Here is a 144,179-nt window from a genome sequence, read left to right as displayed (position 1 = left end):
TTTACTCCCTATCTCCTTTGACAGAAGTGCATCAACTACCTCATCCATCTTAAACTTAGTAGTTGTACTCTTGATGACCATCACAAGGTGGTCTCACAAATCAAGCAAAGAACTTAATAATTATGTATACAATGCCCCTCTTCACTTATGGACACACCAACATATGTCAATGGTGCAATCACCATATTGAATGCATTTAAATGATCTGTCAAAGTCGTTCCTCCATCCATCTTTAGAGAGTACAACTTCTTGAGTAATATCTCTCAACTTCTTCCATAAATAATGGTAGTTTTCTCCTCATGAATGTTCAACGGAACAAAATCCACAAGACACAACCTTATCAGTCCTCTAGCCTTTCAATTTGCTAGATCCCAATCTTCTTGTTTCACACTTGAAGGCTTGTTACCAAACACATCGATCCACAAGTCTCGATCAACCAACATATCTTCAACTTTAAGTTTCCACAACTCAAAGTTTGTATCATTGAACTTCTCAATGCCTTTTCTCCCTAACATACTTGCCATCTCAGCTTCTAGACGAACACTTCACAAAACCCCACTAGAAAAATCGACACAAACAACCAACCCTACCCAACAAGGACAATAAGAAATTGGTTTGGCTTGGATACCACTTGTAAGGAAAGCTACGTGCAAAAATGCCTTCCTAAAGCGAAATTTACAGGGGATATAATAAAGAGTTTGAATCACCTTCAGAACATTGAGGTGAACACAAGAAACAAGAACATAGAAAATACAATGCACATAAGACAAACATAGACAACCAAATTTATGTGGAAAACCTCCCGACAGTCACTCCTCCAATCGACATCATTGTACAATAGATACTACTATGCTAGCATCACCAATTGCCATGACATCAGTATACACTCGGTGGGTGTTTGAACACCATCTGTACGGTCTTCACTCAGACACCACCCGTACAGAAGAGTCACCCATAAGATAACCATTGTATGTACAAATCATCGCCCTTCACCATAAATGAGTTTGAACCCATTTTATCATTTCTACGTTGAAACTATAATTAATTTTTATTGTTAATCTTTGAATTTCAACCATCTTATATGTTTTATTACATTAATTCTCGACAGCAAAAACGACCGAGTCTTGCCCTATTTTTAACTAGTAAAAGAAAAGCTACACGTAAAGCAATTAGTTGATATTTTTCAGAGAGTTGTGCACGGAAAAAGTTAAGATAAAATATCAAAGGCAAAATTAGATTATAAAAGTATATATATATCAAAGGCAGAAGAGATCATTCCCAAAAAGTTAAATAGAATAAAGGTATTGGACCACTTCCAAGCAACTTGAAGCACTTTTAGAGCATCAAAGTCATTGCAAGCAAAACGTGCAAGGCCATTTCTTACTATTTCATTGGGAGTGGAAGTCTTAATGCAACGTGCTTCTTTGTGTTAGTTGTTGTTTTATATTACAAGTCATATATGTAGATATGGACTAGGAACCTTGCCCATTAATCTACTTAGAAAATAATGGTGATTGAAAATCCTAAAATCCTCACATACAATTTTGAGAAACATGAAATTGACTAAGATGTTTAACTCCTAATCCTCTCCCTATTTAGTGATTATTTTATTTATAATAAAATGTTGTTTCTTGGTTCAATAATGTAAAATTATTGTGCATTAAGTCAATTTTTTTAGTTTGTCAATGAGGCATATGTGTATTTATTGCTTTCTACATCTAAACAATTCATTTCATTCAATTATAAGGAGTCACAATCAAAATTCATAATTTTAAATTTATAATTACTAATATTATACTATTTAAAACATTAACTATTAAATCAACAAATGTTATCACTATTATAAAGCAACTTAACCTAAGGTTCTATAGAGAGCAAAGATCTTATAAGATTATTTTAGAGCGGACAATCACATTAGTTTTGTAGTGTAGTTTAAGCTTAACAAAAGATCCAAAATTTATGGAAGCTAATGGTCCCATAAATTTTTGTATTTGACGTTCTCAATTCAACTGTAATGAACATAAATTAAAATTGAAGAATTGAAATTTTTTAATTGATTCATAAATGGCAAAAAAGAGTATAAGTCAATGAGGTAATTTCTAACCCCCGCCTTCTCCACCTATTCGAATATGCAACCCTAAAAAGTAGGGACTATTATTTTTTTAGAAAAGACTCTAATTAATCTTGTGCTCCACCCAAAAAATGCCCTCATGGGACCCCAACCTTAGCTAATTAATTATTTCACTTAGATATTGTGATTGAAAAATTTGCATATATGCTATTTATGTTTAGCTTTATGTTAATTTAAAGAACTATTTTTGTATATGCAATATTGATAAATGGTGCATTTTTTGTGTGAAACTAAGTTCATTCTTTTAATAGTTACTTCATATACATATTTTTACATCTTTAGTTTCTACCTCATTTTTATATGTACATATATTATTACATGCACCCAAATTTACATTTGTTACATCAACAATTGCATCTATTTTATGGATCTCACATTAATGTGGTTTTTGTTTATGTGTTCAAAAAGATAAAAGAAATAGTTGATCATTAACTGTACATTAAACTACAATCATTTTGCATTATGTCTTTTTTTAAGTAGATCTATGTAACATCATTTCATTTGTTTCTTCCTTGATCTAAATCTTTCATTTCATTTGTTAAAAGTAGTCATGTAATCAACATTAACAACTAAAGTCACACTTACTAATGTTGTATTTTAAAATATTAGGTATTAAATCAAGAAATTTGATCACAACAATTTGGAACATGTTCAACTACTAGTTCTCTCCCATTGATATTGTAATGGTGGAATTTACACACTCGTGTCATTTTTATTTAGTGTTGCATTTATCAGACAAAAAAGAAATCATTTATAATGGAAAATGGATTCATTTTCTTCATAACATGTATTTTCACATGTTTAGTTACTACCTTATTTCTATATGTACCTACTCTAATATATTTGTCCAATCATTGCATTTATTATGTATACGTGCACACCTATTTCAATCTAGATTTGACAATTTTTCCACCCATGGATATATTTTTAGTTGCATGGTCTATACATAGACACACATATATAGAGCCTACTTTATTCTTATGAGCACATACTTTGTTGCATACATCCAAAACACGCGTTTATTAATTTTCTCTTACAACCAATCCAATATAATTATCAATAGTCTAGAATTGACAATAAGCCCACTAGGGTTTATTTCATAATTATTAAATTTACTCTTATCTTATAGAGTGAAGTTTTAGAATCTAGGTGGTTAATACTTGTTATTTAACATGATTAGTAAGTTAATTACACATTTCGTGAAATCTTATATTTTATTTTAGTATGTGTGAAGGTATTCATTGAAATTCATTATCATCTAAAACATTTATTATTGAGAAACAAATTTATAGATTACTACTAACATGTTGATTCGTTACTCATTTATCAGATTACTACTAACATGTTGATCTGCTACTCATTTATCATATAATTGAGAAAAAATGTTACAAAGAATCATTGTATGGTTAAAATTTAAACCAATTTTGCTTGTAAAGTAACCAAGTTTCTAATAAATGTCATGAGGATTGTAGAACACTATGTTTGTATAGATATCATCTAATTTCCTCTTTTATATTGAATCTTTGAATTTTCCAAGTAAAATATGGTTTAAACTCACAAATTTGTTTAGGACTTGAGATTCTATGAGAGACCATCTAGTAGAAAATAACCTGTTGGTTTGATTCCAAATAATTTGATAGTTCATTCAAGAATCCTTTACAAAATGACACCACTAAGATAGCAATTAAAATATAATGAACTTTAAAAAAAAGATGAATGATTTGTATTCAATATTCCTTCTAAACTTAGTTCTAATTATTTAACTTGTGTTCCTATCTTTAATGTCATTAATATTGCTTTCATTGCTCCATTCACCACGACATCATTGGATCATTCCCATCTCTCTCACAAAAGTATTAGACAAGTTTATATAGATGGTTACTTTGAAATCTGTCAAGTCACATGCCTTAGATGTCAACCAAGGCACAAAAGAACAAAAATGAACAAGTAATAGGATAAAAGATAGAAAAAATGGTAAGGACAAAGGGACTAGAAATAAAGTTCCTCAAAAGAAACCAATGAGACCTCTTTCTCAATGGGTATCAAGCCTATAAGGAGAAGGTCAAATGTGCCCATTATAAAAAGGCTATTCATGATGAAACATAAATGTTAAAAGAAATGAATATATCACATGACAAACTTTTTAGAGAACAATAATACCAAATATGTTTGTGAGTTAGTAAAATAGAGCTCACATAAAGGAGCTAAGAAGGCAAAATATAATAACAAGAGTAAAGGAAAAGGAAAAGCCCTTATATAATTTTCTTCTATACCATTCACTTGGGTTCTTGATTCAAAGACTATTCACCATGTATTGGTTTATCTTAGGACAAGTACACATATTTGGATTCTTATTTTATGCTAACTATTTTAATACATGATGGAACTCTTATTAAGGTATGCGGGATTGAGCTTTATAATGTAGGAGATGACATATTTTATAGTATTATTTGTGTCCACCTATTGTGAACTAATCTCAATTAAATTTATTGGATGAATTAGACAATTTCAAGAAAGGGGGTTCAATTCACTCCTAATTTAATGATTATAAATGAGATATGCACTAGCTATATAGTTATAATGGGGGGAGTGGACAATTACTAAAAACTCTATGTCCTTTCTTGCTTCATTCTTGGTCCTCTATTTTTTATCTCTCATTTATTTGAGGTGAGTAAGGTATGGTGTGAGAAATTTGGTCATGTTTAGTACTGCTACTTGTAGAAACTTAGCCATTAGAGGATGGTCATGTGGTTCTATGGTGTTTTCTTTTCTAAAGATGTTTGTCAAAAATGCATTCTTGGTCAATATTGGAAAACACATTTTTCAATACAAATTTTAAATTGAACCACCCAACGAGTAAAATCATACCAACAATTGGAGAGCTAGGCTACTTCTACACATTCAAATAAAGATACTAAAGTTTATTTGTCTATCACTGCATCAATTGCACATATCACCAAATATTTTACACATGAATAAGAATATTTCCAATTTAACATAACGATAACATATGTACACATTTAAATCAAATCATATGAAGTAGAATGCATTTTTTGTTATCTTTTGGAATGGTAAAATTCCAAAACTCTTTCTACACATATGGTCAATATAGCTTTTCTTAAAGTCTCTTTGGAAATTTCTCCCAACTTTCCTCCCTATAAGAGTACTTTTCACATTCAAATTATCCTATATAAACATCTCTTAACTACTTCATAACTACCTCTTAACTACCTAATTAACTACTTTCGAAACACAATAGCTTTCATGAGTTGGAGTTTTAAAATTATATCCTTGTTTTTAGGAAACAAAATCAATTTTCTAACTTGTAGTTACAGTAAGGGACATAAGTCAATTTTAGAAAAAATAATTAGAATCCCATAACATTGAAGAGAAAATAAGGTATGACCTTCTCAAAGGGGGAGTGTGTATTCTTCATGTAAGAAACCTAATCTTTGGTAAAAAAAACTCTGAATTTCATCTATGTGAAATTCTAACAGAATATTTTGAATGACACCAATACACTTCTTTATTTTATGATCATTTTGCCTCTAAGAAAGTGGTTGAATGATCAATATAAGAACTAAAATTAAACTTTACATCATCAATGCTTTACTTACCCATGAACTCATGAAAGATGTTGAATTTGTTTTGTTAATATGATACTAATGGAGGCTTTTCATGTCAAATATTTTCATACATTATTATATTTATTTTCCACTTCCTTCTTGGCACTAAGAGGTTGAATTTAATTAGTAACACCAAACTCTTTGAAAAATATATGTCATTGAAATGAGCATTGTTTAGGCCTGTGCTTGATAACTATACACTCCATATAAATTTATGTTCTCCGTTTTCTATATTAACTTGACATGCTTCTATGTCTCAAATTGGAACACAACATAGAAATTAAGAAAGGAGAGACTATATAAGATTTAATAAAATCCATAATTGTCACCTCATTGATTCTATATATCTCTTTATATAACTATTGAACAATGGTGATTGTGAGTTGGAATCAATGTATTCATGTTTAGCTCACCAAAACTAATGTTTAGCTCACCAAAACTAGTGTCTAGACATATTGATATCCGTTGTTATTCTTTCATTATTTTTAGCATTATGCTTGATTAATCTCACAAAATGATGTTGAGTACCCACATTGGTATGAAATAGCCTTAAATTTTTTAATTTATTTTTCTATAGTTAGTAGTGCAATGAAATTAGGAAGCTTTATTTTTGTTAGAGTAATTAGATATTTTGTAATTAACTCTATTATACTTAAACTAAACTTTGGGCATATAATAATTAATTATCTTATCAATTATTATCATGCAGCCTGGATTAGTTACCTTTTAGGGTTTTGGATTTCCTTTTATAAGGATTGATCTCTCTTTGTAATTTATTGATTCATTCACTTTTGATTAATATCAATTTCTCTTTTTGTTCATTAAGAATGTCTCATATGTGGATCTAGGAATTCTAGTCTCTGTAGCTTTTGCTTCTCTCTTTCTATGACAGGTGTTTGCATGCATTTGAATCTTAGGAGTTATGGGGTTGATCTTTCATCAACTTCAACTGTTAGAATTTTTTATCGTATTGAAACGCAAGGGAAATGCATGCATTTTCATACTATGAAAAGGAAAGGATAAATTTGAGTTCTAAAATGTTATTACTATTACCTGGATCTCACGGAGCCTAATTCGGATTTGATCATAGAAATAATTCTCTTATAACACAACAAAGTGTTTGCCTTTTGCCCAGGTTCTAAACCTCTTATTTTTGGAAAGAAAATTGGGATAGAGACACATTTTGATTTTGTTTTTTTTTTAGATAGAACTTTTTTTCTTATATCTCGCTACTAATAAGACGAGGAATAGTATAAGATTAGGCATAATATACTTCACTTTCGTATTTTTCATTGAAAATGACTAATTTCAATTAGTACGTATTACTTATAAAACTAAATAAAAATGAAAAGTATGTGAACCTAACTGTAATGGACACCCTTGGATGTCCCAAAAACTAAACCAAATTGCTGAAAGGAATTATGTCAAACAGTTTGCATTCAACTTCTTAAAACCCCTTATAACTCCGGAAATCAAACGTTTATTTGTTTGTTGTGTTTCATGCATGGAATTGGTATCATACAACATAAACAAGAAAGAAACTACAATAATATGCAAAGTGGAAATGAACTGCTGCTAATAAAATGTTATTTTCAGAATTCATAAAACCAAATACATGGCAGATTTATCAACTCACTAATTACTTCAGCAATATTGTCATAATACTCCAGCCCATGCTTACGAACTTGCTGCTACAATACTTTTTCCTCCAATCAGTCCACTACCTTCATAATACCATTCCCTCCAAGCGGCATAAGCGTCGGACAAGTAGTGAAGAAGATATGAGCAAAATATCAAATCTGCCTGTAGCCGGAAATGCAACTAAACTGCCTGATAATGAAGCCAATAAGAAAGAATTCCAAAGGCCAAACCCCAAGGGAATGACGTCTAGAATGTTACAAGAGAGGATAGACGTCCTCAAATGCCAAGAACAAAGCTGCAACTCACACACCAATTTCTTCTCATATTCAACCTGTCTAATGAAGCCACAGATGCTTCCTTTTATTCTATTCCCACGGGTCCGCTCAACTCATATGGGCAATGTGGGATAAAAGACGTGTAATATAAAACATATATTAAAATACCCCTTATGTCTCCCTTGGGTACACATCACCATAAAATAAATATTAAAGTAACACTTTAATATTTTACAATTAAATTAGACGTTACTTTAATAAAACTTCAGGCATTAAAATGTATTAGCAATCGGACTCCGAATAATGTGAGTGATAGCTCATCGAAAAGCTCTCACCGAGGAGTATCGAATCCAATCACCAAAATTGACCTGCACTGTGTCCTGCCGACTTACTAAAAATAGTAAGTATGCTTGAAATTGAGTAAATCAACTTCGTTTTGGCCCAAACTGGAAATGACTAGGCCAAAACACTCCAAGATCCCATTAAACCCTTCGTTAGCCCTCGGGACCATGTAGAACAAGGCACACACACTTGGTCAACTGCTAAAATGGGGACATTACACTAACCCATTGACTGATTAATAATATAAGTTATTCTTATATTGAAAATTGAGGTAGATTTTGAAAGTGAACCTTCATGAAATTATTCAAATACTCTCATATTTGGTTGTTAATTGGATATTCTGTCGAATGATTTTTTTCTTTCAAAAAAAAAAAACCAAAAAATGGATATGTAAGTCTGAATTCTAGATGGAAGTATTTTCCTTTTATCTTTAAAAGCATAATTCAATTATGATGTACCAAACATTCTTACTATGTTTGTACTAGACATTTTATTTTGGTCATTCTACCAATGGAAAATAGATTGGAATTGAGATAAAAAAAAGATAAGAAAAAAAGAAAATATAAACAACTTCGAATTATCATGCATTTACTATATATAAGTAATTCGACGTTCCGTCTGGACCAATAGGAAAAGGAGCTGCAATTAATTGACATTTTTTGCGTCTTATCAAAGTTGTTGTTGTCCGACTCAAAAATGGGTGAACACCACAAACATAAACTCCGTCACCCAATGATGGAAGATCGGTATATTTTTGAGCAGGTAACCAACCTGATACCTTGATGGATTGACATTTTAATTCTAAATTGAGTTGAGAAGCGACGTTGGATGGCAAAGATCCAAAAAGAACTAAGGAAGGGTGATTTGCATATTCAACCAATTCCTCTTTTTTTCTAGAATGAAAAGTCAAAAAATGTTGCATAGTTTCTTTTCGTTCACAAACGGAGAATTCTGGTTCTGGACAACGATGTGCCATGGCAGCTAACACAGTATCTTCTCCTTGAGTAAAGGCATAATCGAGTCCATTCGCTCTTGCCACTAGAATTGGGATTCCAATTTCCCATTCTAGTTTGGGTGCCATACCTTCCAAATCCATTTTTATTATCTCTATAGTACAAGTACCTATCCATATAATCACGCTAGGATCTCTATCTTTTCTTATTCGAATACAATTTTTTTTAAATCCTTCATAATCATTCAATTGAGCCGAGATATCTCCTTCCAATTCTGCCATTGCATAGCGAGGTTCTGCAAAAATCGTTACTCCAAGTGCATTCTGCAGAAAATAACCGCATGTCTTTGTACCCACAACTAAAAAGAAACTATCTTCAATTTTTTGATATAACCAAGATACACAGCTAATTGGACAAAAAGTATGATAATTACCTATCTCACATTCGACAATGAGAGTTTCATCAATTTTCACTGACATAAATTATTATAACTATGTGGATTAAATCGTCGTAAACCCAAGTAAATTTTCCTTATTATTTTGATGTTTCCCCTCATCAATAGGATTGAGATAAAGGTCAGAGAGTAGATTGAATAACTCCCGATTTGGAATCTCCTTTGGCACAATACCTTATGGTTGGGACAATATTTGATCCGCTATGTTTAAATAATATTCACATACATAGGGGGGTGGGTGAATTAGTTATTCAAGGTCCAAATGTCCTATTCAAACTTTTCACTAGGTGTAATGAGCCCATTCAACCATATATTCATCCAAGCTTTAACTTTTCTAACCAACAAGTTACTGTAAATCAACATGCAAGCATAACACACAAGAAATCAACACATGACACCATGATTTACGTGGAAACCCAATTTGGGAAAAACCGCTAATAACATGCTACTCAATTCTCACTCTTATGAAGTGATGCCCTGTTAAAGGCTTACAACACACTATCAAATGTGACCTTGTTAGAGGATCTAACCACCCTATTAGAAGTGGGCCTGGTTAGAGGACTTTAGAACATTCACTTGGAATGCCACCCTGTTAAAGGATTTACAAATGGCTATTAAACCAACCTAATTCCATAAGATTTTCAAATCTAATGCAATTGCTAGAGAGTATTAGAAAATATTTGACCTAACTACAACATATAACTTATCTTGCAGATCTTAGATCACTTCTCAACTCATACTCTTGCCTGGCCTTCAATCTCTGCAGTTCTGATAGCTTGCCCTCCTTTCAAGCTTAGTCTCCTTGAGTCTCCATGCTCAATGTACCAGTGCAATCATCTCTTCATGACCACTTGTAGAAGTAGATCCTTTGTGTTCTTCCTTCTCTAGATGTCTCCTCCTTGACACCCTTCCAACCACTTCGCAGATTTGGCTCTTCAGCAGCAACAGTATCAACAACTCTTTGCTTCTTGGTCTATGACTCCTTAAATAGAAGTCTTGGAGTTACTTTTCCTACTCAATTCTTCCATTCTTTAATTTCAATTCATATGGATTAGGTAGGATTCATTGCATCTAACCCATATTTTGTTTCCTCTAGAAATTTCTTGAATAATCCTTTTGAATTCACTAAAAAATGGTTTACATAGGATTCTGTGCCACCAACTCATCATCCTTATCTTCCAACTCATTCACAAAATTCAAGACAACCACTTTGTCAGCTCAGATTTGGCAAATCTTCGTTATTTGAAATAATGCAGCAGCTCGGCACTATTGAAATATTGGTGCTTGGCACATACTATGTCACTCAGCATCAACTATGTTTTTCCTGATGCTTGGCACCTGAAGATCACTTGGCACCAACTAAGAATTTTCTAATGCTTGGCACTTGAAGATCACTCGGCACACACTAGAATTTCCTGTTACTCAGCTCCAACTGAGAATTTGCTTGGCTTCAACTAGCTTGCTCGACACCCACTAATGATCTGAGTTTAAGCTTTGCATTCAACCTTGTTACAACTTCTTTCTCCAATGTTTCTAAGTGTGACCAACCTCTATATCTTTGAGTATGCTATCAATACATCATTTAACCATTGTCTTAACTGATCCTTGCACTTCATTACAACATCATAACTCAACCTTTCCCTTAGGTGCTCTTGTTACATCTTGTTGATCAAATCCTCTTCATCAATCAACTAAGTGATAGTACTTGGATCTTATAAGCAAATGTCATTCCTACAAATAGCAAATTTGACATCAATAACAAAACAATGATTGAAAACATTCTTTTACAACAATCTTCCTCTTTGATCTTCAACAATGAGTTTTTTAATCAAATTTCCAACATTCAACATGGTATCAGAGCACGAGATCTTCATGCCCATGTTCTGTTCTTGAGAGTTTTGGCATTAGTTTTCAGATCTGAGCTTTTAGAGGTATCTTGTATTGGATACGGGGGGACCCATTTTTAGAGCACTTTGAGCCCAAATGGACATCATTGTTAAGCTCAAAGCACTTAAAAATGCCCCATTTCCATATAAAGTATGTCTAGTTTAGACGTTGTTGAAATTTGAGGCAAATTATTTTTGCACCTAGGCCATTTTGACCTAGGCTCAAAAATCGAGGCGACAAATTTTCTTTCGTTGGGAAATTTTTAACAAGCAAGGTTTTTTGTGTGGAGTGGTTTGATTTTTTTGTCTTACCTTGCTCTCTTTCAACTCGTGAAGGTATTTTCTACTATTCTTTTTTTATCACATGCATAATGTAGTGCCTACCCCTAGTTTGTTTTTATGTTATATTGTTGAATTATTTTAGGCCAGCTTTCATGGTTATGTGATGTGATTTAGTGGTACTTTGTTACCTAATTCGATTAATATTATTTACATATTTAGATTATATATTTGATGAGATACGTTATACTCAGACATTTGATGTGTTCATGGTTGTTCTTTTGATGATGATGTTTTGCATACTTCATATAGTAATTTCAGTTGCTTTCATAAGGACAATTATATAGATGATTTATATGTGGTTTTATGGTTACTTACCCCATACTTGATTGTGTATGGTGTACGTGTATGTTTTACTTTATGTTTGACATATTTGATGTGGTTAAGGGAGGGAATCGTAGTCACATGGTAGTTGGGAATCTACACGATGTACCACTCCCGGCCATTGCCTGCTTAGTTTAGGTATATATGCATATGTACATGTTTAGCTTTTATGCAAATTGCAAGTATTGGGCATCAACTTCCCTAGATTGCCAGGATGAGTGTGCCCTATCGTAGTATCTTAATGGTAAAAGAGGGGAGATAGTTCTCGAGTCCAAATCCTAAACATGAGTCAATTGTCCTAAAATATAGGACAAGTATCTGATTTATTTACCTTTATGAATTCGTCAAAGTGAGGTGAATTCAAGATTTTTAACCTTTGGGTTCTATTCATACTTTGTCTTTTAGACGAGTTTTCTTTGCTTAGTTTGTGGGTTTGTTGTGATTTTCAAATATAATTAAATCAACCAAAGAGATTATTAAGTGATTTAATTAAACAAAAAAATTATAAAGAAAATTTAATTTTTGTTATATTTAATTAATTGAGAAATTATTTAAATGAAATAAATAAATTTAAAGATTTAATTAATAGTTATATTTATTTAATTTAATAATAATAGTTTTAGCAGTTGCATTTAAATAATGGACTTTAAATATTATTATTATTAGTTAAATTAATAAATATGTTTTCTAAAAATGTCGTTTTTATGTAAAAAAACCGAAGTGGGAATAATTTAAATAAAGTTTATTCTAATTAAAGGCAAAAGATGCACAAGGGAATTAAATAAATTAAAATAATAAAAGTCTATTTTAAGGAGAGGCCTTTGTATGTTTGAAAACTAGAAACTCTAGGTAGGGTAAACTCTTTATTAAGAGATTCGAGCTCATTTCTATGCACACAAGTTTTGGAGGAGCAATTTTTGGAGATTAAAAGACGGGATATTTTTGAAGGATCTAAGAGAATGGAATTTTTGCAATCATTGAGCTTTTGTTGGATTGTAGCATTAGGTCGAGGTAGGAATCTTGTAGAATTCATTGTATTAAATCTCTTGAAAAACCTCTATCTTCTTTGTGCTTGTTATATCATTTTTTGTTAATGAAAGATGTATCTTGAATGGAAACCCTTGTTGGAAAATTGATTGTTCTTCAATGATGAAACATCTGTGAAAATGAATTTCGAAAAAAACTCTTAATCAAAAGCTTTATTTTAGAAGTCGGATTTATGGGTAGGGTTTGCAGATTGAGAAAAGGCTATTGTTTTGTATTTGACTGGTTACAAATGTTTTCCCTATAAGATCTATATATAAAAAATTAGCAAATACACACACACACATATTAAATTACCATAGTAATAAATATATTATTGTGATAATTTAATAAGATCAGACAATGGATTTGTTTTTTTTTTTATTAAATAGGGGGGCATTATATATATATATATAGTGGACGAGGGCCACCACCTCCCATTCTTCCCTCCCTCACAATGACCTTGAGTTGTTGATAGGCTTTTTAAAGCATTGCATGACAATCTCTACTGTTGTCATGGGCAGTAGTTTGTTGCTATGTCAACAAAGCTACCATGACAGCAATAGCCTATGGGCTTTAAACAACAAAAAAAGAAAGGCTGAATTTTTTTTAAATTATTATTTATTTATTTATTAATTTAAAATTAGATTACTTAAAATTATATATATATATATATATATATATATATCTCTTAGTTTGCATTTTAAGTTTAATTTAGTTTTTTTAATTAAATTAATTTTAAATTGAATTAAACTTTAGTTATAAGTTTAATAATATTAAATTGATTTTTTAAAAATAAAATTTAATATTTATTAATAGTAATGATTATTTAATTTCTATCATTTGACTTTTTAAAATATTATTAAATGGGAATCATAGGTAAAGTTTAGATGGGATAATTTTTCCATGAGGATTATCATTGGACTTTATTAAACATGTAGTTTATTTGAGAAGGCATAGACAGTTAAGATATAAACATGAAACTTATATTTTAATCGATATGATCTTGAAACCTTTATCAACTTGGAAAACTTTGAAAATGAAAACTTGAAAACTTTATTGTGAATCAATTTTTATGAAATTATAACAAAAACTAAAATGTTTGATTAACTACACTTGTTTTACATACCTGTGGAGGTTTTTTTTTTAATCTTGTGATGGGTTTTTGAGGAAACCTAGTAGTTCAGCCAAATAGGATTGTTTACCAGAGGCTTGCGAAGTGATGGTTTTATGATGTTGTTATGTGATTTTTTTTCATGCTTATTTCATTCCCAACCATTGTGATGTATTCACATGTTTCTTGTGGTGAGAACTAGTTCTGTTATGTAAGCTCATGTGTTGTAATTTCCATGATATAACCTTCGAGGGTTGATCAGTTAGCTATTGGTGCTTTCCAATTGCTTGTATAAGATTGATGTGGCTATTATGAATTTATGAGATATTCTTTTATGAACTTTGGGTAGGTTATCTATATGTATATTGGGAAGTGACTTGCAATGGAGGTCAGAATCCTAAAGAGGCTGCCTGGGTAACTCATTGTAAGTTGTATTAATAAGTGATAGCATTTCATTAATGGGATTAAAATGAATTAACAAGAGTTAGTATATTACCTTGCCTATGCCTCGAGTGCTAGTGTAGGCTAGGCTGGGAGTAGAGAGGATTCTTGGTTGTGACCTTTCTTAATCAGTATACCTTGTCTGTAAGAAAGAACATTGACGCCACATAGAGTCACTAGGGGGCTGGAGTCCAGAGAGGCTGCCAAGGTAACCTTAGAGTTGACTCATGTGATGACACTTGCCCACATTCATATTAGGTTTCCAATGGGTCTTTGTTGCCTCTAGGATTGGGTATTACTTGTGTACTTGGTACCTTTGAGGTAGATTGCTCAGGATTCCTTGACCTAGATTGTTGTTATGACTTGTGGATTGTTATTTGTATGGGACTTGAGATTATCTCCTCAACATAGTGGGAGTGGGCCATTTAGGTTCCATGAGGTTGGGTGGTAGTGTTTCTTATACCACTGAGATATGATAGTTGGATGTCGATGTTGGATGTACCTTGTGCAGTTGTTCCACTCTTTTGATCTTGTGATTATGTTATATGGTCAAATTCTGGTATATTATACTTTGATTATTTGAGATCCTATGGGATGTTGTATCTTATCATGATGTATATTCTTTTAGCATTTCATACCTTGAGACAAGTGCAGAGGATGAGTATGCATTCTTGTTATGCCATGTGGCATCTTATGTACTTGTATATTATTTCATGTGATTTCATACCTATGGTTATCCTATCACATGGATTGTTGATATATGATTGAAATTGTTGAGTGTTTCAATCATTGTTTTGTCATTGATGTCAAACCTGCTACATGTTGGTAAGACAATTGCTTATATGTTTCAAGCACTATCACTTAGTTGATTGATGAGGAGGATTTGATCAACAAGATGTAACAAAAGTACCTAGAGGAAAGGTTGACTTGATTATGTATTGAAGTGCAAGAATCAGTTAAGATAGTGATAACATAATGTATTGATGATCTACTTGAGGTTACAAAATGATTGGCTACACTTAGAAAGTTCAGAAGAAAAAGGTTGAACAAATTTTATTTGCTAAGCTTGACCAAGTTGATAGAAGGTGTCGAGCAAAGTTAGTGCAAGCCAAGCAAAAAGTCAGTTGGAGCAAAGTGAAAGCAATTTCTAGTGGATGTCGAGCAAGTTAGTAGATGCCGAGTGATTTTCAATTGATGTCGAGCACCAGTAAAATCTAATTGATGCCAAGTGATTTTACAGTAGATGTCGAGTAACACAGTATGTGTCAAGCATCAGTAAATTGATAATGCCGAGCTGTTGCATTATGAAAAAGATCGAAGATTTGCCAATTAAAAGCGGACAAGTTTATTTTCTTGGAACTTGTGAATCAGGAGGAAGATAAGATTGATGAGCTATGTAATGCCCCACCAAGGGATCCAAAATAAATAACCTAAATTTTTACTAAGTTTGCCAACTTTTTTTTTTTTAAACAATAAAGATTAACATACACATCAAACACATAGTAGCAGAAGCAATAACATACAATCAACTAAAAGCATACATAGTAGGTTACATTCCTTAAGGATCCCAAGATGTTGAATCACATATAAATATAATTAATACTAAGTCTAACAACTACCACATCCACATGAAAGAATAATAGAAAGTCCAAAGTCCATAGTATACATTTGTTTTGAATGCCTCTTGGAAAATTAATTCGGAATGCTCAATCATCCACTGTACATGTCATAGGGTATGAAAGGCTAAAAGAATATACATATGAAGAAATATAAATACAACATCCTCCTCAGATCCATGATACAAAGTACAATGAAAATAAATGAAACCATCCATCATAAAAGATATAAACATCCAACATGAAATACAATTATCTGTCATAAAACACAACTAACTAAGTGTGTTGTTCCTCCCAACTGTCAATAGCATCATAAGACCATCGTGGGCCCTAGCCATCCCTTGCACGTAACATCCCAAGCCACTAATCAGATCATCGGTACTATTGTAATAGGGACGTCACTAATAAACATACTAGAACATAGCATAAGGAAATCTAACATGCTAATCATCAATATAAGGAAATGTGTTAGTGAATAACATCATCTAAACATGATAAATGAGCATCCCAAGAAGCTCCATCCACGGTGATGACGGATGGATCTCAATGTAAGAGTGAAAAAGCACTACCACCCAACTACGTGGAACCTAAATGGCCCACTCCCACATCACTGAGGAGATAGTCTCAAGTCCCAAACAGGATATCAAATCAAATATCACAAGTACACTCTAAGTCCAAGAAATCCTATAAGTATTCTAACTCAAAGGTTCCAAAATAGATCGACATTTAGACCCAGAGGCACATAAGACAGGTAGGAAACCTACTATGTAAGCGGGCAAGTGTCATTGCATGAATAACGTAGGAGTTACCTTGGTAGTTTCTTAGGACTCCAAGGTCCCTAGTGATCCCCATGCGGCCACTAGTATCCTCTCGTACTAACAAGGCATACTATGGAATGCAAGGTCACAACCAAGCATTCTCTCTACTCCCATCCTAGTTTGTACTAGCACTCTAGGCATGGGCGAGAACATACAATTATCTTATTAGGTTCATTTTAATCCCCATTTAGTGTAATGTTTTCACTTATTAAAACAACTTATAATGAGTTACTTTGGCAACCACTTAGGGCCCCTGCCCCCATTGCAAGCCACTTCTCGACACTACAAATAGATAGCCTATCCTAGGCTCAATAAAAGCACAAATTACCTCAGTCATACACAAGTGACTGGAAAGCATCATAAAGATAATCATAATAATCACATCAGTTCTTTGCGAGCAACTGTAAAGCATCAAAGATAAATCACAATACCCATCAGTTCTCAACAAGCAACCAGAAAGTATCCCAAAATAATACTAATCAAAGACTCCAAAATGGTCAAGTCAAACATGTCACAACATGGCATCATCAAGAACAAATCATTCAAAACACCTAAGTCCTCTCAAAACGACTGGAAAGAAAATAAAATATAACTGATCGAGGACTCAAAAATGGTTAAATAAGATTTCTCAAAACATAAGTCTTGCTATCCCACAAGGCATTGAAAACAATCATCAACAATATAAACACTCTCAACATAGAGCATACCATCACATAACATGGTTGGGTAAAAAAGATCGAGATCAAAACATCATAGCATCACAATCACATAACCTCAAGCCTCTGGTAACAACCTAAGACTGGTCAAAGCTAAAACAACCCCCAAAACCCCAAAGCATAGACAGTGCATAGAAAACACCATAATCTCATAGTTGGGTTTGATTTGTAACACACATTTGAGTTAAATAATATGGTTTCAGTCTTCGTTTCCAATGTATGTTTCAAGTGTATAAGATTCTCAATTTATTCCACACAATAACACATTCATTTATTCGACCCAAATATATAAAGTTACCCTCATGTTAAAAGTCAATTTCCTAACTGAATAATCTGAGGGTAATCTTTTTATTTTATTTAAGTTATAAAATAACCATTAATGATTTTAAATAAAATAATTACGATTTTGTTAAAATCAATATTATAAATTTTTTAACATCAATAATTAAATTTACAACCTCATTAATAACTTTCATTATTAATAAATCTTATTTAAATCACATTCAATTAAATTAATTAATAATTTATTTAAATATATTACATTCATTATTATTCTATCAATTTAATAAGTATTAATAAAATTTATTAACAAAATTAAAAATTAATAATTTCAATCAATTACAACTTAAACTTAATAACATTAATAATTAACTATTTAAAATTAAACACAATTTAAATTTAATAAAACTAATATTTAATAAATAATATTAAATAAAATTTAATTTTAATAAATTAACAATTTAAAAAACTTTAATAAAAAATCAAATTACATAAATCTGCATTTTTGTTTTTAAAGAAAATCGGCATTGTATTATACAATTGCCATCCCTTTTATAAGGGAGGCCACGGCTCTACCATGGCAGTGACCTGTCACGCAGCCTTTAAGGCTGTCGGTAGTCCACTATCGTGGACAATGCTGCCCGCTGGGGGGTGGGATGTGACTGCCCACCCTCCAAGCAATTTTAAAAAAAAAAAATTATATATTTTATAAAATATTTTTAATAAATATTTTTTAAAAATTTAATATAAATTACTTTTAAAAGATAATTTACTCTATGAAACGCTAATTATAATGAACTTCTTCTAATAATTTTTTTTTGTTTTTTTATTTTTTAACGAATTCCCAACATTATTCTAGTGGACAATTTAATACGAACCCCTATTTAATGTATATAATTTTTTTGTTTTAATAAGAAGAATTCTCTTATTCATTCAAACCCCTCCCAGTTAATTTCTTATTTCTTGAATCTACTAAAGAGGTTTGTATAGATCTTTTGGTTTTCCAATAAACAGGAGATTTAACACACGCTCTAGAAAATCACAATATGATAAATTTCATTACAAGAATTATTCAGGCATCCATTAAACAGACACGATGAAGACACGAAAGAAAGAGTGTATTAAAATATGCAAAAATCACAAGCGTCTACCTGGACACTGATGCTAATCTCTACGCCTCAGAAAACTATAGAGAAAAATCCCTCCTCTTAGGACCTTCACCTTTCCGAAAATTCCTTCATTCTCCAAAATTCGCAGTGAATTGAAAAATGAACGCCCAAGTTGTGATATGGTGTTCTCTCCCAAAAATCGGAGCACTAATTGTGCGTTCACCCCAGCGAACTCCTTGCTCACAACTCTTAACTCAATATTAACTTTTATTTATCTTTCTTTTATCTTTCCCATGCACATTAATTAATTAATTAAATTACTTTATTTTAATTTCCACTTGGTTCTTTTAGATTAATTTATTAAATTAAATCTCATGCACACATCATGCAATCATGGAATTTTTAATAAATTAATTTCTTTTTCCACTTCTAAATTTATTTTTGAACATTAAATTTGATAACTATTTATTAACTTAAATAATATTATTATTTAGCATTTATTTAAAAATAAATTCTATATATATATATATATATATATATATATATATATATATATATATATATATATATATATATATATATATATATATATATATATATATATATATATAAAATTAAATTAAATTAATACTATCACGTTCCAAATTTATACTATAACTTTTATCTTCAAATTTATTTCTTTTATTTAATTCATTTTTGAATTAACTAAATATAATTAAATATTAAAATATCATAATAATTTTCCATTAAATTAAATTATTAATTTTAATCTTTCAATTAGACTTAATTAATAGAAAATTCACCAAAGACTCATAAAAATAAAACACGAAAACCCATCATAGAAAAACACACACAAATCAAAGTAAAGGGTTATAATCACTAATTAACATCATCTGACACATTCAGAGGGTACACGACTTAGATACTTGTCCTAATTATCAATTAGGAGAAATGGCTTAAAGGTTTGGGATTTGGACTTAAGAATTTATCTCCCCTCTCTTACCATTGAGATAATGTGATAGGGTACGCTCATCCTGACAATTCAAGAAAGTCGATACTCGGTACTTGCAACCTACATAAAATCCACGCATGTACATACACAATATTCTAAACTAAACAAGCAATGGTAGGAAGTGGTGCATCGTGTAGATCCCGACTAGCAGGTGACTATGACTCCCTTCCTTAACCACATCAAAAATGCCATACATAAAGGAAAAAAAAGTACACCATACACATGCAGTATGGGGTAAGTATCCATAAGAAAACACGTATAAAAAACCATCTAACTAATCATCATCAATAACTGAAAACTATGAAATATAGAGTACCAAGTAATCTCATCATATAATCAACTAAATCTAAAACAATACTACTAGGAATCATGCATAAAACTAGCCTAAAAGGGTTTGGCAATGATAGAAAAATGTAACTTAGGGGCAAGCATTACAAGCTAGAGGCATAAAATCTTATGTAAACTATTTTGGAGGCGAATTCAAATGGATTCTAGGAGAAGCTTCTAGAAAAGATGAGATATGGGGTAGATATATTGTATCATACCTAATCCATCGAAAACCCTAATTTTGGTAATGGACAATGAGCGAGAAAAGTGTTCTAATTTTCTATATGTAGGGATGTCTAGTCATGAAGAAAAGAGGTTAGAGAGAGTTTTGGATGTGAAAATCTGACAAGGAGAAGAAATATGGTTTGCTTCATCTAGTGACCCAAGAGAAGAAGTCTGCAATGGTGAACTAAGCAAGAAGGGTTAAAGAGGATGAATGCTTGAAGGGTGAACAAGCTGTCAGAGCTACAAAGATTGGAAGCCAAGCAGATTTAAGAACTGAATAGTGATCTATAATCTGCAAGTAAGGTTGTAAGTTGTATCAGATCAAAGCTCTACTGTTACTTTCTAACAATTGTATCAGCATAGGATAAATCCTTTGGAGAAAGGTTGACTTAATAGTCATTGGAAAATCCTTTAACAAGGTGGTATTCCAAGTGAATGGCCTAAAGTCCTTTAACAAGCCTCAGTTTTAACAGGGTGATTGAAATCCCTTAACTGGGTTATATTTAACAGTGTGTGTTGTAACCTTTAACAGGGTTGGCCTTTAATAGGGCATCACTTCATAAGAGTGAAAAAGGAGTAACATGTTACTAGTGGTTTTTCCCAAATTGGGTTTCCATGTTAAATCATTGCGTCAAATGTGTTGATGGATCTGTTGTGTTTTATGCTTTACATTTTTGCATGTTGATTTAACAATAACATATCAGTTTTGGTTAACACACAATGAATGCATGCATGATTAAGAATGTTTTATGGGTTCACTGAATTGTGAAAAGTTTTATTTGTACATTTGGACCTTAAATAAATGATTCACCCCCCCTCTCAGTTATTCTAAAAGATTTTCCAACAATGGACTTTGTTTACTTATCAGATTTAATATTGTTAAAAAACTTATGTGTGTGATTCAACGTTACAAAACCCTTGAGAGATGTAACTATTATTACATATTGCTTATGTATGTATTTGAGTTTTTGCTTCTGTTATGTTATCTCTTGATTGTTTTAATCTTTCAAAAAAAAATGTTTAGCAAACTTAGTGATATTATAGGTTAATTTCTCTTGTGTTCCATGGCAGGGAATTACACACATGGTCCTTATTTTTGTACCAATAGGGATTTATTGATTTGTCCCATCTATCTTCCTTGGCCAACGATCCAACCAAACCATCAACTCCAACACATGGAAGTGATTTGGCATAAATATTGGTGCCCTTTTTGGTAGAAGTGCCTCATTTGGTGGCCCTTTTGTGGGTCCATGTCAATGTCCTGAGTCCCTGTCAGTATCGGTCATCCCAAGCTTGCCCTTTGCATTCTCATTTTCTCATGCGCATGTGCAACTTCCTCTAGCCCATTTGGTCTATTATGGTTTTTAGTGTGTTTTGTAGGGTATGCAATATTTTTTGACAGGTGGGTTTGGCAACCACATAGTGGTTTTCGGCAATGGATGATGTTTTCTTGGCATTTAATGTGTGATTTGACCTTTGTGCACCAACTCTTTCATGTTGGCCTTGTCCTTTTTGATGACTCACCTTAGGCCTTATGCTTCCTCACGTTAGCACAACTCTTCCCAATGTGTGCTTCTCTTGGTGATTCATGGCCACCCTGGTTGGTCAACGTGTGCAATTTAGACATTATATGTTGGTGGTTTTGTAATGTGATGGGTGTTTGCATGCAGGTGATTCTTGGGAGCTGTGGGATCAATCTTTTATCAACTTCAACATGGTATTGGCATAAACATACCTATGTGGGGTCAAATTACATAATGAGGGAGTTGAGGGAAAACTCTGATCATGCATAAAAATACCAATTTTTGGTGGTTTTGGCATAATCAACAATTTCCCAAGATCACTGATAGTTTTTGAATTTTATAGGTGGGTCATAGTTCCTTTTGGCGAGCTTTTTGCCATAGGCATGTGTGATGATTATCCCGTGGGCAAGTTTGAATTTTTTTCAAACAAAAGTTATTTGGGGTTTTTTTTCCCCCAAAGATGTGCCTTTTCTTTGGGCACCAGATTTTTTTTTCCAGCACTGGCCCTTGGTTTTAGGTAGGGGTCATTTTTTTGGCATGTTTTTGCCTCGACGTTCATTTGACCATCGAATTTGTGTTTGTCACTTGTTGATGTCAGCAGTGCATCGATACTCATGTCACCCCTTCTAGCTCTATTTGGACTTGCCTACACTTTTTTGCTCATGTCTCAGGCATACAAATTCCATTTTTCATAAACAATATATCACCAAAAAGATAGTTTCGAGCCCATCATAGTAGTATAGGTAATTCTTAGTTTTAATACTTTTTATGGCATTTTTTGTTGTCAAATTCAGGAGTTCTATTTTGCACTCTAAGAGACATATCTTGAGCATATGATCTTCAATTTGGGAATTCTTTATATTATTGGAAATTTCTTTTGGAGCATTTTCCATTCCTGTTGGTTATTTTTCCAAATTCTTCTCCAGACACATTCTATTGATTTTTTTGGCATTATGGTGGATATCTTGGTTGTTTCAAGTCTAGGGATTGATTTTGTTGCTTTAGATTATTTTTCATGGGTTGTACTATCTTTTGTACCATCCTTATGTCTCTTTTGGTCTATTTAGACATCATATTGTATGCATTTATGCAAACACATTGAGATAAAGTGTCATATTCCATCTGTATTTTCATTTGAGTTGTTTTGCCTTGTTTTGCCTTATTTTTCCTTCTGATTCGAGTAGTATCATCTGAGGACACTCATGTAGATTATTGTATTCTTGTGATTCATTATATCTTGTGTCTTATTATACATGCACTACTTTAATTACAGTGCAATGGGGGGTTAATGTTTTGCCTTTGTTTGTCATCTTCCTTTGTATAGCGAGTTTTCCTTTTGTAACATTATCCTCATGACATGTCTAAGATTGATCACCTTAGTACACACATATGTATTATTTTGTGCATCTTGATTGTGGTTCCTTAAAATGTAATTCTTTTTGCCCACTTTTCCAATTGTCTATCACCTCACCCTTGTCTGCATTAGTGAGGTTCTTCTGTTGTTTCTTATGCTTCTTGGATTGATGGACTGAGCTATGTGTGCAATATTTATTCTGTGTACTAGACACATGCATTGGCTAGGTGTTGATGCATTTCAGTGAGATGGATCACATTTACCATGTATACACCTTTGTTTTCATTGCTACTTTGGTTTCAACCTTCCATGTTTGTTTGATCAACTCTTCATGCTTTGGTGTTTCATGTCATTTGTATCTTTATGTTTAGTTGTTTGCCTTGTTTGCCTCCTGATTTGAATAGTGTCTTCTAAGAGAACTTGTGCATATTATAATCTTCTCTACTTGGTTAGGTTCTATTACAGTGGAGGTTCTTCAGATTAGTGGTTACTTTTTGACAGAGCTTTGCAACTTCTACATGCTTCAGTGGTGTTCTTCGTGATCATCTCTTGTTCCCATCTTCTAGGACATTCCCTAGTTTGGAGGCTTCTTTAGTCCTTCACTAGTTCTTTAAAGTATGTCCATCTCTTTTGGGAGTAGGGTTTTTCCCATGTGGTTTTCTCTATTTCTACTCTTCACAGAGATTTGGTTGTGCTTGGGTACCTCATTAGGCTTTGTTGTCAGGACCCAAATCTACTTTCAATAGTAGTTTCTAATATTTTAGCTACTCCCTAGGTTTATCTTAAGGGGGGATGTTACAATAATTATATATTTTCTAATTAACTCTATTATACTTAAGCTAAAATTTGGGCATAAAATAGTTAATTTTTTATTAATTATTATCATGCAACCTGGGTTAGTTACCTTTTAGGGTTTTGGATCTCCTTTTATAAGGATTGATCTCTCTTTGTAATTTACCGATTTATTCACTTTTGATTAATATCAATTTCTCTTTTTGCTCATCAAGAATGTCTGATCCGTGGATTTGGGAATTCCAGCCTCCATAGCTTTTGCTTCTCTCTTTTTGTGACAGGTGTTTCTATGTAGGTGATTCTTGGGAGCTGTGGGGTTGATATTTTATCAACTTCAACAATTTTTTTATCTCTACTTTCAAGGATAGTTGCTTTTGTATCTTGTTTTATCCTTGATTTATAGATAAAGATGTTGTTGCTCAAATTTCCACTAAATTTTTATTACTTTTAGCATTCTACTTGATTACTCTTGAAAAATAATGTTGAGTATCTAATTAGTACTAATATTTGTATGAAATAGACATGAAAAACAATTTATTTTCTATAGTTTTCAATGGAATAAAACTAGAAAGATTTTTTTTAATCCCTACTTTCAAGGATAATTGCTTATGCATCTTGTTTTATCCTTGATTTACGGATAAACAAGATGTTGCTTATTTTTAAGCTAACTAAGCAATAGCCATATTTTTCAATTTTATTCTATTTTTTCCTCCACTTTTTGCTTTGAATCTCAGAAATTCTTTCTCTAAATTTTTCCTCTTTTATGTGCAAGTTTTTTCTATCTTTTCTAGCTAAACCAATTGTGATGTGCATGTTAAGCTAAAATTTTATATGGCATTAAAGCTAAATAAATCTCACATGGTAGTAATGCATAAAGTTTTACATGGTATTAGAGCACATAATTGCTAGAAATAAGAACAAAAATTTCTTTTTCACATATTGAAGAAATTTAGAGTTTAGAAAGAATGAAATTTCTAGCCTCTACAAATCTGATGCTATATTACTATTCTAAATACAAACCAAAGGTTATGTTCTCCCTCAAAAGTAGAGACTTACATCAAATAATAATGCTAATAGATTGATTCAATTTTTGTTGGTCCATCACAAATAGACCAAGATCGTGATTTTTTACGTGTCTTGCCTTCATCTTCTTCTTAGTGACACATCACTCCATTGAACCTATTATGCATCTTTTCTCAATATTATTGAGGGGTTTTCTACTATTCATGTTGATGCTTCTATGGTTCTACAAATGATCAATTTTATAGATAATTGACACCTTTATTTTCAACCAAAAATTTGTTCTTGCATGGTTGAGTAGTATCATTGGGGTCATCCTTATAGATTCATGTGTCATCGACATCTTTGGCTAATAGATTGGCCTTTAGTTCCCATCTATTCATTGTTTGAGGAGGCCTATGCAGATTATTATCTTTTATATCTTTGTTTGGCATATGTTTTGGCTTTGTTTTTCATTTACTCATTATTTTAGTAGTGTTATCAAGGGAACTCATGCAAATTGATCATAATCTTCATCTCATCTTCAAAGGAGATCCTTCATTTAGCACTATGATAATTATCATTCGATAATCATCCACGCTTTTCTTCATATCTTAGAGGATTTTTTTTAGTATATATTTTGAGGAGAGTTTTATTCCCACTAGGTTTTACCTCTTTCCTTTCCTTAGGATTTTGTCTCCTTAATTAGACTTAAGGGAGGTGTTAGTATGATAAAATAAGAAAGTTTTATTTTTATCCCTACTTTCAAGGGTAGTTGCTTTTGCATCTTGTTTTATCCCTGATTACAAAAAAAAGTTATTTTAGTGTGATTTTTAAATTGAATAAGGAGTTTCTCTATTGTTTTAGTTTTATTATGATTTTTCCTCAGCTTTTCACTTTGAAGAAGTTTATATATTGTAAATTTATTCATTTATAAAACGAAAAATTCTTGCTCTAAATTTTTCCTCTTTTATCCACAAGTCTAATTTTCTTTTCTAGCTAGATCAACTATGATGTGCATGTTAAGATAAAACTTTACAATGTATTAAAGCTCCATTAAATTTACATGCTAGTAGTGCATACAATTTTACGATGGTATTTTTTATTTCATTACTTTTGACATTTCTATGTGTTTTCTCTTAAATATTGTTAAACATACCATGAATACTAATAATTGGACAAAATTGATTACGCAAAATTTTATTAGTTTCGTATTTCTACTTAATTTCTCTTGCAAATAAGGTTAAGCAGCTTATGAGTGCCAACCTTTGTACAAAATTTTTATGCAAAATCAAAGTTTTATTCCATAATGTCCTTCATTTCATTGGACTCTAGAAGTGTCCATACAAAAATAAATTACTATTAGCCTTTGAAATGCATATTGCGTGGGAATTTAAAGCCTTTAAAGATCCACTTTTAGCTTGTGCAAGGGTTGCTACAAATTAAATTATTTTGTTAAAATATCCATATATATATATATATATATATATATATATATATAATGATTCTATATTCGCACTTGTCTCCTCTAAATTAGTATTTTGAATAAATTTATTTTCTACACATGCTAAAATTGTGCATCATCTATGAGATAACATATTTGTGACTCTCTTGGTTCATATTGTAGTCATAATAACTCGCTCCTCTTCTACGATGTTTGGTCATTGACCCTTTTGATGAGGTTCTCAAGTTGGGAAATGTCTAAAAAATAACTAAAATTCATATCGTACCAAGGGGACACTTTTTTTTAATCATCTTTATATATTTTACATTTTAATTAGCTATTTAGCCAATAGCCATAACCACTTAATCAAAGTTGTTGAGGGAGAGCTATAAACTAGTAGGGTGTCAGGAAACATAATATCTTGACTCTTACCTAAACTCTCTGAAGGTAAGTTTTGCCCTTACCTGTAGGGCTAAAGTTACCTTTAAAGAGTTCAGATAAGGGTGAAGATGAGTTATATTTTTTGATGCTATACTAGTTCATAGCTCTCCCTCAATAACTCTGATTGTGTGGCTATGGCTATATGGGGCCCACCTTAAATCCAATTGCGGGGAGTTTAAAAAATGGTTGTAATAAGGGAACTCAATCTCTATACACATGATATTTATTGAAAAATAATGTTTATTTTGAAGAGGGCTGTTTGAGTTAAAATATAGTTAGATCTCTCCACATCTTACATTTACATTAGGGTCACCTTACCTAGATGATCTAACATTAGAAGATTTAAATCTGCCTAAGAAACTATTGATGATAAACAATCATCATCCTCTACTTTGATGATGAAAGTGATGATAAGGATTCCTCTTCTTCCCCTCTTATTCATGATTTAGAGGTTGATAATTCTCTAGTTTTGACTTCAAATCTATTTTGTTCTTTGTATACATAATAGTTGTAGGTGATCATTTTGGGTTTATATTAAATACTAGTTGGACATGTTCATAATTGGAGGGGTCTTTAGATTTTTAGTAACTTACTACCTAGATAATATCTAGTCATTTTGGGAGGCATATGGAATTCTTTAGTAGGATGCTATTATATAGAATCATAGGCCCTTAACTAGAAACCATGCTTGGGATGTTTCCCTTCTTAAGCGAATTCAATTTTTTCAGTTTATGTGGATCAATGGTATAAAAATTACAATAGACGGTTAGTAGATAGATATAATGAATAGTTAGTTACAAAAGGATTTTCTTAAGTTACTTGTGTTGATTTATCTAAAATATTTGCACTTGTTGTCAACACAAATTTCATTAGACTTACACTCCATTATTGTAGCACATTGCCAAGAGGCTCACAAGATGGAATTGAAAAGTGGCTTTCTTCATGAATATCTCAAGGAGAATATATGAATGGAGAAACTACAAATATTTTTTCCTACGATCCTTCTTTGATTTAAAAAGTTAAATAAATATCATCAATTTTAACCATCCGCTTGAGCTTGGCATGCAAACATAGGTTTCTTCCAAGCACCATAGTTGGGTTCTATAGATTTCATTCGAAACTAAACATCTACATTTTTACGAGGATGCATTATCATTTTTTTTGGTTATTTGTGTTGAATATGCATTCATCATAGTAAGTTCTATATCAATTGTAACATTGAAAAGTACTCTTGATGATAGATTTTTTATGACCCACTTGGGCTCATTACATTACTTTTCTCAAAATTGACATATCTCAATACGATCCTAGGACCATCACTACACAATCTAATCATGTTCTTAATTTTCTCTTAGGGATTCACATGGTTGATTAAAAATATGCTTTAACTCCTTCACTTTATAGATTTCAACTTTAAGCTTAATACTCTTTCACCTTTTCTTGATGGTACTTCATATCACCAAATTGTTTGGAGCCTAAATATTTGACTCACACAAGGCTTTATATTTCATATCTAATACATGCATGACATATTTTTTTGTAGGAACCTAATGAGCCACATTGTAAGGAAATCAAGGTGATTCTCCCCTCTATATAAGGTATTTATAGTTTTTGGATTTGCAATGCAATAAGAAAATAAATATTTGACTCGGTAGGTTATACATATATAGATTGGATACATGATTCTTAGGATTGTAAGTATACTTCAAGTTAGATATTTTTTTCTCCTAGTTTCATCCCTACTTGATGGTCAATAAAATAATATTTTTTGTATTCCTCTATTTAATTTAGGTTGAGTATCAAGGATTTGTAAATATTACCACAGAGTTAAATGGATTCAACATATTCTCACTAATTTAATCCTCAATTTAGAAAACTTTAATAATGTTTATGAAAAAATATTTATATTTATTTATTTAGATATTAGTCCATCATAACACGACCAATATAGAGCTTCACATGTGCTAGATTTAGGAACTCATCTATGGATAGTTCATGGCTATTTTCCTTTCCGAAATTCAACCTATGTTGTCAATATCGTTATGAAGCCATTCACGAAAAGAAAATATCTCCATCTATAAGCCCTCCAAGAGAAGTCCAAACTCTATGTGCATGATATCATTAAGTTTTTTGGGCCCACCTTTGTTGCAGCTTAATCTATGGTTAAAGAGAGGTGTTACTACATATTTTCTTTCTCTTGTTATAGGTTTATCCTATGATTTTGTTCAAGATTACTTAAGTTAGTAAAGTTAGTACTAATGTTAGTAAAAATGATATATTCCATTGTAGTTAAATTTTCACATTTTTATGCCTTTTAGAGTATTCTCGCATTTGTTATATTTTTCATCTCCTCCCTTTCTCATAGCTTATATTTTCTCAATCTCCTAGCATATTTAGTATACTTCTATATACGTTTACATCGAAGTTGCTTCTTTTAGAGTTATTTTTCTCATTAAGAATTCTATAGTTCTCTTTGAAGCTAACTCTATTATGATATTTTGATTTCCTAAATCATATTTGGAGTTTTATTGTATGTGAAATTTATTTCATATATGAAATTCTAGATTTTAATCTATTTTACAAACTCTAACACTACACGGTATTGTAAAACATTTCTTAGTATCTTTGATCTTTTATACATATTTACAAGGCTTAACTTGGAATAACATATCTCTATGCAAGGTATTCATAACTATTATCAATAATCAAATGTTATAGAAGACCGAAGTAGATGAAGACCAATTAGGGGAACAAAAAATAAAAGTCCACATCATGCAAGGTCATATCTAGATGTAGAGAATGATTTTTTACCATAAAGTTCATTCAAGAACCTAAAAATTAATCTAAAAAAACCTATTCAACATAAGATTCAAGAGAGTTAAGTCATAATAGGTCACTATTTTTTTGAGTAAAAAAACTGACATTTAAACTCTTCACCAAAGATCCATATTCTTCAATCAACAAGTTATGTAACATTACCTTTATTTGAATGCAATTTTACAAAATATAATAGTTCACTACTTTAATTTATTAATGATTTGTACTAAATTGGTTGTATTTATATAAATAATTGTCAATTTAACCTTAAGATAATTTAATTTTACTTTGCAATTTTGTTAATACATGCAATATTAGGGATTTCCCTAGTCTTCAAGGGTTTTATATTTGTATTTCTTTTCTAATTTTATATGATACTTCTTAATTTGATCTTCATTTCCTTCACATTATTATATATATTTTATGTTGGTGTTTTTAGCTCTGTTAAGCCCTCTCTTTTGACCACCTCGCATTCCCTTATCCACCTTAATGGCTTCTCATTTTTAGATATATATGTATCATTAATTTTTTTATCAATGAATTCAAAAGGAATTTATATTTTATTGTCATGACTATCTCCCCATATTCCTTACAAGTCTTACCTTTTCAATTTGGCGTTACATGATGGACTTAACCCTTATAAATTATATAACTCAAATTGAAAATTAGCCAACTATCAATATTTATTACTACAATGAGATTTTATTTTAAATTTTTTTATAGGTAATCGACTGAAGCCTAGATTATTTATTATTCATTTATTATTATTGTTAAGATTAATTATTATGTATTGATCTCAAGTAGATGTGAACCCAAGACCTCCTTAATGAGAGGCACACAATTTACCAATGCATTGTAGGCTCAATTTCATCCCTCGAAATTATTAATAAAATCTAGATTTTAAAAGTTCCTATTTTAGGACCATACTATGTTCGTGTACAACAAGGAAAATTTGACCTAAATGAAATTGTTTCTATGAATCCTTTTGGGGAATGGTATATGACAATTATTTTTTGATGACAATTATGTCTTGTATTTTTTTAACACCTTTTAATTAATTTTTTATTAGACATAATTATTGTTTTAAAAATCTCTCATGTATAACAAGCATAATTTCACTAAAACATATGAATTCTTTTATCAAGCAGATGTAAAATTGTAGTTTGATGTCATTTTTTTTGGCAAGAAATGGTAAATATTTAATGTATTATCTCTACTTTGTAGACCTCTTTGAGAAGAAATTCAATGAAAAATTAATCAAACTTTAAAAAAAATACATATTTAGAATCTACAGAGCCTGATCTATAATGCGTATTTATTTTGTCAAAATATTCCTTTGAAAACATTTTTAGATATATGTCTAGAGTCCCTATTGTGTATGGACACTGGCAGAAACTTCAAGTTGCAAGTCAAATTAGGTCCAAGGCTACAATTCAACTACCAAGCCTCTTTCCAAACCAAAATCCAATGGTAAAAGCATGCTTGGAATTCCATTTTAATTAGAAACAAGATCTCATTTAGTAAATGTGACCTAATTTACCTTTTTTTAGAATCATAATGTATAAATGACTCAATGAACTTTTCCTTTAGAAATTGATATTTTTTCAAACTAGGAGCCTATTTCGAAATGGGTCCTATTTAATTTTTCAAAACAAGATGTTTCTAAAGTACATGTCAAAGATCCCAGAGCTAAATAAGACCTCATTCATTCTAAGCGAGAACCCATTTTATTCAGTTTGATTTTGCAAATTTGGGTAAGTATGAAAGTTCCACCATAAGTGGAGTCAACTTCTTCCACTTACCATAGAACAAGGTAGTTAAGTGTATCTTCATGTACTATGGTATCAGTGTGAAATGTTAGAAGCTATGGTGTTCGATTTTACAAAAGGTGATTTATAGTAGAAATGTGATCTTCCATGAGTTGAAACCTTCTATTATTGATGTGTAGCTAGATAAAGATGCAATCTTTAAAAAAAGAGGTGTTTTAGGTACAACATAGTTTGATGAAAGATGATCTACACACTCCTATTAAGCTTGATGATGAGGAGAGCTCGAGAAGCTCAAAAAGTTTTAAAGAAGAGAAATAATATCAACTTTAGTATTTTAAGAGGTTTACTTGTAATAGGAGGCAACCTAAAAGATATGGTTATTCACCAAAAAGGTTTGGATATTCATTGTTGGATTGTAATTGGACATATGCTTTTATTACTAACTCTAACGAGCCTAAGAATTTTAAAGAGGGTATGAGTGCGCATGATGCAAATTCTAAGATGGAATCCATTAGTGAATTAAAATGCTACATGAGATTTGCACCTTTAACTGAAGGATGGAAACCTATTGGATGTAAATGGGCATTGAAGAAGGAACTAGTTTTAGATGGTACTAAGCATCATAAAGCATGGTGACCAAAGGGTAGTTTTCAAGTGAAGGAAATTAATTGTGGTGAAACATTCTATTGTGTAGCTAAGTTGGAATCTATTTAATTTATTTTATCACTTACAACACCTTGTGACTTGAAATTTAGGTAGAAGGGTGTGAAGATATCATTCCTTCACAAAGATTTGGAGGAAATCTACATGGCGCAACCAAAGAAATTTTTGCAAAAGGTAAATAGAACCTTGTTTATAAGTTAAATAGATGCACATATGTTTTCAAATAGTTTTCTATAATGTGGGATCAAGAGTTTAAAACTTGTGTGTTGTCTTTGGTATTTTTGAGATATAAAATTAACCAATGTGTATATTTTAAATCTAAAAGTGATGAGATTCCCATGATAGTAATGAATGAGAAAATGTCTTGTTTATTGGGAATGGTAAGAGGATAATTTCACATTTGAAGTATCGAATAAAAACACAATTTGAGATGAAATGTTTAGGTACATTGAGATGTACTCTTGAAATTGCAATCATTATAGATAAAGCTATCGAGAACCTTTAGATGAGCCAAAGCAAGTATATAAATTTGTGTTCAAGAGATTCAACATGATATGTTCTATGCAACTACTTGTTCTAATTTGTTTCAAGTGATAAAAATTTATATGGAGAATTGCCCAAGATTTCCCATTGAGATGGATGACACATCTAAGTACCCTGATTATAACATGATGTATGTTATGATTTGTACTAGGCTAGACATTGTCCAAGAAATGGGAGTCCTGAGTCAGTTTATCACTAATCCTAGTAGGGTACATTAAGATGTGGTTAAGAGAGTGTTTAGGTGTTCAAGGGGCATTTCTAATTATTTTTTTGTTTTCATGGTTATCCCGCTAGACTTTTGTATTAAGATTTTGTTTGTGGATATGTTGATTCAAATTAGATAGATGGTATTGACAGTTGAAGGTCAACTAATATATATGTCTTCATGATGTCTGGTGGTGCTAGCAATTGGATGACTACACAACAAGTTATAGTCATTTAATACCCTACAGAAGTAGTGTACATTTCATCTACTCATACTTGCAAGGAAGATATTTGTCTTACGATATCATTTTTGATGCATGATATATAACTATTTATTGTGACAACTAGAGCACTGTTCACTTATTGAATAATCTTACTTTCAATGCCAAGACAAAGTATATTGATGTATACTTTCATTTTTATTGTGATATGGTATAAGATGGAAAATGTTTATATTGAATGTTACATATATATTGATGAAGCTGATCAAGGTAGAGGAGTTTAGATGGTGTACTAGCTCTATGAGCTTTAGGGTAAAGAGCTTTAGGGAAAGCAAATGGAAAAATATGACTTTTGATGGGTCTTCCACAAGTGGGGGAGTGTAGGAATTAAAGTGTCTCAACCTTAGATTCTAAATAAGTTTTATATTTTATTATTTATTGCACTAACTTTGGAATTCCTAAAATTTAGGGGACTAGCATCATAAGTTATATGTTAGGACTATGAAAGTTTTTTAATTACTATGACAACAACTAGTTTGATGAAAGAGTCATGGAGAGTTATTATTTGACATCTAGTATATATTGGGGAGTTCACTTTTTTATAAGTGGTGTGAGGGAGTTATATCATATGATAAGATGATTGTTACATGGGTGAGTCATAAGTTAGCACTTTGGAAAGTTGCCATTCACAACATTTCATAGAAATGATGCTTGTGTTTTTTGACACCACTTACCTTTTAAGCACCTAAGTTGGTTTTAAAAACCATGGATGCTTTCCACTCCTATATTGTGCTCCATAAATATGCGACTTCTTAGTATATTTTGTATGCTATAGTTGCCCTTGAAGAACATTGACTCTAAGATTACATTGTAGTTATTGTTGTTGTTGAATAATACAATTGAACTATATGTTTGGAGTATGAGTTTTCTCGTGAGAGAACTTTTCCACATAAGTTGAGTGTTTTTAATTTTAATTATTTAAATCCAAATTTATATGTGTTTATCTAATATCTAGTAGTCAAATATTTGCAAAAAAAAATTATTCTTTGTTTTTAAATTAAATTTACCATTTAATATGCTATTATACACTTCGCTTCCTTTCAAATTTTATATTCAAATAATTCATAAACAAAAAGTTAAAGCTATATTTACAAAGCATATTGTAACTAAAACACTAAAACTAATCCAATATAAAACAAATTAAAAACCAAAGATATATAAAATCCATGTTTTCACTTTACACGACTCTTTCAAAGTAGTTATTTGGCCTCAAAATCAACAATCAATACATATTAATATTAAAAATTAATTGCCCTCACTAAAGTTAGACTGAAATGCCATCCAAATAGTTAAATTTATCCCAACTAAATTTAGATTCAAAAGCCATAAAAATAATAGTTCTAAACAAGTTTGACTACCACAAGCCTTATAGGAATCCATTTTACTAGAATGATACTCCATCTTCTTCACAAGTTCTTATAAACTCTCACATGCAATCTTGCCCAACAAGATAAAAAACACATGAAAGTGCATATCCTACAAGCAAGCAAAATAAAGCTTAGTTTACATTATGTCCACATGCAAAGAAAGGCACACATTTTATTTTGTATAAGCAATCTTTCTTAGTTGATTAAGAATATTTAATTCAACATCTTCAACTAAATGACCTATAGGTAATGTACAACTTTGAGACATGTTTTTTCACTAATCACTTTAACAAATACCTTGGAATAGAGGCAAACACTAACACAATAGAAAACTAATTAATCTCCAATAGACACCCACACTATGTTCTCGAGGTTTCTGATGGGGGGAGAAAAATGTTGCAAATTTATCATTACAAGAAAACCTATGAATAAAACAATACACATTAAGATAAAAAGCCTCCACTAAAAGCTAAGTTTGTATATTTTCAAATTTGCCAAATAGATCTTCAACAACAACAAATAGAAGACTAGCACAATTCACTTGAACTCGCCAAAGTCCATGTTTCCTATCCCAACTTATGAATCAACAAATTCACTAACATGTAAGATTAAAACTATATTGTAGACACGATAACGATGAAAAATATAAGAATCACCTATCAAATAGAGGGTAATAGCTAATAGAGTAGCTCTATCTATTAAAACAACACTACATTGCAGAAAACTTTATAAGAAATCAATAAACTTTGAGAAGACTGAAGAATAAGTTTTGAAATTGAACGACTTTTCACTATTTGAATCTTTCATGGAAAATAGAAAACTATACATTACAAAGGGAATTTGTTCATACTGTAGAAAACTATAGGTTTCAAGTGGATAATCATTTTACCATATTTATAATAGTTGGATAGAAACATTATTATCTTGCAACCAAATATTCAAATGTTTGGATCATAAAACTTTCCCATCAAGAAACATAAAAAAACACATACTAGTGCTTTGAATGCTTTAAGATGAGTCCCATCGAAATTACTTAACCCCTGCTTCCAATGTGTACAAAGTTGATTGTACTAAATTGCCACATATAGTTCATAGCCAAGGTCCCTAAAACATCCACACAAAGTTTTGCATGAGCAACAAACTAATGTTAGCCATTTCCCCCCTTAAAGTACGATAGAAAATTAACAAAACACCCTAATCCTAACATTTTTTTGATGATGTATTTCTTTAGATCGATGGGGTACCATGCCAAAACAAACAAAACAAGTGACTTGCCTCAAGTTTTTGCTCAAAATTATACTGTGCTATTGCTGAAGAAAGGTGCATAATCTATGTTTAAAGAAACGTTGGTCACAAAATTAGGTGCATGGCTCCTCAAATTGTTGAAAGCAAAAAATGCATGGAGAATGCCATATGCCCTACCTTGTTACATGCCAACGAAAACTCTGCATAGAAGATGCACGTATATGTAGATTGCCACATCTCCCAATGAACCCATTTTCCGTCCAATTTTCTCAAGAGTAAAATAAAAGGACTACCAAAAAAAATAATGGAGTCAATTAGAAAATAAAAGCAAAACTTTAGATTTTCATTTTAATGAAAAACATTACCCCAACCATAATATAAGTGAAATGGAGACCAAAAAAAACTATTATACAACTCTTCCACAACACTTCTCTAGCATCAAAATCAAGAATAAGTACATATCAATATTCAAAACGAATTGTCCCAACTAAATTTAGATTCAAAAGCTACCCAAATAATAGTTTTAAACAAGTTTGACTACAACAAACCTTGTTGGAATCCCTTTTATTATGAGGACACTCCATCCTCTTCACACATTCTTATAAACTCTCACATGCAATCTCCCCTAACTAAATAATAATAAAAAACACATGAAAGTGCATATCCAACAAGCAAGCAAAACAAACCTCGGTTCATATTATGTCGACATGCAAAGTAAGGCACACATTCTGTTCCGTATAAGCAATCTTTCTTAGTTAGCTACGAATATTGAATTCACTAAACCATCTCAACTAAAATACCTATCACATTGACATTCAAACAGACAAAATTCATGCTACGGTTTCGAATTCAATAAGGGCGGCGGTAAAAACAAACAAAAAGATTCCAAGCTTGGCTAAGTAATTTAAGCCATGTGTTATAAAATATAAATTTAAGCTCCCGTTTGCACGGTAGTTTTCCTGGAGCAATTATTGTGGGTTGTTTGGAGTATTCCTGCTCACATTTCCGTCTAATTCTTCCCTGTTTGAAACCCTCATTTCACCTCAAAATTGTATGCACTCAATTTACTGTTTGCAAGATTCGATCATCTTCATCCAGGCGAAGCTGTTGAGGTATGTCAATTTCCAGCCTCGGCTGCTATGAAATTTCTGTTGCATTTTGTCTGAAGATTGTTTGCATGGTTTTGTATTTTATTTGATTGACGGAAAATAATTAACCGTGTTGGGGAATTGGGAAATTTTCATTTCAGTGGAGGACAGGTGCAGTTCTGATAATTTTTTCAGATCATTTGGTTGCTGCAGCGAATTGCTTATTTAATCTTTGATACTTGTTATTTGTTATCTGAACGAGTTTTTCTGCGGCATATTGTTGTGTTTTGTGATTGTTAGCAACAAGGGAACTGTTGTCCTGAGAGGAAGAAATTCTCTTTATCTTTTGTTTTCTGGGTTCTGTTTTATGAGAACATGTTTAAGAGCATATATGAATTTTGCTGCTGGAAGGATATTAGGTTGTTAGTCTTTTCTGGAGGCAATTGCAGCTTCAATTTTGTAGTGGCGGGGTTTTTAAGGAGTCCATAAATATTAATGTGCTTTACAGGAGGATTCTATTGCAAAGGGGTTCTTGTTTGATACTACTGTTTATTATTTCTTTTGATAACTTTGTCATTTAAGTATTAAATTATAGAAAGATGCTCCGTTGAGATTGATCTAAATATATTAGAGAGAACATTCTTTGGGGCAACTGCAAATTGAAATTCAAGTGCTCTTTAGTTGGTTGTATTTGTGGATTTTGGGTTGTATCTTGGCCTGATTGAATCAGTTTTTGGGCTAGAGGACTCATTTTATTAAAATAAAGTGTTTTTTCTGCTGCGTATATTGTAATGAAATTGGGAAGTTAGATGAGAAAGTGTATCTCTTCATATCTTTTTTAGTTTTGTGCACCTTTTTCTGTTTATATTTATACAAACACAACACTCTGCTGGGTATATGCCCTGTTTGTCACATCCAAAGTCAAGTTTGTTTTAGGGTCAGACAACTTCTCAGCCCTTAATATTTAATAAGGGAAACAAAATTCAGAATTCCTGAGTGCAAATGAAACCAATATGTTTCTGACAATGCAAATTGTTTTAGGTTTTTTAGTTTTGAGCTGGTGAGAATGAGGGCTTAGGTTTTATGCAGGAATTTGAAATGGAAAAATGCACCTGAACTTATGTGTTTTCGTTTTCTGAAAGAAAAAGAGATCTCAAAAACATGTCAAAGCATAGGATCACCATTGTCCTTCCTGGACCATAGCATTGTGTTTCTCGGAAGCCAATTCCATAAACTTTGTAAAAATGGCTCATGATCATGTTTACTATGTTCTGAATTTTTAGATAAGAAAAAAAACTTGTCAAAGGTGAAATAAACATTGTTTTAGGGTGAGATGTTTGATGCCTCTACAGTCAACAAGATTTCTGGGTACAAACTGGTGTGGAGATTTTTAGTGCTTCAGACGACCTCTGTTTTGGGGTTTTGTCTTTTGAGCTGCCGGGGCTTAGGGCTGAGGTCTTAGGCTATGAGGATGAAAATTGGTGAATCACCCCTACAAGAGATCTTTTAGAAAAGTTGATTCGGAGGCCTCATAATATTTTTACTACTTTTGATTGGCAAACTATAATATAACCTCATTGTGGTTTCTAGATCACAGCATATTGTTCTTTGAAAGCAAATTGCATTGTAGGAATGGGCATTAATCCTGTTTAGTTTCTTATGAATTTCGGATGAGGAGTGGAAAACCTTAGTAATTCTCTGTTTTACTATTTAGCATATAATATGATCTGAACCTTTGCATAGGTATAGCCACATTGTTTAAATAAGGCAATGCTTCATTTTGAATCAGGAAGGAATAAAGTTGTACACCTCATTAAAACATTATACGGTAAATGAAAAGACAACCCTGAATTGAATGTTTGCATAGTTGGGAGGTCTCATGCACCAGTGTTGCGCATAGCAATGACTTACAAATCTAATTTTACCCTTCTCTTTGTTACCGAACACCAATTCTGATATCTATCATTCCGCCCCATGGATTGCTTGGTCTTGTATAGATTATTACCAACATTCTTTCATTGTACTGATTGACTTCCGGGACAAGTGCATTCACTTTTTAAAGAGCCTTGCGGGTTCTAGTTGACAGTTATAATCCAACTTACTTTGCGGAAAGATAAATAAACCACTGGGGAGGTCAAATTCAGCTTAACAATTTTTCCTTAACGAAGATAGCAGAATAATTTGTCAAAAAGTAAAACATTATGAGATACACATCATGCCGAACTCCATTATTTGGAGCGCTGGAATCCAAGGCTTGAAAAAGTGTGGAGTTCTTTTCCTTGTTTATTCAAGGAGAGTGATTAAGTAATGGATAATCATTTTGTCTGGCCTAAGATTAAATTAATTTACAGATGGACCCTTTCTTATGGAAGAGATCTGTAGTTTTTTCTCATTGAAGTTGGTGGCTTTCTGCATAAAAGTGGTTTGAACAGTATAACTTAAAAACTAGAAGCCTTGGGCCCTGGTCCCATGGAGGGGGTTTTCTGAAATATTTTAGCAAGTGCTGCTGAAATCTTTTGGGAGCATTTTAAAGCAAGTGGTCCCACGAATTTTGTAATGCTGGGTATGCTTAAAATTATAAGCTCCAAAATCATTTGATGTTGGTGGTCTCATTAATTGTTTAACAACTTTTAACAAGAAGTAATGATAAATAATTACTGAAATTTATTAGGAAGTAGGTGGTTAAACAAGTATTTTCGCCACAAAATTATCCTTGAAGTTTATTGGTGGGAATTTGAATTTTGCAGCAATTTTTTGCCAGTCCTGGTTTTGAAAAATTTCCAGTCTCACCTTTAATAGAACTCTCTTAAATCTGAAAGCTAAGAAAAGGTTTGTTTTGAACACCTCCCCCACAACCTCTAATTTATCCTGTAGTGCAGGAATCTTAACAAAAAAAATTCTGATAAGATCCCCTGTTCCATGAAAAATTTCCCCCAAAAACCTTCCCTGGAACTGCCTCAAGTATACAGCTACCAAAATCTGTCAATAGAAGTGTAAACAACTGCCACCTGACCAAGTCTTCAACTTCTCCCCAGCTATTCAACATCTGCAATTCGATTAAAGAGATGCTCATAGGATGTTACTTGTTAGCTGCACAACTGTCTTCGATTCCTCACTAGAGAGAGCTAAGGTTAAAGATAATGAAGGTCACTTAACGCACATAAGATATGCCCCTTAGCTGAAAAAGTTGTATACGGTCGCATTTCATAGCTTTGTGGGTTTCAATCTGTGGTCAAATACATAATTCATAAGAACTGATGTCTGGGTGCATTCGGTAGCTTTCCTTTTAGTTGGTACATTCTGCTGCGTTCTCAATCCTGCTTTACTAAAAACATTGACTAGGATTGTTAGTCTCTAGGAGGATGTTGGTTTCTGATGTAGATGGGATTGGGGATAAGGCAGAATTACTCAGCTACAAACTCGAACTCAATTTCTTTGATTCTATTCCACCTTACAGTAATTCAAATCTATAGCTAATAACTCCAGTAGAGTGATCTAATCTCATATAACACAAATTCATACAGAGACAATCAATAGTATTTGGAATCAGCATCAAGATTATTTACATTTGCAGATATTTATTACAAAGAGACTTATGGTTTTTTTCTTACTCTGCCTCTGCAAAGATCACCCTCTTTTATTATTAGTTGTTCCAATAATCAATATCAACTAACCAATTCTCCAATGCCCACTACTTATTTCTTTATATTACCTTGCAGTAGTTAATCAATTCAAAAGAAATATCCTTTTATAAAAAATGAAATTAACTCTCAGCTGTAGGCACCATAGAAGCATTACTTCTCCGCCTTTTCCTTTTTTACAGTACTCTGGTCTATTTTCTTATGGCAGCTTGTACATTTTTACGCTGCTCAAATTTTAAATTCTCTGCTGGCTGTGTTAGATTTTCTCATTGCAAGTATTCATATTCTGCTTTCTCATTCCTTCTCTTCCTCACCCCTTCACTTCCAGCATGGCTTTATTTATTTTTTAATTTTTGAAGTTTTTGCGGTCTTTTCCAATTCATATGCAACCCCTACACTTTACTATTTAATCGTTTTGCTCTTTAACCTTCTCCAGCTGTGCACCTATCCTCTTTATGGGCCTTTTCCTAAATATAAATCTAGGTAGTCACCATTATAACTTATGCTATTTAATTTTGTACAGAAATTGAACAATATACCATAATACCCTGGCCATAGAAATGTCATTGCGGAACGCCAATTTAAACATCAAGAACACAAAACAAGTTTTCGGTGTTGCAGATTGTTTATTTCCCCGGGATGCGCTATCAGTTTCATGGAAAGGAGCTACGAATTTATTTATTATTAATTTATATGGACTGATGTTTTTCTTGGATTTATTCCATAGAAGGGGCTATAGCCACCTGCAATAGGCATCATCTTTAATATGATGATTAGAAACATACCGCAACAAAGGTAGGGAAGGGAAATTAGAAGGTATAGTAGCACGATCAATTCATCAATCAAATTAAAATCAAGCTGTACGAAACACTAACAAATCAATAATTAAATTAAAATCAATTCATGTTGTAGACATTTACATGGGGGTTAGTTTCACATTTTTACCTCAACTAGATATAGAAAATCCTACTCCTAAAGCAGACAGGCTTGGGTAAACCTTTAGATAAAAGCTAGCAAACTGAAAACCTTGAGGACATACATCATTAGAGTCTTTTCGCAACATAGACGGTAGAATTTAGCACTTCGATCGGTTGACAGACGTGGAATTTATATAGAGCAACATCGGTTAGGGTCGATATTTTAAAATTTAATATTTAAATGCATTTTCAGACCTAGTTTTTTAATTTAATCATTTGCCATTAATTATTTGTGATAGATTATGAATATTTGTTCGAATTATTTGATAATATTTTTATTATTTTAAGAAAACATTTTAAATATTTTTTTTAAAGACAATGTCAAAATTTAAGTACATATATATGTGAGAGACATTCCATACCTCCATGCCCCGACACCACATCTGCAAATTGCACTCCATATTTATGGGTAAAACTTAGTTGTCTTGTCTGCTCAATTTTAATCTTCCGTGGAGCCTTTTGACACCGTTCTTTTTTACAGAAATATCGAAATGGTAGATCAATTGACAGGCTTAAGGAGCTTTATAATGAATGATTTATAAGATATAATACTTGCTGAAGGTTCTGCAAATGAGAGTCTCTAGTAAAAGGGGTTTAATCTTGGAGGAAAGTCTGTGGTTAAGCATGCTTGAGCTGGAGTAGTACTAAGATGGGCAACCTCTTGGGAAGCTTTGGTGCTTCACGTAATGCTAATTGTTCCATTTATTTCAACTTGCTGTTACTCATGAAACATGGGTTAACGAGTTTGAAGCAAATAATATATAGTTGAATTCTGATGGCGATATCACAATTTGACTTGCTTATCAAAATATATATTTTTAACTTGATTTTTATAGTAATATTGGGGGTTTGCCACTTAGTGTGTTGGTTAAGTTGTGGCATTGTCGTTATTGTTCCCTAGCTCATTGTGCCTTCACTGATTCGATGTGCTCGTTAGTTTGTGCCCCAACTTTGTAATAAGGCGACAATGTCCCATAGTTGTGGACTCACCTATTTTTAGCTTTAGGTGAAAAGCATTCCACGCATATTTGGAGGGTATGTTGGTGCCCTTATCACCATGTACATTAAGAGGATTACTAAACACTTTTAAATTTTGTATTGTAATATTCACAATTTTCTCAATTTGATGCCGGATTATAGAGTGTGATTAAAAACATTGATGCAAATAGTCTTCAAGATCTAATGTATAATGTTCTTTAAAGCTAGGGTTATTTGAAAATATTTAAATTGGATACTAGATTAGCAAATAGAATAAGTAGTTTAATTATTATTTAATTTATTTTTTATAGTAATATTTACGCACATATCAAATTATTTAAGCTCTCTAGTATTTTTCATTTTTAATAAATAATGGTCATTAAGGTTGGGTTTTATGGAGGGGTACATATGAATTTTTTTAGTGGATGTTGTTGGGATTTTTAATAATTATTTCAAGAAAATAATATATAATTTGTGATATGAATATCAGGATTTAACTGTGTGATTTTGAGTCAAACTCGATGACCCATGTTTCATGAGTAGTGATTCAACATGAATCCATCTCTCATGAGAATAAATGGAACACTTAGCACTCATTGGATCTAGGTGATGCTCACAAGGGTGAAGCACCGGGACTTCCCGGGAGGTCACCCATCCCAGTACTACTCCAGCCTGAGCGCGCTTAACTACAGAGTTTCCTCCATAGTTAAACCCAAAGCTTGCAACCCCATTTGCAAAACCTTCACCAAGTGTTGTGCCTTATGAACCATTCATTAGAAAGCCCCTTAAGCTCATCAATTGATAAGTAGGAGATAATTTCCATAGCTAGTCAAATTGTGATATGAATATCAGGATTTAACTGTGTGATTTTGAGTCAAACTCGATGACCCATGTTTCATGAGTAGTGATTCAACATGAATCCATCTCTCATGAGAATAAATGGAACACTTAGCACTCATTGGATCTAGGTGATGCTCACAAGGGTGAAGCACCGGGACTTCCCGGGAGGTCACCCATCCCAGTACTACTCCAGCCTGAGAGCGCTTAACTACAGAGTTTCCTCCATAGTTAAACCCAAAGCTTGCAACCCCATTTGCAAAACCTTCACCAAGTGTTGTGCCTTATGAACCATTCATTAGAAAGCCCCTTAAGCTCATCAATTGATAAGTAGGAGATAATTTCCATAGCTAGTCAAATTGTGATATGAATATCAGGATTTAACTGTGTGATTTTGAGTCAAACTCGATGACCCATGTTTCATGAGTAGTGATTCAACATGAATCCATCTCTCATGAGAATAAATGGAACACTTAGCACTCATTGGATCTAGGTGATGCTCACAAGGGTGAAGCACCGGGACTTCCCGGGAGGTCACCCATCCCAGTACTACTCCAGCCTGAGCGCGCTTAACTACAGAGTTTCCTCCATAGTTAAACCCAAAGCTTGCAACCCCATTAATTGATGAGCTTAAGGGGCTTTCTAATGAATGGTTCATAAGGCACAACACTTGGTGAAGGTTTTGCAAATGGGGTTGCAAGCTTTGGGTTTAACTATGGAGGAAACTCTGTAGTTAAGCGCGCTCAGGCTGGAGTAGTACTGGGATGGGTGACCTCCCGGGAAGTCCCGGTGCTTCACCCTTGTGAGCATCACCTAGATCCAATGAGTGCTAAGTGTTCCATTTATTCTCATGAGAGATGGATTCATGTTGAATCACTACTCATGAAACATGGGTCATCGAGTTTGACTCAAAATCACACAGTTAAATCCTGATATTCATATCACAATTTGACTAGCTATGGAAATTATCTCCTACTTATCAATTGATGAGCTTAAGGGGCTTTCTAATGAATGGTTCATAAGGCACAACACTTGGTGAAGGTTTTGCAAATGGGGTTGCAAGCTTTGGGTTTAACTATGGAGGAAACTCTGTAGTTAAGCGCGCTCAGGCTGGAGTAGTACTGGGATGGGTGACCTCCCGGGAAGTCCCGGTGCTTCACCCTTGTGAGCATCACCTAGATCCAATGAGTGCTAAGTGTTCCATTTATTCTCATGAGAGATGGATTCATGTTGAATCACTACTCATGAAACATGGGTCATCGAGTTTGACTCAAAATCACACAGTTAAATCCTGATATTCATATCACAATTTGACTAGCTATGGAAATTATCTCCTACTTATCAATTGATGAGCTTAAGGGGCTTTCTAATGAATGGTTCATAAGGCACAACACTTGGTGAAGGTTTTGCAAATGGGGTTGCAAGCTTTGGGTTTAACTATGGAGGAAACTCTGTAGTTAAGCGCGCTCAGGCTGGAGTAGTACTGGGATGGGTGACCTCCCGGGAAGTCCCGGTGCTTCACCCTTGTGAGCATCACCTAGATCCAATGAGTGCTAAGTGTTCCATTTATTCTCATGAGAGATGGATTCATGTTGAATCACTACTCATGAAACATGGGTCATCGAGTTTGACTCAAAATCACATAGTTAAATCCTGATATTCATATCACAATTTGACTAGCTATGGAAATTATCTCCTACTTATCAATATATAATTTGTAATGCGATTTAAGTTTAAAAGATTAAGATCCAAAAATTGTGGGGCTACTAGTATCATGTACTTTATTGTTTGTCACATTTAATTCAGTAGAATAAATAAATATATAATTATTAATAACACAAAATTAATTGGTCAAATTTTGAAAAGTTTCAATTAATTGACAAGGGAAACAATGGAACAATTTCTAGTTCCCCACCTTTTTTTTATCTTAAATCCAAGTACTTAAAAAGTAATGGTGGTTATTGTTTAGGGAAAAAATTCAAATAATTTAATAATTAATTAGTAAGAAACTTGAAAAGAAAGTGTACATCGAATAGTAGAAAGAAAGGAATGCATGTTATTTGAAGAAGAAAATGTCAATTTAGATGACCAATTTCTTTGTCACAATTAATAATAGGTGGTGACATGGAAAGAGATGAAGGTAAATTGATGATGTTTTAAGTCCTATAGGCTAATTAGTCTTGTGGAGGTCATCATTTGATTGATTGTTCATTCATTAGACCTCTTGATTTAGAAAAAAATGGATTTGTAGCCTCCCCTTAGGATATTTAACTAGTCAATATTAAAGTGCAATGCTTTGCGTACCATTGTATTAAATGTTCAATATATGAAGGAGATAACTAGTTAAGCTTGTCTTGAATTGAATGTTCAATAATTCTAAAGAATAATATTACTAGTTGTGACTTAGATATTGTTATAGAACCTTGTGAAAAGTTGTCAAAATTAAATTGCAATACTTTGCATGCCACTATAAAGGGGAGAGAGTCAATTGAGCATGTTCTAATGGTTGTTATAATATATATGAATTTAATGTTAAATAATTGTAATAGAAGATCATTGGTAGGCGTGATTTCAATATTCTTCGTGTCAACTTTGAATGCTCATAATTTATTGAAATTAATTCTTAGATCTAGAAAGCAACAAATAAATAAAGACACCAATATAAGATGACTCAAATGTACAACCAACCATATACTTCTTTTTTGATCTTTTGAAACACTTCAACAAAAAGCACATGAATGTGATATTATTATTTATGGTGTGGGTCTAAATATTATTAATTATTGATGGTGTGAGCATGAATATTAATTGTTAGTAGAGATAAATATGATCTTAAAATTGTTAATTGCTTTTATTTCGTATTTTGCAACATAATATAAGAATTAGCTAAGAATTAAGATGAAGAGATAGTGGATCATTTGTCGTAATTGTGTAGTTTTGGAGTTCAACCCGTTGACCTTTATTTCATAAATAGCGATTCAAAAGAAATAAAATATTCATTGCATGTGATGCTAAGAGAGTTGATTGACTTAATAAAAAATGACAATTTCAAATAAAATGAATAACTATTATTTGTGAAATTTAGAAAAATAAATAAAGAAGAAATTAAAATATTGTTTTAAATAAGTGAATATAATTCAAATGTTTAGAAATAATACGAATATTTTTGAATACTTGTGACTTTAAAGTTGTTAGCATAGTGATGACTACCAAAAATTGAATGAAATGGACCCTTAATTGTAAAAAGTAACCAATGATGTAATGCCACATTAGCTATAAGCATGGGTACCCTTTATGCACGATCATTTGTATCACTTTTTATTTGGGTTGTTTTGGACAATTTGGCAAAAAACATGTTAATGTGGCATTGTAATTGATGATGTGGACTTGAAGCCTTAGCTATAAGTAGACGACTTGCCAAGTAAGCTTTTGTAAAATATTAAGAGTGATTTGAAATTTCCATGTAGGATTTTGATAACTCTCTTCTTAAGATTTGACATTGTAGCTTTTGAGTCAAACTCATTGACCCATGTTGCATGAGTAGGGGTTCATTGGAAAGGTGATGCTTCATTTAGATCCAATGAATGCTAAGTATTCAATTCATTCTCATGAGAGATGAGTTTGTATTATTGTATTGTAAATTATCAAATTAAAAATTATTTATAATTTAATAACTTTATTATGTTTTAAACATCTTTAAAGTACAATAAATTTATTGTCTCATATAATTTATAATATTATTTATTTGTGTTAAATACTTTATTAAATATGTTTATACAAGAAATGCATAATAATAATAATAATTTTTAAAAAAAAATGTGTCTAGTGATTGTTGATGTATTGAGACACCTATAAACTTAAAATATACTCTCATCTTTTACCTTTATGTATAACTAATCATTATTTATTTAACATAAAATTGATTTTATTATTTAAAAAGCTATTCACATAATAAAATTGCACTCTTCTACTTATTTATAGTTTATCTCGTGGTCATATTTTTTTCATTCATAATAGAAGTTTAAATTAATTAGTTATTTAATGCCTACATTTATTTATAAATGTAGTTAATAGGACAAAAACACTGCAATCATTTATTTTAAAATTAAATTATCACTAGCGTTTATCAACAATAAAAAATAATTTTCCACCGTCCACCTAATCTCGTTAAAGGAAACACTCTTTTATTTATTGACCGATATATTTTATCTAAGCCCTTTCTTGAGAATCGAATTCTATATCCACGATACCACAAACCCATGCTTTCCGGGAGATCATCATCTAAATATAAATAGACAGGGGAATTCCCGACGGATAAAAACGACACGCGTTCAATGTGGTGACAGTAAAAACAAAATTTGACCCGGCGAAATCTTATTTTAGAGTACGGAAATCAGTTTGCGTGCAACGTGGCCCATATAAAGAGATCTGTATTGGTGAGAATTCCAGTTTTCGTGATTGTTCAAATTGTGTAACAATAATTGCCATTTCGACTGTGTGCACTTGGAAGTGTAACCAAAGATCCGATCTTCCATTTACTTCAAACCCTTGCAGTCTTTAAATCATCTGTCGTTTGCGGACGATTTACAAGCTTTCAGATTATCACGGAGCTGAGGGAGAAGATCAGGGTGAGTGAATGGCTTTTAGGCCTGTCATCCGGTGCCGTTTCGTTTTGAAATTGGGTATTAGTCGATGGATTCTATTTTTAATCTATTGGGTTGAGGACCAGCGCAAATTTGGGTTTGAATGTGCATTTACAGCTCTTTTGTTGTGTATTGTTTTGTGCAATTCTTGTGGAGAAGTTTTTGGTTTTTCTTACGTAAGATTCCGAGTGGTGAGTTTGTTATGTGTTTGTGTTTGAAAGTAATGCTGGGTGATATAGATAATGAGGACAGATGAGATTTACAATTGAGGACTTTGTTATGTTATATATGTGCGTACGCGAGATTAAAACCAATTTGTTTTTCTGTTTCTTGAATTTCGTCGCGACAGGGTGGTTGTTGGGTAATTTTTAGCACATCTCCCAGATTGTAGAGACAATTTAGTAACATCAGGATGGATTTCGAAACGAATTCTCCTTGAGAGTATTGAAGCGAAATTCAAAGCGAACGCCCTTAGAGACTATTTATTACATTTTCTCCAAAAGAACTCAATTTCAAAGCAAAGCTTCCTTGAGCAGTGGGCATAGTAGTTTAAATTTAGTTATGGCGGTGTTTCTAAGATAAAATTTTGGGCTATTATTGTAAGTGGAGATGTTTTTGTTACGCATTGTCAAGCTATTAAAGTAAACTAAAATAGGATTTTCTATATTTTGAATTTTGCTATGGCAGATCCTAAGGAGTAATTTTAGGCTGTTTTAGGCCTTGGATAACTTTGCTGCTGATGGATTAGATAGTAAGAAAAGCTTCCTTGAGATTATTACATCTCGAGTTTTGTTTTGGCGGGGCTTTTCAGGCCCCAGGGTTCATTTTAATTTTTTGGAAACAATGGTTTTTATTTTTTTCCAAAATTCTTGTAACAGGACTGATTTTCTAAATTATGGCAGTTTTTGGCAGACATTTTTTATTGCAAGTGGGCAGATTTGAAAGAAAAGCCTCCTTGAGATATCTATAGCTTGAATTTTTATATGGAAGAGTTTTCAAGCTTTAATCACAGACTATTCTAGATCTTAGACAATGTCGTTGCTGAAAGAAAGAATTTCAGAGAATTTTTTTTCGACTGTCATAGCATGACTTGATATGACAGGGTTTTAAAGGAAAATTCTAGATTGTTTGGAATCATGATTTTTTTACAGGAATGAATTTCCCAAGGGAAGTTTGTTTGAGACCATTCTAGCGTGAATTTTGTTCTCAGTGTTTTTAGTTGGAATAATAGAATTAGATGGCACTTTTTGTTGTGAAGGGATTAAATTTGTACTGAACTTTTGTTTCAGATTATTATGCCTTGAATTTGTTTTGCAGGGACTCAAGGGTTAATTTTAGTATTTTGTTCCTTTTGGATACTATTTTGCCATGAAGGACTAAACTTTAAAATGAAGCTGTGTGAGATTGTGAGTCTGTCAGACCATCGTAGTTTCTGTTTTGTTATGGCAGAGTGTTGGGTGGTAATTTTAGTCTAATGTGCTGCTTTGGAGGCAGTTTTGGCTATATAGGGACTGAATTTTAAAATAACTCAATTTTGTTTGAGACTTGTATAGCTTGAATTTGTTATATTAGCAATTTATGGCATTATTCTAGGCTAAGGTTCTTCTTTGGAGCCAATTTTTACATGTAAATCTATAATAATTCTGTAGTTTCGTAGTCAGAATTTTCAAGAGTGTTCCATGGGGACCTGTCCTCGGGGTATAGGCTAGTTTTCCAACATCCTGGATGTCCCTGGAATTTGGAGTGGATAATTCCTTTGTTCTGCATTGGACAGCCTGCTCCATCGGGTGCATAGAAATATAGTAGGAAACTTTTTAAGAATAAAATGCTAAAAAATCCTTGAAATCTAAGAGGGAGTGGAATCTCATTGCAAATACAGTACATTGTACATTAGTTAAAGAGTTTGTTTAAATTATTTAGCCATTGCTTTGCTACCCTCCTTTCATTTCTTAGAGTTTAGAAACAAAATTCCATCTCCAAAACCTTCTTACCATGCCTTACACCCTCCTGTCCTCAAAACTGAAAGAAACACTTAAATTTTGTAAAAAGGAATTTGATAATGAAATTCTATGGTTTAAGTCCTCTCATTGGGATTTTTGTCTGATGGAATTATTTTGTTGCTGTACAACTGGATATTAGATTAGTCTGGACACATATTCTTATTATAGTGTGTTTTTGTAACTAGATGTGACAGAATGAAATTGTGCTAGTATGTAAACAGAGGCATCTGCACATACTTTTACTGAAAATGTATGATTTGGCATCTTGCATCAGATTTATTTTAACTTTTTGCTGCATTGTACTGTTTATATTCCATTGTATGGCACACAGATAAAATCCTGATGTAGCATATCAGTGATATGTTTTTGAGCTAACTAGGGTTAGATTAGCTCTGGGGCCCAAATTTTACTAAAAGGGTAAAAAATGAGACCATCTTTGTGTTAAAGTTAAATAGTTGCACCACGATTAGTAAGGAATACATGTTAACACATCTATTCTGGTCACCTATGACAACACAACATTCAAGCATCGTACATGTGTAGGAGATAGATATAGAATCTAGCCATGATTCATATGTAGAGAAATGACATCATTTCTATCTACAAAGGTTGGTTTACATCTCAACATGGGCCTACCACATGCACAAGCAGCTATCAAAGGAACAAACACAACTAAACCCAATTCTCCTGAGTGTTAGTCAATAGTACTAGATGCAACATAGCTTACATATCTTTTTCTAAAGCACAAGGAATTATAGCATTGTACTAAAGGAAAGGAAAGGTCTTTTTCTGTCCACGATACCAGCCATGTATTTTTGGGCTTACATATGGTGACAACAATATGGGACTACCTCGTACTCATTGTGGGAGGCAACTATCTGTGCTACAAATGATGCATACATATCCTACTTGCTAGTGGGATTTGACTTGTGACCTCTCTTGCAAGAGTACAAGTTCCTTTTCCAGTAGGCAAATTTAGGCTGTACATTAATCATTGGTCATTCATTTAATTCCATTAAGCAAGGTTATAAGAGAGATGATCACTAGGATTGTCACACATGTATTTCGACCCATTTGTAATGTACACGATAATTTAATACAAGGCTAATTTTTGCATCCACTTTGCTAGCTAGTGCAACATCTTATCTTGCCTACAAGGAGCAAAATCAATAAAAGTAGTTGAATCTAATAAGCATATTGAAATATATTAATGATCTCGCATTAAAAAGATCTCAAACCCTTAGATGACCTATAAGAATAAATTCCAATTTGCAAACATCAATGACAAAGGGATTTTTTGAATACATAAGCTGTTTACCTTGTAGTGAACTCTATTTGTGATATTTTAAAGAAACTTGTAGCTATACAATGACAAATTTTACATAATCCACATGATAAATTAATCAAATAAGCACTTAGAATCTACATAAAAAAGAATAGGCTACATACCCACATAAATGTGACACAAGATTTACCTAGGGAAAACTCTCATGACTGAAAAACCTAGTCTTCAAACTCATCTGTTAGCCATGTATTGTTTAGCAATGCAACATTACAATACATCCATGGAAGTCTTAGAAAACCCCAACCATCAACTAAGTGTTCCATGTGAATAAGCACGTCACCACACTTCTTATGCCATGCATCCAACCTCACAAATGCTAAGCCAACTTACCACAACAATTACCCTTGTGGTTGCTTTTATAAAAACCACCTCACAAGACCACCTAGTGGTATTGTATAAACCATGTGTTACCTAACCCCTTTACCTCACATCTAATATTGAGTACTTTGTTTAACGTATTTTCCACAATATTAAATAATTAAAAAAGCATTTGACATCAATTGGCCCTAAGAATATACCAAAAGGAATCTCTGCATGTTGCACACCCATTTAAGTCCTCCAAGGTGCAACATTACACAATAAATAAAAAATTACAATAATGAACATTATAATACGAGGTGCACTACACATATTTCCCCAACACAATAGACAACAAACATGCAGTTTTGTTAAGTTTGACAAATTTCCATTCAAAATGATAAAATGTTGTATTTTTAATTCAACAATGTTGCATGAAATTTGTAATCCTCCTTTTGGGATTACCTAATAGCCTGCCCTGGAATCACAAATTCAATAAGTTAGAGATATAACCTTGCCCAAAGAATGTTAGAGCAATATAGATCCTTGTTAAGATCTTGCAACTGGAGATACAAAGTTCATAAGATCAACCATTTTTAGGGTTACAGAACATACATTCAAAGTCATCTTAATCATATGACAGTCCTAATTTATTATATTGCTTCAACCATAATGGAACTTGGATAAGGAAACAAGATAGGGTGCCCAAACCAATGCCCTCGGCCCAAGAGCAGATATATAGCATCCCTCTTGGCCTCATGTGGCCTTCCAACATTCATCTGTCATGAGGTGGTGTACCTAGTGGGGAATCTTGTAGCAAGTTCTTTTTCTTGCTACCCTTGTTCACACTCCTATGATTGAGGCTTCCTTGAATTCATCCCAAAAATTGATCAATGTGGACCTTGGAGGAGAAACTACAACAGGTTACCCCAAGCGATCCTCTACCCTAGGGCCAAGAGTGGATATATAATTCCTCTTGGCCTCATGTAGCCTTCTTCCATCCATATGACATGGTGTACCTAGCAAGGATGCCTATAACAGGTATTCCTCTATGTATTCCCTTCCTTATTTTGTCATGATTGATCATTACTATTTGGATCTCCACATAATTAGTTATGTCTGATATTAATGATGTTATATGACAAATTCATTATCCTATATCAATATGTAAGGAATTGTGCATTATATTCCTGCATATATCAGGCACACATATTTAAACATATATCCGTGCATACCTATACAAGAACATCACTGCCTGCAACTCATTAACAAATTCTGGTCTGATCCTGACCACTGATATGAGATTACTGATGCTTTTCGATTTTTTTTTAATGCCTCCTTCCAAGAGAGTCTTCTTTTTATATTATTTTGTCTCTTATGAACAGAGACAACCTTTGGAGGTTACTCCCCTTAAAGTAATGCTCATAACCCCCTAATTATGCCTCTTTACCAAATTGTTGCCTTGGTTTATTCCTCAATCGCTGCTTTAGGTACCCTTATCCTAATCATTGGTGTATCTTAATTGTATTAATTGTTGTTTACACAAGATTGGAATATTTGCCTTAACTATCTTTCACTGTTGTTTGTAATGATATAATCGCTGCTAAGTGAGATTGCAGCTTCATAAAAATGAAATTGCTGCCCTTGTTTTCCATAATTGCAGCTGATTATTTGTTTCACATGCTTCCCTTAGGCAATCACTCCTTATTTCTAAAATATGCTAACATAGTCTTCATTTAAAGGGACTAAAGTTAAAATTCGATTTAATTTGTCTTAAGCATTAATAGGTCAACTGTTCTGGATAAATCAGTTGGCCCCTTGTAAACTTTGAACACTTACTTTGTATATATAATGCCTTTATGGTGGGAGGGTGGGGGATGACAGAATTCACTCTGATACATTGTGGGTATGATAAAAGTGAAAGAAACATCATATTAGACATTTAAAAACAAATTAAAGGTTTCGATGGCTTCATATGCTTGATTCACTTGTAGTTTAACTGTTGATTCCAGAACAATAAAGACCTACCCATAGACTCTTACAACTCTAAATCCACCTAATGACATATTTGTAAACGAAAATCCCAATTCTCAGTCATGGAAAATATTATGAAAAAAATCTTATGTCGCTGAAATTATCTTAACACATTTAATATCCATTTTCTTTAAATTTGATATGCACAAAGTAGTTTATAGTTTCCTTTACAAACTCCATATGATACATGGTTGAATCCACTTTGACAAATCTTGAATAATTTTAAGGAGCAACCTTATATAAGCCACTTTTAAAATAGAAAATAGATCCCCAAGTTCCATGTGTTTTAAAGCTGCAAACCTGTTGGAGTAAGGCTCCTCTTGATTAATGCAATGCTCTCAAACATTACACTACCTTGGTTAAGAGATGGTAAGCATAGATCTACATGCAAACAAATTGTAAGGAAGGCTCACATAAGGAATGTGAGGCTTATCTGAAGCACAATATGGAAGATTTTTGAACCATTAAAGGAAGAGTCATTGGAAGTTAATGCAAGAGAGTGTTTGAATTAAGGGAAGTCAAATACACATACAACCTTACTTCGTTTCTTCCTGGAATTTCAATGCCCAAAGTACATGTTTTGCGAGGGTAAAATGTTTTTAATAAATTTCATAAATCTAAATCACCCTATTATATCATTACACCTTATTCCTCCATATATGAATCAGACATAGGGCAGATTCATACCCTTCATGGGTAGAATCACATGCTCTTTACCTCCTACACTTGTGGCAATATGCATATTAAGAGTATCTACAACCAAATAAGCTCATATAACATTTGTAATGAAAATATGACACGTTATGCAGTATGCGATAATGTATATGAATTGCAAACATCATCATTGCATCATATGGAAACAATGGACCCAAAACGTTAATCATCACATAATAAAACTGCTATTTGTTGGAGCATGTCATGTAGCATAGAACATCATGTAGTCGCATACATATAAAGTGCCATCTGAAAATGATTAAGATAGCATCATACCAAACTATCGTGCAATAGTGGTGTAGTAAAATCACCAACAAAAGTGGCCCATGTAGCTTGAATGGGATGAAATGGGAAATCATTTTGTAAATAAAATATCTTGTCATTGTTTAGAAATATGATCACAAAATTAGGAGATTTTTTTTTTGTTATTGATTGCAGATTTGAACAAACGTGTCAGCAAAATGATATTCATTTGTTGAAACAAGGGTATATAGTCGTTTTTGGTTGATGAAATTAAATGTCTTGATCTTGTTAAGATATCTAATGATCATTATTGGAATTGTGGTCACAATGTCTGGTTTTATTGTATCCAGAAGAGATCATTTATGAATATTTTAGAAATGTTGGGTTGGAAGCAATGCAGGGTTGGAAGCAATGCCATAACACTTGTATGGGCAAAACTGGCAACTGCAAAATAAAAGAATAAATGTTCTATATAGAAAAATCAATGAGATTGAAACAAGCCCTAAATGTCTGTTTTGTTTATGTGGGCAAAAGTGGCAACTGCAAAGTGTAAGGAAGTTAAGGTGCGCGGAATCGCTTCCTAGACTAATCTTTGAGAGGATGATTATGCAAATTCAACTAACTATTGCAGAGATCTCAAGAAATGCATAATAACTTAATCAAAATAACAATGAACGCATAACACAATGATTACCATGGGGAACCCTTCCGGGAGAAAAACCCCACCCTCCAAAACCCGCACAATGTATTCTCAAATATGGAAGATTACAATACATTTGCAATGCAAGTTCTTACAGGAGCGCATCACCACAACTCGAACTCGAACTCAGAGAGACTCCTTCAAGCACTGGTCTTGCAAATTGAACTCGAGGATTCAAACACCTCCCCTAGCCCTCCTTTTATAGTGATTTACAACTTGGAAACTATTTGTGGTTTTACAAAACCAGGGGCCAAAACCATGCCACATGTTACCCACTTGTAATTTGTAACTCCAAGAATTTCATTTTCGTCCATAATTTTGTCCTCTAGTTTAGACCCCCATAAAAGTCATATAATGAGTTGTTTACACTTTAAAAATAGCCCTTCTACATTGTTCTAGAGACTAGACACATTTTTAACAACTCACACACCTTTTCCAACTCATAAACATGTGGAAAACTACCACAAACAAATTCTAGAATTTTCTAAATTTTTTTTGGAGTTTTCCGGAAAAAGCTTGCAAGTTTGAGACACAATTCTCAGCACAAAGGGCTTGCAAAATAAAAACAATTTATGGTCTTTGTAGGAAAATCAATGTGGTTGAAATCAGCCCTAAACATCTGTTGTTTTTTGCTGCTGGAGGGGGCTGCGAAGTTTTGAATTTCTCTCTCAAATAGAGGTGCAACTTAACTTGGTATTTTCTTTGGGATTGGATAAATTCGGGCAACATTGAGCTCCTTTATAAAGAGAAGATAGTCTTTCCACTGGAAATCAACCAAGCATTAATAGGTTTAATTGAGAAAGTTGTACTATCTGATTGTATGTTTCTATGTATCAATTTATTATGCATGTATCAAAACTACAAGCAACTAAACAAACTCAATTCACAACCATTTTGGTAAGAACAGTTCCCCATAAAATGGTGTATTGATTATGGCTCAAAATTTTCATTAAATAGCAAAAGATAACATATTGATATTTGAAGAATATATATGTGACTAATACTAGATCAAAAAAACAATGACCACACTAGAAAGGCAAGAAGAAACATGAAATGAGGTGGCTCAAACTTGGCCACATGATAGATATCTACGTGCCTTGTTATTGTGTATAGCAGCAGTAAATATTAAATTGTCATTTTTCCCCTTATGTCAAAAGGCTTCAAGGTTATAGAAAGACAAAATGTTTAACAATTGCATGGCAATTAGATATAATTATCAAGAAGTAAATCTTTGACAATTGCCCATCATAGGGAGGGCTTAAAGCTGCTTGTCTTTTTTTGAAATGTAATATTTTTAAAACCAAAAAAGGGGACATTGAAATGTTTTTGATGTGAGGGATGTTATATATCCCTTTGAAGTAGGTCCTCTCATGAGGCATTTGGAGACAGATATGAGCTCTGGGGGCCAAAACTTTGTCTAAAGTCAAATATAACTAAATTTTCTATTGGTGAAGTAGGTACACTACATGTAATGTGGGGATTTAGGTGTGGGCATCACCCTACTTATATTCAGGTGTCTCATAGGGACGATATTTGAATTAATCCATATTATTATTGTTCATAGATTTCCATTTCTTGTAAAGAATTTGTTTCCCCGACATGGTCTTTTTCATACATATGCAAACTCTACGCAATTTCCCATTCTATTCTAGGACTAACCTTACAAATTCATGTGTCCAGTTGAAAGAAATATTTAGTTCATAAAGATGTTCAAACAAGTTTTTAATTTGTAATAATTTTAAATTTCATTGTCAATAACTTTTTAACGTGACATGGTTTCCAAACACAATAATGAAATAGAACATGCAGACAATTACCTACTTAATCCTATAATAGGAGTATCATAAGTTTTTAGATCTTTTTTTCTTCAGTAGCATCTTGACGTTGTAACTTTTGAAGGGTAACAACACTTGGAAATAGAAATAGAAGAGGGTGAGGAAATTAGACACGACCACAAAAGAGAGTGACATTGGTATATCGTGGGAAAACCTTCAAAAGGTGAAAAAAGGGGGCTTGAAAAGCACCAAATTTTGAAACCAATATATCATTAGCAATTGTACATTACAATACAATATGAAGCTTCAAGCTTCATAGAAGATACACTCTCAATCCTAGAGGAATTCAGATAATATAACCTAGCAGAGTCATGGATATATATTATAAATGAATTGATAGAAATTAGAATATGCTCACCAAAACATGGGGAGGACAAGGTACTCTTTCTGCTTCACTCAAATATGTTTGATTATTCTAAAAATTCAATTACTAATACGAAATGAAAAGAGCAAGCAAGTAAATTGAGATAAGTCTAATTTACCACTAAAGTTTGTTGTAGTGAAAAATGGTTTCAGATTTAATATACTCTATGATTGAACTATAGGAAGGAAATTTTGTGAAGGTAGAAGCAACATCTCTAGTTTGCTAGTTGATAAATCAAAAGCCAATAGAATAGGGGTCTACCTAACATAGGTAACCCAAGCAATCCCAACTATTTTTCATGTCTTAGATACACGTCTAAGTTGCATTTGCATGTGCACATTAAAAAAGGCGTACAAGTTCTTAAAAAGTGGTAGGCATTTTTGTCAATTGAGGTACACACGGTCTAAAAGTTTGAAGTCTAAACAATCCAATGATGCGACCACAATTGTCAAGTCTCTACCACAAACATAGAGGCATCAGTTATTTCTAAACTTGCCAACCCGCATTACTAGTAATTGTGAGCAACTTAAAGCTTCAACATAAGACTCCACCAAAACTCTATTATTACTATTTCATACTAGATAAGAATGCTCTATTTCTTTGGTACTTAATTTGTTGCATCTTATATACGCCCATCTCATGTACTCTTGCATATCAATCTCCTTTATATACTTGCATCCATTGGTCAACTATAACTATTCTTTCATTTTGGGTCTTCTTGCACAATCACTAAAGCACCTTAATCTTGGGTGGCTATTTCCATTGCCAAAAGTTTACATCTCAGTCAACCCTTAATGCATGTATGGATATTAGAGGCACATCATAAAAACATTTAAATTGTTCGCCTTGGTGAAACTAGCAGACCCAATTATACAACCAAATTTTTTAGGGAAGTATTAAAAAAATTCCAACATTGATGTTGTCTTCTTTGCCTTGCTATTTGAATATATCTCGACTCCTCAAGTCCCAACAAGTGATAGTGGGAGGGCATCATTTACAAGTCTTGAATAACAAATGTTATTTGAAACAATAAATGTAGTGACCCTTACTAACAGGCCACTAAAAAACCCTAAATTTAATACACTGCTGAAAGTATATTGCTGAATTAAGAAATTTTTCTGCTTAAATAACTTATGTAAAATAGTGCCAATGTATTCATTCAATGATCACCAAAATTGTTTTACATATGATATGCAATTTTCAGCGTTGAAACATTACAACATGGCACATTGCAGACAAACCCTAACTATCTGAATCCAACTAAGAACTTGTTACAGCTACAGACTGAAATGAAGAACCTGGATTGATCAAGTGCTGGAGGCTGAATGCTGAAGATGATATGATGAAAGTGCAACTCCAGTTGAAACTCCAAACCAGCAATTAAGCACGAGTGAAAGGACTGAAATATCCTTCTCAGAGCTACAATAATTCAGGTGATCTTTCACACCCTCAAAATTGCGTACCAATTGAGAGTTTTCGTTCTCAATGGCCAATTGTGACTACTTGTAGAAACCCTAGGCTCCACAATGAACATCAGCAAATATCAATAATAAATCTCGATGATAGGCAATGAGCCCTCAGTGCCTATTTATTCTTTTTTTCTCAATAGGTCGGCCTCCTTTTTTATTTTTTTCTCCGCTTCTTCCAACAACCTCGAGAAGATTGTTTTATTTAATGACTTTATAAAATATATCACTTTATTAAGTTAATTAAATATAAAGTTATCTTGTAATATTTTTTTTTTATTGATAACTTTATAAATAATTAACACCTCCAAAAAAAGGGACATTACAGGTCCGCCCCTCCTAAAATTGCTTGGCCTCAAGCAATCTTAATGCTGGATGCTGCAAAATCACTTCTCCCTCCCAAGTAGCATCTTCAATAGGTAAATCTTTCCACTTAACCAGATACTCTCCGATTACTCTCCTGCGAAGCTGCTTCTCTCTACTATCTAGAATGGATTCTGGCACTAAGATCTGTTTCCCCTCATGATCCAAGGGAGGTAATACTGAAGAAGGCATCACATTCTGACCCAACGCCTTTTTGAGGCGTGATACGTGAAACACATTGTGCACTCTACTATCTGTGGGAAGCTCCAACTCATAAGTCACCTCACCAACTCGCCTGATGATCCTGAATGGTCCATAATAGCGCGGCTTGAGTTTCTCTGCACCACTCTTCTTGAGAGTGGACTACTTATATGGCTGCAACATGAGGTAAACCATATCATTTACTTTAAAAGTACGCTCAGTCCTCTTCTTGTCTGGATACGGCTTTTGCTAGTTTTGAGCTCTAGCAATGTTGTCTCTGAGAGTAGCAACTATATCCTTACTTTCCTGTAATAGTTCGCCTGCACGAGGTACTCGACTATCTCCAACAACAAATCTAAGAAACTAGGTGCCTCATAACCGTAACGTGCCATGAACGGTGTCATTTGTATAGTCATATGATATGTAGTATTGTAACAATACTCACAGAGATATATCCATCTGACCCAAGCTCGTTGTTGATCTGCCACATAATTTCTCAAATACCCTTCCACCCATTTGTTTACAATCTCCGTTTGACCATCGGTCGGTGGGTGATAACTGGTGCTAGGTGTAAGCTCAGTGCCACACAACCGAAATATCTCCTGCCAAAAGTGACTCATGAAGCGGCTGTCCTTGTCACTCACAATGCTCCGAGGCAAACCATGTAATCTAAAAACCTCCCTGAAGAAGACCTCTGCCACTTGAGTTGTTGAGTATGTAGTAGCGGTAGGGAAGAAGTGAGCATATTTTGTTAGCCTATCCACCACCACATAAATACAATCGCGCCCCTGGGCCCGGGGCAAGCCCGTGATAAAATTCATAGAGATGCACTCCCACTTCCTGTCAGGAATAGGAAGTGGTTGTAGGAGTCCTGCTGGATAAGTGTGCTCTTGTTTGTTTTGCTGGCAAACTTGACATTCATGCACATACTGGAAAACATCAGCCTTAAGTCCCTTCCAAGTGAACTGCTCTCGTACTAACCTGTAAGTCTTGAAATACCTAGGATGGTCTGCTGTAGGTGAATTATGGAATGCTCTCAAAATCAACTGCTTCACTTTTGATCCTGGGACTAAGTAAATCCTGTTCTTGTAAATGATCAAATCATCTACGAGAGTGTACCTAGTGTCGATCGCTTTTCCCTCCACTATATCAGAGGCCCATGTATCTCTAGCATATTCTGCTACAATCAAGTGTCGCCAATCTTCTTATATTTGAATCATAGAAGTGAGGTGTGGCCTACGGGATAAAGCATCTGCAGCAATATTCTGTGTCCCCTTAACATAGGTGATATCAAAATCATAGGCCTATAACTTACTCACCCACTTCTGCTGATGATCATTCAGGTCCCGCTGTCCCAAAAAGTGCCTCAAACTATTATGATCAATTTTAATACAAAATTTGCTGCCCACAAGATACTGTCTGAATTTGGCCAAGGCATGCATGATGGCCGACACCTCCTTATCATATATGCTGAATGATCTCTCAGGCCCTCTGAGTTTCCTGCTCTCATAAGCTATAGGATGCTTGTCTTGCATGAGTACAACACCAACTCCCTCTCCAGAAGCATCACATTGAAGCTTGAATGGCTTCGTGAAATCAGGCAATGCTAATACTGGGCATGTAGTCATTATTTCCTTGAACCGCATAAAATAGTCTTGTGCCTCCTGAGTCCACACAAATCCCCCTTTCTTCAGCAAATCTATCATGGGTGTTGCATGTCGTGAGTAGCCATTGACAAACTTGCGATAGAATCCACATAGACCAAAGAACCCCCTTAACTGTGTAAGGTTCTCTGGTGGTGGCCAATCAACAATAGCGCGAATCTTTTCAAGATCCATTCACACTCCTTCTGCACTAATGATGTGTCCAAGATACAACAGTTCTGTCATCCCCAAATCACATTTGGACTCCTTGGCATACAAGGACTCCCTCTGTAAAATGCTCAACACTGTCTCCAAGTGCTCTAAATGTTCCTACCATGTCCTGCTATAGATCAAAATATCATCAAAGAATACTAGCACAAATTTCCTCAACTGATGGTGGAAGACCTTGTTCATAGTGGACTGAAAAGTGGCAGGTGCATTAGTCAAACCAAAAGGCATGACTACTGTTAGTAAACAGTTTTGTCCTTCCAAAATTAAATAGAAAGTATGACTCAAGATACCCAAATAGAAGAACAATTGCCACTAACAGTTGGATAGATTATCATTTTATTGATAATCCTCCTCTGAATTGAGAGGTACAGCTCCCTCGTAAAGATATACAATGAATGTGATATATGCTTATGTCTTTAACCTGAAGACACGAAGGGTTTTCTAACATTCATCCATAAATATGGAATAAATGCGATTATCAAATTAATAAGCTGATTATGAGAGAAAAACCAGCAAACAGCTGTAGGCCTATTCACCAAGTCTTTCACAATACTAGAAGAGAATAGAGAGAATCAAACATATCATTTTTGCAAAAGACAACAACATAGGGCTGTATTTGAAACAGGATAGAAAAGACCACAGGATCTTTTTCCATCAGAAAATAAATATTCAGACCTTAAGATTTGACATACAAATATTCCTTTCCATTTCGAACACATAACAAAATAACAATAGTATTATTTCATCCCTTCTGTTACCATCAAATACAAAGAACAAAAGAAATCAACTCTCCACATTTCCCTCTACAAAATAGAAAATATTCTTCTCCCTGTAGCAGCAGCTGTAGAACTCCAACCCCTGGAAAAAGAAGAACCCTGTTACAATAGACCTTCCTCTTTTTAAAGACTTCAACCTCCCCTTGCTAACTGCCCTAACTTCCTTTTCTTTTGAAACTACTCCCCAATGATTTCTTCTCGTGCAATTTTCACAAATGCCTTAAGTTACAATAATAATTAATTTTTTAAAAGAATTAATTATTTTAAATTCTTCCACATTTATCTTACCCCCTTCAGCTTACCAATTCACTTGTTTAATCTTGTCCTTTGTATTTTCTCGTTTTCACCCTCACATCATAAAAATAATGAACTCTTTTTTTAGAATTGACTATGTGAGAGATTGACGTTGGTTTAATTTAAATAAATTATTTAATTATTTTGCATTTGATCTTGATAATATTTAATTCTTAAAAGAATTAAATAATATCCAATGCAAAATAATTTTTAAATAATAGTTTCTTTTTAAAACTTACCTTGTTTTTACTTCTCACATAGTTGAATGAAGAGGGGAAATACTCAGGGTTTCAAAACCCTAGGTAACATTGGCTCTTTCTGGGGGCTGCATTCTGTGCTGGGATGCAGAGAATTCTAGAATCTTTGTCTGCTATTGTCCAGTGCCTTGATCATTGGGCCATAGAGTCAACATTTGAACTAGCAAAGTGATGCAGTGATGGTTCAACAACTCTTGGTGCAAACAGAAGTGCTTCTAGTAATGAGTCGCTTGTAAGCCTGTCTGCATCATGAAGTCTCGTACATGCTACTTCACCTGCTACATATTGACCAACTATACATGTCTCTCCATAAAGTCTACCTTGCACTCCAACACACATGTAATGTGTAGCTGGTACCACTGGTATAGGATTTTTTTTTTTTTTAATGTCAAGGCCATGCCATACACTCTGCAACAATGTTTTGAAAATGAGAGAGAATTTTTCCCCCTTAGGTTTGTGGCTTATATCTAGTAAAATAGATCTCTCATTCCGTATCTTCAACTGATCATCAATATTGCGTACCATAACACCTCAGAGTGCAAGTTCTGTTCTATCACCATACGATGGCATGAATCTTTCCATAGCCTGATTATAAAGAATACCACCAGCTCCACGAACAGCTTCATATATTAGAAATGCATTTTTGCGCTTACAAGGTTTAATAGGTAGACTTTCATCAGCCAAAGTAGTTGGATGGGTACAAATTCCATATTTGAAATCATTATATGTGCTCCATGCGCCATTGCAATACTGTCTCTAGCAGCAACACATGGGTTTGTAATACTTGGATAAAGGAATCTGAATACGTACCTCAGAATTTGATGTTGCCGCTTGGGTTTGGTCTTCCACTGCTTGTCATCACATTTACTCACCATTTTGCACTTATTAACCAAATTAGGGTTCACGTTTTTATCTTGACACATCTTAAACCTCAAATCACGCACATAATTGGTGGCACACTATCATTTGCATTGAACCTCTTTGTGCTCGGTTAATGATCATACCATGTGCATCATCATGCGTGCTCTATAGTGAAATGTCACAAACAAGTGTATTGAGAGACTCCAAACTTAAGATTTTGATTGATCACAATCTTCAAACCCGTGCTGATTATATTATCTCTGTGACTTTTTACCTACTTGGTAGTGGTAATGATTGCACCTTTATGACTATGTAATAGATAGGATACCTCCTTAGCAGTTTGCCATGGGTGTAGGAAAGAGCTGAGTTGCAAGGCGAGACTCACTGTGGTACATGCAATGTTGCAGCTAACCTCACTAACATCTTCAATTTTCCTTTTGTTATATTATTCAAACCACCATTTATCCATACCGCCGGTTTCTTCATTGGATAGGTTTTGTTATTCATGCTCATTTTCAACAACTCATCTCCATGATATACAATGCCTTCTGTAGCTTCCTTCGAGGACATGGAAGTGAACACAACCAAGCGCATATTGCCCGCTACCATATCTGTCACAGCCGGCCAATCTTCCTCACATATTTCATATCATTGATGCACTTAATATTGTTCTCTCAACAATATTAATATGTTTTGCAAATAACCATACTTGTGCAGGGGTGAATCGGGTACATGGCAGCATTAGTATATTGCGTGAAAGATAGAATGAAGGAATGCAGAATATCTGCATTAGAAGTCTCCCAAATTGAGTCTTTTCAATATTGTTCCCATCTTACTCCGAGTGCACAAAGGATGTTTAAAGCTTCAGTGACCGGTGCAGCCTCATCTGCATTAGTTCATTGGAGCAGCAATAACTTTGTGTATGCCTGATCCACCATCATAGGCGTTGTTCTAATGACTTAGTATTTTTTTTTTACACATTTCATTGATGACAAAGATGAATATTATTACATTATACCAACTCATCATCATTTATTTTCAACGAACCCTAATTTTTTGAGGCGTAAGCACATAAATGTCTAGAGCCCATGTAGTTTGAAAAACATATCCGCTCCATTAATGAAAAGAGCCATGAGCTGCTTGCAGAGAGGAAAAGAGCAAGGGAACACCAAAAACACTAAAACTACCAGCACCACAAAAGCGAACACAACAAACCACACCTAGCCACAACAAAAACTTTATGTACAAAGAGTAGGGTAAGCAATCCATACTTAGAAGAATGTACCTGGCTGCTCACGGAAAACCATTAATTGGTTGAGAGAAGTATGCGCCAGTGCGAAACAATGGTTGGTGTACAAGTGAGCCCATTCCTGAAAATTGGAGAACAACCATTGAAAAGAAAAACTCCATAGATATAAGCTTTCCGAACAGCAGAATAAAACCAAGAAGCCAGCCAACATTATAGCTCACCAATTGTGGCACCTCCATGTCTTCTTGCGCAGGTTGTTTCTTATCAGTACTCTTGACATCTTCCATGAGATTCTTGGCAAATAAAATGGAGTCTCTATGGTGATAGTCTTTCCTGAAATTATTGAAGTGATAACCCACATAGTTCTCATTTAAATCTGCAACTTCCTCCTTCAAAGATTCAGGTTCCAAGAATCTGTCTATGAAGTCTATCTCAAAACAAAAGATTCTAGCATAGGACCAAAATCCATTAGCCCATCTTCACAATCAAACCTAAACACTTCTAATTGGGGTTGTGTGCATGGAATTGGTCTAGGGCTAAAAGAATTTCCTTTAACTTCCATCTCATCTTTCTCAATATCTTTGACTGCCTTGGGCTGAAAAGACTTTTCATTCATTTCAATGTGATCAAACAAAAACAATTCATAATCAGCTTCAATCTTTTCATGTGTATGTTGATCTCTCATACCCTCCTGAATAACATCATTTGATGAAATATCAATAACAGTCCCAAATATAAAAGAATCAAACTCCGCATTTGAAACATCCTCTGACAGGTTTTGATCTTCCACCTTGCAACCCTTGTTCATTAGGAGGTACATCTAGGCTAATCATTGAGTCAGATGATTGGGAGACATATTCATCCTTAGACTCAACATGTAGATGGTAGGCTCCAACTACACTACAGGAAGTACTTTCACTCACCGGAGGGATTTGAAGATCTTTATCATTGAAAACTGTTAGACTTTGATAAATAGGAGGCGCTGATTTAATTGCTTTGAGAATGAGCCTTTTTTGTTTAGGCTTTACCTCTAGACAATTCTGTTTTTCACAGAGATAAACTCCTTCCTGTGCAATGTCTTTACACTTCATTCCACTTAGAATCATATCATCATCTAAACTAATAGCCTCCCTTTGTGCATCTTGCAATGTTTGCACTTTTAAACGAAGAAGCAAGAATTTAATTTCTGTTTGCATGGCAGCAATGAAAACACACAATTGATTATTTTCAGTTGGTTGGCTGGTTAGGGGTATCTTACCAACAGTTCTATTGAATCTATCAATAAAATCTCTCATGACTTCCCCTTCTTTGATGGCATAAACCTTTGTAGAAATTTTACCTCAAGATCATTCTAGCAAGTAATGCGACTATCAAGTAAATTGTGGAACCAATCTGCTGCACTTCCAATGAGGCTTCCAACAAATAATCTAACAAAGACATTCTCCTCCTGTACACCAAGAATCCCACAGGCAACTGTAATTGATTTAATGTGATCATCAGGGTCTTGATTTGCATCACTGGAAAACTTCGGGAGATATTCTAATGAATTCTTAGGTAAGGCTGAGTATTGAGATAAAGAAAATGGCCCAATCTGAACCCCCCATGGTTGGGCTGCAACCAAAGCCATAACACCAAAATTTTTTCACCACAATCAATTAGAGTTGCCAACCTTTGTCCTCGAGGAGGTAACCTTCAGATTTCCAAGAAAAGAAAAGCATTGGAACTTGCTTTCTTTCCCCAGCAGAGTCGCCAAAAACTGTTAGTAAACAGTTTTGTCCTTCCAAAATTAAATACAAAGAATGACTCAAGATACCCAAATAGAAGAACAATTGCCACTAACAATTGGATAGATTATCATTTTATTGATAATCCTCCTTTGAATGGAGAGGTACAGCTCCCTTGTAAAGATATCCAATGAATGTGATATATGCTTATGTCTTTAACCTGAAGACATGAAGGGTTTTCTAACATTCATCCATAAATATGGAATAAATGCGATTATCAAATTAATAAGTTGATTATGAGAGAAAAACCAACAAACAGCCATAGGACTATTCACCAAGTCTTTCATAATACTAGAAGAGAATAGAGAGAATCAAACATATCATTTTTGCAAAAGACAACAACATAGGGCTGTATTTGAAACAGGATAGAAAAGACCACAGGATCTTTCTCCATCAGAAAATAAATATTCAGACCTTAAGATCTGACATACAAACATTCCTTTCCATTTTTAACACATAACAAAATAACAATAGTATTATTTCATCCCTTCTGTTACCATCAAATACAAAGAACAAAAGAAATCAACTCTACATTTCCCTCTACAAAATAGAAAATATTCTTCTCCCTGTAGCAGCAGCTGTAGAACTCCAACCCCTGGAAAAAGAAGAACCCTGTTACAATAGAACTTCCTCTTTTTAAAGACTTCAACCTCCCCTTGCTAACTGCCCTAACTTCCTTTTCTTTTGAAACTACTCCCCAATGATTTCTTCTCGTGCAATTTTCACAAATGCCTTAGGTTACAATAATAATTAATTCTTTAAAAGAATTAATTATTTTAAATTCTTCCACATTTATCTTACCCCCTTCAGCTTACCGATTCACTTGTTTAATCTTGTCCTTTGTATTTTCTCGTTTTCACCCTCACATCATAAAACTAATTAACTCTTTTTTTAGAATTGACTATGTGAGAGATTGACGTTGGTTTAATTTAAATAAATCATTTAATTATTTTGCATTTGATCTTGATAATATTTAATTCTTAAAAGAATTAAATAATATCCAATGCAAAATAATTTTTAAATAATAATTTCTTTTTAAAACTTACCTTGTTTTTACTTCTCACATAGTTGAATGAAGAGGGGAAATACTTAGGGTTTCAAAACCCTAGGTAACAACTACAAACTCGAAATGCCCACAATGACATCTGAAAGAAGTTTTTTCAATATCTTGCTCTCGAACTCTGATCTGGTAATAGCCTGATCTCAAATCAATTTTTGTGAAAAAACAAGCCCCATGCAATTCGTCTATCAGCTCATCGATGTGTGGGATGGGATACCTGTTCTTTATAGTTCTCTTATTCAACACCCTGTAATCAATATACATCCGTAGAGTACCATCCTTCTTTTTTTTCCAAAACAACAAAAGATGCAAAAGGTGACTTACTTGGTCGGATGTATCCCATAGCTAGCAACTCCTTGATGGTCCTCTCAATCTCATCCTTGAGTCGTTTTGGGTGCCGGTATGGTGTGATCATGACAGGCTTAGCGCCTTCCTCCAGCTTGATAATGTGCTCAATACCTCTATCTGATGGCCTGCCTGGTGGAATCTCACTGAATACCTTCTTGTACTCAATTCTCAATTTCTGAATATTTGGATGATATTCAGTCTTATGTTGCTCCTCTTGGGTAGGCATCAAGGTGCATATTGCCACCCACTCTAAATTATTATGCCTAGCTAATCTCTCCAACCGCCTAAAGGAGATAGTCCTGACATCACCATTACGAATAGCCTTCAGCACATGAGTCCTGCCATCCACCACGAATCGTATCTCCATATCCTCCAATCTCAAGGTAACCTCCTTCAAAGAATGTAGCCACTGGATCCCAAGTACTATGTCCATGTCACTCATGTTGACCACATGATAGTCTGCCTTAAACTCATAGTTGTTCAGGCGCAAAGGTAGATCTCGCACCATCCTATCACAACGAAGAGTATATCCATCGGCTACCTTGACTCTCAGTCCCTCAAACTCCTCAGTAATGAGTCCACGCCTCTCCACAAATCGTGCATCAATGAAATTATGCGTGGCACCTGTATCCAATAGAGTAATAATCTTCTGTCCTGCCAAGACTCCTCGAAATATGAAAGATCCCTCTCTTTGAATACTAGACAGACGTGCCTCCTGTAAATGTAGCTCTAGAGCCTCTTTTTTCTCAGCACTATCTACCTCTTGTTCACCCTCTGCCTCATCAGGATCCTCATCATGGTGCTCTGAGATGTCTGAATCTGAACCTTCGTAATAAGCCAACATCACCCGGTTAGCCTTCCCCTTAGGCCTCATAGGACAATCATGACCAAACTCATAGGGACCTTTGCAAAAGAAGCATAGCTTCTTCCTACGTAGGTCATTAAGCGTTTCCTTATCCCAAGGTGCAGCTGGCTTGCCTTTTGAGTCACTAACCTTCTCTATACCCTTGCTGAATTCCCCTTTGTTATCTCTAAATGATGAAGAACCCTTTGAACTAAACCGGTTTGCTGGAGCTGCAAGTTCCATACTGCGGGCTTTCTTCATGGCTTCTTGTAATGTAGGAGGATCAAAGGCCTTTACCCACCCCTTGAGTGGTTCAGTTAATCCCTCTGTGAATAAAATGACTAGCCTCCTTTTTGAAATGTCAGGCACCATCACTGCAAGCTTCTGGAAGTCATTGATAAATTGTTCTAAGCCTCCTAACTGTCTCAACTGGGCGAACTCCCAGAAATAAACTTTAGGATTTTTTTAATCAAACCTTTCTATCAATCTATCCACAAACTCCTGATAAGTGGTTACCTGATTGTGTTGCAATGTGATCATGCCATGTGTCCACCAATCATGTGCTGCTCCATCTAAGTGTAAAGTGGCATACTTGAGTGCTTCAAATTCTATCATAGTCTTCAGAGATAGGAAAGTGTCCACCTTATGAATCCAAGCACGAGCAGTCATTTTTCCACTGCCATCAAATGTGGGTAATACCAACTTGTTGGTGACCTGTTGCAACTCACTGTGTTTATCTGCCTGCTTCTGCTTGGCAGCTCTGTAGTTCAGGTACTTGTCAAATGTCCATCCATCCTATACATATCTTGGTAATGAATCCCACTCATTCCTCGCTTGTCGCAGTTCATCTACAATATCTGTTACCATAGCATCAGGTGTGCGTGCTGGAGTTTCTTCCCTGAATGTAGGACGTGTGGGTCTGTCAGCTGTTCCAGACCGTGTCCTATGTTGTGATCCTGTTATGCTCCTGTCATCCTGGTCATTATTATGATTATTTCTCCTATTTTCCCCAATCAAATGTTGCATCATAACCATCATTGCCTGTGTACTTGCTTCTATTGACTGTAGAAGCCTCTCCTGATGCTGTAAAGTCTCATCATTATGCATAGTTCTGGGTGGGCTTTGAGAATGTCTCTTAGCCATATTCTCAGTTATGATGGTTCTTTTGTAAACTAAATTGGCTACATAAACTCTATCAGGCTGGCAGGAAATCGCTTTGATACCACTGTAGTGACCCTTCCCAACAGGCCACTAAAAAACCCTAAATTTAATACACTGCTGAAAGTATATTGCTGAATTAAGAAATTTTTCCGCTTAAATAACTGATGTAAAATAGTGCCAATGTATTCATTCAATGATCACCAAAATGTTTTTACATATGATATGCAATTTTCAGAACTGGAACATTACAACATGGCACATTACAGACAAACCCTAACTATCTGAATCCAACTAAAAACTTGTTACAACTACAGACTAAAATGAAGAACCTGGATTGATCAAGTGCTGGAGGCTAAATGCTGAAGATGATATGATGAAAGTGCAACTCCAGTTGAAACTCCAAACCAACAATTAAGCACAAGTGAAAGGACTGAAATATCCTTCCCACAGTTGTAATAATTTAGGTGATCTTTCACACCCTCAAAATTGCGTACCAATTGAGAGTTTTCGTTCTCAATGGCCAATTGTGACTACTTGTAGAAACCCTAGGCTCCACAATGCACATCAACAAATATCAATAATAAATCTCGATGATAGGCAATGAGCCCTCAATGCCTATTTATTCTTTTTTTCTCGATAGGTCAGCCTCCTTTTTAATTTTTTTCTCCGCTTCTTCCAGCAACCTCTAGAAGATTGTTTTATTTAATGACTTTATAAAATATATCACTTTATTAAGTTAATTAAATATAAAGTTATCTTGTAATATATATTTTTTATTGATAACTTTATAAATAATTAACTCCTCCAAAAAACAGGGACATTACAATAAATATTCTAGTTGTTTTGCAAATATCAAGTTTGAATTTTTATTTTCACCAAGGATCATTGTGCCGTATGTCTATGCAAAGTTTCTCTTGTGTAGCATGAAAACCTAATCCAAACAAGTACGGTTTAAGGTTTCAAATATATGACACATAGTGGCATCGTATGTTGATTGCAATGACACGGAAAATGACAGTGTAAAAGGAATTCAAGTACACAATGTTAAATCAGAAAAAAAAATGAAATTGTTATTTCATTCTAGATAGTGTGTGTATAAAGAGAAGCAAAGTCCAAACTTAGGTTATTTCATTCTTTTAATCATCAAATCATTAAATCATAAATTACCCATTGTTATAGGTTCATTTGAAAACATACAAAACAATTTTTTTGAGTATCAAATTAATATCCTCCAAGTTATCCATGAACAAATATTGTAAGGTGGAAGTTGATGCCATTGCAATAACGACCATTTGCTCCAGATGAGTTTATAATGATGATCATCCTTCACCTCATTCAAGATATCCAAATCCTCTTTACTAATTTATTCTATTTAGTAGCTACAATTGATTCTGGTACGAGATGAATCTCATCTAGATAGTTAGATTTATCTTCTTTGGTGTTTAATCCGTTGTTAGCCGATCACTCCTACCAGTATCATCTTGGCCGAGTTCGGAGCTCATCCCTTCAAACTTTGCACGATCTTTGATTTGGTTTGGTTACTTTACAGAGGTAGGTTGCTTTGCAGACTCTGTTGATGGTAGACACCATTATGCCTACCTAGCTTATTGTTCCTCAACTTCGATTGCGGCTTTTGATCCCACTGGTCGTGCTAGATGGTGGTATGCTTAGGTCTCCAGTCTCCTCAGTTCCGTGGGTATTGATATTGACCACCTTCCTCTCTTTTAGTACTCCTTGGACGCTCCCGCTCATCTCCCCACACAGGAGAAGTTGACTAAGATTACTAGGATGGATATCTACATGAGGTTTATTCATGTGACTTGGGTTGACTCGATGGGGGGCCTGTGCCATATTGACATCTAGGATGGCATCATTATTCGACCATACTGCTCTTCTCGACGGTGAACCCACGCCTTACGTATCTAGTTAGGCTCTTTCAGAGTTGGCTCTCATCGACTCCGTATCTAGACAAATCACTAGACCAACAAAGATGAGCATAGTTTTCAATGTTGTGACATGGGTATGACTAAGATAGGGATCCATTTTCTCTTTTATTGCCCAATCTACTATGAGATTCGTAGGAGATTTCATTACTTATTTAGAGACTGCAAGTCTCTCCCCTCCTTCACTCTCCTTTAGGTATGATGATCAATGGTGCATTGCACTCTATCTCCAGGAGGCCTTCCATCTTTGTGATCTCACTCCTTGGGAGCTATACCCCTCTAGGTTTTCTTCCCGTCACTAGCATATCACTTCCTTTTTCACTCCAGTTACCTCTCCTAGAGGAACCAAGCAAGTTAGGGTCCCATCCACTGTTACTCACACTAGAGCTGTGAGGCTGCATAGAGACCTTATGCGCATACACCATCAGAGTTAGTGGTCCCCCTCTCTCCGGCAACGAACTCAGATTTCTCCCCACATGGATAGCTATCCTTTAGTTCTGGGCTACTTCTTGACGACTATGAACTGCTAGTTGTTTTGCGGCCTCATTGTCTCTTTTTTTTAGTGTTGTTTCTCCTTGTTTGCTTCTTGCTCTGTTTGTTTCATTCTTCTCGGACACCATTTGGTGGTCCTGTTGCCTTCTGGCCTTTGTTTGTTTGTATCTTCAGTTCCTTATGCTCGTTTGTGGTCTCTTGTTGGACATTAATAGTTTATCTTATCTTATCTTTGATAGAACGATTAGATAAAGTTTGAAGTTCACACCATGTTTGATTTGATGTGCAATCACTCGGGAAAGTCTAAAAAATTGTTTACTTGTTTCTCGAGAACAAAAAATGACAAAAGAACAATTTTGAGGTGCTTATAAAAAAAGTAACCCCAAGCTCATTTTAAAAAGCTTGATTTTTACCTATTAATATGTAGCATAAATGTTTTCTGATTTTTTAAACAATAGTTTGATCAAGTTCATTCTATTAGCATTGACCAATTTATTGAATAACCTATGCAAAATGATTTTAAATAGCATGCAAAAGTGGGCAGGAACCGGTAAGTGGTTAATTGAGCCTTTTCCTAGTTTCATTGCTACAGTATTAAGGTTTTTCCACAGTAGTCATACAAGAAACCCTTATTGCTCCAACCTTATCATTCTTGCCTTTTGATAAACCTTTATCTTTGATATACTACACCCCCTATATACCTGGAGGAATATGGAAGAGCGATGGCATGTAAGAGCAATCTTCTCAATATACCAAATCTCTCAATATACTAAATTTTCTTATATAACTCACTTTTATATACCTTATTGCATGTTGAAGAATTGGTGCAAGAGGGCAGATTGGCACAAAAAAAATGATGTGGAAATGTCTTGGGTTTGTTTAGGCCTGGGCATTGGAGTAGTAGCACCCCTCTCATCAGTAGAGCTTTTGAGGTATCTATCTTAGCCAATGACAACAGATTACTGGAAGAACAAAGAAGGATATATAACACAATTGCAAAGAAAAGTTTATTTACCTCTGTTATTACCTCAGCCTCAATAGCCCTTAAATTGGTGCACCATAAGAGGTACTTACAAATCATAAGTATTTAATAAGTTGCACAACTTGCCAATGTTTTTAGTATTTCACAAAAAAAGAAACAATTACACACACGAGTAACTAAATATGAAAAAATCCTTAAACCTGACCTCAGACCTCGAATATTAACATAGCAGAACCTACAATAAAAACCTACCACTAAATCTAATCCTTAGAAATTATTTGAGTTTCAGGGTTATGATTAGGGTGTACTTACCAACAAAAAACTGTAGTCTCTGATTTTTTTTTCAATCTATAGCAGTGTAACACTAGTATTGGGGTATGTCGGAATGCTAGGACGATTTTTCTAGATGGGGGGACAATGGGCCTCAATTTTGGGGTGACTAGGGGATGATGGCGAGGGGATGATGGGGTAGGGAGGCATGTTGTATACTATTCATATAGAACTTGAAATGCTAATTTTGAAATGATGTATCAGAATAACATACCAAATTAAATTACTTGAACATAGAAAAATTGCTACACGAACTAGAACGGTTGAACATTCAACATAGTAACATAGTACATACCTAATAGTAACATTCAAAAATCAAAATTTAAATAGAAATTCAAGTACCGATCTCAGCGGCAGTGTGGTTGTAGAATGGCAGAGGTGGGGTGCTCAGGTACTCCATCTACCCGGTGCGGGGACGTCTTAGGGACAAGTACTTAGAGGTTTGGGAGGGGGTGTGAGTCCCTGTGTTTCACTGGTATATAGGTCCAGGGCTAGGGCATATTAACTAAAAACCCTAACACGAACCCCAATATTTAAAAGGTAGAGTGCAGGGGTAGGTTTAAGGAATAAAAACCTTAACACCATCACAAAACTTTTAGAAAATATAAGGGTTTGGGGTTATGTTTAGGACATAAGAAAAATATAGAAACCCCCAACTCCAAGTCCTGAAGAAGTTCAGGGTTTACAATTCTGGTTAGTATGGCTGAAATACATACTACAGCAAGAGTTTATAATTAAAAACAAGTTACAAATTTAAAATTAAAAAAAAACTATCTTGAGGCTGGAAATAATAGGGTAGATTTGTAGAAAATTATGTTGATCTAATCTGATGGAAAAGGCCAGGTTTGTATATGATCAAATGCTGTTTGACATCATTAGTCATCTAATAATGCTCTGGAAAATCAAAAAAGTGCAACACAATGGAACATATAATAAAGTCACACTTAGTAATGAAAAAATAATATTTCAGTCTAAAAATTGTTTCAACTGAGAAAATGAAAAGTTGCAACCCAAATCTTGAGTTAGAATTCATTGTAGTTTTGTCTCTCTGAAACATAATCGCATATTTTTATGATTTCAATATAACATATACTTGGTAATATATCATATTAGGATCCTAGCACAACATGTGATGAAAATGTGAGATGCTTGCAGGAACCAATGGATTTTGTAGAACCAAGGTGCTGTTCCTCGAGATTTATATAGAATTCTTATGTTCTACTGTGTGTGGGTGATAACTGCCCTTTGGCAAGGAACCGTTGAAACCTGAATTCTTTTTTGCTCTATGCAACAATAGAAATATGTATAGCTTTGTGACTATAGAGGTGGAGTTTGGTGTGATTAGAACTGATTTGTCTCCACATATTAGAAAGCCCTCTAAAATTTGTTCTGTTCAATGGTCTCATAAACCTCAGGGGTGCTTCTAGGGGAGCTTTTATTTAGATATTCATATTGTTGTTGGATGTTTTTAATGGCAATTTTCCATTTCTACCTGTTTCTTCAGTGGCCTTAATGTCATATTAATATACATAATTAACAATTGTTAAAATAGGATCATTTTATCTTTCTATAACTTGTAATAACACTTGTGGATTTTATGTGTGTTTCAAGTTACTATTCTAATGAATATATATGTGATATAAAGAGACACGTCTCTTGTAGAGACATGTCTTTTCTATTTATATTCACTCACATTAGTTATTGTTATATCACAAATAATATTTTCTCAATGTAATATAATGGTTATATAATAATCTTATATATATATATATATATATATATATATATATATATATATATAATGGTTATATAATAATCTTTTATATATATGTATAATAGATCTCATATATATAGCATACACACACACACACACACACACACACACACTCTCTTAACATAAGTTAATTATTGCATATATAATATTTGCCATAAATTATTTATATATCTCATATATATAATTTAATTTATCCCATAGAATTATAACATTAACACTCCCTCTTAATGAAGAAGGATAAAACACAGAGATATTACACCATTGGTAATATTTCAAAAATAACACATTCAAGAAATCTTTGATTGGAAGATTTTCACTATATGATATCATATAAGTATTGGCCTATTAGAATATCAACACATGATATTCACCAATTACTATTTGATATCATATTAACGTTTAGGTAACATGAGCATTGGCCTATCAGAACATCAATCAAATCATATTCACCAAGTACTCCGAGTAATGGCCTATCAGAACATCAACTAAACGATATTCACCAAGTACTCAATGCGGTAATTGCCTCCTATCAAAATATCAAGGCAAGATATTCACCATATACCTATTTTATATCTATGCAAACAACTTATAGACTGTCAATTTAATGACATCTAACATTGAGTTGTTGATTTACAAGAGAAAGCCTTTCATGATCTATTTTAACATTTACATAAACTTTTTGCAAATACAAGTGATAATCATTTGGAAGTTGTCACTTCCTCATGATGTACACAGGAGAGCAGGCCCATACGCACATGACATCAAAAGTTTACATGATGTCACCATAGATACGGTCATGTGTTGTTGTCATGACATCCACCATGAAACATATCTAAGAATAAGGTTTTCACCTCAAACTTATCTCTCATAGACAAGAATGTATTACAAAGGATTGCACTTGGGAAATCATCTTCATGAAGAAACACTAAACTTTTGACCTCCTTGTCAAGGTTACTATAAAGTGTCAAAACTCCCTCGGAGTTTGATATCAACTTTTTTGACCTCTTAGTACAAGGTTGTCTCCGACGAAGTGTCACCTCCCTCTGAATCTGTTATCATCCTTCTAACCTCATGGCAGCAAGTCGTTTCATGCTTCCCTAGTTCAATAGGGATCCTAATAGCATAAGGCCTTCCAATCTACATACATGAAACTAGAGAATACATCTCGACATGGTTTACTTTCTCTGAATCAGTACAATGAAGATCATTAAAAGTTTGATTGAAGCACATCTCCTATCTGCTCCCTCTCTTTGTCCAATGTTGCCTCTAATGAACTTCTTTTCCTTCTTAGATTATTCGAGGATGAAACATTTCCTTAAAGATGGTTCAAGTGGGAATGGAACATTGTTTATTACATTTCTCCCCACAATGTGAAATTCTCACTCTTATATCATTGAACAATTTTAATTTTTTTTCACATCAAATATGATATGCTCCTTTATGTTCTTCTTTTTCTTCTTTACAAGGAATCATCCCTGGGGATCAGGAAAAGAACAAGAGCATAATAAAGAAAATAACTCTTATGCATGGATATAGTTAAGAAATTTGACTAAGATATGCAAATAAAATTAGTATTCAATACTTATCTAAAGATGCTCATTAATATCCTTCCTAACGCAATTTATATCTTTCTTCCTTCCCTTTTGTAATGTATTTTTAAAGAATTCCTCATTGTCCTTTAACAGCTAGAAGGGGAGTGCCCATTTCCTAGTAAAGACACCTACGAGAGCTGATGTTATCTTTACTGTAATAGGAGTACCACAAGGAATCACTCCAGTATTGTTGACATCAGTTCTTCTTTCCGAGTATTAGTCTTCTTCCAAGTTCTAGTTTAGTTCTTTCGTTAAATCAAGGTCCAAACATTTACTAAAACTTACCAAAGGAAGAAAATACTATACATGAAGATATGCATGTAGCCTATATGCAACAAGTGAGAAGAATCTTGGCTATATGTGAAGACCCACCGCTGTTCTATAATGAACTTAAGCCATCCCTCATAGACAGAAAATGTTGAATAAAGACTTCCATGGTTTAATAATCACCTCATCCAAGAACATAGTTATTTTGTATTTCATTTACCTTGTTGTTGTTGATATCAAGAGTTGTTGTTGCTAGTCACTATTTAGCAAAGCTTGAAGAGTATGTTCCATAAAATTTTCATTGTATATATGTGTCAACCAACATCTTGAATAATTCAATCTGTATGGTAGTCACTGCTTTTATTTCATGCCATCAATTTGTTTTGAAAACTTTGCCAATTTGGGGATCTTTCTATGACTCGCTTCCTTATCAAAAGAGTGTGAATCATTTTCTCATTATGTTGCAATCTCTAAACTGTCATTGGTGTAGCTTCTCGTACATCTTGAAATAGCTTGTCATTTTAGGTATATAATAGACCCATATATACAGAGGCTCCTGATTGGAAATTCTCCCAAGAGGCACGCAGAACATAGATATGTCCAATTCCTAATCCTTCTACTAGGTGACTGATGTTCCAAATAACTGCAAACTTCTAACATAAATAGTCACAGTATCCATCGTCTTCAGGTAAAAACACATCTTAGGAAAAATAGCAGAGCCTATTTCCTTTATTTATTTATTTCTGTATCATAAGCACATAGAAGCATATATGACGAATCTAAGGATTTTCTAAGTTGGAATGAACAAGGCCAAGGAGTTTATGATTGAGGCTGCATTTTGGACTGCATGCGTGCAAATTGCTATTCCAGTAGGACATTTTTGCACGCTTTGGATGCAACTGTCATCATTTTATTCACTCAGCCCTGAGAGATACAGCATCCTAATTAACCTCCATCCATGAATATATCTTCAACACCTCAAATGCTCTGCCATAACCTAAACCTTCAATTTTTTTGACTTTGTGGCAATGACTCAGTTCAAAATTCTCCTAAAGAATGTAATTATACAAAATTGAGAAGTGCCAACAACTTTGGGCATTTAATTATCTCCAGCTTTCCGACTGAACTTGGTATCTCCCTTGGGTATTATTATCTACAACTTTGAGAATCTCAAGAGCAGCGCAATTGTCTTTTGAGATGGAGATCTTGGACAATTCATCATCGTCTGATAGATCCATCATCTTAAGTTTTGTATAATAAAGAGCTAAAAGACACTACTCCAAGAATCCATTTGCTGACTTGATAGTGTTCTGTCGTTTAGGGCTTGTGATTTCTTAGATAGATGCAGAAACGGTAATTGTATGCCTATTTTATAAATGAATCTATGGTGCTTGATTATAGTTTGTGACAGACAATCTAACCATAAGCATTCTTCAGTAAGAGATGACCATTTCTCTGAGTTCGCTAACTGTAAAACGTGATTCATGTTCTTCTTATAATGCATCTGGTTACCCGTTTTTATATATATATATTCGGTGATCAAGGATTCCAATCCTACACATTCCTGGTACTAGTCAATAGAAGAGTTATCAAGAGATATTTACAAGCAATCTTCTTTCACTATTTGCATTGGCTCCTATGGAGGAGTGTATTAGCAAACCCGCACAACCATCCATCATTTCAATGACAACCTCTATATAACTTAACAAATCATATATTCCAAGTCTGTCTCTTCCGTGTTTCTTGAAAATGCTCTTATAAATTATGCAAATTTTTTATTTCCATTTCTACTCATATATCAAAATTTCAGAAGATTTCAATGCCTCTGCACAAATAAGCCTTCTTCACCGCTACTGAAGGTATTCCAGGTGGTCTTCTTTTACAACATTAAAACAACTTTCATTATTTGTACATTGTCTTCTTGTAAACTTCACAGGGCGTCACAGAACCTGCCCTGATACCATGTTAAAATAGGATCATTTTATCTTTCTAGAACTTGTAATAACACTTGTGGATTTTATGTGTGTTTCAAGTTACTATTCTAATGAATATATATGTGATATAAAGAGACACGTCTCTTGTTAATATATTAATTCACATTAGTTATTGTTATATCACAAATAATATTTTCTCAATGTATTATAATGGTTATATAACAATCATATATATATATACACACTCTTACATAAGTTAATTATTGCATATATAATATTTGCCATAAATTATTTATATCTCATATATATAATTTAATTTATCCGACAGAATTATAACATTAACAACAATTACAGGGCAAGAGAAACTTAAAAGAACAAATTCATTTAATTTTATAAGTTATTTTTCCAAATTTTTATTACAAATGGATATCCTTATGTTTCACAAAACAGAAAATCACAAATATATTTTGTAGAAAATAATGCACATGGACGAATTGAATGGTTTATAAATTGCAATGCACCATAAGGTAGCATCTCTAATAGCTTCTGTTAGATTTGCATTGAATTTTAATCTTTTTAGTAAACATGGTTCTTGCATGATAATTGAAAACATGACTTGCTTTTGGCAGTTCTCTGTGCTGGCTGACTATATTATTTTCGAGTCTCAAATGTTTTTTAGTTTGACTTGAGCTATCTCAGTTGAAGCATGTTCTTTGTTGCTATTGGGTATATATAATTTGAAGAGTCAAAGCATGATATGGTATCAATATTTGCCAAATGATTTGTGATATTTATCATTTCTGCTTTTCTGTAGGGCATTCATTTTACTTGGGACACACATTGTAGTCATAATCTAGAGCCAAATAGAATTACTGTTTCAGTGGAAAGCTGAGTGGAAATTGGAGACACGATAAATTGGCGTGATTACTGAAACCAGAATGTATCCAGGCAGTAGGTCAAGTTTATTGACTGCTTCAAATATGCAAAGGTCTAATAACTTGGCAAATACCACAAATTTTAATCTGGGAAATATGACAAGTCATGATGGGAGTGGCCTTTATACTCATGGCAGAATGGCAGCAAGTGGATTCAGCAGTTCAGAATGGATACCTGCTCAGGTATGCATTTCTTAAGCTGAAAAAGTTACTATTTTAAATGTCTTTCCTAGTCAACTTGTCCTGTTGTATACTCACTGGATCTAATTGTGCTTGTTTTTGACAACATTAAACAGGCAGCAGTTGGCAATTTCTGTTCTCATCCAGGTCCACATGTTTTGTCTGAAGCTGAACATATGCCTCATTGTGGAAATGGAGTAGGTGGTGGAAGAGCCAATCAGTTTTCTGATGGTGGAAGACGATCATGTAAACGAAAATCTTTTGAAGGTATATCAGGACATTCATCTCATGATTACCCTTCACATTCTTTTAGTAGGCAAAGGAATAGTTTATCAAGTTTCACAGTTCCCGTAAGGCATGATATAGGCAGTGTATCAAGTTTTTCTACCTCTGCAGGGGCACCTGCTAGTGTTCAACATTGGGAAGATCCGGGCATGCCTAGGCCTGGTCTTATCGGAGGCTCAGGCATGGCTCCGGACTACAGGGGCAATGCGTTATCTGTGACTGGGACAATAGATGGTCCTCAGAGAGGTTTTAGGAACAGATCAAGTCAAACATTTCATGAAGAGCGAAATTTACCTTATTTGCAACTGCCAGGCAATTATGCATGGCATGCGCGTCCAAGAAGCTCTCCAGCTGAGCAGTCAAACATGGATACAGCAGCTATCAATTCTAGTACTGTTTTGCGTGAACAGTGCCACTTTCCAACCTCATCCCTGTTTGAGAGAAGCATAGTTCTTAATGAGCGCAACGAAAATATGTCATCAATTGGCAATCATTTTACCTTCAATGCTGCTGGAAGGGAAAGACAGTCTTCTTTGCATGCAGAGGTTAGCTCAAGTAGCATGATACCCGCAGTACCGAATCAAGGATGGTCTGTGTCAGGTGCTGACAGGAGGACATCAAACAATAATTTATCAAGCAGGACCCCTTTAACTAGAAACTTAAATGGTATTCCATATACAGATCAAATGCTCAACAATCCAGCACTCAGCTCAAGAGTAGTGCCACGACACCTTCCACAAAATCTACACATGCAAGTCCCTAGGGCAAATTCTGGTTTTGCACAAGGATTGATGTCTTCATCAAGGGCTGGTCCAAGCAATCATCATGTCCGTGCAACTGACACTATTTCTTTGAACCCAGTGAATATGGCTATAAATCCGGAAACAGGCACACAAGGTCCTCACTATTTGAATTCATCATGGATGGAACATCATGGCAGTCACAATGCTAGATCTCTTGCGAGAAGTATTCTGGATATTCCATTAGAAAGATTCCAAGCTCTGCAGAATGAGAATGAAAGACACAATGGAATGATACCTGAGGTTTGTTATTTCTTTTTAATGTTTAATCATTGTTTGAGTATTCCTATATGTCCATTTAAGTTTATAGGTCTTTAAATGCCTCAAACTGAGTAGAAGACACTAATAACATAATTTTTGTAGTAATAAAGTAATATTTTAGTGCAGGAGCTTACATTTTATGATGTATATCACATGCTTTTATTTTGTTGAGTACTTGTGGATTGGATATTTGGTTGGAAAGCATAGTTCAACCTTTCAACATGACTTGTAAGGAAGAGGCTCCACAGTTGAATGGGGACAAATGAAACTTTCTTTTAGATGCTATGCAGTTGAATGGGGAGAAATGAAACTCTCTTCTGGAGTAAAGGGATTATATGCCAACTAAAGTATGACTATAGTAGCTTTATGGAATGATGTTACATATTCCTTATTGTTTATTGTTTATCAAACCAGGTACTGCTGCTTAGGGAGGACCATTCCCATATAAGTAGAATTGAGTAGTAGTCCAATCTGTCCTTTGGGTTACCCTTTCCCCATCTATGTCCAGGCCAGCCACGGTACACCTGCATCTCCTCTGTGATGAACCCATGAGGATGGGCTGGTTTGGACATACCCAGGATGAACCCTGAACCCAAGGCAGATGCATTTTCAATTTTTTAAGTTCTGATTAACAATTTAAAAAAGCGCCAAGATATTTGAATCCTTTTATTGATGCAAGCAGCCTAATATTTATGAGCATGATTTTTTTTCCGTGCAATATTGTATGACAACAAGAGAACATACACCATAGGTACATCTATAGGGCAGCGGTAAAGTAGACTCAAAATGCTTTGGTGAGAGATTGATATTAGTGGTAGGAGTCACCTATGAATAGTTAGAATTGACTCAAGGATACCGGGATTGCAAAACATGGGTGCACTGTGCCCTTTATGAATCTTTAATATATTCATTGTGTCATAGATCAAGATTTTATAATAAACGAAACATTAATCCACTTGAAGTTAGCAAAGCTAATCTCAGAAACTCCATGGGGTGATTCTGGATTTAATGTCCAACTGATGCAAGCCCTGTTGTTGAGTCTCTCCTTGGTACCAAAAGCTAAATTTGATTTCAGTTGTTCACCAATATTCATTTTAGCATGATAATTGTGGGAATGTCTCCCATCATATCAACAATGATGGCATCAATGCTGTTCAAATCTCCATTGATTGATTGCAAGTATATTTGCCCTTAGGCAATGTTGCCTCAACTTTTTGCCTAGACTTTAGGATCCGTTTGATTGCACCGTTAGTAACAAATATTTTTCTTGTACCAAATGGAATTTGAATTGCTTCAACTATCCATCCATCACTGTTTCTTGATCTGTTCCTATTAAGTTCTGTAATGTTATTAATATGTTACTTCGTATGGAATTTCTGTACATATTTTTTTCCATGTGGTCTTTTCTGTATCTAGTTATCTGTTGGGGTGTGTTGACTAGTCTAACATTAAGCATTGTCAAGAACAAGTGGAAGTTGAATTGCTTCTATTAGCTATCTGCCACTATTTCTTGATTTGTTTTATTGAGTCCCTAATCTCATTCTCAACATGCTTCTTCTACCACTCTTCCACAGAGCTACATTCATATTTGACATTTCTGCAAAATGTTTTTTTAAGTGCAGGTGTATTCATGTTAGTTGCCGGTTTGGGTATGATATCAAGTCCAGGTTTGCTAGTACAACAATTTTTTGAGTTCAGTATGTGTGGCAGGACTGTACCATATATATTATAATAAGCACATATAAAAATAATATGTTGTTTTTGACAGGTAATGGGCCGAAGGCTAGATTTTATATTTATTTTTGAGATTAATTATTATTATCATTATGTGTTAAGCTCGAGTAGACTCGAGCACAAGACCTCCCAAATGAGAGGCTCACAAGTTACCATTGTGTTTTAGGCTCTTGCCTTATATAAAAATAATATGTTTTTGATATAAAAGCAGCCAAAGCAAGGGGGCTGGCCCTTTACAACAGTGGCAAAACTACCAGCAGAAACCAGCAGACAACCAAACAGACCCCTTAATGATTTACATCAATATAAACATTAGATTTAATTATAAATATTATAAAAATAATATAAACGAGTAATTATAAAAATAATATGTTATTTATAAATATTTGATATAATTAATCAACATATATACATGATATATTAGATAAGAACATATGTTATACCAACAATATATTATTATAGATTAATATAACTAGCTTTTGCACCTAAAAGAAGTGCAATCGTTACACTGATAGTAAGATATATCTATAAAAATGCCTTTTAAAATATAAACAGTCAAACAAATCAATCATAAATTGTAGCTGATATTTGTATTTAATTATTTTTATTATATTATCATTGTGAAGGAAAATAATAATAATATCAATATAGAAAATTAGATGATGTAAAGAATTTAATTTTGTTTAAAGTTATTCTTTTTATTTATTTTTTAAAAATCACTTAAATTTAATAATTGAAACATGATGTCTTATTTTATTTTTTAATGAATTTAATATATTTAATATTTTCAGAAATAAGAAATTAATACATTTTTTATATAGTCTTTCTGCAAGCAAATGATTAAGATAAGAATTAATCTTAGCCACTAGTACAAGAGGTTTTTTATATCTCGCTCACATGATAAAGTTGTATGGTGGGTCTTCTTCTATCTTGGGATAACCGGCACAAGTAATGGCAAATTTGAATTAAATTCTAAACAACCATTCCTCCATGGGCATATATTGGTGTTCTTCCTTTGTGAAATCAATCACCGGTACGGTAAGCATGGTGCATTGTTAGAGGAGTTGTAGGTTTATTTATCAGAATTGTGGCATTGGAATTCTTGTAGAAATACTTGAATTAATGTGGAGCATTGTCTTCACACTCTCATTGAGGAAATTGCATTGTACAAGATGCTATAAGTATGATTTATCTTTTATGATAGTCCAACCACTAGCCCGAAGTAGAAAATTGGCGTTTAATATCTACTTTCTATTATTTTTGTGCTCCATTTCCTAAGTGTGATAAAACCAAAGTGTTTCTAATAGTGTTAAGTCTAAAAGCATTTAGGTCTTTGTAATTTTGTTTTAGTTCTATTTTGCCACTTCCACTGGTCTAGGGAGAAAACAAGAAGTGGATTATGTTAAGTTTTTAGTTTTCAAACTACAAGCAGATGCTTGCTATAAGATTTCAAAGGAGGCTACTAACATTAGTATTTGGTTGAAGTTTATATGAGAAATGTGTGGAAGTGGAAATGGTGACTTAATATATTAGACTATTAGTGGTGTAGCAACATACTTAGTCTGGGTGATGCACAAATTATGGATTTGGTGGAATAAACATCCCACATTCCTATTGTTGAAGAGTATTTAAAGGTTTAAATAGTTTTTTTCATGCATCGTTGTACTGAGTAAAGGCACACACTTTTTGATTATTGCCTCTCACATGATGTATAGTTTGGTGATTTGAGTTTATTGTTTGAAGTGTGAACACTAACTAATTGCATATATATAGAAGGTTGGAGGCAACAGAGGTAGGAGGATATCTATCATCCCGAGCCATCTTCTCTCTCTGAGATGATTTATTGCATGAGAGACACACTATTTGTGTCCTCGAAGAAAAGTGTTCTCTTGGCATCATGTTGGTCCTTTAAGGAGCAAAGGGGGGCAAGATTTTCTATAGGTATACTTGGTGTATTCACATTTGTTGAGATTTGTTGAGCACTTAAGGATACATTGTTCTATTCTGCCACTTCCACTTGGCAATTCATTGATGGATCGCTACATATGTTGTTGGTCATGCTTGATTGCATGGAGATGATGCAATGAATAATTGAAATATGCTTTGCTGTGGTGCACAACGTCCTTTGTCATGCACATCACATTTGAAAGCATTGTAACATAGCTCAGGGACTAGGTCATTTCAAAACATTTCTTTGCCCATGCATACATTTTGGATCCAACAAGAGGTAAGTCATGGTTGGCTCTCATAACTATGCAAGTTTCACCATCAATTTCCTTGGTCAACTCCCAAATCTATAATTTCAGTTTTTTAACCTCTTACTGGAGAAAGGGAATTATCCTCGTCTGTCGCACCTTTTCCTTCCCTTTCACCATCAACTTTTTTCACAACTCCCTATCTTAGACTCCATAGGTCACCTCTTGCCCCTCTATACTTTGTTCCATCAACTTCAACACTATGATCATTTAGTAGAGAGAAATTATGGAAGAAGCTATGCAACCAATAATTCTATGACTAACATAGACTCACCGTCATCTCAACATAATTGTTCCAGCCCATTTTGTACTCTTAATGTAATCTATTATCAAACTTGGTGTATGTTAACTTGCCTCATTTTTTGTATCTCCATATACCCTTGATAACCCACAACTAGGTCAAAAGCAAGTTACTTTAAAACAAAATGAAAAGTCAAACTTTAAGTTTCAAACAATATTATAACCATTTAAATCATTGCAAAAGAATTCAAGTTTTTTTTCATAAAAATGAAGGCCTAAGTTTTCTTTGATAAATGCATCCATGTTTTCTTAAAAATGCAACTTTATTGGTAGTAGTTGAGGAAAAACTCACGAAATTTATAGAGAGCTTATGAGATGAAATTTATAGAGTTTGTAGGTTTCTTTGTTTTACATTTTTTTGATGCTCCTTGCACTTGGTTGGCCAAGTCATGTGAGGTACTCATTAGGTATTCAAGAGAGTAGGGTTATGACCTAGGGAAGCCCAAGATAGTTCCATTCATGGACTAGGACTGTCCAATATGGTGATGTTGGTCTAAATTGAAGAACACAATAACTACTACACCCTAAATCATATGATATGCGTAAAGATATGAGTTGGCTTGTGGCTACCTTAACCCTTAATTAAAGTTATGAGTCATTGCAAAATTAGGCTTTCCATAAAAAAATCTCATTAGGCATAAATTTAGTAAGTTTTACCCTCTATTCTAAATGGTTGAAAAAGGGCGCATTGACATATGGTCCTAATTGTTAGGCATATGTAGTTGTTTTCTAAAATGTTATTGCAAATTGGGGTCTTGTCAAACTTACCCTTAGGTCTACAAATCAATAACATTCATGGAGACGTTTTATGTGGACCAAGATCTAGGCCTTGCCATGTTACTTTGTAATTTTCATATTGATTGGATTCATTTTATATAATGTATTGCAAATTTATTCTTTTGCGCCACCATGGTGACTTCAACAAGAGGCAAGCTAAGGAATCTTGCTAATCTTGGAAGGATTATGTTACAAAAAGGGTCCATTGGTAGAGGAGAGGGATATTGTAACCTTGGATGATTGTAAAGGGTGGAGATCAAGGTGAAGGACACAATCTAGACAAGGATGGATGTGAAGATCACTGGGCAATGGTTGGAGTCTTGGACAAGTTTCTAGAGATTCCCACCACATTGATCTCCACATTAAGGCTTGGGAGGAAGTAGAAACAAATGAAAAAAGGTTAAAGGTTAGTACATCAACAAATCTACAAGTCGTTATAGAGTTGTATTCAGTAGCTAAGGGGAATGTGCCTTCCAAAGTAGATCATGTTCATCCCATTCAAATAGTAATTGGGCACTACCTACCATCCATCATGTCTTCATCGATGAAGCACTCAAATGTTTGAGCAATATAAGAACACATTCAACATTAGCAAGAGTTGCCCTTTAGTCTCAATGACACGCAAGCAAAGACATAAATTGAAGAGACAAGTAGATCATCACAAAATTTTGACATAATCTTTGACCACCTTGTAGGTTGAGTTGATTTTCTAGGAAAACATAAAGGTACTTAGGTTTGGGAAAATCATAGAGTGCTTCCTTCCTTCATATGAAGTATTTTCTTATAAGATTTGGCACATGAGAAGATGAGGATTCTACGCAAAAGCATCATTGTGCTTTCCTAAGGAGCTGAGAATGTGACAACGTTTAATCCTATAGTGAGCATATGAGTAGTTGTCTTGTGACTACTAAGATATATAATCATCATTATGTTCTTATTTAGATAATTAGGTTCTCCTAGGTGTTATAGTTTGGTTTGTAAGTTATGGGTGACATCCAAGCCATATCTGGTGTATATGTAGGATCTAGTGGTAGTTTAATATCATCATATAAGTGTTGTGTTCTTATTGAAGACTATTGGAGGTATCACTCTTGAAGAAGGTTAGGAGGTTGCTTAACCAAAGTGGCATATTATTTTTTAGTGCTTCCATTGTTTTTATTGCTAAGTTGTACCCTAAGAATCTGCTTGAAGCACAATTAGTGGTATGAGATCAGCAAGTGCCCACATCGGATTACTTAAATCCCATTTGTCCCATACTTGTGATGGTAGGGTCACGCCCTATGTGAACCTTGGTGGAACTTTTGCTTGGACCAAGACTCTTCTTGTCTGGACAAGTATGGGAGCTCAAACTAAATATCTCTATCTATGTTTGTGCATGCTGTTCATGGTCTTGATTTTATGAGAAGTGTCAGATTCTGTAATACATCTATTTACCTTGGTGTATCCTGTTCATGGTCTTGGATAGCAGTAGAGTCCAATTCTCTTGACCAGTGCAGTTAAACTTTGTAGGTGTACTTCAAAAATGGAAATGTGAGCTTTTGAATGTTTGCATAAGTTCAAGTGATTGTGTTGTTGAGCCATCGTAGCTTCAAGGGGATTATATATTTATTACTTGATAACAGTCTTAACATTGAGGCTCTTTGGTTTGAAGAAAAGATTGATTTGATATCAAGAATTTGAATTATTTGAACATGCTTCTCTTTCAACCATTTACTATTGGTAGAAAGCATAGTTCTCGGACACGGACTCGACAAGATTGAGTTGACTCAACAGGACTTGGCAAAAACTCGGCAAGACTTGGCAAATCTAGGTTTTTGGGGAGTCTTTCCTAGGCTGTATTTTTGTGTAGTCCCGGGTCCTTGGGACTCGACTAGGGTCACTCTACTCGAGACTCGCCAACATTTGGAGACTGCTAATATGGTAGAAAGTTAAGCATGAATTGATAGGAGGCATCACCAGATGTTTGAAGATTTTTAAGAACTGTTTATGACTTAAATTACAAGGAAATACCTCAGGATAATTTTAATTTCGTTACGCCCACACGCACAGAGACAAACAGAGAAACATATATACTTCTATATACGCACCTATACATATATTAGGGCAAAGCTTCAACACCAAAACTAATCAGAGGAAGTAGCTTCCACTTTTCTTGCCCAATAGGATCGTCCTTGCAAAATGGTGCCAAAAAGTAGCAACTTGGAGATCTGTCTCAAGTTAAACTTTGTAATTGGTGTTTTATATATATGTATATGTATCATTTGAACAGTTAAGAAGAAACTGGCTAATCAGGGCAAAGGTTCAACATCAAAACTAAACAAAGGAAGCAGTTTGAAACAACCTTTGTTGCTTAATTGAACCGTCCTTTCAAAATAGTGCCACAAAGCAACAACTTGAAAGACCTTCAAGTTAAACTTAGTAACTGGCTTGACTTTTGGATGGCCACAATAGGCTTAAACAAAGGGGTTTGTCAGATTTATCATATTGGTGGGATGTAGCACTCAACTATCCCTGACAATGGTAAAATACTAAGAATAAACCCTCAACAACAAATCTTATACGCCTCTTTCTCTTATAGCTCAAGACAAACCTTCAACGAATTTTTTACCTTCAAGGTGAAAAGATGGTAAAATAAAGTGGTCACTACAGATGTGGCTATTTTTTCATCATGCAAACACACCACATCCACAACCAGACACACACTGCTAAGTAGATTAATGGGAAAGACATGAAATCTGTGAATTTGGTAGGTTAGTGAGTCATTCTCCCCACTAATTGGGGTCAAAAAAATGTTGGCAAACCAAAAGTATTCAACCAGTCAGTGAAACCTTGAGAATTTATAAAACACAAGGAGAATAAAGTGTTGTTTTCTAAATAAAGTTTATTCTGATTATAGTCCAACGAATCATTCTCCCAAGTAACTGTGGAAGATAAAGATAAGATAAATGTATGAATGTCCAGCAAGTGACGACAAAGAGGGTCTAAGGGACTGCTAGTGCAGAGCAAGAGGAGCCAACCAACAATGGGAACACCAAACGGTGCCTGGGGAAAAGAAAAACAAAATCCAGACAAAGGATGAAAACAACCGCAAACAAGCTAGTTGGCACCCACTGTGGAGAAGAAATCAAGAACAGAGGGGTAGTGTCGAGAGCGGGCTGAGGTCCTGTGTTGTCTCTTAGATCCTTTGGAAATGGAGAGTTGTTGTCATGTGTAGTTCCTGCAAGGTCTCATGGATCTAGTGTGCCGAGAAGGAGGACCAAGCGGTCGCTTGGTACCCCAAGCCGGAGAGAGCAATGAGGAGGAGGAGGTGATAAGCTGATATGTGGTCTGTCTCGAGGGGGACTGAAGCTGTAATTTATGGTCTTGAAGCCTCGTGGTCTCCTGGAGTTAAAGGACAAGGTGGTGCTGGTCCCTGTACCTGAAGAAGGATGAGAGAGACTGGCACCCTTTGAAGAGACCTCCCACAGACCTCATAGTAAATGGGGCAAGGGAAAATAAAGCGAGTCTCCATCTCAGTGTCCCCCACGTTGCAAAGCTGGCAGATTTGGTCCTCCCTATCAACCTAGTGATTTGTTTGAATACAGAGCTGATGAGAGCTCACCTTGAAGAAACTCAAGGAGTAGAAAAAAATTCTTTCTTAGAATCGATTGACTTGGCAAACCAAAAGTCTTCAATCAGCCAGTGAAACCTTGAGGATTTATAAAACATAAATAAGGAAAATTAAATGTCGTATTCTAAATAAAGTTTATGCAAAATAATTTGTTTGGAGCAACAAAAGTGTGTAAGTCGTGAAATATGGATTTTGTTCATTAATCTTGAGCTTGCTGATTATAATATGTGGTACATTTCTATACAGTCCTTTTTGTTTGTAAGTTCATAATTTGAACCTAGAAATCAATTACAAATTACAAATACAAATTCAACTTTCAAAGTAACAAAATACAGAGAGAACCTATAGAACTTGCCTCTACAATCCACTAAGGGCCCGCAGATCATGATGTTGAAGCTCTAAGGTCCAGGCTTGTTTGATCTCAATTACGATCTGTTTTGATTCTGAATCAATATTGTCAAGGGCAATTGATTGACTTTATTTGATGCCCATTGATAGAATTTTAATTGAATGCTTAAGTTCATGACATATATGGAATGAGTAAGCATATTATGCAGCAAATTCAATATTATTTGAAAATTGCAAGTTGTGAGAAATATAATAATCAGAAAATAATCAAAAGTAATTATGATCTCAAATTGTCTTGTCCTAAAGATACACAGTGGTGAACATCAACTAATAAATCAGTCATCTACTTTTGAGTCAAAGGATTACCTTTCTTGGAATGTATGTGCTTAAATCCTTGAACATATTTCATGGTTGGCTCAATATGTGCATCTCCACTGATCATATGTTTTTGGCTTCCTTGGTATAGAACAGAAACGTTGATTGCACTAACAAAAACCAAAATTTATCATTCTATCATCTATGATTTATTTAATATCTATAATGTATTTTAAGTTTCTAAGTTCAAACTATCAAATAATTATGAAACAATTCATATTTATAACTATTAAACTACTTAATAATGTATGTGCTATATTATTATACATATGTCTTCCCTGCAATTCTTATGTTCTCTTTAACTCTAAATCCTCATTATTTCTGGTTCGAGAATCATTTTAATTTTATTTTGTTTTTGTATTTAAAAATTTCTTTACAGCATTCAGCAAAAACTTAGGCATTTATGACATCCACCACCATCCCATCCTTATCACTTCCTTTGCTTTGTACTAAGCCTGAGATGTTTGTAATGTTTGAATTAAGAAATATCTGAGGAGAACCTTTCTAATGTTAAGATATGGGAGTGTTCACTAAGCAATCGATAACAATAATTTATAACCTATTTTAATAGACTATTGTGAGCCCAATACCTTGTAAGTATTCCATGTTTTTTCCAAGATCAACCCTTATACATGCCATCGTGCTGTCTGTCTTCTGTTTAAGGCTTTGACAGAAATCAAAATTGTTCTTGTAACATTGAGAAACATTGTTTGTCTCGGGGTCTCTGAAGCCCTGAGATGGACATGGAATCCTAGGCCTCCTATGGCCATCTCAGGGATTTCAGAGAGTCCTCGTAATGCCCCTTGCAAGGGAACACTCCGAGGATGCACTCTTCTTCGGCAGGGACATTTTGAGGATGTAGCCTTCTGCAGGTGACAGTAGAGGTGGAGTATGTTTCAGTTCATCAGTGAAATGGCACCTTTTTTTTAAGGGGTTATTGGTCCTCTGGAACACTGATATTAAGGCGATGCGAGGACATTTTTTGGTTAATGAAGGCATTTAGGTTGCAACAGCAGAGGAGCAAAATACTTCAAAATATGGATCAAGAGTAATTTTTTTTGGTCTGAATAGGGATACTTAATCTTCCAACAATGTTATATCTGGCTTTAACTTTTGTTATAATATTAATAAATCAAGTTTTAGCTTACATATTTTATAGAAACACCATGTTTAATACGAGAGGCCTGGCTTTAACTTTTGTTATAATATTAATAAATCACGTTTTAGCTTACATATTTTATAGAAACACCATGTTTAATACGAGAGGCCTGGTCGTCATTTGGGGGAGTAAATTACTAAAACTGCAATAAGTAACAATTGAATATCTCGTTGTGCATAAAACTGATAGACATATCTAAAGTGTCATCATGGCTTTCAATTTTTTTCTGTTGATATAGTGTGAACTCGTTGTAAGACTATGAGAATTCCACCAGTTTGTCTGGACACATCAGGTGGTGACTTTAATAGAGAGCTGAATTGTATACATAAAAACATATATAATTAAGTAGAAAATTTATTGTTCTAGGACTCCAGAAAAAAATTCTCCGAGACTCGCTGTTGATAGAAAGGCTATTGATGATAGACATTGTCAAGAAAGATCTTTGGTGCAGGTAAATTATTGTGTCGCAATTATCGGGAACAGCTAGTGTTTAATATTGGTAAGCTAGCAGTCTGAGGTATGTTATCTTTACGAAGTGTAATATCTTTTGACATCCATTCTTTAACACATTGTATGTTTAAATTTGTATTTCTTTGTAAACAGAATCCGTGCATTTCTTTCTCAGCTAATCAGATCTAAAGCAAAAGAACAATTTATTTCTCAGGATGAAAGCACCATTGTTGTGCTTGCTTATTGTTGCCGGCTTAGGACTATGAAATTCAGGAAGATGCTTCAAATGTTGAATTCAAACTGGTAAGGATGAGCTTTCCTTAAGTTGGTGTCTAGAGCAGTACTGTTGCCTGACAATGTTCTTGTGTTCATGTACTTGACAGTCAAATGCAGGGAAAAAAGTGTCCTGGTCCAGAAAGTGAGTTTCACCCTCAAAGTTCATTAGCGTATAATGGCTATTTGAATTTCCTGAGATGAATGTTACTTAGACTTCTCAGGGCCTAACATCCGTGAAAATCTGAATGGAATTCCTTGGCAGATACATGAATGCCATATGGAAGTCTCTGATTTCTCTCACACTCTGGATGATTGAGGCTAGTGATATACAGTGTTGAATGTATATCTTGAAACAAATTTATTATCCACCTACATACATATATTTGGGTCCATGCATGTGCATGTTGTACCTGCATTAACAACAAGAAGTTTTATTTGTAAATAGCTCAATTCATAGGATCCTTTTGGAAAGGTTTATGACAGGTGACTTATCCTATTGATGAGAGGTTATCCTCCAGATGCAGAGATTTCAGTTGATACTCTTGAGTGGGAAATGTGCACTTTATATGGTGCATTACACCTCTTGGTTTGAGTATTGTATAATCCAAGGAAGGCCCTGTGTGCATTTTATATGGTGCATTACACCTCTCCTGGTTTGAGTATTGTATAATCCAAGGAAGGCCCTGTGACTGTAAGGTACAAGCATTGTGCCATAGAAGGGACCATAGAAGAGTGATTTCTGGGATATGCTAAAGAATTTTTCTTATGCTGGAATTTTTTTCCAGGGAACAAAGTTCTATTTTCCATTTCAAAAGTTCTTGCAAAGTGGCTATTGTGCTTGAAAATCTGAGAACATACTGCTATACAAATTAAGCAGTATGTAATGGTGTGACAGTTTGTTATATGTTTGATAGAAGCATCATCTTATTTCTAGACCAGCTAAGAGTTGTATAGGTTTTTTCTTGTGTATATATATATGGGAAAGGTGATATGATTCTCGATTTTTGTGGGTAGACAAAAATATACTAATACATGGTTAATCCATAAATAATGCACATGTTTGATAAAATAGTGTTATAATTTCCGTTATCTCATTGGTCATTCTCTATCAGAATAGGAAAAATATAATTTGAAGAAACGATCCCTTCCTGGAGTTGCTTCCTCAGATACATTATATCAACTGGGAGTGAAATAAACCATATTATATATCACTACGTTTCCAACATAGATATTGAACATAAACTATATTGTCAACAGTATACATTAAATTTTAATCATAAGACGTGTGAATCAGGGACTCAAATTCAAACACTTTAGACTAAATTGCACAAGGTGTCATGTGACTAATGACTTGTAACATAATCACCATCTGCTTTCTCAGGTCAAAGATTTGATTCTAGCTGTAGTGAACAAATTCATAACAGAAGTATACCTCAAAACCTGCATCAAGTCAGCAAAAGAGAATCTCAAATAAGTAGTCTTAATTTGAGTAAGAATGGCTGAAGGAACCAATTTGCTTCTTGATTCAATGTTAATAGCAAAATGCCTTCAACAGTTTATAATAACATTTAAGTAAACACTTATGTGGTAATGGATGTTTTCCCCAAACAGATCTTCCTTTAATCTGCAAGAGACTGAATCACTCTACTGAGTTAATCTTACACATCTGCCTTGAACACAGAATAGACCAATTCACTCTTAGAATCATATTCTTACCTAAAGAAATCTGTTTCAAGCTTTCTTGCATTACTGGTTGGCTTCCTGAATCAATTACAATTTGGAGCAAAGTACAGTACAATACACTGCCTATTTTGAAAAACATGTCTGCCCTCAATAGTACACCCCAGATTTTTAGGTGAGGTCCCAGGAAATCCAAGACTGAAAAAGAAAGCTTAACATGTCAACAGTCTTGGAACAACATGTGCCCATTTTGAGAGAAAATCACATGGAATATTTGCCAATAGCAATGTGGCCATCTCCACTTAATATCCCAAAAACTTTGAATAAAATAGTTCAATGAATACTTAACAATATTGAAGGTAGAGTTCTGTTCCAGTTTTCCAATCTAATGTTAAACTAATGAAAAATGAGCTTTCGTTCACCAAATAAAATTAAAGTTACACAAGTAACAAGGTTGTGACATCTTCGCAGTGTGTTTGTATGCAGCATTTGAATATCATAGTTTGCTAAATGCACATTACCTTTGAAGATGCATGAATTCTATTTCAAGCAATGATTCCAACAGTTGAAAGAAGGTACCCTAAACAAAATGACTTTTAAATATCTAAGGTGCCCTATTGATGATTAGTTGGAGGTCATCTTTGGTCAACTCAACTAATATTGGAATTTCCTCATAGACCGAAGCCATATTGATTGGAAGGACGACAACAATTTATGAAATATTTTTTATGAACCCCCCGGTCATTTTCACCACATTTTCCCTAAGGTTTACAATGATGTTGTTCTATGATTGCTTGACCTTTATGTAAGCATGAGTTCTGTTCCAATCAAACATTGCAACAGATGAATTTTATTACCCTCCACCAAGTAAAACTTGGGATGCATGAGTGATGATGAATGGAGTTTCACTTACTAAATTATGAAATTTTAATGGAAAATTGGTGAGGATCAAATCTGCATAAGTGAGTTTTCTAGACAAGCTGCAAATGTTCTTTTATGCGATCCAATCCTGAACATAACATCCATACTAGTCGCTCATAAAGACGCCTAATAAAATGACTGGAATTTCGTTAAATTACAGATTGCTATGTATGCTTGTGATGCCTTTGAAATCAGATAAAACATTAAGCTACTTCCCTGTGGTTATTTGTGCTTAGAGATATGCTAAGTTCACCAAGCACATGTCTTTTCCTCTCTAATAAGAGGTGAGTTCAAAGATACATTGGCTGGAGTTGTTTCAGTTTCTATTGCTTTCTCTCTTTGTTGCATTTTAACCATTGAAACATGAAACCGTGTTGTTCTGGTCTGCAGCTGCAATAATTTCAACAATCTTAACTGGAATCCTAATCTCAGTAGGAATTTTTTTCCTTCACCATGACAGTGAAGACATGTCTATATGGCGTAAGGTATAAGTAGAACAGATCACAATTTCTCAATTGCCTTTTATTCTTACTGACAACTTTGTTCCATATACACTAGACATGCAGTCTTCAACTAGTTTCACTATATCCATAATTTTCTCCACTAAGTCTTGAATTACACTAATTTTGATCAAGTAGTCAATGAAATGGTGCTTGAAGGCTCAAGTCGACTTTAATATTCAAACGATGGTTAGTTGTAATTGTAACACTGCTAGGAATCCTGGGTTTATGGTTCACCATCTAAGATAAAGAATGCAGAAGATAAATTCTTTTCCGAAATTTCTGATTTTGTGGATGCCAAGCTTTTTCTAATTCTTGTTTCCACTATTTTCAGTGATCCCCGCCAAAAATTACTCGAGAAAATGTGAGATTCATCATTTACTATTTCGGCTGGCATTACATACATAACTTGATATTATTTCCCATGAAACATTCAGATTTGGGATCCCTAGCTAGTGAACTGGTGGTGAAATGATGCACATATCTGGTAAGTCCATTCACATGTGCACTTATATCCTTTATTTAACAGTGCAGTGAATTCCATTGAGATAGATTGCTCTTTTGATAAGGATCTTTACTGGCTTTAGCGCGTCCTATTCTTAACTTTGTTCCAGTTTAGTTTCCAATATAAAATTCCATTTTTGATCTTAGAATAGCACATACAGCTTCTGAATTTGGCATGAGTTGGAACTTTTACTCTGCCCAAGAGACTTTTCCATGTCCTAAACTGCTTCCAGTAATATCAGTTTGCTTCTATGCTTTGTGAATTTAGGGACTGATGCTTTTTAACCTCTTTTTTGTGAGATAGCTTCAATATGAATACAAGATGAGGTTTTTGGAATGATTAGCAGTTCACCTATATGTACAGGTTGCTTGCGACATGCTGGCAGTGGTTGGATTGATATCAGACACCTAATACTACAACTTGAATTCTAACCTTTCTCCTGAGTACACAAAGTTGGTACAATCGTGGATTTTGCGCAATGAGAATGCCTCACGTGATTCTTGAATTAATTACAAGTTACTCATAAAACATATTAGAGAAGCTAAAGTAAGCTACATTATGGTGATTATGCTTTTACTTCTGGCCTTGATTGCAACAGTCGCCATCTCAAATTACAGAAGCATTTTGCTTGAGCGGCTTGCTCAATAGAACTATAATGCTTGGAGCATGTTTTTGCAAAGTTACTCCCAGGTGTTAACTTCTGGTAACATGTCTTGCAAAAAAGGGTGAGCAAATATGTCATGAAATACTATTTTTTTTCAATATCCAGATTTAGACTGTCCATTCTTAGAAGTTTGACCATTACTTTGGCAACAGTTGGTAAGAACCGTTGAGCTCTGCCAATCTTTATTTGAAAATCCTGACAATTAATTTTTAATGGCTGCTTAATTCAGGGAATAATTTACATTTTATTTAAAGGTTTATGATTACTCTTTTATACCATTTGCCCAGGTTTATCACACATTCATTGACTTGCATGGAGGGGATAGGCTAGCTTAGCTTGACAGCTTCTCTTTTCCATTGCTGACATTGGAAAGCTACGGTGGCATAAAAAATAACTTTCGTGGAACATCAAATCAATGGAATTTAGACTTCTTCCTTTTCAAGGAATATTTCTAAAAAACATCAAAGCAATCATTTTGAACGTTGTTTATTTCTGAATCTACCACTTATTATTCTTACAAACTAGAGATGCAAAAAATATGAAGCTATATTAATTATAGTTAAAGAGTATTCTCTTTAGTCTACATTGGCTTCTTGAATTTTAGTCTTTGCAGTTACGGCAGTAGCATTCAATGAGTGCAAAACTTGAGGTCTCATTTTTGTAAATTTTGTGTCATATTTCTTTTGACAGGTTTTCCTAAATTTGAAACAGTACTCAAACATTTGAAATTCTTTTGTGTTTTACTTTGTAATCTTTAAAGTCACTTGCCAACAATAGCTTGATTTAGTCATTTAGACATTCTCATTCTTCTGTATAGGATGCTATATTTTATGTAGCTATACTTTTTAACTTACTTCTAATATTAGTTTTTTCTTATATCCTTATCCTTGCTCTGTTGATTCTATCATTCCTGAAAACTCTCTCACTACCTAACATGACTGATGAAGTATTTTCCACCATGCCAAGAAGAAAAGTATGCTCGAAGGAATGGAAAAAAAGTTCATACGTTTCCCAAAGTCAAGCTCAAAGAGTGCTGCAAATGTCATTTCAGAGATGCCTTGTAGAGTGCAGCTTCTGTGCTCTATTTGTATAACTCTTTATTCTTGTAACTTCTCATCACATTACCTCTTTTCTGGGTCTTCATATTATTATGGTATGCTTGATGGTGACTGCTGAGCCAATATCCTATTCAGTGGGTCCTATTGAATGCCCATGCCTAACCTCATTGCTCCCTTGTGCTTGGTTCATCACTCTTTGCGCCAATAACCAATCCAATATATTTTGATATGACCATTGTCTTGTGCCCCTTTGCCTTGATCCTTCTCTCTATTGAGTAAAATTTTCAGCCTTAATGCCACAATTTGGGCAAGTTTAAAATGCACATAGATCCTATATTTTAAATGACAAGAGCTAGCATGGGTAGAGTTGTTTGTAATAACAATGGCTTTTGCAAGTCGTCATGTTTCTCGATCTAATGGCTCATGGTGGGTATCCTTGGTTTTGTGCTCCTAGTGCCTTTGGCTTTCACCAATCGTCCATTGCATTCATCCATGATTCACAAAAGCCCATAGGGTAAATAAAGCTTCATTGACATTGGGCTACGACATAGTTATAGGAGTCTCCGTAACCCTTTTGATTCCTTGCAAGTCCTGAGACAAGTCCTACGGACATGGGGCTCTTAGGAACTTGCTCTAGGTCAGACATCTTTTTGCCGAGTCCACCTGATTTTTTGTCTCCCGAGTCGGGTCAGCCTTACCAATTCTGCATTGAATCCAAGTCTCGTTTCTATGGGCTACAGTATTGGTCGGCTCTATTTGGTTGTGGGCCTCTTTTTTGTGAGATGGGATTTCTAGCAAGCTTCTTATTAGATCAATGGGTGTGATTTGCACCATTGAATTTGGATTACATGGCACTATCATGCAGCTTGTAAGATTCCTTCCCGTGTCTTTGAGTGCTGTTGGTCCTAGGCACTAGCTGTTGGATCATTGTCAAAGATGAGTGTCAATCATCAGTTTCCTCCATTTTTCAAAATATCCCAAGGCTGTCTTGCCAACATGGTATCAAGTGAATTTGAACTGGCATTGTGTATATAAATTTATATACATCACAACAATTTTATCGGTTCTCAATAGGCATAAGTGGCTGAAGAAGCATTTTTTTATTTGCTTCATGAATTTTTAAATCTTTGATATAATGGATTGTGGGAGCTAGAGGGAGTAATAAAAAGAAAAGATCCTATGTTGTCGGATTTAACTCAATCAATGGTTGGGTATTATTCAAGTCTAGCTTTTGTAGCAACAAAAGATAGAATTTTGCTTCTGGGTTTTCAAACTTAAATACATCATGTATGGGGATGTTGAAGTTCTAAGAAAGTAATGAAAAGCATGGACCAAGCAGATAGGTATTTAATAGTGGTTTCAAAACTCAATAAGAGGATATAATGCATTAGTGGCTTGTGTCGATATTTTTGAAGAGATTTAGAAGTGAATTAAGTTTCATGGATTAGGTTGTTAGAAACTTGGTGTACTAGATAGAAGATGAGAATGCTCAAAGAGGATATGTGTGTGCAACATATAGAAAACACAAAATATAGTTCTCAAAGTGCAGGTGGCTGCACTTGCATTCATTTCAGACCCCCATGGATTGATAGAAGTATTTGTTATAGGTGGTGGTGTTTGTGATTGAGGGAGATTTCCCCTATCTCTATAGATTATAATTTGGTATGGATTTTTCTAGTGGCGTGTTGTTCTGCTTATTGAGAATTTGATGCCTAAGAGGGTTGATATAAATAATAGAAAATGACATGAAAGGGATCCAGGGTTTGATAGAAGTATTTGTTATAGGTGGCAGTGTTTGTGATTGAGGGAGATTTTCCCTATCTCTATAGAATATAATTTGATATGAATTTTTCTATTGGTGTGTTGTTCTGCTTATTGAGAATTTGATGCCTAAGAGGGTTGATATAAATAATAGAAAATGACATGAAAGGGATCCAAAGTTGTTTAAGTGTCATTGTTAAGCTGAAAAATATTCTGATGTAGAATCTCTTACAATTTGTGCTATCAACTGTAGTATAAAGAGGGATCTGAGATAAGAATTGAGAAGGAAAGAAAAAAATAAGATATGTAGAACTAGAAGAAGAGGATATGCAGATCTTAAATGGGAAATGTGCAAATTTGAAAAGCAGTAAAGACAGATTTGAGGAATGAGAGAACGGTTATAATTAAAGAAGTAAAAAGGGCAGGAGTTCTTGTCAAACATATTTATCTTTTCATAACCAAAGGGTGTGACCCTTTTATAAGGGCATTAACAAATGAAAGGGTCTGAATTCCTACGATCAAAGGAGATTTAAAAGAGAAGAACTTTATTTGAGAAGCGCATAAAAAAGGGGAAGATCAATTGGGAGAACAATATATTATTTTCAAAGGCAACAATGAGAAGTGGTGACTCAAATCATATGAAAGATGGCAACCATGTTGTAATATGTAATCTATGTGTGAAAAGTTTAGTATGTTTTCTAACTAGCCATGAAGGATTGTGAGGTAATCACCATTGAGATAACAGTGATGAAGTCATCTTTCCAAGCGCAACACCTCATGGTTGTGATTGGGGAGTTCCCATGGGGTCAAAGGGGGACAAATGGACTTCCTTCGAGCTTAGGAGGGATATATTCTAGGGCCTCCCTATGGTGAGTGATCCTCACATCCCTATCATGTTAAAGGGAATGATACATCCACTCTTGGGTTTAGGATAGGAGGTTTCTTGGGGAACCTCATCAAGTCACCTACCTTATCACTTTTATGATTTGGTCACCAAAAAAAATTAATTGTTGTTATCTATTGATTTGATTTATATGTTATTTCCATTTGAAGGAATCTAACTGTGAATTATGATTATGAATAAACCCTAATTGTGTTGTAGGGCTTCAGTTGGATTGAAAGGTATCTCTAAAGTCTACCAGCTTTAGATAAGAGTTTGTAACCTGGGGAAAATTTGGATAGTGATAATTTGGGGTCATTACAAAATAGTACATCAAAACATTTTGCATCTTGCTCTTCCTAGCTCTAGTAAAAGCTAGGGGAGAGGTAAAACTAGAGGGTCTAGTCCTAGGAGTTAGTTGTGGCTGCATTGCCTCACTCAGCATGACATGTTGCTTGACCTCCATCTTGGATGTAGATATAGGGATCGATATCATCCAAATCAATTGGACCGTCTGATATTTCGCCTACCTGCCTATTGCACTACCAAATTTTATATAGCACAAAGTTAAGGTCATGAGGACATTTTTGATCTAACTTATTCCTTTTTTTTTTGAGTGGATGGCCTTGAAGAAGTTTCAATTGGATGAACTACAATTCTTCACTCCTTGGTGCAATATTTTTACAAATGACCTTGTAGAAGGTTGGAAGGTTTTTTTCACTGGAGGAGCAAAAGAAAATAGTCAAAATGAAACTAGAATGAGCTTTTCTTACATCCCAGGCATTATTCTTTTGCAGCTGAGTATGTTGAGGGTTCTGTGTTCTGTAGTTCCCCGTTCAACATTGTTTACTTTTAAGTTCTTCAAAGATGGGCTTTTCTGCTCTGTAGGAGATAGTGATCATTTGTCAGCAAGAATCATTGTTGGTTTATTTGTTAATTATGATTCTGGGACAACATCGAAGAGAGCTTTAGTAGTGAACAAGTAAAAGGTTAAAAAATGTGCGAAGATCAGTGGTGCAAATAATGCAATGATTATTTTAGTTGGAAGAGATAGATTATTTTGAAACAAAGGAATTGAATATTGCATCTTTCTCAAAAAAGTAATAGAATATCATAATGTAAGTTAACCTGCAATATTTGACAGGTAATCTGGATCCTGTTACTGCTGTCTGAAAATGGAAGGTGCTGCGAGTGTATATTTTGCTATGGAAAAAAAGAAGCATATGTACTACACAATAGAGTTTATTCCAAATTAACATTGAGAGAGCGTTTGAAATGGTTAGCCAGTTGTAAAATAAGTCATGCGTTGATCCTAATAATGAATAGCCACTCATGGTTTGACATTAGTGACTTGAGGGCAAGTAAGCAACAGGAACATAGTATCTCAAAATAACCAGGTTTTATCATTGTTATCATGCATTGATTTAAGAAACACGGTTGTTGGCGAAGAAACATGTCTGATATCAAACACAACCTAAGCCAAAGCTGTATGATACATATTACTCTTAACTTTTCAAGTGATTGATACAACTTTTAATCCAGCTTACAGGTTATTGAAGTTATTTGTTTGGAAGGAATGTGAGGACACTCCAAGGAGAGAGATACTTAACAAAACTAATACAGACATTATACATTTTGGGATTTGGACATTTGACTTTATTTATATATTTTTTGCATAGAAAGGGTCCTTCATTATAGGAAAGCAGATTATTTTATAGATATAATAATTGTTATAAAAGATGGCTTAAAAGTTCATATCAAGTTCTTTAAATCTTACATTCAGTATATATTATTTCAATTAACTTCTTGAAACAATTTGCTTAGGGATGAGGAATCTGATGATAAATTTCAATATTTTGTGCTTTAGGAGATGCATATTGGTCATGACACTGAATTCAAGGTCATTAAAGTAATATTTTCATCTTAATTAAATCTAAAACCGACATAGATTCCAAATCTAGTGTAATGCCCATATCTCAGGAATCTCTTTGGAATTTATATCCCTACACTTTACCAAAGATCTAGAGCAATTACTAAAGATGAAAACAAAACCATAAAATTTTAACATAGTTAATTTCACTTGCAGCTAAATGTACCAGTCTTAAAAAATTAATGGCAGCTAGTGGCCCTAATGATAATGTGCCATCCTTACGCTTCTGCCCAGTTAAAATGGCTTTCTAGAATTTTGTGAACTTTTGGGTAAAGTTGAGTGTAGATGTGAGAATTACTCCAGTGTGCTGGAAATAGGCATTTTGAAAAAAAAGATGGGACCTATATCTGGCTGACGTGAAGGCATAGGCCCGGGTTTTATTAACTCCACTTTTTGTACGAGCCATCATCCAAGAGGCAGTCTGTGATTACGTAATATTTTAGATTTTGATTGTTGCAGCAGAAATGATCTTCAAAATACAGGGGCGGATTTTGTTTGGATGGTAATAATATTCAGTATCTTGGGCTGATATTTGGGACTCTAAATTCCTTTCTCTGGCGATTGTTTATCAAAACAAGGTATTTTGATTTGTGTCACATGTGGATATCTGGAAGTTTGCTTCTTGCAGAAAGTTTTTTCTGGGTATTCATCTTCAATAAGAGACGTAATCCTAGCTATCTAGAATCAATTAAAGCATAATTAGTGTGACAAGGAAATTTAAGGAACTTATTCGAAGCTCAAATGTGGGAACAAATTTATATCTGTCCCAGATGGAGAAATTTTTCAATGGTAGGATTCTAGGTTAAAAAAAATGTGATGTAAATGGGACACCAAGAACCAAAGCATACAAGACAGAAAGTTTAATCCAAAAAACTATTTTAAATTTTTTAGCCATTTAATTCCAGTTTTTTGGTTGACGTCCTTTTCATAAAGAAATGTATCATTTCTAATGTTTTTTCTTCAGACAAAATTTGCCTTGGTAATGAGCAACCAAGAGACCTAAAAGTTAAATAACTTAAAATCATAATTGAAAAATTGGATGCAGGTGGGAGAATTTTCATTCAGAAATTCTGAGACACTGTCAAGATGACATTTTTCATTCATTTTATCATTTGTGTGCTGAATGCCTCAACTTTAGGAGGCTGTGGAGCAAGAGTTATTTTGCTGGATTAGACAGGTCAAATTCTCTGTAGGAGTATGATTTTCTGGAAAAAATGACAAAAAGAGAAGGATCAGAGTAATGGACATAAAGATACTGTCTTGTTTCCAAGTTCTAACAATTATCCAAAGACCATGGGGTGGTTGCGGTGGAAAAACCAACTTTGCTCACTTCAAATGATCTTTAGATGTAAGATCACCGCATGGATGCTTGATTCCAGTAAATCCCTGCAGTGTTTTTTGGTTGAGAATAGCTATTGTTAAGATATATGTTTGGTAAATTTTTCATGGTGATTTTGGTATGCTCATTTTTTGAGGGATGGGGAAGGATGTAACTTATATTAATTACCCTAGAGATAAATGATTTATCTTGTAAATGAGGTGAGCATTATGATTACAAGGATCAACCTCAGAAAGGGAAGAAATTACCGAGGCCAGCCCCTCCATGAATAAAGAAAGCCATATCTTGTCTAAAATGTTGCAACCCTGTTTATATGGAGTAAGGAGGTGACTTTTTGAGAATAGCTTTATAACTTGTTACAGTGGAAGTAATAATGTCAACCAAATTGTAAGTTATTTAATTTGCTGTTGTTTATTTTGTGTACTTTTATTTCTAGAACCCTTAAAGCTGCTTGATCTCTTGGAAGATTGTAGATAACTCAGGCAACTATAGGGATTTATCTTCTTCCAGCTTTTTCAGTGTCTTGGGAAAAACAATTCAGGCTTTACTTTGACCAGACTACTAATATTTTGAGGATACATTTAATCATCCTTGAGTCCTTTGAATGAGATGGCAGTCAGTTTATGATCCTTGATTTTGTAGACAGCTGGCATGTGTCCAATGCTGTGTTGCAAGTTTCAATCATCTATTCCATTTTCGTCTCTTTCAGAGATAAGAAGAAGATAATGTGGAAGGTGAACTGGTTACTGAGCTTCATGCACCTGGACATGTTATCCTGTTCATATACATTTCATTCTTTATATTACAATCCACTTAGATTTGTTGCAAAAAACAACAAAAAATGTAATGTAATGTGGAGTACAAGAATATATATCTATGTCTTGACATCAAGGCAGAGCTGAATGAACATTGAAAAAATAAATAGAATAGTGGGGATAAGGGCTCAAAAAGGAGGCAATAAGATAGACCTTTGGCTAATCCAGTGAGCTCGTCTCAGTACTGCTATGCTGTCTCTAAGCTGAAATTACTAAAAAAGTGATTAGGTGGATGTCCTTGTCTAATATGATAAATGCCAAATCGTTTTCATCTTCATTTTTCAATCTTGCTTGTTGATGAATGTCATCTCTAAAACTTACCTTTAATAAGACAAATCGACCATTTCTTAAGTTCTTGTCCCTGCTTATCTTAAATAAGATAAAAATAATTTATTAATATCTCTAACCAAGTAGTAAACTATCCATGGAGAAAGCAAAATATCTTAAAATAATGAATTCCTAACAATGTGCTACATTGCTAACTATAATATATCTCTTAACACCCATTTTATAACTAAGTCAATTCCAACGAATCAGATTATTTAGGCATTACGTCAATTATCCAATACTTGTATAGAACCAGACAGAATGTGGGGTGAAGAGAACCTTGTACAAACTTAATCAATGGTGAATTTTTCTGCTCAGGTAATGAATATTGGCAAGGTCCCTATAGCCACCAAATCATCTCATTGAAGTACATGGTTAAGTAGCTGCTGGAGCTACTGAGTAAAGTAGATATTGTTGCTGAATACTAGGTTAACAAGTCTCACATTGTGTTTTCTTTTCTCATCTAATGTCAGTGTAACATTCTTGACATATTTGTTATCAGAGTGATCAATTCTGACTCCAAATATATTATGATATCCATAAACTATACAACATGATGACATCATCTACTCTGCAAGGGTAAATTTGTGTCAATCTTTTGAACATCTAATGACTGACATTATCCAACCTTTTGGCATATTGTGGAACATCTATTACACTCCATCACTATGTGACCTGTGACCTACTTCAGGATCAAGTTTCTGGTGTTGCACATTGAATGATGATTCTGACTTAGATGGGAAATTGGTTCACCAACCCCTCTTTTGCAGCATGGTGATCCTCCAAGAAGTTCAAATGATGAAAGTCAGAGTCACATTTCTAATGATCTAAGTTCAACTTAACTTACTGAACGCCATTAAGCCATACTCTTTAGGTGTGTGTCACGAATAGTTGTCTCTCATTAGGCAAACCAAACACGAAGTATATTCCTCTTAGCTTCTCAAAGTAATTTCATCACTTTTCGTCCCAACGTAAGCCTGAAGCTATGCTTACAAAAGAAGAATTACTTAAATAATTGTCACTGCTGTTACTTCATTCTCCAAGCAATCTTGAACATGCTTGTAAGAACAGGACATAATTTTTCAGGAAAACATGCCCATCAATCGCGTTGTCTAGTATGAGATAATGTTGGTATACGGCTGATCATAATTAGATGTAACCACTTTTGTGAAAAAATCACTGGAATGTTTTTAACTTCACCATATTTCCCTTCATACATTTGCTATTGTGAGCATAGCATAACATCTCTTTAGAGCAAAAGAAAAAACACAATTTTATACTCACATTACCTCATAGTAGCAATTTGATGATGTAAAAGACACATCTATTGGTGATCAAAATCAACTTCGAGTTACTTATACATCTATTGGTTTCCTTTTTTTCCACTCCCTCTTTGGTGTGATATTCTCAAGATCAAATTATATGATCTTGTTTCAATTTTGAGATGACATTTATCTATTAAATTTTGTTTAATTGTGGTACTCTAAGAAGGAATGGAGCTATTGAATGTCTTGAGATCTAAGTTACTCGTGGTAGTCAAATGTTAAGGCCTAATCTTTGCAAGTTCCTACCTTTAATATTTTGTGTCCCATCATTCTTTTGCTCACATTGATCAAAATCCAAATTATCAATAATTTAATGGTTTGATTTTTGGCTTTTCCTCTGAATCGCAATATACTTTGGTTTTGAATTTCCGGTCCATTCTCAGAGGTGTTCTACCTATAGAGTTTCTGTTTGTTTAGTTTATATATATATATATATATATATATATATATATATATATATATATATATATATATATATATATATATATATATATATATATATATATGTGGTCTCTTGCGTAAAGTGCACTGGATGCTCTTACAGTTCATGCCACCCATTTTTTAACTCAATATATGGTGTTTGGGTGTCCTTCAAAAACTACAGATGTATTTTATTCTTTTGGGTTTCTTCACTAGAGCCAAGTTAATCAGATATGTTGGTTTTCATCCAATAGAATTTACATTTATTTGCTGTTATAGCTTGCACTAATTTACATCAAGAGAACTAAGGGGAGCAGCTTGGTAGCAATTACATGGAGCTGCAATGAGACCTGTGGAAGAGGTAAAGTATGGTACACCACTTCATTTCCTAAAGTAATGGTTATTGACTTATTTTTTGTTCTCTGGATACACATTAGGGATTTTTTAAAAATCCAATACACAATTTAGTTGTTTTATAACCTCCTAATTGTCATATGGTACAAATGTTTTGTTTAGAGATAGCATTGCACTTAGTCTAATAGACAAAAAAAGTGGCGATGTTTTCCTTTGGACGATATAGATCCGTTTGAGTGGATTTTTTATTTTCGGGCTCCTATCATCTTCCAATCTTGAGTGGATAGGATTCTTGACAAGGACACTGAGTGAGATAACAAGCCTCCTTACAAATTCAGTACTTTTTGCTAAGGTTCACAAATTACATAGTGATTATTGGGAGAATTTCAAAACTCTTTGCAGAACTTTTTTGAGTCGTGGAATAGAGGACAGCCTCCTCATTGTTATTTTGTTGAATTCTTGAGAAAATGAGATTGAATAATAGCCCCAGAAAGGAAATGAGAAAATTATTCAGAATATGGTTCGGTTGAACCACAAAAGTTTTTCACACTGATAATAAATATCACAAGAATTGGATGATAAAGTCAGCTTTTGAGTCATTAAAGGTATATGGGATGAAAGGTATATGGGAGGCGGAGCTAGAATCAGTTGGATTTTAATAGACAAAAGTAGTGACAATGTTTGCCTTTGGACGATATAGATCCAATTAAGTGGAATTCTTATTTTCAAGCTCCTATCATCTTCCAATTTTGAGTTGATAGGCTTGATGAAGACCCTGAGTGAGATAACAAGCATCCTTACAAATTTAATGTCTTCGCTAAGGTCAATAAATAACATAGTGATCATTTGGAGAATTTTAAAACTTTTTACAGGACTTTTTTGAGTCGTGCCTGGAGAACAGCCTCCTAGTTATCATTTTGTTGAATTCTTGAGGAAGTGAGACTGAATAATAGCCACAGAAAGGAAATGAGAAAAGTAGTATAGTATGTTGAAGTCGAGCCACAAAAGTTTTTCACTCTGATAATAAATATCACAAGAATTGGTTCAGTTGGAGCAACCCAACTAAATGAGGGGAATTTCTTTTATATTATTTATTATTTAAAGGGACTGCAAACCCAAATGCATCATTGCTCTAAAAGACACCTGCTATTATCATTCGAAAGGTGAAAGACTTGCCAATGAAATCATCCATGGCCTTCTAAATCTGTTATCTTTTCTGTTGGGATGTAATAGAGAAGCTACTAAAAACTTTCAAATGGGCAATCTCAAGAAAACAATGGATTGAGATAACTATTGTTTACAGCCTTCGAGAACAAGAAACTAGAGATGGCACATCACTCAAATCAAAAGGACTGCCTGTTGAGTTCTATGACAAGATTTGATATCAGTATGCTATAAGAGGAGAATAATCTAAACCTGGGCAGTCAATTATTGAGTTGTGCATTTGGTTAAAGAGATGCAAGCAAGCATGTGATACAGTATCGTTTAACAGAAGCCTTTTACTAGGATAAATTGCGTTGGAGTTCCACTGAAGGTATTTGTATATCCCTTATAGACTAAGATTTCATTTTCATGACACTATCACTTATCGGATGACTGGTAATGTTGATCTTTATATGGGCCAATTTATCTTTATTTCTTAGTTTCTGCCTACTCTGTGTGTTTTCCATATCAATGCCATCATCTCATTCCAGTTTGGTGCAGAAATTTGGCTTTTCAAGTCTCTTGATCTTTGATGTCACACAGTTTTTCGACAAGCCGTACCTACTATAAGCAGTTCTGGGTTATATTTACATCCATATGAAATGGTTTATGTTTAATTTTTTAATATTTATGGGGTTAATTGAACACTGAACGGCACAATGATGAATCTGAAATTTAAACCCCAAAATAAGGAGTTGAAAATGTGTACATGGAAAATAAGCAGGGACTCGGTTCCAATGTAACCATTAACAACCAGAGTATGTTTTCCTCTCACCCTTTTGACGACCAAATGCTATATCTATATGATTTTTCACTGAATATGACCTTTTAGCCGGCCAGACTCTATAAACTTATAACAATATGGCATTCGCAAGATTCTCTGACTATTTTATTGCTTGCACAGAAATAAATTGCTACTTCGTCTCCTTTGTAAAATGCAATATTAACATATTATTTGCAGGATGTCCTGCTTTTTGATCAGTCGGCATTCTATGGTGCTATTGACTTGCATGATCAGCATAGAGACATGCGATTAGATGTGGATAACATGACATATGAGGTAATATCCTTGAGCTTTTTTGTGGGACATTTGGTGCCTTTTCTTTCAATTCTTCTGGCTAAGTGGGTTATTTTGGTCTTCGTGCCAGGAATTACTAGCTTTGGAGGAACGGATTGGAAATGTGAGTACAGGACTTACTGAAGAAACTACCTTCAAGTGTCTGAAGAAAAGAACGTATTCCGCCAGCAAAAAATCATCTAATCCAGATGAAATCTCACAAAAGTGCAGTATCTGTCAGGTAAGGCCATTTGCATGTTTTCTATTAACTTATTATGGCAGCACCCTTCTCTCAGTTGCATTTCTAGTATTATGTGATCAGTTATAATCATGGTTGTATGTTGCCTCATTAATGTCACGGTATGATACACCATAACATTGGAACGGGGAATGTCAATTACTGTTTAAAGATCCAAATGTTGGGCGGGATATATCAACAGTCTGTCTAAAATTGTGGCTTCACTCTTGAATATAAATAATTGGTTTATATTGGCTGCAGGAAGAATATGAGGACGGTGAGGAGCTCGGGACTCTGGAATGTGGACATGATCACCATACAGAGTGCATCAAGAAATGGCTTTTGCAGAAAAATGAATGTCCCATCTGTAAGGCATCGGCATTGAAGGCCTAATTGATGGAAAATAGGGTGGGTTTTCTGTAGTCACAGCCATATAATTTTCTAACCATTGTTCATCATTCTTTTAAGCAGCGATTGGTAGTTTCATTGTAATACACCAAATGTTGGTGGTGTTCATGTATGATTTTACTGTCCTTTTGGACATTGTACAGATAGGCAGTAATTTGTCTAGTTAACCCTGTCTATTCTGACAAGTCAAAATTTCCAGTGTTCCGCTAACACACAGTTTCCAAGTTCCAGAAATTTGGGAATGTCAGCAATGTAAATTTGTGATCGAATATCGTTTAGTTGTTTGAATTGTTAACTCACTTTCCATTGTGGAAAGACAAAACTCAGTGTCTAGCTAACCCAGAGTTTCTGAGTTTTGGAAATTTGGGGATGTCAGCAATGTAAATTTATTTCCAATTTCCAAATATTGTTCAGTTATTGCATTCCGTTCTTACAAATCAATATTGGCACTGACTGGTCAACCCAGACTCACTGGCTCTTGAAAATCTGGGATTCTTGACACTTCGCCGTCAGAGATGTAAATATTTGTTCACGTTAATTCAAAGCATTTATTTTGGAATGCCCACATGTTAAGTACACTTGCTTAAGTATACGGATCTGATGTTATTCGGACAAGCTTTATTTTGAATATCCATGACTTGTTTGTTTCTGTTTCAGTAACCATATCAAACTTACGATCATGGTTACTCGTGGAGGTCATTTTGAAAACACAAGGGTTAAAACGTGCAATAATTAAAACTAAAGTGAAAGACTGCAATACCTAGACACAAATGCATGACTGGATTGTACTTGGGTTATTACCACATTAACTATTATTGAGTCAGAGGTGTCTTGTAATACACCATTATAATATGTTAAGCCTCGCCTACGGGGAAAAACCTTAAAGAGGGTGAAAAGTGTAAAGATGCGAATTAGGCTCCTTGCTCGATCCCCTTTTAATTAATGCTCATTGCTCCTTGCTCGATCCCCTTTTAATTAATGCTCATTCTCGGTCCATGATGCTTAAAGAAAAGATCTCACACTTGAATATATCTTACTAGGCGAAGAGCTCTAGTATGAGAGTTTTTGTTGTCTTTGTATGTGAATTGAGGCCTTAAAAATATTGGTTGGCTTCTCGGTATGAACAAAACTCCATGTTCACCAAATTGTCAAAGATAAAACATAAATATACCCTATTAAGTTATTAAAAAAGCATTGAGGCTGTGAAGATTGAGGATGGGTGGATAGCGGTTAAGAGTAAGAGATCTAAGCCTTTTGCTCCCCTTTTAATATGAACCTTCGGTTGCATAAGGGAAACTTCAAATCAAAAGGAAAATCTTAAGTTCCCTTGTTCTTACTGGTTTTTTTGTGGTGGTAAGTGGGTTGTGGCACTGGCTCACTGGTTATTGGTTTGGGAGGTTTTTTTGGTTGCTTTGCTCTCTAGTTTGTTTACTTTCTAGGGTCCAGTGTATTTTTTGGTTATTTTTTTTGGACACATCTGTTGGTTTTAGGTCCCAGTAAAACTTGGTTTAGATGTTCAGCTGGTTTCAGAGCCTTTTATAACCTAGTAGGCTTCATGGTATATCTTTCTTTTTTATGTAAAGGGTTTCGGGCCCCCTTCAAAACCTGTTTTTACCTTAATCTAAAACAAAGCACTAAAATATCTAATTATTAAAATAAAATATCATTTAATTATAAAAGAAATCGATGACTTAAGAATGAGTTTTGATAAAAGCATTCACACTTTCCATAAATCATTCAACATTCCATTCAAATCATTCATCGCCTTTCGAAAATTATGAAACACCCAATTAAACCCATTGAGGCCCCATTCATATACACCCTAATGACATGTCAATGTTACTACGGTTAGCGCTTACTGATCGCAAAGCCTTAGACAACTTATTGTTTTGTAGTTTGGTTAACACAATGCCTCCACTTGAATTTTACCTTTCAATGTTGCAGTTTCATGTTTGTTATCATGATTCATCATTTATGTGTGTCCTTGATCTTTTGAGTTTGATATATAATGTGAAATGTGATGTGTATGCATTATTATTCGATCTATGATTCCATCATTTATATGTACGTTGTCGAGGGTTTGATTACTTTGATTTGTTTTGGTATATTATATGAAATATAGTGTGCTTGCATAATTATTATATGTATTCTTTCATCATTTATTTATTCGGCGTTGAGGGTTTGATTTTATTGAAATATAGTGTGTTTGTATTATTTGATGTATTTTTTCATCATTTCTATGTATGTCGTTTTGAGTCATTTGATTTGTTTTTTTTATATAATATGGAATGTTGCACATTTGCATTATCATTGAATGTAGTCTTTCACCATTTATTTGTATGTTGTCGAGGGATTGAGTTATTTGATTTGTTTCGGTATATAATATGAAATCTAGCGTGTTTGCATTATTATTTGATTTATGCTTTCATCTTTTATTTGTCTGTCATTGAGGGTTTGAGTTTGATGTATTTATTTGATTTGTTTCGATATATAATATGAAATCTAGTATGTTTGCATTATTATTTGATTTATGCTTTCACCTTTTATTTGTTTGTTATTGAGGGTTTGAGTTTGTTGCATTTTCATTTCTGTGTATGTCATCCACTGTTAGAGTGATTTGGTTTATTTTTCTCTATAATATGAAATGTTGTGCGTTTGTATTATTATTTAAAACACTCTTTCCTTATTTATATATATGTTGTCCAACGTTTGAGTTTGATGTATTCTTTCATCTTTTATGTGTATGTTGTTGAGGGTTTCAGTGTGATGTAATTTGTCATCATTTCTTTGTATTTTGTTGAGTGTTTTGAGTCATTCGACATCTTTGTCTAGGTATATAATATGAAATGTAATGGGTTTGCATTATTAATTGTTAGTTGTGATCATTTATTCATAAGTAAGAAATATAATTTGGCAACTTTGGTTTTTGTCTTGTGAGAATTGCTCAACATTATTATTTGAAATCTCGAGTATTTTTTTCATTAAACGTAATGGGTATATACTGTTCTTTTGAATGCTTGATTTTTTTAAACTTATAAAATGTAATTGGAATTAAATAATTTGCCAAAAAATAAAATGGTTTTTGGATTTGTCATCATACATGCTCTCAATATGAGAAAATCTAATACATGTGCTCTTTAATTTTTTGGGCAAGTCTTTGCAAACTCAAAAGTCCTTAAGTGTTCATTTTTTCCATTATTTTGGGACTTGTTTTCTTTAAACTTCCTACATTGCTTCGAGTGAACACTTCCCCTACTTATTATTTCTTTCTTTGTTGTCTACGGTCAAATTGAATCAATTTCTTTTCATTAATGAGTAAACAATATTGTGGCAATTATTATTTTCCTACTTTGTCTAGGGTTTCGTTTGCTAATGTACTCATTATATTTCCCCTTTTGTTGATTTAACAACTAGCACAGGCCAACATCCTTTATATTGATATCAAGAAATATCAAGAAATTTCCCTTACATCATTTTTACAACATTAGGGGAGACGAGCCAGTAGCTGCCCAGGTTAACCTCGCGCACCTACAACTCCTTATATGTACATTAGAATTCGCCAATTTTTTCGATGAACCTCCATGGGTGAGTGAAGATCTTAAAGCTAATCTTTTGACTTTCTTGCATTTATAGAGCTCTCTGTAGAACTTGTCAAGTGCGAGGTGGTCTAAAAGTGCCATTTTAAAACATTCACCCTAAACTTGCTAGTCAAACCCCCTACTGATAGTTACCTTTTAACCCTAAAAAATATATAGAACCTATCAAATTAGTGATAGCTTTTTGTCAATGAATTTTCACTTCATAATTTGAATCTGTGCGCTAAGTAGAAAAGGTGGTGATAGGGTCATATTAATAAAAACACTTTGTCCCTAGTGCTAATCAAAATCCCATCTTATTACAACCATTCATGCACCCCACTTAACCAACACTGACCCTAAACCTATTCACCTTAACACGTTTCCATGTTCACCAAATGCCACATTACCACCCATGGTTAACCCAATTACTAAGGTGAAATAACCCTAAACCGGTTCATTTTCATCGTGTAGAAGTCACTCATAGAGCTCCTCCGAATGGTTAATGTCGCCTCTGTCTCTACCATTTCAGTCAACCTTGTTCTTTTGCATCTGAGGTAAGAAAACACGAATTAGCAATATCTCATAGTTATTTATCATTCACTTATTGTTTCTATGATTTTCATGCAGTTTTTGTTGCATATTTTTTTTAACAAATTTTTGAAGTATCTTGTAGGTTTCAGCAGAAATATGGGCTTTTGTTTGTATTTATAATTTTTTTTGACATATTTACTGAAATCATTGATTTTAGTGTGTTTCAATCATTTTATAAGGTTTTGTTATGACTAATAATGTCAGTGAAGGAAATCATTATAGGAAAGGGGAAATGAAAAAATGAGGTTTTAAATGGTTTTTTTTTAAAAAGATGAAATTTAAAAGGGATTTTTAAAAAATGTTAATTGATTTGTGGTTAAGGGTTTTTAATCATTGAATGTACAATGATAGAAATAAATAATTAGTCGAAATGGTCAAGTAATTGTGTACATTATCAATATAATCTTTGGTTGGTGGTGTGATTTTGTGATTCTCCAAAGTTTCTTCATGTTGTCGATTTTAAAATGGGAGTTCGTGTTTATCATTATTCTCTTCATACTAAACCCTTTTTGTGTTCTATTGAGAAAATGTTGGTTTCCTAGAAGGGGTATTTGAGGGTTTTGGGATGATTCAAGAGTTTTTAATCATTGAGGTTAATGGTTTTAAATCATTTATTGTACAATGACATAAACAAATAATTAGTCAAAATGGTCAAGTGATTGTCTATATCGTTGAATAAATCTTGGGTTGCTATTGTGCCTTTATGATTCAACCTTTCCATAGTTTTATGTTTCAATCTTTTTGCCTTCAAATGATTGCATGTAATGTGATAGAAATAAATAATTAGAAGAAATGGTAAAGAAATAATGTACATTGTCGATTTAATCATTATTTGGTGTTGTATTGTTTGTGTATCTTCACAATTTCATCCACTATTCATTTAAAATATGAGGATTTGTCTATGTTCATCATTGTCTTCTACATAATGTTATTCTGAAAACTACAACACCCTCTCATGCTTTCCACCACCCACCTTTGCAACACTTACCTTATTTGTGAGCTTTCTTATTTTTTCATTCACTTGTTGAACCCTCTTAGTATACTCAATCACATACCTCTCTTTGACTACATTACCTCATTCAAGTAACTACTTGCATTATTAAGTTGTCATCATTGTATGCATTATTCATTTGACATTGACCATGAGCATTGTTAAGGTGACATTGACTATTTCAATTGTTAAGTTGATATTGACTGTATACATTGTAAAGTTGACATTAACTATATGATTTGTTAAGTTGACATTGACTGCATTGTAAAGTTGAGAGTAACTATATGATTGATTAAGTTGAAAGTTGACATTGAATGTATGCATTCCTTGTGTATCCATTTTTTAGTTCCCATCTAATGTATGCATATGTATAAGAATGTATCTAGTCTTCAACTCACATGCATTATATGCATTACTCTGGTTTTCAATATGCCACTTTCCATTACTCAACTAACATTCTCTCCATAACAAGTTTACTTGGACTTGATGTGCCCTTGAATCTATGTATACTGTTATGCATTGTTGTCCATAGTTAAGTGTTAAACTTCATTTTGGAGTCATTCAATAATTTTTTCAGTTGAATATCGCTTGTTTTTATTGGTGTGTTTCATTTATTTAAACCAACTACTTTTATAGATGAAGACTAATGTTGTAAGACTCACCAATTGTATTGAATTAAGCAAATGAAATCACAACAATCGAATTAGATTAAATAGATGGAAGCATAAATAATAAAGAACAAATAATAAGAATTTGAAAGCAAAAAGTCATCGCATGAAGTGAACAAAATTCATTGTATGAAATGACTGATCACTTCCCACCACAGTCCATAATTTAAATCAACCATCCATTTCTCTATTAGAATGATACAATGCCACATTATTTCTTTGAAAGACCCTTGTCTGAACGCTCCTCAGTTATTCTCTATAGTCTACAATTCTTTTGAGCTTGTTTAGGTTGAGAACATATTGTTCAATGCATGTTTCTTTCCTATTTAGTGGCTCAAATGCATTTTACTTTCCTGATATTACTACTTGTTATGAACAATTTTTTTCAATTTGACTGATTGCACTGCTAACTGATTGCTTTATGGTCATTATAAATAATGTATGTTGTAATTGTAATGTCCCCATTTTAGCAGTTGACCAAGTGTGTGTGCGTTAGCGTTGTTCTACATGGTCCCGAGGGCTAATGAAGGGTTTAATGGGATCCTGGAGTGTTTTGGCCTAGTCATTTCCAGTTTGGGCCAAAAAAAATTTGATTTATTCAGTTTTAGACATACTTACTATTTTTAGTAAGTTGGTAGGACACAATGCAGGTCAATTTTGGTGATTGGATTTGATACTCCTCGGTGAGAGCTTTTCGATGAGCTATCACTCGCATTATTTGGAGTCCAATTGCTAATACATTTTAATGCTTGAAGTTTTATTAATGTAAGGTCTAATTTAATTGTAAAATATTAAAGTGTTACTTTAATATTTATTTTATGGGGATGTGTACCCAAGGGAGACATAAGGGGTATTTTAATATATGTTTTATATACTACACATCTTTTATCCCACATTGCCCATATGAGTTGAGCGGACCCTTGGAAATAGAATAAAAGGAAGCATTTGTGGCTTCATTAGCCAAGTTGAATATGAGAAGAAATTGGTGTGTGAGTTGTAGCTCCGTTCTTGGCATTTGAGGAGGTCTATCCTCTCTTGTAACATTCTAGACGTCATTCCCTTGGTGTTTGGCCTTTGGAATTCTTTATTATTGGCTTCATTATCAGGCAATTTAGTTGCATTTTCAGCTACAGGCAGATTTGGTATTTTGCTCATATCTTCTTCACTACTTTTCCAATGCTTATGCCACTTTGAGGGAATGATATTACGAAGGTAGTGGACTGATTGAAGGACAAAGCACTGTAGCAGCAAGTTCGAAAGCATGGGCTGGAGTATTATGTCAATATTGCTGAAGTAATTAGTGAGTTGATAAATCTGCCATGTATTTGATTTTATGAATTCTGAAAATAACATTTTATTAGCAGCAGTTCATTTCCACTTTGCATATTATTGTAGTTTCTTTCTTGTTTATGTTGTATGATACCAATTCCATGCACAAAACACAACAAACAAATAAACGTTTGATTTTCGGAGTTATAAGGGGTTTAAAACATTAAACGAAGAAATAAGAGGTTGAATGCAAACTGTTTGACAAAATTCCTTTCAGCAATTGGTTTAGTGGACATCCAGGGGTGCCCATTACAGTGGTATCAGAGCTATAAGTCTTTCCATCCTGTGGAGGTCTTATAGGGAATTTGGAACAACCGGATAGAGGGAAAAGTGTTTGACGAAATGTCAAAACACTAAAATCAGAAAAAAAAAAAAAACACAAGCTAACCATTTATGTTTGAGCATGTGACAGGGGCCTTATAATTTCCGCGATACCAGAGCAAGACAAAATAGGATTTCAGACTTGCAAAGCAAACAGTCTAGTACATCCGTGCAGGGGAACATTGAATCCAACCATACAGACACAGAGGAGATATTCTTTGATCAGGACAACAATATGAGTGATCGAGATGACAGGAATATAGGATCAGGCGGAGGCAGGAATGTCGGTCCAGATCAGGGGGACGTAATGTTCAGACAATTATTGGATACATTGGAGCAGGGGCAGCGTATGCAGCAGGAGTAGAATAAGTGAATGGACATGATGTTGCAGCTCATGGCTAGACAGATGGGTGTCAATACTAATCCAGGTGATGCCAACAACAGAAACGATAACAATGAGGGAAACAATAACAATGGGGGAAACAATAACCATGGAGGCCAAGGCAACAACAATGGTCATGAGAATAACATTAATGGTAATAATGGACACGACAATAATGGGAATGAGGCTGATAACTTTAGACATGTTGCACGCCCAGCGCAGACTGTGAGCTCGAGACCTCTTCTACCCACCTTCCCACCCAGAGATTCGGTTCAACCAGTAAACGAACCGCAGATTACCAAGTTACAGGATCAGTTCAAGAGGGACTGGGAGGTTAGTGGACCAGAGTTTCAGGCGGATATTTCCCTCAAAAATTATATGGACTTGAGGATGAGACACATACCTAGAACAGGAGAGAGGAATCAAAACTTTGATCTGAGAAAGAAAGTTGGAAAACTTTCCTTACCTTATTATGATGCTTCAGGGAAGATGACTGCACGAGCTTGGGTGCAGAAGGTAGATACATACTTGCAGCTAAATCCTATGCCTGAGGAGGAGGCTATCAAGTATGCGGCTATGCACTTGGATGGCGTTGCACATGAATGGTGGCATCATGGCATGGTGACTTTGGGGCATAATCAGATTACATCCTATGAGGAATTCACCGAAACATTGATTGAGAGATTTGACACTAGGGATCCCGAGTTACATTTCAAGGAACTAGCACAGTTAAAACAGTCAGGTTCTGTGGATGCTTACATTGTCGAGTTTCAGCGCTTGTCTGTACTTGTTACTGATATCTCTCCTAGGAGATTGGTGGTGTTATTTTGTGATGGTCTTGCTGATCCATTACGAGGTTGGGTGAAGGGACATGATCCACTCACCTTAGTTGAAGCAACTAAACAGGCATGAGATTTAGCCCCTTCAATATACAAAAGAAAAAACCATTCAACAGATTCTTCCTACCGCAAGGACAAAGACAAAAAACTGTTTCAGAAAGAGTATAGAAAACCCAAAGAAGGATCAAAAGGACTAGACAATGAAACCTTGAATGAACTTCAAAAGAAGCTGTGCTTCCATTGTAGAGAGCCTTGGGGCTTATCTCATAAATGTTCTCTCAAGGCTAAGGCAAATCAAATGGAGTATTTTTCAGCAGAAGATTCAGAGTCAGAGGGGGAGGATCAACACTCCGATTCAGATGAGGGTAACACTATAGAGGAGAGCAACATTCCTAAGGATGATAGATCATTGGCACACTTGATAGGGGCCCAAAAGACAATCACATTTAAGGTCAAGGGTACTATCCAGGGGCAGAAAGTGATATCTCTTATTGACACTGGGGCTACACATAACTTCATAGATGCACAGTTGGTAGCCAGGAGAGGGTTACAGATAGAGGAGCATGATGGGTTTAGAGTCATGGTGGCTAACAGTGATAAATTATTATGCACTCGGAAGATATCTAATCTTCACATCAGGTTTGGAGATGGCTACGAGTTGAAGGATGAGTTCTATGTTGTGGACATGGGAGATTATGATGTCATCCTCGACATGACATGGATGGATTCACTAGTGGAGTTCACACTCAACCTAGCGAAATTGGAGATGAGATTCCAGCATGAGGGCAGAACTATGGTACTTAGAGGACTTTCAGATGGAGGTTGCAGAGTAGTGTCCTTGAGGATGCAGAGACTTTTTCGTCATGATGACATAGAGTGGGCGACAGAGTGCTACATTATGCCAACTTCACCAGAGCCACAAGAAAAGAGTCATCCCACTAGATATCTAGAAGATACTTGATAGACACGCTAAAGTATTTAGCGATATTCCTCATGGGGTTCCTCCTGACAAAGGGATGGAACATGTTATTGAGCTCGAGGAGGGAGCCAAACCAGTTATGATTACTCCCTGTCGTCATCCTAAGAAACACAAGGATGAGATAGAGAAGGCGATTAAGGATTTGTTGGAGATGGGGCATATCAGGCCCAGTAAGAGCCCCTTTGCTTCAGCAGTAGTATTGGTAAAGAAGAAGGATGGGGCGATGCACATGTGCATTGATTACAGGGCACTGAATAAGAAAACAATTAAAAATAGGTATCCCATTCCTAGGATTGATGAGTTGCATGGGGCATGCTTCTTCACCAAAATTGATTTGTGATCCGGATACCATCAGATCAGGATGAGAGCAAAGGATATTGAGAAAATAGCCTTCCGATGTTACTATGGCCACTTTGAGTTCATGGTTATGCCATTTGGTCTAACCAATGCACCCGCTACATTTCAAAGTTGTATGAACCAGGTATTCAGGAAGCAACTGAGGAGATTTGTCTTGATCTTCTTTGATGACATCTTGGTCTTCAGTAAGACCTGGGAGGAGCACTTACATCATCTGGAGGAGGTGTTATCTATTCTGGAGAGAGAGTCATTGTATGCCAAGGAATCTAAATGTGAGTTTGGCATGACTGAGCTCCTTTACCTTGGGCATATCATTAGTGCAGATGGCATTTGGGTTGATCCCGAAAATATTAGAGCTATTGTAGAGTGGCCTACTCCCACAAACCTTACATAGCTTAAGGGATTCTTTGGTTTATGTGGTTTTTATAGGAGGTTTGTTAAGGGATTCTCACAGATTGCTACACCCTTGACAAATCTTACCAGGAAAGGAGCCTTCGTGTGGACAGGGGCAACACAGAGGTGTTTTGAGCATTTCAAGCAGGTAATGTCTTCATGTCCAGTTCTAGCTCTACCAGATTTCATGAAGCCTTTTGAGCTTCATTGTGATGCATCAGGTGATGGGATTGGAGCAGTATTGATGTAGGAGAAGCATCCCATTGCATTCGAGAGTAGGAAGCTCTGGGGAGTTGAGAAGAGTTATTCTATCTATGACCGGGAGATGTTGGCCATAATGCATGCATTGGCCAAATTTCGATCATATTTGGTAGGTGGACATTTTGTGATCAAGACTGATCACAACAATATTAAATGCTTCATGAGCTAGCGTGATCTTAATGATCGGCAACAAAAATGGGTGACTAAATTGCAGGCTTATGACTTTGACATAGAGTTTGTCAAAGGTAAGAAAAATGTGGTGGTTGATGCCTTATCTTAGAGACCTCACTTATGTACTCTGGCAGAGATTTTAGGAGATTGGAGAGATCAGATTATAGCAGAGTATGTCGGAAATGCTTGGGCTTCTGGATTGATTTTAGGTACCATACAAGATGATCACTATGAGGTGATAGATGGATTGATCAGAGTTCAGGACAGGGTTTATTTGATTCCGTCATCACATTTGAGAGAGGCGATACGGAAGGCATTTCATGATGCACCTACAGTTGGACATCCGGGGGTCTTCAAGACCTACAGACAAATTCGAGAGCGGTTTTCATGGAAAGGGCTCAAGGATGATGTTCAGAGGTATGTCAGGGAGTGTGTGGTTTGTCAACAGAATAAGGGAGAGCACACATTTCTTGTAGGTTTATTACAGCCCTTGCCCATTCCTGATAGGAAATGGGAAAGTATTTCGATGGACTTCATCACTGGTTTACCACAAGTGCAGGGAAGGGATTGCATCTATGTGGTGGTGGACCGCTTGACGAAGTTTGCTCACTTCTTTGCTATTCCATCCACTTACATAGCAGCACAGGTGGCAGATCTTTTTTTTAGAGAGATATTCAAGTTACATGGGCTGCCCAGATTCATTGTTAGCGACTGGGATAGTAAGTTTATGAGTGTTTTTTTGGCAAGAGTTGTTTAGGTTGTGTGGTACAGATCTTACACCTAGCACTAGTTATCATCCACAAACAGATGGGCAAACAGAGATTGTGAATAAATGGGTGGAAGGATATTTGAGGAACTATGTAACTGCACAACAAAAGGCTTGGATCAGATGGTTGCATATGGGAGAGTATTGTTATAACACCACTTATCATATGTCCATCAAGATGACTCCTTTCATGGCACTCTATGGTTATGAAGCACCTAGCTTCATGGATTTAGTTTTGGGGGACAGTAGAGTGCCCAAAGCCAAAAACTTATTGCAGGATAGTCAGGACATCCTAAAAGTGCTCAAAGAGAATATACAACAGGCCCAGAATCACCAAAAATTGTATGCTGATCAACACCGAATAGAGCGTAGCTTCGAGGTAGGGGATATGGTTTACTTGAGGCTACAACCATATAGATAGTCATCGCTGAAGAAGAGTGGAGCTGAAAAAATGAAACCTAGATTTTATGGTCCCTACAGGGTGATTCACAAAGTGGGCAAAGTCGCCTATGAGCTTGAGCTTCCAGAGGGCAATCGAGTGGACAATGTGTTTCATGTGTCTAGGCTTAAGAAAGCCATTGGTCAGAATGTAGTGCCTTCTGCAGATTTACCCCCTTTGGATGAGGAGGGGAAGCTTGTATTAGTACCCAAGGCTATTCTGGACACCAGAGAGAGGAACCTTAGAAACAGGATAGTGAAGGAGTATTTGGTCAGATGGAGAGACCTGCCGGAGGAAGATTCTACATGGGAGAGTGAATAGGTTATTCAGCAGGCTGGACTGAGATTGCTTGAGGACAAGCAATTTCAAGGGGGGCGGACTGTAATGTCCCCATTTTAGCAGTTGACCAAGTGTGTGTGCGTTAGCCTTGTTCTACATGGTCTCGAGGGCTAACAAAGGGTTTAATGGGATCCTGGAGTGTTTTGGCCTAGTCATTTCCAGTTTGGGCCAAAACAAAGTTGATTTATTCAGTTTCAGGCATACTTACTATTTTTAGTAAGTCGGCAGGACACAGTGTAGGTCAATTTTGGTGATTGGATTTGATACTCCTCGGTGAGAGCTTTCCGATGAGCTATCACTCGCATTATTCGGAGTTTGATTGCTAATACATTTTAATGCCTGAAGTTTTATTAAAGTAAGGTCTAATTTAATTGTAAAATATTAAAGTGTTACTTTAATATTTATTTTATGGGGATGTGTACCCAAGGGAGACATAAGGGGTATTTTAATATATGTTTTATATACTACACATCTTTTATCCCACATTGCCCATATGAGTTGAGCGGACCCTTGGAAATAGAATAAAAGGAAGCATTTGTGGCTTCATTAGCCAAGTTGAATATGAGAAGAAATTGGTGTGTGAGTTGCAGCTCCGTTCTTGGCATTTGAGGACGTCTATCCTCTCTTGTAACATTCTAGACATCATTCCCTTGGGGTTTGGCCTTTGGAATTCTTTGTTATTGGCTTCATTATCAGGCAATTTAGTTGCATTTCAAGCTACAGGCAGATTTGGTATTTTTCTCATATCTTCTTCACTACTTTTCTGACGCTTATGCCTCTTTGAGGGAATGATATTACGAAGGTAGTCGACTGATTGAAGGACAAAGCACTGTAGCAACAAGTTCAAAAGCATGGGCTGGAGTATTATGTCAATACTGCTGAAGTAATTAGTGAGTTGATAAATCTGCCATGTATTTGGTTTTATGAATTTTGAAAATAACATTTTATTAGTAGCAGTTCATTTCCACTTTGCATATTATTGTAGTTTCTTTCTTGTTTATGTTGTATGATACCAATTCCATGCAAAAAACACAACAAACAAATAAACGTTTGATTTTCGGAGTTATAAGGGATTTGAAACATTAAACGGAGAAATAAGAGGTTGAATGCAAACTGTTTGACAAAATTCCTTTCAGCAAATTGGTTTAGTTTTTTGGGACATCCAGGGGTGCCCATTACAGTAATATATATGCCTTTTTCACTCCATGTTTCATCCTCCTTATTCCATGTTAGCATATGTTTAATATGCACTCTCTCAAAGTTCAATGCAAGTAACATTTTCAATTTTACATAAGAGCCAATCCAATGCAATGACAACTCCCAATTTTACTACTATGACTTCTTAGTGTTTATTGTTTCTAAATTCTTAATGGTGATGTTTGATGTAGTGCCTCTCGTGTTTTCAATCTGTACCTTGTTTATTTTGATTCGAGAGATACTTGATATTCTTATTTATGTACTTTGAGATGACCCAAGGGTCGAATGTTATACTTTGATTTAGTACCATAGATGCTTTGCTGCTATGATGTTTAGTTTATCATATTTGCATGTTGATGCCATCTTAAGATGACAATAGATCTACGAGGATATCTGATTATTTGATAGTTGGACATATTTTCTGATTATGTTATGTGATGGATTTTATGCTATGGTGATTTACGTCATTCTTGTATCTTTATGTTTTATGCGAATTTGAGTGATGTAAATGGATTAATTAGGTATTTAATACATTACTACTTTGGCTATGCTATTATATGCAATTGCACTTGATCGTGTGTTTTAGTGTGCAATAATTTTATCCTTGGCAGTGGCACTTAGAGTTACTGATTCAACTATTCATATTTTAACAATGTTGTCCCTATATGGTTGACATATCCTTATTTCATTATTTAAATTAAAACCTTTCGGTGATTATTAAATCTGAACTCATCTGCATTCTGTGATTAGACCAATGAGTGTGTCTGTGCATTTAGAGGTTCACATTCTCGTGAAATTTGTTTAGTCATTTCTTTGATTTTGGGTTTTTAGGCTTTAAATCTTCTCAAATTTAATTTTTGGCAGCTTTTCCTTGGGTGAATTCCCGTTGCAAGGAATAACCTATTTTCGTTTGGGTTGATTTGGAGTCTAGCTACTCTAATTGCTATTGGCTCTAATTGACTATTCACTCAAAAAGTGAATAAGTATAGAGAAAGGGATTTTATTATTCACTTCTCACTTTTTGAAAATAGAAATTTGAGAGCTATTTTGAAATCTTCTTCCTGAAGGATTGGATTTGTATTCGTTCTGGGAGCTGTGAGTGTGGGATCTTCACGAGGTTGGTCTTGTTGGATTCGGCTCATGTAGACCTTGCTTTTTCGTGATTTTTGACAGCTTTGGTGGGCATTTTATTTTATTGTGTGGGTTTCAGTTTTCGCTCCTTTTGCTGTCAAGTAGGGCCTTCCAATTTTATTGTTTCAATTCCGCTTTAGGTTCTCTTTTTGGTAGTCATTTTTCTAGAGGCTGAGAACTAGTGTTCCCCTTTGTTTCTATTTGTTGGTTTTTCTCGGTTGGTCAAGTATGAATGTTTTCCCTATTTTTAGGATGGGGGTTTGGGGTTTCGCATCGTTATGTTGGACATTTTTACATATGGTGTTCGAACCCAAATATTATTGGATTTTTGGGAGTTTTGTACCCATAGACCTAATGGGTTTTAATTTCAAAGTTTTCCAATTTTAGGGTTTTTACCTCATTTTGTGTACGACCTTATTTTCTTGGGTTTTCTTTGCATGAGTTTGGTTGTGGACCTAGATTATCCGATTGGACGTTGGTCGGACCTTTGTTGCACTCTTACGTTGTTGCATTGGGATGCATGCTACATCTATCCTCTTGAGTCTGTTTTCGGTTGAGTGACTTTCTGCATTGTTTTCTCATCCAATCCTTGTGTTATGATATTCATGATGGTGGTGCACCACACATGAGTACGTTTGCATACATTTATTGTGTGACTTGTGAGTCCTGATATTCTGTGGTACTTTCAAAAATAAGATCATTGGGGTTGGGTTGGGAATTTGCATGCCTATGGGCACTCATCATTGGATGAGCATGGGTAGGGTATGGTAGCATATGGAGGGGGCTTCTATCTTGTAGCTTGGTGTCATGACACCATAGGGTTGGTAGATGAAGTTTTAAGTAAGTGATAACTAAATAAATACTAGGTGGTAATAAAATACTTAGTAGCCCATTGGGTGTCTAACCGGGACCTGTAGTTATGCATTGTTTATGTCTTGGTTTTAGTTATCATATTGTTTGGTGTGTGTGTTAGCCATGGAAATTTTCTTGTGTGTGTTTGTGGTTGGATCATTATCTCCATCAACACAGTGGGTGTGGACCTACAAGTGCCACGTGGTTGGGAGGCATAGCTACCTATACCACTACTAGGGACTAGTGTACAGAAACAATTTCTTGTCCTAGTACGACAATTGCTAGATGTTTTCACTTGATACTTCAGGTTTCAAAGTATGCTTTCTTGTGATTTATGCTTTCATTGGGATGCTTGTATATCATGTTTAAATGATGTTAGTTATTGACACATTTCCTTATTATGATAAGTAGCATATGATAGATGATGTTATCTGTTTTGTAGGATTATCTTATGCTTTGCGTTTAGCATGTTAGATTTCCTTATGCTTATATTGTAGCATGTTTTAGTAGTGATGTTCCTATATGATAGTACCAATGATCTGATTAGTAGCTTGGGATGTTACGTGTGGGGGATGGCTAGGGCCCACGATGGGCTTATGATGCTATTATGGTTGGGAGGAACCACGTACTATTTTGGTTTGGTTCTACTGTACATTGCAATGTTATTTCTATTATTGCAATGTTGCTTTAGTACACTACAATGTTTCCTTCTATACTTTTCCTTTATTTCTTGTTTAGATGGTTAGATGTAGTTTTCGCCTTTCACTAGTGTGTTCAAGTGTTCACACCTCAAATTGTGGAGCCAGTACTCCCCAATGTGGAGGTTCTAAACTCACTTTAACCTTGTTGTTCATCCTTAGGAGTTTTTCTTTCTTTCCTAGATGACCATGTGTCAGCATGGAGCGATACAATTTTATGTCGCATGCTCATGGATTTTGTCGTGCATTCCCTAATTTTGTCACACGCCTCTTACAGGAATGTCGTGCGATACTTTCCAGTATCGCACCCGCATTAAAGAAGTGTCATATGATACTTGAAATTATCACACGCCCTTGAGAGAAGTATCGTCCTATCCCTGAAAGTGTTGCCCTGATTCTTTAGAATGGCACGCAATACTAGAAAGTATCACCCAGTGCTGATTTAAAGTATCACTTGGTATTTGTGAAAACCTGTCTGGGTGGACAACGAGCACTTTTTGGTAAGACCCAAACTTTTCAGGAAGTGTTTAGGGTACCCTCTTAGGTGTTCTTCAATCCTTTGGTGTCACATTTTGAATTTAGAATGTTTCGATATGAATTCAGTTATGCATCTTCTATTGTCAGTCATTTTGGTCAGTAGTGGAGTATGGAGATTCATTGGTGTCAGGATGTTTGGTTAGTCTTCCATTGCAATCATTGTGATCCTCATATGTTGTGTGCATTCGTACTTGTAATTTTATTTTTTTTAAATCTTGGCTTATAATTTCCAAGGATCTCCAAGCAGGGCATTACATCTGGTATCAGAGCCCATGTTGAAACATTGGGATCTTTGTATAATGGTTCTACTATGGTTTTGTTTTTTGTTGTGTATTATTCTATTAAGTTTGATTATTGATATCTCGTTGCTTCATGGTTTTGACTCTTATTCTTGTGATCCAAGTGTTTAGAAATTGTCTTGTTGTTCCCATAGTGATGCCTCCTGCATGTAGACCTGGTGGTTGGGGTGCTACCCATAGTGGTAATCGTGGGGAGGAATATCGGGAAGAGGGACATCAGGATGTTGGGGGAGAATAGGTAAATGCTAATTAGAATGTCATGGGGATATTGATGTTAGTGTTGCAAGAGATTCTTGCTTGGTTGAGCCCTTGTGTGGAGCAGCGCCAATAGGAACATAATTAGGAAGAGGGATCTCATGCATCATGGAGATTCCCAGTATTCAGAGCATAGAGAGGAGGAATGTGAGTGGGAACATTCTTGTACACCACTTGGTGGAAGAAGGCACCGTATCGATGGAGAGGTCATGGTCGAGATGATGTTGATCTCACTCAGATTGAGATGATGCAGGAACTTTAGAGGTCCAAACCACCAGAGTTTGATGGCTAGGGAACATGACTCAAGGCTAAGACCTGGTTGCTCGATATGGGTCATTATTTTTCCCTACTACCTAATGAGGGAAATGTGAAGGCTCGATGCACAATCACACAACTGAGGGAGCATGGTTCCATTTTGTGGGATTTAGAGAGTGACAAGCTCTAGATCAATTTCTCAAATCTCACCTGGGAGATCTTTGAGGAGAGGTTCATAGAGAAATTCCTGTCACCATAATACCGCGAGGCTCACATTAATGAATTCTATGAGCTTAGATAGGGATTTATGATGGTTAATCAGTATGAGAAGAATTTCCTTGGTTTGAAGCAATACTCAAGCTATAGGTATGTTGAGGCACTCACCACTCAACATTTCATCAAGGGCTTTAGAGACTCCATTATTGGAGATTTTTGTGCTCACCAACTGAGGACACTTGCTCTTGCCATTGAGAAGGCAAGGATCATAGAGAGCAATGTGGCTAGGGGATTTAGTGGTAAATCTGGTTCTCAAAACTAAGGTGCTTGAAATTTAGGACAGGATGCACAGTTTACCTAGTCCTCAAGGAAGGGCCAAGCCCAATTAGAACCTTCTCAAAGTGGTAAACATCGTGGTCATCAGCGGGGATATTGGACCAAGGGTGGTTAATGTTTTGGTACCTTTGGTAAGAAAGGAGATAAACAAAACTGAGGACAAAAATCTCATCAAGATCATCCTCCTCAGAGTGTTCAACAGAATTATAGCAAGGGTAGTGTACCTTATCCTAGTGCTACCCAAGGTGGTTGTGGAATAGGTCCCAACTTTGAAGGAAACTATTATATGTGTGGCCATCCTCGCCATAAATCTTTTGAGTGCTTCATTAAACCATCTACAAGACCTAGTAAGGGTGCAACGAGATCTGAGCCTATTGTAGGAGATGTTGGTAGGAATCCCAGAGTCTTTGTGGTGGTTGAAAACCATCAAGCTAATCATCAAGGTACGGTAGTTGAGGCTATAGGTATGCAGCATGGTATTTTGTCTTTAATTTTATTTGACTTAGGTGCTTCTAATTCTTTCATATCACCATCTCTTGTTCAACGATGTGGGCTAGTGGCAGTGCACCATGTCTATAGGTGGCAGGTTGAGTTAGCCATAGGTTCCAAAGTGGCTGTTGACTCATTGGTTAGGAGCTATGTTTTGAATTTGGGAAACTTCACAACCATAGTGGATCTACACATTCTACCTCTGGGATTGTATGACATTGTGTTGGGAATGGATTGGTTAGCCCCCCATTAGGTGAATATCTATTGTTGTCGTAAGATGGTACAGTATGTTGATGACATAGGTAGGCAGGTGGAACTTTTGGGAGTCCTGAGACCAATCTCACTTCGGATGATCTTAGCTAACCAGTTGAAGCAAAATGTGCAAAGAGGTTGTTAGTTGTTTCTTGTTTTTGTCAATTATCTTGAGGAAGCCAAGAGTTTTATGGTGACACTTGATGATCACCCACTCCTTCATGAGTATACAGATGTGTTTCCTAATGAGATTCCAGGTATGCCACCACAATGTGACATTGATTTTTGGATTGATCTTGTACCAGGAGTGGAGCCAATTTCACAAGCTCCTTACTACATGACTACTCAGGAGTTGAGTGAGCTTAGATTGTAGTTGGAGGAATTGTTGGCCAAGGTCCATATTCATCCTAGTGTATCCTCATGGAGTGCACCGATCACCTTCATGAAGAAGAAGGATGGTTCTTTGCATTTGTGCATCAACTACCAACATTTGAATAAGGTGATGGTGAAGAACCATTATCCTTTTCCAATGATAGATGACTTGTTCAATCATATGAAGGGAACACGAGTGTTCTCGAAGAGTGATCTTAAGTCAGGATACCATCAACTTCATATCCAGGAGGCTGATATTCATCAAACAAATTTTTGTACATGGTATGGGCATTATGAGTTCATGGTTGTACCCTTTGGGTTCGCCATCAGTATTTATGAGTTTGATGAATGGTGTATTTCACACTTACCTTGATTAGTGTGTCATTGTATTCCTAGATAATATATTTATCTATTCGAAGATTTTTGAGGAGCATGAAGTCCATTTACGTCAAGTATTGCAGTGCTTGAGAGACCATCAGTTGTATGGAAACTTGAGTAAATGTGGGTTTTGCCAGTCCAAGGTGAAGTATTTGGGACACATCATCACTAGTAATGAAATTGCAGTGGATTTAGAGAAGATTCATGCTATCATGGATTGGCTGGTATCCACTAATGTCTTAGAAGTTCATAGTTTCATGGGATTGGTGGGTTACTACCATTGCTTCGTGAAGGACTTCTCACAAGTAGCTCATCCCATCACTTCTCTTCAGCGAAAAGGGAAGAAGTATGTTTGGTTAGACTAGTGTGAGGTAGCATTTAATGCTCTTAAGGAGTGTTTGACCAATGCACCAGTCCTTGTAGTGCCTAATCATGTAAATGATTTCATGGTGTACATAGATGCTTTGTTGGAAGGTCTGGGTGTAGTGTTGATGCAGGATGATCGAGTGATTGCATATGAGTCTAAGAAACTCAAGGACCATGAGATTAACTACCCCACTCATAATTTGGAACTTGCAGCCATGGTGCATGCCCTTGTCCATTAGAGGCATTTTCTTTTGGGACACAAGTTTGAGTTGCATAGCAATCATAGGAGCTTGCAGTATATCTTTACTCAGCTAAACCTGAATGCATGATAAATCGTTGGATGGAGTTCTTGTGCAAGCATGATTTTGATGTTCATTACATTAAAGGGAAGGAGAATGTCATCGCAGATGCCTTGAGTAGGAGGCAACATGAGGTATCAATGTTATCATTGGGAGTGGATTTGTGAGGATGTATCTTGAAGGCTTTGTCTAGTGGCATTTGGTATTAGGAGGTAAGGGTGGAGATCGAGTCTAGACGTACCCTAGAAGTGCGATTCTTGGGTTATTTTCTCAAGTCAGATGGGCTACTGCGATACTTGGGACGTATCTATGGACCCATGTTGGGTGATCTTCATACCTTAGTTTTGTCGAAAGCACATCGTGCACCATATTCTGCACATCCCGATGTTAGGAAGATGCATGCTAATCTCAAACAACTATACTTTTGGGTAGGGATGAGGTGCCATGCTGTTGATTTTTTTGCTAGATGTCTTGAGTGCCAAAGAGTGAAGGCAGAGCATCAGCATTCAGTGAGTCTTTTGTAGTCGTATACCATTCCAGAGTGGAAGTGGGATATGATATCTATAGATTTTATCACAAGATTTCCTATGTCATCACAGAGACATGATTGTATCATGGTGATAGTGGACAAGCTGTCTAAGGTAGCACATTTTTCACCCATGAGAGCATCCTATACAACTTCTTCTATAGAACATGTTTTCTTGGAGGATATTGTACATTTACATGGGATCCCTTGTCAAATTATTTTGGATAGAGATCCAATGTTTACTTTTGCATTGTGGACATCTCTCCAACATGTTTAGGGTGCGCAACTCAATTTTAGTTTGACCTATCACCCAGAGCTTGATGGTTAGACTAAGAGAGTGAATCATGTTTTGGAGGATATGCTTCACATGTATGTTATGGATAGGAAGCTTAAGTGGGAGGACTATTTGTACCTTGTTGAGTTTGCATACAACAACGAGTATCATAGTTCTCTTAGCAAGTCACCTTTTCAAACCTTGTATGGTAGACCATGTCATATCCCTTTGAGTTGGGATCGCTTAGAGGACCGAGCTCTTTTGGGTCCAGAGATGCTTCAAGATATGGAGCAGCAAGTTGTCCGCATTAGGGAGCATTTGGTTACTACTTAGGACAGACATAAGAAGTATGCAGATGCCCATAGGTTGGAGTGTTACTTTTCTATTGGTGATAGGGTATTTTTGCGAGTGTGTCTACGGAAGAACCCCATCCATTATGGGAAAGACTCTAAGTTGGCACCAAATTTTGTCAGACCATTTGAGATCCTTGAAAGGATTGGTTTTGTTTCTTATCAACTAGTGTTTCCACCTAGCCTATTGCACATCCATGATATTTTTCATGTTTCTATTTTGAGGCAGCATATTTTGGATGTGACCCATGTTCTTGATTGGGATGCTTTATAGGTTGCAGAAAAGCAACTTACTTTGGAGCCCATTCGTATCCTATAGCACTGATGGCTGACCTTGCGAGGTCGAGACATCAAGCAGGTAAGGGTCCAATGAGTCCTGAGTGATGAGATCTTTGTGACTTGGGAGGATGCTACATGATTGAGGGGATTATACCCCTATCTTTTTGTTGGCTTCCAGGAGTAAGGCTATGCTAGTAGGGGAGGATGTAGTGCCTCTCATGTTTGTAGTCTATACCTTGTCTATTTTGATTCGAGAGATACTTGATACTCTTATTTATGTACTTTGATATGACCTGAGGGTCGAATGTTATACTATCGAATGTTATACTTTGATATGACTTTGATTTAGTACCATAGATGCTTTACTGCTATGTTATTTAGTTAAACATATTTTCATGTTGATGCCATTTTGAGATGATAGTAGATCTACGAGGATATTTGATTATCTAGTAGTTGGACATTTTTTGATTATGTTATGTGATGGATTTTATGCTATGGTGATTTACATCATTCTTGTATATTTATGCTTTATGCAAACATGAGTGATCTAAATGGATTAACTAGGTATTTAATGTGTTATTGCTTCGGCTATGATATTATATGCAATTGCACTTGATCCTGTGTTTCAGTGTGCAAGAATTATATCCTTGGCAGTGGCACATGTAGTTAGTGATTCAACTATTCACATTTTACCAGCGTTGTCCTTGTATGGTTGACGTATCCTTATTTCATTATTTAAATTAAAATCTTTAGGTGATTATTACATCCGAAATCATCTGCATTCTGTGATTAGACCAATGAGTGTGTCTGTACATTTAGAGGTTCACATTGTCGCGAAAGTTTTTTAGTGATTTCTGTGATTTTGGGTTTTTGGGCTTTAAATCTTCTCGAATTTAATTTCTAGTAGCTTTGCATTAGGTGAATTCCCATTGCGAGGAATAATGTATTTTCATTTGGGTTGATTCAGAGTCTGGCTACTCTAACTGGCTATTTTTCCTAATCAACTATTTACTCGAAAAGTGAATAAGTATTGAAAAAGGGATTTTATTATTCACTTCTCACTTTTTGAAAATAGAAATTTGAGAGCTTTTTTGAAATTCTCTTCCTGAAGGATTGGATTTTTGTTCATTTTGGGAGCTGTGAGTGTGAGATCTTCATGAGGTTGGTCTTGTTGGATCCAACTTGGGTAGACCTTGCTTTGCCATGATTTTCGGCAACTTCGACGAGCATTTTATTTTATTGTGCAGGTTTTGATTTCTGCCCCTTGTTGTTAGGTAGGGCCTTCCCATTTTATTGTTTCAGTTTCTCTTCAAGTTCTATTTTTGGTAGTTGTTTGTCTAGAGGCTGAGAACTAGTGTTCCCCTCCACATTTGTTTGTTGGTTCTGCCCCGTTGGTCAGGTATGAATGTTTTCCCTATTTTTGGGATGGGCATTTGGGGTTTTGCATTGTTATGCTGGCCATTTTTGCATATGGTGTTTGAACCCAAATATTATTGGATTTTTAGGGGTTTTCTACCCATATACCAAATGGCTTTTAATTTTGAAGTTTTCTAGTTTTGGGGTTTTTACCTCATTTTGTGTGCCACCCTATTTTCTCAAGTTTTCTTGGCATGAGTTTGGTCAAGGACTTGGATTATCTGGTTGGATGCCAGTCAAACCATTGTTGCACTCTCATGTTGCATTGGGATGTGTGCCACATCTGTCCTGTCGAGTCTATTTTTGGTTGAGTGACTTTCTACATTATTTTTTAATCCAGTCCTTGTGTTATGATCTTCATGATGGTGGTGCGCCACTCACAAGTACGTGCGCATACATTTATCAAGTGACTTGTGAGTCCTGATATTCTATGTTACTTCCAAAAATAAGATCATTGGGGTTGGGTTGGGAATTTGTATGCCTATGGGCACTCATTGTTGGATAAGCATGGGTAGGGTATGGTAGCATATGGAGGGGGCTTCTATCTCGCAGCTTGGTGTCATGATGCCATAGGGTTAGTAGAGGAATTTTTAAGTAAGTGATAACTAAATAAATACTAGGTGGTAATAAAGTCTAAGATAATAAAAATAGTGCTTCAGTGTGAAAGCCTTCCATTGAGAAGTTGAGTCCGCATAGATCCAAGCTTGGGCTTGTCGATGCCAAGTGACTCTCCATGATGTCAGCCCCTACTTAGTAGCCCATTAAGTGTCTAACTAGGGCATGTAGTAATGGAAATTTGCTTGTGTGTGTTTGTGGTTGGATCATTATCTCCATTAGCACAACGAGTGTGGACCTATGTGTGCCACATGGTTAGGAGGTGTAGCTACCTATACCACTGCTAGGGACTAGTGTACAAAGATAGTTTCTTGTCCTAATATGACCATTGCTAGATTTTTTCACTTGGTACTTCACATTTTGGAGTATGCTTTCTTGTGATTTATGCTTTCATTGGGATACTTGTATATCATGTTTAGATGATGTTAGTTATTGACGCATTTCCTTATTATGATGAGTAGCATATGACAGATGATGTTATCCATTTTGTAGGATTATCTTATGCTTTGCATTTAGCATGTTAGATTTACTTATGCTTATGTTGTAGCATGTTTTAATAGTGATGTTCCTATATGATAGCACTGATGATCTGATTGGTATCTTGGGATGTTACGCACGGGGGATGGCTAGGGCCCACGACGGTCTTATGATGCTATTATGGTTGGGAGGAACCGTGTACTTAGTTTGGTTTTACTATACATTAAGATGTTATTTTTGTTATTGCGATGTTGCTTTAGTACACTGTGATGTTTCCTTTTGTACTTTCCCTTTACTGCTTGTTTAGATGGTTAGATGCAGTTTTTGTCTTTTGGTTGTGTTTGAGTGTTCACACCTCAAATTATGGATCTGGTACTCCTTGATGTGGAGGTTCTAAACTTAGTTTAACCTTGTTGTTCATCCTTAAAATTTTTTTTTGCTTTTCCTGGATGACCATGTGTCAACATGGAGTGATACAATTTTATGTCGCACGCCCAGTAGGATTCTATCATACGTTCCTTGATTGTGTCGCACGCCTCTTATAGGAATGTTGTGCGATACTTTCTAGTATCGCACCCCCATTGAAGAAGTGTCATATGATACTAGATAAGTATCACACACTCTTGAGAGAAGTATCATACTATCATGGAAAGTGTCACCCCCTGATTCTTTAGAAATGTTGTGCGATATTGGAAAGTATCGCCCAGTGCTAGTTTAGAGTATTGCTTGGAATTTGCAGAAACCTATCCAGGCAGACATTGGATACTTTTCAGTAAGATCCAAACTTTTTAGGAAGTGTTTAGGGTACCCTCTTAGGTGTTCTTCAATCCTTTGGTGTCGTATTTTGAATTCATAATTTTTTGATTTGAATTTAGTTATGCGTCTTCCATTGTCAGTTGTTTTGGACAGTAGTGGCATTTGGAGATCTGTTGGTGTCATGATGTTTGGTTATTCTTCCATTGTGATCATTGTGATCCTCGTATATTGTATGCCATGTGCATTCATACTTGTAATTTTTTTTATTTTTTAAATTTATTTATATCTTGGCTTATATTTATCCTTGTTTCCAAGGATCTTCGAACGGGGCATTACATTTGACCTATGTTCAAAACTATATGTCTTTTTACAAATTAATTTAGTATTATAATGTTGTCATTTAGTTACTAGTACATTATAAAACTAATGTTGTTAATGAGTGCATTACATCATTGGGGTTTCATTGGGTATTATCAATTTTTTAAGGTGGAAATGAATACATTACAAAACTAACTCTGCATAGTGCATAATTACTTGTGTGATGTATTCGTGTGATGAGATATACTTGTATAATTACTTATGTCATTGAGCACGTTAGCAAGATAGTTTAGTAATGTCCTTAATGACTACATTAGACAAGTACATCTACATTTTGCATAATTAGTTCTATAATATTGTCAATGAGTTCATTATAAAAATAACTCTACATAGTGTACAATTAGTTTTTCCATGTACTCACATGTCTCACATTGTCTTAAAATTTTTGTAATATTGTCAATGAGTTCATTATAAGTCTACCTTTATATCACAACTAGTTTAATGATGCATCCTACAATGAAATGCACATGTCAATGTGCTTGTGTTCTTATCAATTTACTCTCAAATTTTACATTTTTGTCTTGGTTTTTTAATTTTCCCAATGAATACCAAGGTTTATGTTGATCATGTTGTCAATGAGTACATTACAAAACTAAATGTGCATTCTTCACAATTAGTTAGGTGATGTATTCATTGATGAAGTGTACTTCACTCTGCATTGCACACAATTAGTTATGTATATGCATTTTTGATCTTTCTTTTATCTTGCTTATTCCCTGTTATTGTATGCATAATGTATGCTTTCATAATGTTCAATGCAACTTTTTTCTCCAATTTTGAAGCTTGTATTGCATAATTATTTTCAAATTTTGTTTCTTTGACTGCTTCGTTTCTATGCTTAATGAATGCTTAAAGTTGATGTTTAACATATGTTGAAGACTATATGCCTTGTAGATAGTAGTTTTCCACAATCCATTAGAATTCTTAGCTGTGTATACTGGGTAGATTGTGTTACAATTTTTGCATCAACATTTCAGATCACACTCTGTGATCCATCATTAGGATGAGAGAGCTAAAGGAAAAAAGTGTGATCCTGATGATGGATCATAGAGTGTGATCTGAAACGTTGATGCAAAAATTGTAACACAATCTACCCAGAAAACATAGCTAAGAACTATATGCCTTGTTTATGTCATTGTTGTCCTATATATTTTCTCTCTAAGTTGTCAATGAGTACATTACTAAATCAAGTCTGCATAATGCATGTTTAGTTTTGTGATGTATTCATTGATGAAATGTACCCATTATTATTTTAAGTTGTATTTGTTGTACCCCTAGAACTCAGATTATTTTCTTCATTCTATAATGTTGTCAATGAGTACATTTCAAAACTAGTCGTGCATTATGCACAATTAATTTTATGATGTATTCTAAAAAAAAATGTACGTGTCTATCTACTATTGTTCTTATAAGTGTACACTCAAATTTCACAATGTTGTCTTGGTTTTCTAATGTTTTAATGAATACCATGCCATTTCCTATTCATTTGTATCATGTTGTCAATGAGTACATTACAAAACTAAATGTACATTATACACAAGTAGTTAAGTGACGTATTCATTGACAAAATGTACTTAATTGTGCATTTTGCACATATAGTTATCTAATATAATTACATTGTTATCTATGACTATATTACAATACTAGCTCTGCATAGTGCACAATTAGATGTCTTATGTAATCAATGAATTCATGTACTTGTCAATCTACTTAAGTTGTGATCCTTGTACTCTCTAATTTGAGATTTATGTCTATGTTTTGTAATTCAAACAAATAATACAAATGGTTACTGTCCGTTTCTTTGTTTTAAGTGTTCTTTATGGACATAAGTTCTGTACTATTTGCAAAACTGGTTATTCTTTTGGTTTCTCCTACTAACCTTAACACCACCCACTTTCCACACAAAAAAAAGATAAATGTAGCAAGATTTTTTTTTTTTTAAAAAGTTAACTCACACACAAAAAATTCATCAAGTTGACACAAATATTTTTTATGTGGAAACCCTCAATGTGAGGATGAAAACCATGGTGGGAGTAATATACCCACTAACCCTTATAATGCATGTAAAGGGGTAGCCTATTAAGAATTAACAATGCTTCTTTTGGAAGTTTATCTTGTGAGGAATGCCTACAACCTATTAGGGTTATGAAAGCTTTCTTAAAATCTATCTGGTTAGAGGATTTACAAATCTCCTTTTGAGAGACACCTTGTTAGAGGATTTACCCATAAATTATTTAATAAAGCTTGCCTTGTTAAGAGCTTATAAAGAGATGCAATGGTAATAAAGCATTCTAAGTGATTGACCTAGACATGACACTAATTTTTTGTGTAGCTCTTTGCTTTATTTCCTCTGAAGATGGATTGATCTTCCTACTCTCTTGGTGATTTTTCTTTTCTCACCTCTTCCTTAGTTGTCTATGACAGTTTGTTATAATTATCTCCTCTCTCTACTACCCCCTCTTTTTTTTACTTATTGTACATATCTCCTAATCGATATCAGGACATAGTTTTCCATACTTGAGTTATCCTACTAGTTCTTGAATTCAAATTTTGAATTCCAACCTTTCTTTGTTCACAGAGGACTTGTGAGCCCTATGCCTAGGGTCTAGGCTAGTAGTGCTTCCAATCTCTTCATGAGCCAATGGTGACACATCATCCTTGTTTACTTGCATCATTTATCTTTTCATCTTCTATCACATCATGGTGACTCATCACATTGATGAATTGGATCAGTTGTAATCCATATCTAATTTCTTATGCCAATGTGGGTGTGCTAGAGTGTATGTTAGTGTGTTTCTTGATCGATAACTCTAGACTTCTTTCTTCTGCTACTTCCTCTGACCGATTGTCACATATTTTTCCAAATAGATGTTCTTGGCCATCAATAAGAACACTTCTTGTTGGTGTAAATAAGTATTTACTATTTACACTTTACTTAAGTTTACGTAGGTTAATGCATTATTTTATTATTTCTTAGGTGAGACACTTAGGAGTTTGCGTACTCTTATGAGTTGTCATATTGACAACACTGGAGTAAGCAACTCTAATTCAACACATGGTGTCTACAACACTGGAGTTTGCATAATTAATTGAGTTGTCATGTAGACAACATAGTTATTTGCACTCCTAATTTAGCACATGGTGTCTACAACATAATTTTGTGTGCTACACCATTGTAGGCTTATCCTTTCATCATCTCATTTACTCCTGTGCTTAATGGAGGATAACCCATATCTAGTGGACATGTGCCTACTTTTATGACTTATCATGTTGCTGATTCCTATGCATTCTAGAAGCATTCTAGAGGCCTTTATAAATAGGTACTCCTAGTGTACTTACATCCATATTGAATGAATATTATATCATCATTGTGATCATACTCTCTTTGGTCTACTATTGTGCTTGTGTTTGAGTTCCTTGATCTTGGGTGAATTTTTCCCTAAGGAAAATTCTTACATGGTATCAGAGCTCAGGGAGATTCTCTTCACATAACTGTTTGAGACCATTGTTGCTTCAGCACCTCAACCTAGATTCAAAAAATCTATAGAAATTGGGAGCATCTAGAGCTAGAAAGAATCTTACCATTGCGTCTGGAATGTCGATTCAGTGAAAATCGACTATAAATTTGCCTATTTTCGGCCAAAGCCAATTTTGAGGCAAAATTTTTTTTTGCAAGCTGGCACTTGAAGGCCTGATTTGCAAACTGGGTATGGTCATTTATTTGATCTGCAAATTTTATTTTCAAATATGAATTTTTAAGTCTTTGCAATTATTTTTTGAATTTGGTATTTTCAAAAAAAAATTGGCCCTACAAGTCCCTGCAGAGAATTTTTTTTACAGGAACTAGGCAGTGACACCCTAGCTCCTGCAGAGAATATTCTCTGTGAATTCAAAATATTCTATTTATTTGGGGGCACTACATATTTATAGCAACAATAAATTTGGCAGTTTCCCACAAATTTTCTAGCATTCATAGTAGTCCCAGCCAAGCCCACCAACCGTACAATACCAACCTTTTAGCGGATGACAAGAAACTCGACCGAGTCTCACAACATACCGACAGGTTCATTTACCTTATTTCTCTACAGGATTTGTTTTATATGTTGGCAACGGAGTTCCCATGATCAATGTGGGATCTAAAACTCCCATTCACTGCCACTTGAAAACCTTTCTTGACACCGCAAATATAAATCCAGCAACTGCTGCGCACTCTTTCAACACCGGTGATAAAGTTCTGACTACTTGCGATACCAATACAGCTCCTTGCGTAGTCAGAGGACACATGACATTATAACAAGCTGCCATGACAATAGTAGCCCTAACTGAGCATTGGTCCACATCATCAATTTGACTCAGCAAGCTGCCACGTACATAGGAGTACACATCAGCAAACTGTGTCAACAATTGATAGCTAAACAATCGTACCGCCATGTCAACAGATACATCGACATCTATGTTAGCTCCAGATCACATAATCCATATGCCCAATCAGCAGACATGTTGGTTTTTTTCCATACAATCCATTCATCACACTAACATCGTCTAAGGGGCCTAAGTTTGCTAACGTTAGTAGTTCACTATCCTAAATTTGATGGTCGTCTGATCGTCATCTAGGGGAAAATTTGAACTACTACAATGGTTGTATGACTATCAAATTTAACCCTATTTTTTGCTAATCCAACCCCTCTCTAGATTGATTTTTGATTTGACAGTCCGACTTTAGGATGCCGTATCTTAGTCATCTCAACTCAAAATTAGGTTCAATTTTTTTTTTTTTTTTGTGGTTAAAATTTTGTAAACTTTGTAGTGGTGTAGTTCATTTCTAGTTTTGGTGCATGGATTTGTCAAAAATTGCATCTTTTGGCAACTGTAACTATCCAATCTTGCATTTTGCAACTTCAAATGCTCCATATAGGCTCATCTGGACACAAAAATAGGTTTTGGTTTTTTTGAAAGTGCGTTATTTTTTGTCTACTTTTTAGATTTGCAATCATATTATAGGGTTGTATGGAAAAAAGTCTCACTTTCAAAATTAGGTCATTTTCTGCATTGTAATGCTTTGATATATTTTTAGAATTGTTGTATATTTGAGATACATTGTAATGTTCCTGTTTTGAACTCCATAAGGAGGTTGTAAAAAGAAAAATTAGAAGTCTACTAAGGCCAAAATTGGCAAGTGGCCATTGTAAACACACTACATATAAAGTGTCAAAAGAATCTTTTTTGGGGGGGTTTCTTGATTGAGTGAAAAGGGGGGGTGTTCTTGGTGTTGTGTTCCTTTTTTCCTACTATTTTCTTTCATTTTTTGCATCATGGGACATTTTAAGTTTCCAAAATTAACTCCACATAACTATGTTACATGGTCCATTAAAATGTGGTGTCATTTAATTCATAAAGGAGTTTCTCAATATGTGGATGGTACCCTTCCTAAACCAACAGGTGATCAAGTATCTACAAGTGAAATCATTGATTGGCAAACAATGGATGGGAAAGCCCTAGGTGATATTTGTTTGGGGGTTAAAGACAAGATCATATATTAGATCCAGAAGTCTCGTACATCCAAGGAAGCTTGGGATACCCTCCGAAACCTATATGGTAAAGTGTCTAAGGAAGATTTTTTCAAAATTGAAGATGAGCTTGTCTCCTTAGATCCTAAGACATTTGATTCCATACAAGATTTTATCATAAAGGTGAATGATGATTGTGGGAGTCCTATTAAAAATGATAGGTTAATCTATCTCATTCCTAATAAGTTTCCATTTGAGTACTCCACATTTGTTTCTTCTTATAACACGTCAAAGACTACATTAGGGTCTGCCTATCAGAAAGTCTCTTTTGATCATTATGCTAAACTGTTGGATGAAGAAGAAAAGAAGTTGAAATCAATGGGGATTCTCAATTCACCTAAGTCTAAGGCATTGATAGCCAATAATGAGGGTTCTCAAAATTAAGCTAGTGAATCTTTAAATAAAAGAAAGGGAAAGAATAAGAAGTGGAAGAATAACAAATTAGAGGATGTAGAAAAGGCAACACCACAATCAAATCAACAAGGCAAGTCTTCCTCAAATTCAAACAAGAAGGGAGACAATAATAAGGACAAGAAAATGTGTGCTTATTGCAAGAAGTTGGGTCATGAAGAACATGAGTATTATCATAAAAAGATTGATGAATTGACAACCATCATGAAGAAACATAATGTTCCACTACCTAATGCTTATAGGGATAAAGTATCTTCTTCAAATTTAAAGGACAAAGGACAAGCACTCATGGCAAATTCAAGTTCTTCAACAAAATAGATTCTTGACTCAGGTGCCTCATATGATATGGGTTTTTCAAAAGGAGATTTTTCTTCATTGAAGCAGTCTAAGGTAGCACACATCTTTGTAGGAGATGATACAAAAATGCAAGTTGAAGGGAAAGGAAATGTGTAGATGGAAAATGGAGAGTTCAAATATGTTCTCTATTTTCCAAACCTAAGTTCTAATCTCATCTCAATTTACCAAATCACTCACCTTGGAGCTGGAAATAAAGTTGAGTTCCTGTCTAACTCAGTAAAGGTATGCAGTCTAAAAGATGACTCATTGGTTGCAGTGGGGAAAGTTAATCATGAAAAACAGTTGTATTCTTTCTCCCACTTTGTGCCCAATTCTCCTTCACAAGCCTTGTTGACTCAATCAAATTCACACATCCAATTATGGGATGAGTGGTATGGACATCTTTCCTTTGGTTATCTTCAACAAGTTTGCTCAAACAATATGGTCAAAGGTCTACCTACAATCAACTTTTCCAAGGGTGACTGTTCAACATGTTCAGTGGATATGCATCTAAAGGAGAAGTTAACTAAAGGAAAGTCTTCAAGAGACGCGTTGTTCTTCATTTGGTTCACATGGTACTAGCAGGTCCTTTTGCAGTGACATCAGTCAATTAGGGTCACTACATACTTACTTTCATTGATGACTTTTCACAGTATACTTGGGTCTACTTTCTTCATCATAAGAATGAAGTGTTGGATAAGTTTCTAGCCTTCAAGGCTCATGTTGAATAGAATTCAAGGAAAGCCATCAAAGTTATAAGGATGGACAATGAAAGAAGATATGTGAACACAAGACTTAAAGAATTTTGCAAACTTGAGGGTATTGATCTTCAAAATCCACCAACATTCAGTCCACACAAGACAGATGTTGCAACATTAAGGTTACAAACTCTTAATTCAATGGAAAGTTACATGATACAAGCCAATTCTATAGAACCATCACTTGAAGTCAAAGCAATCAACAGTGCCAATCACATACTTAATAGGTCTCCTCATAATTCCTTAGATGGAAAAAATCCTTTTGTGGCATGGTGTGGTAGAAAACTAGTTGTGATACACTTTAGAGTCTTCGATTATCCAGCATGAGCAAACATATCTTCCAGGGGATGCAAGGCACCACCTCTTTGGCCTTGTACTTTCATCAGATATGAAGAAAATGTTAAGGCATTTAGACTTATGGATCCTGAGACACGTGAGATCTTTGTGGAGAAGGATGTACATTTTGAGGAAAGTTCACCCAGCTTCTCCTCTAATCCTCTCCGCACATCATACATTGTGGAAACTAATATTGACACCAGTGATAGTGCTTCAAAAGATTCATATACGTGGGGTTCTATTGGTAGTTACAATGAGAGGTCATAATATCATCATATTCCACATGCATATATTGCCACAGTGATAGGTCCAACATAGTAGGGTACAACTTGTCTTCCACCACCAGCATCAGTGGATGACTTCTTAACAAAAATTTCCAATTTGTTTGTGGAGTCATACATAGTGGATTTGGGGATATCATTGATGATATACATCTTCTCTTTGATGGAGAAGATCCTTCTTTAGTAGTTATGAGGGCTCACTCTGACCCTCATGTCCATTCTCTACATGATCAATCTTCACAGGTTGATGTGATTATGGATACTTATGTACAACAGTAGCAAGAGGCCTCTTTATTAGTTGAGGAGATAGTA

The 144,179-nt window shown here is 34.8% G+C and overlaps 1 protein-coding gene and 1 long non-coding RNA gene across 10 annotated transcripts; both read left to right on the top strand.

Moving 5' to 3' along the window:
• The first annotated feature begins 37,020 nt into the window (after window positions 1–37,020).
• LOC149550523 (putative E3 ubiquitin-protein ligase RHG1A) lies at window positions 37,021–111,330 on the top strand. 9 transcript variants are annotated; one of them, XM_089793525.1, is made up of 7 exons: window positions 37,021–37,205; window positions 80,456–80,759; window positions 80,873–81,023; window positions 81,153–82,084; window positions 110,030–110,128; window positions 110,217–110,366; window positions 110,625–111,330. In XM_089793525.1, exons 2-7 carry the CDS (start codon window positions 80,580–80,582, stop codon window positions 110,754–110,756), a joined length of 1,644 nt encoding a protein of 547 aa, XP_089649651.1. In that variant the 5' UTR covers window positions 37,021–37,205; window positions 80,456–80,579; the 3' UTR covers window positions 110,757–111,330. The 9 variants fall into 9 exon arrangements, 8 of the variants coding, with proteins under 8 accessions (XP_089649651.1, XP_089649654.1, XP_089649649.1 ...); XM_089793526.1 differs by lacking the exon at window positions 37,021–37,205 and adding an exon at window positions 48,062–48,242; XM_089793528.1 differs by lacking the exons at window positions 110,030–110,128; window positions 110,217–110,366; window positions 110,625–111,330 and adding exons at window positions 93,325–93,413; window positions 93,494–93,528; window positions 93,649–94,200 and having other exon boundaries at window positions 37,041–37,205; window positions 80,873–82,084.
• On the top strand, window positions 97,588–98,177 carry LOC149550524 (uncharacterized). Its single transcript, XR_016354216.1, has 2 exons — window positions 97,588–97,717; window positions 97,944–98,177. It is a non-coding gene; the product is annotated as an uncharacterized LOC149550524 (long non-coding RNA).
• Window positions 111,331–144,179: the final 32,849 nt, after the last annotated feature.

Source organism: Cupressus sempervirens, chromosome 7, assembly GCF_028749045.1.
Source record: "Cupressus sempervirens isolate cs-2001-9-10 chromosome 7, ASM2874904v1, whole genome shotgun sequence".
Lineage (NCBI taxonomy): Eukaryota > Viridiplantae > Streptophyta > Pinopsida > Cupressales > Cupressaceae > Cupressus > Cupressus sempervirens.
This window is presented reverse-complemented; position numbering and strand designations above follow the sequence as displayed.

Bases quoted from the DNA above. Each gene is read 5' to 3' on its own strand.
- LOC149550523 (XM_089793523.1), top strand. From the start codon at position 80,580: ATGTATCCAGGCAGTAGGTCAAGTTTATTGACTGCTTCAAATATGCAA. The intron at 80,760-80,872 runs GTATGCATTTCT...AACATTAAACAG, and splicing joins CAGAATGGATACCTGCTCAG to GCAGCAGTTGGCAATTTCTG. The intron at 110,129-110,216 runs GTAATATCCTTG...TCTTCGTGCCAG, and splicing joins TGGATAACATGACATATGAG to GAATTACTAGCTTTGGAGGA.